The sequence below is a fragment of the Talpa europaea genome (assembly GCF_964194135.1).
Source record: "Talpa europaea genome assembly, chromosome: 4".
In the NCBI taxonomy this organism is placed as follows: Eukaryota; Metazoa; Chordata; class Mammalia; order Eulipotyphla; family Talpidae; genus Talpa; species Talpa europaea.
In genome coordinates, this window is record NC_140070.1 from 114,946,052 (window position 1) to 115,090,230 (window position 144,179).

The 144,179-nt window shown below is 41.0% G+C and overlaps 3 protein-coding genes across 3 annotated transcripts in view; 2 read left to right on the forward strand and 1 right to left on the reverse strand.

Moving 5' to 3' along the window:
* Positions 1-1,299: 1,299 nt before the first annotated feature.
* On the forward strand, positions 1,300-57,290 carry ETV5 (ETS variant transcription factor 5; the record flags this gene model as incomplete). The annotated part of the gene is made up of 12 exons (XM_084231218.1): positions 1,300-1,407; positions 1,540-1,627; positions 1,754-1,801; positions 1,903-1,953; positions 27,911-28,040; positions 28,959-29,246; positions 41,258-41,517; positions 43,505-43,564; positions 48,406-48,474; positions 48,600-48,769; positions 53,392-53,493; positions 57,069-57,290. The coding sequence occupies exons 1-12, from the start codon at positions 1,363-1,365 to the stop codon at positions 57,288-57,290; spliced, it is 1,533 nt and encodes a 510-aa protein (XP_084087344.1). The 5' UTR covers positions 1,300-1,362.
* Positions 57,291-102,049: 44,759 nt separating this feature from the next.
* LOC311169743 (nmrA-like family domain-containing protein 1) lies at positions 102,050-118,746 on the reverse strand (the record flags this gene model as incomplete). Its single annotated transcript, XM_084231925.1, has 5 exons — positions 102,050-102,229; positions 107,258-107,448; positions 110,507-110,756; positions 113,741-113,979; positions 118,707-118,746. The coding sequence occupies 5 exons, from the start codon at positions 118,744-118,746 to the stop codon at positions 102,050-102,052; spliced, it is 900 nt and encodes a 299-aa protein (XP_084088051.1).
* A 19,567-nt stretch (positions 118,747-138,313) lies between these two features.
* The window catches only part of TRA2B (transformer 2 beta homolog), a gene marked incomplete at both ends in the record, with an annotated part of 17,852 nt that continues 11,986 nt past the window's right edge, over positions 138,314-144,179 (forward strand). The window contains one exon of the mRNA XM_084231735.1: positions 138,314-138,349. Within this exon, the coding sequence (XP_084087861.1) occupies positions 138,314-138,349 (36 nt within the window). The remainder of the gene's footprint in view (positions 138,350-144,179) is intronic.

The following is a 144,179-nucleotide window of genomic DNA, read 5'->3' on the forward strand; positions in this document are numbered from 1 at the left end:
CTCTGTTTGGAAGACTAGTCTGTTTTTCTAGGAAGTTAGGAGTTATGTGTAGTTTTGCTCTTTTTGACTTTGAAAATATCTGATTACATGTGTCAGAACGCTGAGAGGACGCTGACGGTGAAGGATTTCCTTGTATCCTGCTCACTTAGAAAACTTGATATGCCCCCCCCCACAGTGTGAAAAACAATTTGAATGGAATTGCTCGCTAAAAAGGTGCTTGTTGAAAATGTCTGTGCACTTTAAAACAGAATTATCCTTAAACATTTTGCATTGTTTTGAATTGGGTTGAAATTGTTTTTCCCATTTTGTTGACAAAACTGTGGCTTTGTGTGAAGAAAAAAAAATGTTCAGTAAGATGTTACCTTTCTAAAATTGTTACTTTATTCTTCCTAAATTAGAAAAAGTTCTCTCCATTTTGACCCCCACCCTCTCCTCCCAACCCCAACACCTGGACAGTATTGAAACAAGCTTATTTTTTTAGTGTGTTTGAGAAAAACTGACTTCACTCTGAGAATCAAACTGAATTTTCTTTCCATGGATCTTTTGCTTTTAATTAAGATCTGTGATAGACATGCATTTAAAATATGTGCAGTAGAATTCAGTTTCCACTAAATGGGATTTATCCATTACTTTACAGAGCTATTTTATTCTTTACAAGTTGGAGATAGCATAGATATCTGTGAATGTTACCATGGAGCTATTTGTGACATTATATATGCCATACCTCTTTGCATAGAAGGTTAGGTTTTAAAGAGTTGTGTGATGAGTAGTACACCTCTGATCAATATATTCCTGGATCTATATATAGTGTCTTAACCATTGACCTACAAAATACTATCAGGAACATTATGTATGTCAGATTCTTAATTGGCACTAATTTGGAATGCTTAAACCTAGTTTTTCTATTTCCTGTCACTGTACTGTAAAAAATTACCTTTCTAAAAAAAAAAAAAGCCATAACACCACAAATCTTGAAATCACCCTTTTATAAGTGAAAATAATGCATTTTAGTAGGAGACAGAAAGTAGCAAACCTCTAATCTTAATGGTTAAAAGAAGAAGAAGAAAAGAGAAAGGAAAGGATGACTAGGTCAGCGGATTTGGCATTAAGTACATTATGAACCTTGCTGCCCTTCATCAAGCCCAGAGTTAGTCTGTAAAGTTTACACCTTGAGTGGGCTTTAAGTACCTCAGAGAAAGGTAGTGATTTTGCCCCAAAAGAGAGCAGTATACACTTACTTCATTTTTTCTAACTACCTCAATTAAAATCTCCCAATTCCTATTGCAGGAGGACCCCTTTTTCCCCCAGAAATTACTCAATGCTGAAACCTTTCAAAGTGATATTAGAGAAGTTGGAAGCACCATGGATGGGTTTTATGATCAGCAAGTCCCTTTTATGGTTCCAGGGGTAAGTTTATGTGACTTCTGGTTTTTTAATCCTCCTTTGAGTGTGTGCCTTTTCCTTACTGGGTTAGTGGTAAGGCCCCTTTTTGATCCCTTCACTACATTTGAGTCTTTTCTATCTATTGGTGTCTTTCAGAAATCTCGATCCGAGGAATGTAGAGGGCGGCCTGTGATTGATAGAAAAAGGAAGTTTTTAGACACAGACCTGGCTCATGATTCTGAAGGTAGTGACGCTTTCCCCTCTGTGTCCTGGCTTCCTCAAATGGCTTCCAGTGAAAGCAGCATGCATGCAGATTCTTCTCCATTAACAGAGTCATTCTCATTCTGGTGTCTTCTGTTTTCAATTCCAGAGTTGTTTCAGGATCTCAGTCAACTTCAAGAGGCTTGGTTAGCTGAAGGCAAGTTTCTTGGCTGTCCTATTTTTCATAAAAAAAATTTTATGGTGCTTTTTAATAAAATTTAAAGGCCTAAAATTAAAAAAAAAAAATCTCTTTTCCAGCACAAGTTCCTGATGATGAACAGTTTGTCCCAGATTTTCAGTCTGATAACTGTAAGTACCTTTCTGGTAGTGGCTCATTTGTTCTGAAATTATTTGGTCTTGTATCATCTATGTCTAAATACTATTTTCAGCTGTAGCCAGCATCTTTAGTCATTGGAATGCATTTTGGGCTTTTTTTAATAATTCAGGAATTTTTGAATTTTATTATAATGACTTTTTTTCATTCCTTATTAAAATCATCTCTAAAAGTGCTCTAGTTCTAAAAAATAAAGTGCTCTAGTTCTATTGCATGTAAAATTTACTGAACATAATTTCTTCCTGAATTTCTTTTTGCCTAGGAATATTACAGGGCTTCAAGCTCAAAATTAGAAATTAATATGACGTACAAAAGATGATGGGCCAAACATCCATGAATCAGATATCATCTTACAATGTTTTTTGTTTTATAAATTAAGTCCTTGATGCAAATTGTGAGCCTGACATTTTTTTTCTTTTAAAGGTGCAGGAAATAGTTAATGGAAGATTCCAGTTAATTTTGGTTTCACCTGACATGTCCATTTTGTTTTTACTTGTAAGCTGACAAGGGGTGTCACAGAGTGACCTGATTTACTCTCATTTTTCATGTGATTAAGTGCTCATATCGCTGAGATAACAAATGCAAGTAGGAGCTCAGAAGCTGGCTCTCAGTGCTGGCAGGCGCTTGGGGAGCTTTGCTCTGATCTTTCGGGCTGTCCTCAACAGGTTTGGGAGCTTTTATGGTCCAGGCAGAGCTATCAAGGACAAAGCTGGCTGATGAAATTTGAGTAGTCCAGGGCAGCTCTAGAGAGCATTAGTCACTGGCGAATGAGCAGGTTTAAGAGAGGCTGGAGAAAATGCTGCCTCTCTTGAGGGTTGCATCATAGAGAAATTCATGTCTCTTAGTCATAGTTTATAATAGCAAGCACCTGAGCCAGGCAAAGATTCAATTTCTCATTTTGCACCAACAAATTCTTCCCAGTTTTGTTGTGTGTGGGGTGTGTGTGTGTGTGTGTGTGTGTGGAAAAATGCCACTGGATAAGAGGATCTCTTTGGGACTAAGTAAAAGCTGGGTGATCTAAATCATTAAATGAAAGAACAGAGGTACCATCTAAATATTCTTTAATGATAGGCCTCATCCCCAAGGCGCAATGCCATGAAACTTTAAAAGGCACTAAACTGTAATCCACAGATGCATGGCTACCTTAGCTTTGTCACAGCTTGCTGTGGATGTTTTCTATAGGAAAGTAAATGTGTGTTAATTATTCCCCTTTGATTGCTTTCAAGTGATTGGGAAACTTGCCACCTAAAGGCTAAATAAAGATAACCCAAGTTGTGTGTGTGTGTGTGTGTGCGCGCGTGTGTACACGCGCGCTAGCCTGCCTGTGTGCCTGTGTCTGTGTGTCTGTGTTTGCAAGATAAAAGACAGGATTTGTAATCCCACTTTGTTCTGTGTTGACAATTTGGCCCAGCCTTTCCATTTCTTGCTCAAAGCAGCATAAACTGCAGTCTGTTTGGGAGGTGGCTTTCTTGGCAGAGGTTCTTTGAAATGCTTTTATGACACTTTGTTTCTCTGTAACCCAAAAGAGTTAAAAGGGAGGTGAGATGACTGCATTCAAATTGATTTCATGTGCTAAAGCAAAGGTATGTTCTTTAGAGAAAGATGTCAGCAAATAGGATTTATACTTGGAGAGAAATGTATCTGCAGGAATAGGCTAAAGTGAAAGAATCAATAAATGTGTTTTGGCTCCTTAGAAATAATTCCTGCTTAGCAAATAGAATATGCTAAGTTCTTTAATTAAAATGCTGTACCTAAAATGGAGGTGCTCTGGGAGATGTTTCTGCTTACCAAGTGTAATGTGTTTTTTACTTTATTTGCCTTTTGCTTTAGGTTCTTATAGTTGAGCTTTCTGTCTTTTAAGGATAAAATATATGGTAGCATAGCCTGGTGAAGTCTTTTAATAATTCTCTTTCCCTCTCTGACTCTTTTCCTGGAAATGGAACTTCAAGAAGGATAGATTCAAAGATCACCTTGTCTTAGAGGTTAGGTAAGAACACAAACATGAGGTGGTATCTCCTTGATATATTCAATCTTGTTATTTGTGACTGATTTAACTAGAGTTGAGAATGACAGGGTAGCTACCCTGGAGCTGGCGGAGCTGAGCCCAGAAAGGGGCAGATAACTTCTGTTGTGAATGTCTCTCATAGACTTGCATTGAGGGTCAGCTTCTTCTCCAGTCACCTTCTGGAAGAGCCCATGACTATTCCAAAGGAGAATAGTCATTCACGTTGAATGGAGAGAAACTCATTCACGTTTAATGGAACCTTAAATGTTGGTTTGAATCACCCAATCAATGAACTATAAAACAAACTTATACTTGCCCAATAAAGTAAACCATTTCCCTATAATAGCAGAAATGTGCTTAACAACATTCTTCTGTGGTCTGCTACTGGTAATCTACTTTTCCTAGTAACTATGTGATTAATTTTCCATCTTGTACATATGTGTGTGTGCATGCTCATGAGAGAAAGAAGTAAGTAATGTGGATTGTTTTTATTTTAGAATTTTAGCTTTCAAGATTATAGCTTACTTTCTGTGGTAAGTGCTATAAACTCAACTTCTAAAAGCGATTATATTTTGTAAGTTTTGCAGATTCATGTTCCTCCTCTACCTGGGAATTCTTACAGGTGAGATTCAAGGTAGTGGAAAGTGCAACCCATAGACCATAGGTGGTTGTGCCAGTGCCATCAATTAGCATTTAGTCCTAAGGTGTAACCCTGCAGATCTCAGATTGTTTGAGCTGGCAGTTTCTTATAAAGAGAGTCTTATCCAACCCTTCATTTTACAGAGAAGGAGATAGAATGTCCAGATTGCTAGTGAGGTTGACTAGTGATTTGGGGCAAATGAGAAGGGTTGGGTGAAATGAGAAACAAAATTATCCCAAAATACTATCCTTAAAGAAATTCTCACCAACCTGTACAGCCAAGGGAACATGTGTACCTGCTGAGGTGTGCCCCAAGCTGCCCCCCATCATTTCATCTACCTAGATGTAGTCTTCAGAAATGCCTTAGGGAGACTGTGGGCCACCCAGGCTAACACCTCATTAGTCTTTATTATGTGATCCTGAAAAAGTTATCAAATATCTTGGTGCAATGAGTTTTTCTAGCTAGGATTTGGAAGAGAGAAATTGTAAAATGGGGACATGGTTTCTACCAGACATCTTAAATGTGTGTACACATAGGAGTGTGTGTGTGTGTGTGTGTGTGTGTGTGTGTACATATATATATATATATATATATATAAATTCTGTCTATTGTAAATAAGTTTGGATCTGTGGATATAGCCATGTAAATGTGCATGTAGCTAAACACATATATTAACTCACAGAACAACCAAACGAGAGAATCTGGATAATAGGTAGATGTGTACCATCTTGATTACGCATTTTCACAAAATTAACTACCAATCAAAACCATGGATCAGATGGGAACTGAAAATGTTTAGATTTGGAGAGGCGGGGAATTTACATTCAAAAAAAAGGTTTTAAGTGACTGCTTGAGTTCCTAAGGGTATTACTAGATTTTAGAGTATATAACTATTGTAAATTGACTCACTTTTTTTTTTAAAGATTTATTTATTTATGCATACAAGAGCTGAGGTACAGGCCAGAGATGCAGAGGGTGAGAGGATCTGCCAAAGACAGTGTAGGGAACAGAACAGGCAGATTGATTGAAATATACTGCTGAGGGGAGCAGCGGGCAAGACAGGAGAGGTCTGCCTCGCTGTGGGTTTCTCCCTGGCCGGCCAGGGATCGAACTCGTGCTGCAGAGGCTGTGGATTGCTTCATAGTGCGGTGCGAAATCCCTTGCGCCACGAGGGAGGCCCTGACTCACTTTTTTAAGTGTAGATTTCGATTCTGATTTTTTTTTTTAAATCATTCATTTAAATGGCAATATTATGAGTGCTGGCTTGTCAGCATCTTGAATAACTAGAATACTTTATGCGGGAGAGAATTCATGATAAAATCTTATTTTAAAGCCATGACCTCCACACCAAATATAATTTAAGAGAACTGTTCTAAAATCCAAATGACCTTATACTTCCCTCAAGTGTTCCTTTTATATTCATGTTTCAAAAAAGGAATGGACCAAGTAGAGGAAGTAATAGTAATTTCCTAAGGACTGGCTAATTAACTGATAAAATCGACTTTTTATAAATACATTGCAATAGATGGCTGGGGAAATAGGATTAACTGTTATGACAGCCCTTGAGCCTAAAACACATTGATCTTAATCCTGTTTCAACATGAGATTATTCAGCTGGATTTTTTTTTTTTCTTTACCTGTTTGGGTGACACTGGAGTGCAGCAGTGCATTTCTTTGGGAGAGGGCACATTATTTAAGACCCAGGTGTGATATAGCAAAACCCTATGTTTGCTTACCCTGCTGGTCTTGGACCATTTCTATTTGAAAAAACTCATCCTAAAGTCTTTTTATTATGGAAAGTAAGAAAAAAAAATAGGGCATGCTTTAATAATAAGAGACTTGAAGAAATCAAGGCTATCAGTTTATCCTCTTTAAGTGCCAGTAGTTAGGGAGTAGAAAGAAGCGTGCTGAAGGAGGGGAGAGGTTATTTGACTCCAGGTTTTACAGTGCGACTTTCAAAGTCTTTGTTAGCTAGTCCACTACCTAACCACTGACAGGGTGCTAAAGGATTTGAAATCCTTCCTGTTTTGATAGCTTCCAAGAGCCTTAAACACCTTACACTTAAGGACCCAAGACCTAAAGTTCCCATTTATGTAAAAGAAGTATATGTTTACACAAAATCTGTTTTCATCTAACTTTCATTCAGTTAGGCTTGTTAAAAACAATAGCTTTTTCTCTTACCCTCTCTTTGCTCTTAGTCCCCTAATAAAGCCCAGTAACCTATCCAGTCCTTTGTGTTTGGTGATGAAGAGCTGGGCTAGGGACTTATATTGCCAGGCAAAATGCTTATGTAAGCTGCCAGAAGTAACAAAATCTTGGCATCCACGAAGAAATTGCCGCTTATCTCCTATTTTTTAGCATTCTTCAGTTTTACAGGAGTAAGGCATGGGTAGCATGACAATGCTGAGAATTTGTACTATCTGCCATTTCTGCCATCTAGTAGTATCATTGTTTTAATTTCAGTCCCTCCCCAACCCAAAATGTTACGAGTGGTAGGTTGGGTAGGGTGTGTAGTTTTTACCAAGCGACTGTTCCCTCCACATGTTTCTCAGGTTTTAGTGGTGGCAAAGTACACTCAGGCACAGAGGCCGGCAGCGCCCTCTCCGGTGGGCGTATGGCTGCCCTTGAGGCAGCTTGGGTCCCATCTGTGCCCTGGCACGCAGAGCTTCTCCACTTGGAATCCAAGGAGCTCAGAGTCTTGTCATGTTGCAGCTCCCAGCTCTTGGACAAGTGCCAGACCTGCTGATGCCAGTACCGGATTAGGTTGCTTTTTTAAAAATTCATTTTGTGAACTCATCAAGCTCGGTTAACAGAGGTTTAGGTCGTCAGCTTCCATCATTGTCCAGTCCCTCAAAGAAGCTCAGCTTTAAGGGGGAAGGGGAACAGATAATGGCCTCCTCATGTGTGTGCAGGTGGGCACCAGTGTATGTCTGTTTGAGACAGACCATAATGTATGTTACATTCAGGGACTGTGGACTGACAGCTCAGATGTTAAAAGGAAAAGAACCCCCATATAAAAGGAACTTGCATAGCAAATAAAGGAGGAAGCATTCAGGGGCAAAGTTGCAGCCATGAGGATGCAAGATACCAGGGAGCAGGATCACATCAAACTTATTAAAAAGCCAGGAGTTCGAGACAGATGTCATGCATCCAAGGTATTGAATGGGGATTCTGTGGTCAGAAGAACTTCAGAGAAATGCTTTCCTTGTCGCCATCTGAGTTCACTGGGGATGGGGTTGGGGGCAGGCAGCCAGGAGAGGTAAACAAAAGACATTTAAAAATAGCCAAGTATGTTATGAAAAATCCATGAGCTAAAATTTATCTCCTGGATTTGATTTTCATAAAGGAGTTTGCTTTTCTTTGAAATAAAGTCTGGTTTTCAGACTGACTTCATCTGCTCTCCTTCAGGGTGATTATTGGTTTGAAAAATATCTCTAAGAAACCAAACCAGTTTTTAGCCTTGTACTTTGCATTGTCCTTGAAGTAGATTTCACCCGCCAACCCCAGATCTCCACACTCTTTCCTTTTGAAGTCTCATGGGCATTCAGGGGGGGTGGTATTATAAACCTTTAAGGCCGGATACAGAGCCAGGAAAAGGAACTGTGAAACTGTTCATAAGAGGTAGCTTGCCCCTCCCCCCCACACACACTGCCTAGAGAAAACCTACTGGAGACCCCTCTCCCTTGGGGAGGAAACCAGGTGGCTCCCAATAGAGCTATTGGCAATGGATGGAAAAGTGAGGCGTCTAGAACTGCAGACTTGCAGAGAGCTGCCCTCTAATGCAAGCCAGCTCACCCAGGCAGGAGAAACACCACTGAGGTCTTCTTCACCCTTAGTAGCTATGGTCAGATTCTGAAATAGGGCAGCAAAAGATAGTTTTCTTTGGCCTTTCCCCTTTTGCCAGAGGGCATTTGCCGACCTCACTTCAAGCTGACTTGCACACCCTTGCAGATTTCAGCCAGGGTCTTGACCATCTGAATCTTAAGGAGGGTGCAGAGCAGGCAGGCGCCTGCTGTGTCTAAATTTCTTACATAAACACAGCGCACTGGGCGTGCAAGCATCCCTGTGGCGACAGCTGGGCTCTGCTAAGTCTGCCCCAGCGAGCTGAGCTGCTGAGTCCCCCTCTTGCCTGAATGGAGCATTCCAAATTGGTTGTGAATGGAGGGCGGGGCTCCCTTGCAGACTTTTTCAATGAATAACCAGACCCCATTGTGCAGCCTGTGGAAAAACAACCGACTCAAACAACACTGGGACTGTTAGAAATATGCTTGTGATTGGCAGCTTGGAGAACCTCCAAAATTAGTTTCCTTTGGCTTCCCTGCTGCTCCCTGTTCGCCAAGCCTGGGCTTAATGGGGTTCGAGTTTTCTTTTAAGCACTGACTTTAACTCTCCAACTGCCAGGCAGATGACCAGGACTTATAGAAGGGTTGCTGCTCACCAGTGAGTCCGACCCCCTCCCTTTGTCTCCCATTTTAAACCCTAACTGTCTAGAGGAAGGGATAATAGGAGAGGGTGGTTTAGCTTCCCCTGGAGAGAGAGATGTTGAGACTTGATCTAAGGATAGTTCTCTTTTATCTCCTGCTTCCCATGGGGTTGTGGCTTTAGCTCCCCATTGAAGATTCCTGCCTACTCTTCTATACCAAGCTCCGGTCTTTTACTCCAGGCCTAAAGAAAGGGTGTTTGCCTGCCACACACAGATACGCCTTGCTTAGGCTTACGGTTTAACCTGGGAGTGACAAAGCTATAATTTTTGTACTCCTTGGCATTCTATCTCCCGCTTACTTTCCTGCAGCAGTTGGATACTTGTCATTTTAAAACACTACTTCCCAGACTGGTACTCTGCTATGGGGAAGAGTTACTATGCCTGCAGCCCTTCCACTGGGCACCCAGCAAATGCTTTGCCTCCCCAAATGAACATCCCTGAAAGAACCAGAAAGAAACCAACCTGAGCAATCCCCCAACCAGAGTGGCCTCCTCACCCCAGAAGTAGACTGGGCTTTGGGGCTTCACTTGCCTCAATAGTACCTACCCTGAACATCTTCCGGCCACCCTCCCCCTCTGTATGTTTGTATGGAGTAGACAAGGGCTGCAGTCTAAGCATAGAAAAGACACACTATTAGAAAGTAAAACAAAACTCCATAGTAATGATCCAATGCAATTTCTTCAGGGTTTTAAAGAGCTCTTCTTAGTTCCTGCTCCTCATCTTCATAGTCATTTGAGGTTGGATGCATTTGTGTTTTGCCCTGAGGATTTTTTTCAAATATTTCCCTTGCTGTAAATTGGTCTTGCAGGAATGTCGTCCCTTCCCTATTAAAAAAATAAATAAATAAATAAATAAATAAATAAATAAATAAATAAATAAACAAAGGCCAGGTCTGAATAGATTGTCCTGTGAGAGAGCTGAAAACTCTCAGACGATAACCCTAGTTATCAGCTGCAGAAGAGGATGCCAGCATTTGTGCTTCTTCAGAGGAGCTGAGGAAACCTTCAGCTTACACAAACACTTTTCAGCTGAGTGCCTGGAAATGCTTTGTAATGGTCTGAAAGGGCACTTAATGAGGGTCTTTTCTACTTTTACCGCAGAAAAGGTAGAAGAGGGGTGGGGGTGTCTCTTCTACATGGTTGCCTGCAGTGAAGACCAGATCCTGGAATGCTTACCCTGAGTTTGCTAATCTGAATTTTAATAGAGAATAATTCAGCGGTGATAACTTCACTGTGCTAAGGGATACCTCCAGAAAGGACACGTCTGCTCCTCCTCCACTCCCCTTTCATTTCTTCCCCATGGAATAGTATTTCTAGAAGAGTAAGAAGAGAGTAGCATAGGCTTTTAATGTATCCTGCATTTTGATGAGCATTAAATGTATTCCCTGCTCCCCTATTTCCATTCCTGTTGGAACAAGAAACAATTGCTCTTAGCCTCCCAGTGTTTCCAGAAGCAGAAAACCTCTCTTGTGTCTGTATCTGCCTCAGATCCAGCACCCTGCTCTGCACTGTCACTGCCATATTCTCTGGTACATTCCCTTCTCACCCTACCTTTGAACAGCGCCAATACCCCAATACCGGCCTCAAGTCAGTAGGGAATCCTGTGTGAAGGGTCTAAAAACCAGAGTTCTGAGAGTCCTTGGGGTGACCTTCAAGAAAAACAGAAAAAACTAGCTAGGGTTATTTCACTTTTTCTGAGTCATTGTTTAAATACAGATAAAGTCAAATTTTCCTAGGTTCATTTAGACTCGATGCAGCTAATGCTGTGTTTTTCAGTAAGACTGCTTGTGCCAGAGGAGAAGCTATCGTTTAGATACCATGACACACTTAACCGAGTTTCTGCTTTTAGGAGAAGCAGAGCTATAGATAGAAGGAAATAGTTCTCTCAAGGGAGAAGCCAGTTTCCCAAGGGTTGGGATTTCTTTCTTGTCAGATTTTAAGGGTGAATGTTAAATTTGAAGTCAAAGGCATTTTTCAGTGTCTTAATCATACTACAGCATGGTTAATACTTTTGTGCCAGTTTTAAGGAGAATAATATTAATTGGAAATCAATTATAAAAGGGGTGTTAAAGAACAATAAGTCTGGCTTTGTCTTTTCTTTAAGGAAAATAGCCCAGTTTCCCCATTCCTGATGGTGTGTTCCACTGTGAGTATCGCTTCTTCTTAGGGTAGAATCTGTGGTGGACCCAAGGCCCACAGTGGAGGAAGCCATCCTATTACCTTGAGCAAAACTTGAGTTGGGAGGATAGGGCTCTTTTAGATCTCTTTCTTAAACATGAAAGTTAACAGGTAGTTGTGTATGATGTTGGTAATGGTTGGATGTTAAGATTCCTTGAACAGCTACCCCAGGAAAATTGTTAGTCTCGACAATAGCCAGATCTTGATGCAAACAGTCAGATTTGGTATAATCGGTCACCTATTGTTCTACCAGTCTCTTCAGCATGAAGGTTGTCAAACTCCAGGTATACCCAGCTCTGGACGGTGGTGCATTCAAAGCCAGAAGAACCAATTTTTACCTTGACTCTTCTCAAAGTGAGCTCTGTGCACTGGGACAGTCCTTTTACTTGATGATTAAATGTTTTGCTTTCTGTGTAGCCCACAGGTTTTGGGTGACACTCTTCCTTACTTAGAAATAGTCATTTTGTACAAAATACTTTCATGGCAGAGCCTGAAACTATTCAGGCACAAGCCCTACCTCAATCAAAGCTGGTCCAGTTCTTTTCTAAGCGCCTTTCCTTCCCTTGAATTTCTAACTCTTACATACAAGGCCTCTGAGTTTCCACTTCAGAATTCTAAACTATCTATCCTAACTAATTGGGATAAATGAGTCCTTTGAAGAAAAGGAACTGCACACACCAAAGCTGTTTCAAGAATAACACCGAAGTGTGGAGAGTGTGAAATTAAAGGAAGTCAGTTTGAAACTAGTTCATCTGGGTCCAAAAATCCTCTTCTGCCAATGGTGCTATTACCTTCCTTACTTAATAACAAAAGATTTTTGTTTGGAAATGACTATTTGAAAGATGCAATTTTGTACCAAAAACGCGATGCAGCAGTTCAGTGACAGACACTTGTTCTTACCCACAACTCCCCAACGGTGACTCAGGCCATCTCTGATTCAGTACGTGTGTTCAAGGTGGGCTCTTCTTAACTAGCCTGACCTCTTTTTGGGGGAGGAGGAAAAAAAAAAGCATTAATACAAAGAATCTTTTTCCTTCTAGTTTAGCCAGACTTAGAATAGAAACCGTTAAAAATCACTTCTGTCGTCATTGTTAGTACTGACAGAGGTGACAAAAGGACAGTGGCTGTATCCCAAATTCCATTTAGCAATTGGTCCTCCTATTCCATGGCCAAAATAGTGACCAACCCACTTCTTTACCCTGACAAACTTACACTGGACTGTAGGCTCGCCCTGGGGACTCTTGCTCCTAAGGCCTGCTCCAGGCCTGTGTGCGCCTCCCCAGCACACTGAGCTCTTCTAGGCCCCTTGGCCTGTGAAGGATGAGAGCAGCTTCCAGCTTCTGTTCCCTTGCAACAGAAGAGGCAAATACTCTGCCTTAAGGCTACCTGTGGTCTTCCCAGCCAAAGCTTTCCCTCTACCTGCCCCACTGTCTGTCCTCTAGGACTGGTGTCTTACTTGACTTGGATCGTATTTTCTTTTCCCCGCAAAAGGAGTGAAGGGGATGGAAGGGGGGGGAGCTTTGAGATCCCCTGGAGGCTAGAATATGGTCCACACTGTGACTGGTCTGCCTGGGAGGTACTATCCCATCTCTTTAGGATGCAATTATATTGTATACTCACCTCCCAAACTGACTGCCATGGTCAAATTTTAGTTTTTCATCTTCTGACCAATAATATTTCAGTTGGTGCTTTGATTTTGAGATACTATATGCCAGCTGTCAGCCTGTCACTGCTGATGCTGGAGAAGCCATAGAAGAGGGTAGAGTGGAGGGGAGAGTTTTTATGGGATGTTGTCTTTGAACTGGGCCTACCAGGGCAAACCTCCAAATCTTTCCCTTGCACTCGCCACTGCATGAGGTCACTAAGTAATAGAAACACAGTTGAAATAATATCCCAGTTCTTCTATGCAATAAAATAGGATTGCAAGAGTATAAGTTTGTCCCTAACAAAGCCCTTACCTCTAAAGTTAATCTCTTAGCAAGTCAAACCCCTTTTCCCACAGAGAAATGAAAATCCTTTATGAATGTATACCACTGTTTTCTTTCTCTGCTTTTAGTCTAGCCAGAAGGGCTTTGTTTGGGGGTCTAACAGAGGCCGCACCCTGGGAACCCCTGGTGTGCTTTGGCATTTTTTGAAGTGGATTTCTCCACTATTGAATCTGTCTCATGCCCTATATTCCACATTCCAAGGAGCATAAGGACATAAAATACCATAACACTCAACCTATACAAACAAAATTTGGAAATACTTTGAGAGCCATCGTGAGCACTACGCCTCTTACCATCAAGCATCAGTCCAGTTACAGCTGGCCTGTTCCCAGGAAAGCGACCTCAAGCCCAGGACACAATCCATGATGCAGCTCAGCACATGTGGCTGTTGTCAGCTGGAGTCCACAGCAGAGATTTAGGTTTATCCAGGGCAAACAGAAAATGAAAGAGGCTTATAGAGCATGGCCTCGTGGTTTTAACTTCTTCACGGTATCAGTTCTCTTGTCCAATTTAAAGCCCAGATGGGAGAAATTCTATCAATAACTCTAATTCCTGTATCCTAGGAGAAATTCTACTGCCTTTGCAGGTGGCCTCTGAGAGTTGTTTCAGATACGCTTTCTCCTAACTCTATTTATACATACTCAAAGTTAGGCCTGTTCTTTTTTCAGCTCTTTTTGTTCCTTTAATTTTCAGCTTTTGCATTCAAGGTCTTTGGGTTTCCATTTTCAGAACTCTGAAGTTATCTTCTGATGTTCCCCTGCTAACCTCATTTTTCCACCACGCCATTTGCGAATATTGAGAATAGGCTCTCAGGAGATAGTCTCCACACTATCTTTCAAGTGCGTGCCTATCATTTTTAATTGGAGCTCAACAACAGAGTATTCTAGGCTTGCAGCCCAGCAAAGGTCCATCTCTTGAATTTCTACACTTGGTATATCTCTTCTATGCATCTGGGCAAGGAAGGTATCCCCTTCCCTCCCCTCTTTTCCCACTATTGCAAGAGCTGGCTGTTTTCATTGGTTATTATTTCATCCAGCCATTTTCATTCAAGGGCATGAAGATTTCAGTCTTGCTTTTGGGTTGTTCTGTTCCTATACCCTATTTGATGGAGCTCTTTTCCCATAGTCATGTCATGGTAAAAAGTCCAAAGCCTATTTTTTTCCTTGAGCAGATTATATTATCCCAAGGAGAGAGAGAGGGGGCAGGGAAAGAGAGAGAGAGTGTGTGTGTGTGTGTGTGTGTGTGTGTGTGTGTGTGTGTTTGGTCCACATACCAGTTCCCGAAGCCTCTCTTCTGCTGACTGTAGGCTTTTCCCACTGCATAGGAGAAATCTGATTCCTGGGACCAGATGTTCCAGGAACTAGCTTTATCAGTTCCTAATTTGGCTCTTGTGTTATTTATTGTACAGAATATGGCATTGGCTACATAGGAAGAGCTTCTGTAATTGTTAATTGATGGATTCTGCTACCTCATGGTTGATCCTATACCCGGGGGCCCTGAAGTATGCCACCAACATGATAGTCATTCCTTTGTTCCTCACTGAGAAACAGGATAAATAGGAAAAAATAATCTGGATTAATCAGTACCACAACCCCCCTAACCACCACCATGATAGTCATTCCTTTGTTCCTCACTGAGAAACAGGATAAATAGGAAAAAATAATCTGGATTAATCAGTACCACAACCCCCCTAACCACCACCGCTGTGACTAATTACAAATCTAAAATCTTGAGTGCTGCAGCTATACTAATCTCAGGAGAACTTCACCTATACCTATTAATACCAAATTTTACCCCTGAGTAGAAGCCTGACTTTCTTCATATAAGGACTTTGCAGCTATTCTTGTAGTTTCAGGTTGCAGAATGAGCCTGTCCTAAAATTTTGGTCCTGTTTTTGGAATGCTAATCTAGATTTTGGTTGCACCAGATGTTTGTCCTCTTTGCCATGAGCTGCGTGGAGAGCCTGATAAACTATGTTCTACACCAGAGTCATCCTTGAGTCCCAAGGCATAAATGTGCAGGCAATTCTCCAAGCCAACATAGTTCTTTTAACTCAATTTAGTTTTTCAGCTCCATCCACATTCCTTTCTGATCTCCTAGTCTGATAAGCTAGGCTGGACCAGTTGGATGTGCCAGAAACTCTTGTGCTTTTCCCCTTAAGGCTCAGAGCACCAGAAGTCCAGGCTACCCATCCCAGTTTCTTCTCCTAGCTCTGGTCCTGCTCAGTCTGCATGGGCAGGAGGAGCCAAGTCAATTACTTGGAAGAAAGAGAATAAAGGGGAACCTCAAGGAAGATAACTTTAATTCTTTTTAATTCTGCCGGCCTTCACAGGTTAGTGATGGATACATTATGCCCTCTAAAAGACCAGGGATGAAATCTAATGAATGGTCCAGCTGTTCTAGTAATGTTCTAAACCTCTTGTGAATACGTATTTCCAAGGAATGGAGATTCTCCATTTTTTTCCCCCAAGAATGCTTTGTGGTCTTCAGTTGGGCATATGTTTTACTTTCTGTTTTATGTGTAATTACTGATAAATTTCACTTTTGTTAATGTGTTATACTTGTGTAATTGCTGTCTTTTTCCCTGGGCAGCAATAGAGGTGGCAATAGGCAATAGTCAGTAGTGATAGCAGTGACAGTTTTCATATTACCTTCTCTTGGATGTTTCCTCCTCCTTTTTCGTGTGCCAGGACCAAAGGAAAATATTTTACTTTTTTTAAAGATTTATTTATTTATGCAAGCACTGGGTACAGTCAGAAGTATGGGAGGGTGAGAGGATTCACCTGAGACAGAGTGGAGAACAGAACAGGCAGACCAACGAAATACACTGCTGAGGGAAGCAGCGGGTGGCAGAAGAGGTCTGCTGCACCACGTGGGACCCTCACCGGCGGCCAGGGATCGAACCAGTGCTGCAGAGGCTGTGGGCAGTTTACAGGCCAGCGCTCAACTGCTGTGCCACCAGGGGAGGCCCAGGAAAATATTTTAAAACCACTGGCTTCAATGCTAGAGTATGACCAGAAATTCTCCTTACGTAATTTTAGATTCCCAGGGCTACATTATCTAAACACAGTAAAGGTACAGAATAAACAGGACAGTGTCTTTTCAATTTAATAATAGGGCTGTGGTGGCTTCATGTTTGAGTGCTTGGTTTTGAAGTTCTTAGCACATCTACTTTTGATCTGTTAGTTGCCATAAGATAAAGGGATTTTATTTTTTCTCCATGCATCTTGGAAGAAATGGGATGTAATACCTGTTTTATTGATTTATTTATAAAACATTGCTACATTTGCTTCATTTCTTTATGTATAGATTCTTTTCTTACTGAACCATTTAAAAGCAAGTTGCACACATTATAGCATGTTACCTTCAAATACTGTGTACCTCTGAATACCTGTGTGCGCATCTCCAAAGATTAAGGATGTTCTTTAACATAGCCTGAGAAACGAAACTTCTTTTTTTTTTTTTTTTTTTGGAATATATTTTATTTTTTTTTTTCATTCCCCTGAGCTTACATCACATAATAATTTAATTTTTTTTAATTTTTTTTATAAATTTTATTGTTATATTCCCCATACAATTGCAGCCCCCCCATTCTGACCCCAATCCCTCCCCTCCCGCCCCCGCCCCGCTAAAAGTGTCTCTGGTTCATAGTTTTTTGTTGATTTTGATTTTCACTTTCTTACAGTTATTCATTTTCCTGGTCCCTTATTTAAGTTTTCTAGATTCCTGCTATGAGTGAGACCATCCGGTATTTTTCTTTTTCTTTTTGGCTTATTTCGCTGAGCATGATCCCTTCCAGCGCCATCCATGTTGCTGCAAATTGCATGTGTTTATCTTTTTTGAATGCTGAGTAATATTCCATGGTATATATGTACCACATCTTCTTGATCCAGTCATCTATTTTTGGGCATTTGGGTTGTTTCCAAAGCTTAGCTATTGTAAACAGTGCTGCTATAAACATAGGGGTGCAGGTGCTCTTTGGAATTGATGTTTCTGTGTCCTTTGGGTAAATACCTAGGAGTGGAATTGCTGGATCATATGGAAGCTCTATGTTTAGTAGGTCCAGAAATCTCCACACAGCTTTCCACAGTGGTTGGACCAGTTTGCACTCCCACCAACAGTGCAGAAGAGTTCCTTTTTCTCCACACCCTTGCCAACATTTGTTGTTGCTAGTTTTTTTAATATGTGCCATTCTCACTGGTGTATGAGAAACGAAACTTCTATGAAGTAATACTCATAATCCTCCACTAGTCCTCCAAATGTCTTTTCATAGTTGATGCTGTTATTTTGTGTTGTTTTGTTTAAAGATTTATTTATTTATTTATTTATTTATACAAGAACCGGGGTATAGGCCAGATGCGCAGGAGGGTGAGGGGATTCACCAGAGACAGAGCAGGGAACAGAACAGGCAGACTGAAGAAATACACTGCTGAAGGGAGCAGCGGGCGAGACAGGAGAGGCCTGCCGGTGGGGGTCGAACCCGCCCTGCAGAGGCTGTGGACAGCTTCACAGTGCTGCGCCCAACTGCCTGCACCACCAGGGGAGGCCCTGATGCTGTTTTTTTGATCTAGGATTCAATGGGAAATCATATGGCACATTTATTGTTATGCCTATTTTCTTTTTAAAGATTTATTTATTTATTTATTTGTTTGTTTGTTTGTTTGTTTATATGAGCACTAGGGGTACAGTCAGAAGTGCGGGAGGGTGAGATAATTCACCAGAGCCAGAGCGGGCAGCAGAGCAGACAGACTGATGAAGTACACTGCTGAGGGGAGCAGCGGGTGGCAGGAGAGGTCTGCGCACCATGTGGGACCCTAGCCCTGTGGCTGGGGATTGCACCGGTGCTGCAGAGGCTGTGGGCAGCTTTGCAACCCAAAGCTCAACCGCTGCGCCACCAGGGAAGCCCCTTATTTTGCCTATTTTCTTCAGATAATAATATTGATCTTCCTTTGTTTTATAACATTGAATTTTTTTGTAAGAGTCCTGGTCAAGTTGTAGTTGTTGACCTTTCATAGGTACATTACTAAAGGATAGATATACAGCATATAGAAATACTGACCTTAGACCTGAAATCTGGCTATGTAGAAGAATTGTTGATCCTCTTAACCTCTCATATCTCTATTACTGTGTTGACCTTAAAACACTGGTAAAAGAACAGAGTGAGTCAGATGGAGGTATTTGGGTCAAAGATAGCTTGTGTGTGCTTTGAAGAAAGGTTCTTTGGGAGGACTCATTCCAGTGTTTTAAAAAGCACAGCTTACTAAATAGTTGATTTTATTCTTCACAGATGATTTTTCACAATATTAAACTTGAGAATTTATGTTTAAAAGACTAGCTGTGTCAGATGTTAAAGAAGTCAGCACATCCTCCCATACCTCTTCCAATTCTGCTTTTAGAACTTGTACCCCCTAACTAATCTGATAGCATTTCAAATTTTTATTTTTGGAAACTGTTGCCAGGCAGAGTCAATGCTCACCATTCAAACGGGTTTGAGCATGTCTCTTACTTTGTTTGGAAATCCAAAAGGCATCTCCTTTTCTAAATACTCACTTTTAAGTGCTGAAACCTATCCACTTATTTTATCTCCCTGGAGCCTCCTTGGTTCCCAGAGCAAGGTATTTATCTGCTGTCTTTGTCATTCACTAGTGCTGCTACAGAATTATGAAGGATTTTAAGATATTAGGAGTATATTTTATGCTTGAAATGAATTTCTAATCTACTCTGCCCTAAAATGGAGAAATACTTCTGACCTCTTCTGGTAATATGATAGCACTTAAAAAAAGAAGTCTCATCCTGTCCACCTCCCTTATTTCTTCTACCAGCTAGCTGGTTGAACTTTGTCTCAAAATTGTCAGAAAAGGCCAGGGCTATGAAAGTCGACAGTATGTTCAAAAGTAGAACTTTTGGTTTTGTTTTGCTTCTTAAGCCACATGTAGAACAAGGGAACACAGCTTCTGGTGACTGAAAGCCTTCTGCTCTTAGTCGCTGAGGTCGCCCCTCTGATAAGTTACAGGAAAATCAGGGGAGAAGAGGCCACACTTGCTCTTTCCTGGTGGCTTCTTCAATTCTGTTTGCCAGCATCATTTTGTACTCAAATGTCTCTCTGTTAGCTAGTCTTCTCTTCTCCTGTCCCACTCACTGCCACAACCAGATAGCAACCTGGGCAGTAGTCTTGGACTGTACCCTGCATTCCTAAGTTAGTGCCTTAAAAAAAGTGCCTTATCCTTCCTATGGAGGGAAATGAGGTGGGATGATAATGGCCTAAGAGAGGGAGAGGTGACCTATGAAATTGGAGGGAAAGAAATTATTAAGATTAGGAATAGACCTTCACTTTAGGATTACGACACATGAATCCTGAGATCCTGACCAAGGCTGCATACATTCTGCATCACATTTGTTCAGAGATACTCTGGAGACATAAGCTGGCCACCCAAGGCCTAACCTCATAGACGTGCCATCTGGAGGCAGGTGTTGGTGTTTTAGGTCACTTCCGTTGTGCAGCACATCTTTCTATGTAAACTTAAGATCGTGACAGTGAATGTGACCAAAAAGGTCCTCAACCCCCAAGGTCAGGCCTGTACATCCAGCTGATTTCAGAAAGATGAGCCAGCCCCAGGTGAAGGCAATGGACCTGAAGAAGGATGAAGGACAATCCTGAAACAGCCTGAACCATGACCACCAGGGAAGCAGATGCAGAACCTGAGAGTGAAGTGAGGGAAATAGGGATGAGTTTTTAGTCTTTTACTCCCTCAGACCACAGTGTAGCTGATGGACAATTTCTTTAATGCTCAACAACTACATAAATGTCATATATATTCACCACAAAGTCTGTGATAATTTGAAGCTTTGATGATTATGAAACACCAAAGGAAGGGCTTATTAGACAAGGTGTTCTTGTCTTTCTACAAAGAAATACTCCTTCTGATTCAAACTGTCATTCATCATAACATTTAACAAAAGTGTTTTCCTTTATTTTGATTCTTGGTGCTGTAATAGTGAAGTTCACAGCCAGCACTGGCAGGGGGTAGCTGCCTTGGACAGAGTCCACAGGCCTGTACTTGTGGGCAGGAAACAGATTTTGTCAGCAGAGGGAATTATTATTATTCTTGAATGGACCATTTTGTCTTTTTTTTTTCTATTTTAAAACATTTGGGTTATTTCTTTGGAAGATTGCTTCTATACCATCATAGAAGAATTTCTAAAATTTAGAAATCTTGGTATAAGTATTAAGCAGTGATGCTGCTTGACCAGCCCAAGGCTGCTTATTTGAAAAATAGAAATTTAATTGAGATAACATATAGAAATCAAAAATGCAGTTTGATAAATTCCCACATTGTATAGGCATGTAGATTAGGACCCAGAACTTACCAGAAAACAAGAAGATTCTTTTGTGTCCCTGAACAGGCTCTACCTCCAGATTCCAGAGTAACCTCAGTCCTAACTGTAAAAACTATAAATCATAAATGGACTCATAGCACATACACCTTTTTTTTCTGATTTGTTTTGCTGAACATATTTGTGGGATTCAAGTTTTTTGTTGAGTGCAGTCATAATTTCTTCATTGCTGTTGCTCTGTAGTGCTGATATTTTGTTTGGAGTAACAGATAATCCATATCAATCAATTTGAAATGTTTGGAATATCAAGCTTTCTAGCCATGAATATGATAGATCCTTCCATTAGAGTTCTTTAATTTTCCTTAGGTCTTTGTAGTTTGCAGTGGAGCCATCTTACATGTCTTTTCTTAGATGTATTCTTAGGTATTTCATGGTTCCTCGCTATTGTAAATATATATTTTAAATATCATACTTGGCCTCCCCTGGTGGCGCAGGCAGTTGAGCACCGCTCTGTGACGCTGTCCACAGCCTCTACAGTGCCGGTTCGATCCCGGCTGGCTGGCGAGGGTCCCACATGGCGCAGCAGACCTCTCCTGTCTTTCCCGCTGCTCCCCTCAGCAGTATATTTTGTCAGTCTGCCTGTTCTGTTCCCCACTCTGTCTCAGGTGAATCCTCTCACCCTCCCATGCATCTGGCCTGTACCCCGGTTCTTGTATAAATAAATAAATAAATCTTTAAAAAATAAATAAATACCATACTGTGAAAACATATGTCACTGCACAGAGAAATAGTTACTGTTAGGTTGACTTGTATCCAATGACCTTATAGATTCTTACTCTTTATGGATACTTTCGTATTTTTTTATGTACCCAGCCAAACCACATGTCAATAATTAGTTATATATCTTCCTTTCTATTCCTTTTTGTCTTTTATTTGACTTACTGCATTGACTTTTTTGACTTACTGCATTGACTAGTTTGAGACCTCGCTTTGGATGACTCCATCAGTCAGATAGGAAAGTTTTCTAAGAAGTTCCCTATTAAGAAAAACAACTATGATGTTAAACTGGTTGACTGATAACATCATATCTCATTTTAAAAGGGTATTATGATGCTCTGCAGAGCAAGACATTGTACTCCATAGTGCATACCCACAAATAAATATGAATTTAATTAAATCTTGTCAGCCAGCCACCCTTGTCTTTCTCACCCTTGACAAGCAAGAGATTCATATATGCATGTGGGAATGTGTGTGTCTATGTCTGTATGTATATGTGTGTATATCTGTGTATTCTAAACATATTTTCTATAGTCAAGTATTATAGATATATAGTTAAGTACTATAGGATAGTAGCACTAACTCAAAGTGTTTTGCCTCAGAACTGGCTCTAAGAGAATTGTCCAGAAGCAATTTCAGGAGGGCAGGGTATTTGGGGAGAGAGATGGTATTCATGGCAACAGTGTGATGTCTGGTTAGTCCATGACTGGCTGTAAAAGACAGTGGGTCTTCCAAAGTGCTTGCAGCTGTCCAAATGAGCAGATGTTGCTTGCTTGGAGTATAGGAGGAAGCGTGAGATGGAACACTAGAATAAGAGGCAAGGGTGGCTATAAGTAAAGGCTACTGGAATTGGAGATGTTGTTGCCAGGAGGAGTGAGGGAGGAACTTGGGCCTGGGGCTAGGAAGAGGTGTGAGACCTGGATATAACAAGTGTGCTTCAGCTGTAGAGTACAGAGTAAACATGAGGATACAGACCCTAAGGGTTGACCAAATGCTGTCTCCTATTCTTCTCTCTGGTGCTGTGTTCTTTCTCTTTTAATTCCCTTTTCTCGGTGATTCCCTCAGCCAGGCATGACTAAGAATTGCTTAGGTTGGAATCCTGGCACGTATAACTATGAGACTGTGCAGATGACTACCTTTTGGCGCCGTGCTTTTCTCATTATAAAATAGAGTCAGTGGAAGTAACTTTGTCATTGGGTTGGGACGCTCTAATGAAATAATATAAGAGCAACATGCACAAAGTCATTACTAAGGGGTCTGTCTTTTTCTTTTCCAGAGATACTGGCTCTTACCCATTTTTCCGTTTGTTCTAGTGTACTTTCTCTCAACCAGACTTCTCTTAATTAGGTATAACGTGGTACTTTCATTGTTTCAGTTGAAAAAAATAGTTTCTATTTTTAATGTGCAGAGTGAGTCCACTATCTCCCATTTCTGTCAATATGGTAGATCACTGACTTGAGTCGCAGCTCCAGGATTTTGAGCATTTCCTTTACTTCTTTGGGGCTTCAGGATCCTTGTCTATAAATGTAAGCACCTGAATTAAATGAACTGTGAGCCCTAGTTTAACTCCAATTGCATCTATGAGAAAATGCTGATGCCAGACCCTTTGCTAAACTGTGCTTACCATGAAGAAAGAACCCTGATTTGCTTACCATCATCTCCCTAACACGTCCAGGAAGTCTGGTCCATAGAAGATGCTCAGTGAATGAATGAATGAATGAATGAGCAAATGAATGAAACTTTTAAAACAAAGTAGATGGTCCCAAGTCACAGAATTATCAGGATGCCATTGACTTCATGGGCCCATCTTCTATAACTCCAAGCTGAAACTCAGAATTTTTTTTGGTTTATTTATATATATATATATATATATATATATATATATTTTACATCATTGTTCGTTTTTGTACAGTTTGCTTTCTCCTCTCAGGTGTAGTCCCCATAAAATTACCACCAAGTCACCTGTGAACTATCACCATAGTCTCTTGTGCTCTTCCTGTCCCTGTTTTAATCCCTCTCCCTCCCCCGCTGTATGTCTCCTATTTATTGTTGCCTACTAGTTTTGTCTTTTTTTTCCCCCGAGCCCTTATTTGGTTCCCCTATATTATATAAGTGAAACCATCTGATGTTTTTCTTTTTCCTTCTGATTTAGTTCACTGAGCATAGTCCCCTCCAGCTCTATCCATGTTGCTGCAAATGGCATGAGTTTATCTTTTTAGATTGCTAAATAGCATTCCATTGTGTATATGTACCACATCTTCTTGATCTAGTCATCTGTTTCGGGACATTTAGGTTGTTTTCATATCTGAGCTATTGGAAATATTGCTGGAATAAACATAGGAGTGCAGTTATCCTTTTGAATTAATGTTTTTGTGTTCTTTGGGTAGATTCCTAGGAGTGGAATTGCGGGGTCATTACTAAAAGCTCCATTTTTAGTAATTTGAGAAACCTCCATACAGCTTTCCATAGTGGTTGGACCAGTTGGCATTCTCATCAGCAGTGTAAGATTGTTCCTTTTTCTCCACATTGTCACCAGCATTTGTTGCCAGTTTTTTTTTTTTAATATGTGCCATTCTCACTGATGTGAGGTGATATCTCATTGTGGTTTTGATTTGCATTTCCCTGATTATAAGTGATGTTGTGAATTTTTTCATATTTCTGTTGACCATCTCCATTTCCTCTTTGGAGAAGTGCCTTTTTAGCTCTTCTGCCCATCTTTTGACTGAATTGTTAGCTTTGTCTTTGTTGAGTAGTGTGAGCTCTTTGTAGATCTTTGAAATCAGTCCTTTATCAGTTGTGTGGAGTGCAAGTATTTTCTTCCAGTCAGCAGGGTGTTTCTTTGTTTTGGTTATTGTCTCTTGCTGTACAGAAACCTTTTAGTTTGATTTAATCCCAGCTGTTTATCTTTTCCTTCACTTTCTTTCCTTGGGGTGGGGGCGGGGAGTGATGAACTTAGAATTTCTAACTATAGATGTTTATCAGTTCAGAGAGTCAACTTTTGTAGCATTTCTTTTCAGACTTCCTCCCGAGTGCATGATACCTTTTTAATTCCAATTTGTTGCCAAACTTTATAGTCCTAGGTCTCAGACATCATTCAGTAATGTCGCCTGTGTGAAGGTAAATACTCTATTTTTGAAAGCACAATGTATAATTACACAACATCATAGCACCATCTGCAAGGTGCTGTGCCATTTTCTTTATTTCTCAAGGCAGCATCACATATCTCATTTTACAAGTGAGGGTATAGACTGAAAGCAAGGAGGCTGCCTTGGGCCTCTGCGTTCCTGCTCTAAATACACCACTACATCTGACTAAGTGTGCCACGGTCAGGTCCTTTACACACCCTCTGGCCCAGCAGTCCCTTTGGGGACCTAAGCTTTCTTCCCTACCACTTGCAGGGCCCCTTTTGACTTTCCTGTCAGTGATCTATGCATTTTTCAATTCTCCTTCCTGCTGTGTTCCACTCTCTTCTCTTCGAATAGGTTCATTCCTAGGGGAAATGTATCTATGACTAACATAGTGCCCCTAGCCTTGTGGGGTAGATGTTGTTTCTGCCTTCAAGGTTAAGGACCAATTAGAAATATAATCCATTCAAACACTCATTGTCATAACCTACTTTGGGTTGCTTTAGTGAAGCCCAATAGACTGGCAGTTTATAAACAACAAAAGCTTATTCCTCACAATAGATCAAGGTGCTGGCACCGTCAGGTGAGGGCTCTCCTCTGTCAGACTTCTGGTTGTGTCCTCACACACTGAAGGGGAAGGGGGAGAAGTAATCTTACTTATAAGAGCACTCACCTCTTGACCTAATCACTTCCCAAAGGCCGCACCTCCTAATATAGTCCCTGTGCCTCAGGATTTCAACATATGAATTAGGGAAACATTTAGAGCATAGCACTCACCAGCCATTTCTTAAACCCCTCCTTTATGCAGAGAACATAATTCCAGGTACAAGACAGTTCATGGGTAGTAAAAGACTTCCTTTCATTTAGAGCCAAAATGGTGTGGTGCACACTGAAAATACTATGCAGATTTGAAGAAACGAATACATCAGAATTAGCTGATAGTTTAGATACTCTTAAAATAGGTATATGCTATTCCTGAAGCCATCATAAAATGAGGTTTTTTTCCTAAGCAGCTTTGGTTTACCCTTTGGTGTAAGTGTTATCAGCAGAACTGTAACTTATAATAATATTTTTTTAAGCTTTACTTATTTTTTGCATAGAATAGATGGAATGTAGGCCAGAGGTGGGGGTGGGGGGTGAGAGGATTCACCAGAGACAGAGTAGGGAGCACAGCAGGCGGATTTACTGAAATGCTCTACTAAGGAGACCATCAGGTGAGACAGGAGAGGTCTGCTGTGCCAATAGGATTAGCTCCCTGGCCTAGGATTGAACTCAGGCCTTAACAGTGATAGCGCTGAGACTTATTAACCCTTGGCCACCAGGGAAGCCCTAATAATAATATTTTGAACATGTGAAGATATTTCTAAAACCTGAAGAAAGCTGAATTTCTAATAATTTCCATAATTGCTTAGTTTTTAAACTTGGGTAAAACAGTGATTGTAGGTGATTTTCTATAGTACAGTAGAAAAAGTAGAGTTTTCAAGGACATGTAATATTCTGTTAAATTGGGCATCTTTGCCTTTCCTCATTATTTTGCCAAGATTTTTGTGGCAGGAGCAGAGGGACAATGACTGCAGTGCTGAGAATCCCAGAACATCCACTGCACTGGAAAAATGGTTGTGTGTGTGTGTCAAACTATCTCATTCTCTCCTCTCATGGTGGACAGCATTCCAACAAGAGCAACAAGCCTCGCTGTTTTCTGGTCTGAATGTCTAAAAACATTTGATAACAATTGAGGGGTGGCTTCCATGATGGCACCATTGAAAAATCACGAGAGATGTTGATGATTTCTAAACATAATCTGCCTGTTCTGAATTTCATGTACTCAGAAAAGCAGTTGGCAGTATGTAGGAAAGGAATTCTGAAAACCTGTCCTTTCTCTCAGTCACTGGTAGGATTTTGCTTTATAAACTTGTAGGCTATGATAGGGTCATCATCTCACTTGTTCATTTCTGAGTCCAACTTTGATCTTGGAGGAGGCCTCTGAGAAACCACTGAGGTAGACTATTTCAGTCTTATCAGGCAGAAAAGGGATGATCATTTAACTACTTCTACCTAGTCTAAGCCCTAAGAATTAACCAAACTCCTGAAAGTGTTTTAGGAGTAAACGTGGAGTTAAACAGATTTTAGTCGGTCCTCAGGGCACTTGTCTGTGTTTAGCTGTTCAGTGAGGCCTTTGATACAGTGGCAAGTGACTGGCACGAAAACTTAACTCATTCTCCACCTCTTCCAAGGTCGAGGGGTGTAGTTCTAATCTACAGCTAGCGAAGACAGCCCTCCCAATGCAGCATCTTTAAAGTTTACCCTACTTTTGACAAAATTCCCTCTCTAAAATGACGTCCTAGGTAATACAGAAAAACAGATTTGACTTGGTTTGGTTTGTTTGGATCACTCTTGTGTAAACCAACACTTTGAAAACTCTTACTACTGTGCTTTCTCAAAATCACATGTGAAACAGGCAGCTTTCAAATTTCTTAGCTTTACATTCTTAATAAGGAAATTGAGGCATCAGAAGTAATTTTTCCAGAGTTGTTCATTCACCAAACAAAGGTAGAAGAGAAAGCTGCAAACACCAAACAGGAAGCAACAGCTGTGTGCACTAATTCATTCATTTGGGAAAAGGAATTGGAGGCATCTATGAAAGGACTGGTTATGCAAAACTGCCCTTTCTGGTTGGTCCGCAAACGGCACAGAACTTAGTCAGAAGCACAAAGCTTTCAGGATTGCCACTGTCTGCAGTGAGCATTCCCTAGCTGGTGGTTTGGTTGCTTGTTATATTCCTTCGCTTTTAAAATTTTTGAAAATGCACCTAAAGTTGACTATTACTCAGACCTATTATAGAGTTCCTTAAGGAAGGATTTTTTAAAAGCCATAGATTTAATTTGCAGATATGCCACTGAATAAGAAATATATTTACCAGAAAGTTTTAGGCCTTTGATAAGGCAATGTGGAATGTATAACAATATGTTTTTGGCTGTTTTGTCATTTTTGGAAACAAAATTCTCCTGTCTCCAACCACTGGTGTTTGTTACCATGTGTATTTTTCTGGAAGAAGCATCACCTGCAGGATTTTAAAATGTTCTATCACCTGCAGGATTTTAAAATGTTTTATCACCTGCACGATTTCAAAATGTTTTAGAGCCTTTAGGAAGCAAACCCAACAATAAAGAAATTTGGAAAAACGACTTAGCTAATTAAAAATGTCAGATGATCTGACTTTCAAGAACTTTTCGTTGGTTTTAGATGGAAGCTCTGTGTTTAAGTGCTTTGCTTTCTCTGGCATGTGACTTGAGATAAGTTCCAAGAACTATCCACTAGTTACTGGGTTTGCAGAAAGAAATATGCTCCCTGTTAATGGGCTGTCTTCTCTCTATTCCTCCCCCATCCCTCTTCTTATTTCAGTGGTGCTTCATGCCCCACCTCCAACCAAGATCAAACGGGAGCTGCACAGCCCCTCATCTGAGCTGTCCTCCTGCAGCCATGAGCAGGCTCTTGGTGCTAACTATGGAGAAAAGTGCCTCTACAACTACTGGTAAGTGTAGATGGAGAAAGATTGGCCAGAAAGTAGCTGTTGAGCTGTTTCAAGTGTTTATTATTCAGCAGACACCCAGGGGAGCACACACACCCCCGTCCTCCATGGCAATGGAATTTGCTAGGTGTGGGCCAGTCCAATGGGGCCTTTATGTTGCCTGAGAAACGCCAAACTGTTAAAGCAGCTCTGTAGGGAACTGAGTCCAGAGGGAACCAAGCCCTCCTGAGGAAAAGAGCCTTGAAGACTGGGGTATTTGATCTGTGGCTTCAAGGGAGGGAATATATACTTCTTCATGTCTATCATATGTTAATGTGAACTTTAAGCACCAAAGAAATAATCTTCAAATCAGAATATATGAAAAAGTCCAATGCCGGTGCCCTTTACTTAAGAATATCCAGGACCAGGAATGAAGCTTTAATTTTAAATCATTCTTTGCTCTAGAAGATAAACATAGATTTTCCTGAAAGGGGGAGGAGGAGAAGAGTTGTTAATTCAAGTGATGTTACAGCAGAAATTTATCCTCAACAAAGGTTCTGACTAATTCCTGGGAACCCTGGAATACTTGGGAGAGGAGGCTAGAGGACTCCTCTGACATAAATTCCCCCCTCATCCATCCACCCTCCACACACGTATATGGAGAATTCTTTTAGAAGGGGGAAAAAAGGAAACCGGAAGCTGTGGCTAAAATTATCTTTGAGAAGAATCACTAGAAGTGTTAAACAAGTCCCTGTGACGCAGTGTGTTTGTCACTTTTCAGAGGTACAAATATTCCCTCGGGGCTGCCAGCACTTTTTAACTATGTTAATGCTGTCATTTCCTGGCAACCCTGGGCTGTCAACCTAGTGTTCTGCTGGACCTGGTGACCAAGGTAATGGCTTCCTCGAAGCTTAATGGTTCCTTTTCTCTTTCTGTTTACAGTGCCTATGATAGGAAGCCTCCCTCTGGGTTCAAGCCATTAACCCCTCCTACCACTCCCCTGTCACCCACCCATCAGAATTCCCTATTTCCCCCACCTCAGGCAACCCTGCCCACCTCGGCACATGCCCCTGCAACAGGCCCTGTCCAGGCGGTGGGCCCTGCCGCCGCCCCTCATTCGCTTCCAGAACCTGGACCACAGCAGCAAACCTTTGCGGTCCCCCGGCCACCACATCAGCCCCTGCAGATGCCAAAGATGATGTCTGAAAACCAGTATCCATCAGAACAGAGGTGGGTGCTGACCTGGACTTCTTTCACTACCGCTTCTCCTCACTGGGAGAGGGGAAGCACTTAGTCATATTTACCAGGTACCTATAAAGTTTTCATTCCATTGAGGCATCTTGTGAGGTAAGACTAATAATAAAATGAATATGACCTTTTTATATAGCGCCCTGTTCCCGAGGTACTACAAGCCATTCATAGACATTACAACATCCTAATGAAGTAGGTAAGGGAAGATCATTAGCACCCTCATTAGAGGGCTGGAGGAAGGGAGTCTTGCCCAGGCTACATCGGCTGTCGGCCCTCACTGAGGGCAGGTTTCCTGGCTCCTCATTGGTTACTGCCTGTGAGAATCAAAACTTGGTTTATAGTACCCATAATTACTTTATTAACATTGTACTTACATATTAGGGAAGATTGCTGAGTTATGGAGGTATTTACTCATCTGATTTTAACACAGGTTTTTTTTTGTTTTGTTTTGTTTTTTATTTTAACACAGTTTAACAGTAGATTAGCTGAGGATCTTATTTATAATTATCTCCTTTTAAGCTAGAAATATCATAGTTCTACATTCCTAATAAGGAAATTGTGGCATCAGGAATTACTTATCCAGAGTCCTTCATTCATTAACAAACTAAGGTAGAAAGGGAACTGACTATGCAAATACCAAACTTAACCTTTAAGGTCCCAGCCTAAGAGTCCATTATCTGTGGATGCTTGTGGCTCTGGGGGCCTGTCTTTTTTTTCTCAAACCTCTTTAGGCTGAGGCGATTATGTAGGTGGCTAGTTGTCAGTGATGTGGCCAAAGGCTGCAAGATGGTGGATAATGTGTTTCTCTTTCTTCCTTTGCATCAGGTGGGTGTGGGGATGAAAGGGTAGAAGAAGGGAACATGTACCATCCCCAGCTTGGTCCAATTCAGATGCCTGCCAGTATTAACTCAGAGGCCACTTTCTTTATTTCTGGAAGAAATGCAGAACAAAACTAAGCATTCTTTTTTTTTTTTAATAATAAATTTTATTTTTATATTCCCCATACAATTGCAACCCCCCCATTCTGATCCCAATCCCTCCCCTCCCGCCCCCCACCCCCCCAAAAGTGTCTCTGTTTCATAGTTTTTTGTTGATTCTGATTTTCACTTTCTTATAGTTATTCATTTTCCTGGTCCCTTATTTAAGTTTTCTAGATTCCTGCTATGAGTGAGACCATCCGGTATTTTTCTTTTTCTTTTTGGCTTATTTCGCTGAGCATGATCCCTTCCAGCGCCATCCATGTTGCTGCAAATTGCATGTGTTTATCTTTTTTGAATGCTGAGTAATATTCCATGGTGTATATGTACCACATCTTCTTGATCCAGTCATCTATTTTTGGGCATTTGGGCTGTTTCCAAAGCTTAGCTATTGTAAATAGTGCTGCTATAAACATAGGGGTGCAGGTGCCCTTTGGAATTGATGTTTCTGTGTCCTTTGGGTAAATACCTAGGAGTGGAATTGCTGGATCATATGGAAGATCTATGTTTAGTAGGTCCAGAAATCTCCACACAGCTCTCCATAGTGGTTGGACCAGTTTGCACTCCCACCAACAGTGCAGGAGAGTTCCTTTTTCTCCACACCCTGGCCAACATTTGTTGTTGCTAGTTTTTTTAATATGCGCCATTCTCACTGGTGTAAGATGGTATCTCATGGTAGTTTTGATTTGCATTTCCCTGATTACAAGTGATGTTGAACATTTTTTCATATGCCTGTTGGCCATTTGCATTTCTTCTTCAGAGAAGTTTCTTTTTAGCTCTTCTGCCCATTTTTTGACTGGATTATTTTCTTTGTTGTTGTTGAGTCTCATCAGCTCTTTGCAGATTTTTGTAATCAGTCCTTTATCATTAGTGTTTTGTGCAAAAATGTTCTCCCAGTTGGTGGGGTTTCTCTTTGTTTTTGTTATTGTCTCTTTTGCTGTGCAGAAGCTAAGCATTCTTAACCTAGTTTCTATCCCATTCCGCCTTGCTGTGAATATCACCATCAAGACCTACATGACTTGGCTGGTTAGCATTCTGGTGAGGCCAAGGGCCGCAGACATGGATAGTATATCAGACCCAAGGAGTAGTGCTGAATAGCAGCTGCCCATTGTAGGCCTCTGTTAAGACAAGGAGCTCAGGTGTAGGAGACAGCTTCCACTAAACTTTTGCCAGTTATCACCATGTATTAACTGCCTTGCACTTTTTCAAGAAAATTGAGAAATTTGAGTATGTAAAAAAAAATCCAGGTTTAGGTTTTTTTTTTTTTTTTTTAAGTTGGCAACTAATTAAAATGAAAAACAAAAGCAACACTTTACAGACTAAACAAAACCTCTCTGTGGGCAGAATCACCCTGCAGGCCTGCCAGTTTATGAACTTGGGCCTGGATACCATTTTTACTTCAATAGCTTTTTGGTCTTGTACTTTTAAACAGTATTTTCTAGTCTCCTGTAGGGGTTATTAATTGAGGAGGAGGGTTGAGGTGGGGCATCTATTTGGCATTTGAAATACTTAGCAAACTTTGTCTTTGTTCAGTCATGTGTAAAAGAAAATTACTTCATGTTAAATCTCTTTTATTCATGTTTCCCTGTCAATCCCTGTTTCTTATCCAGGGGGCTTGTGTAAACAGATTGTGTCAACGGTTAACTGAATTGGCGGGGGAAATACCCTAATTCTCTTGGCTGCTATTTGTCTTCCTGCAACCCTAGTCAACTGGGAGTCGTAGTCTCAGTGGTGAAGGAAGCTTGGCTCCCAGCTGTCCAGCCCCCTCCTTGGGATTTATGAGTGTTTCCCTCATGTATCCAAAGGGGAAAGAGGCAGGAGACAGAAAGTAGGTGTTTCTTTTGTGGAGTGATTCATCCACTTTTAAGAATGATGTGTCTAAGATAAAAAGATCGCACACACACTGGGGTGTAATACAGGGATCCTTGAGCAAGTGGGGGTGAAGGGTGAAGTATACTGTTGGTTCCCAGATCTGTAAAATAAAAACAACACTGGGGTACCTAGGCGTCTGTACTAGAGCACCGTAGTCTCTAAGTTAAGAGTATACACTAGTCCTCTGGAGTTGGAAATCAATAGGTATTAAAAATGCAGATTCCTTGCTCTGACTTAGGGATTGTGTTGGTGGTTCTGGGCCGGGGTCTGGATGTAGCATTGTCACACTTGGAGAAATCATAATCCAGCTCTCTTCCAACCCATTTTTTTTTTAAAAGCATCAAGTAGCCAGTACTATAGAGTTTTGTTCTTATTCCCCTTGTCTGTTATAAACGAGGGTAGCCATGTAATAGATGTGTGATGCAAATACATTAAATATATGACAAGTGATTTTACTTGTACTGAATAGCATCCAGAAAATGAGACAAACTAAATTCTGTGGTCTGATTTTATGAAAGTCGTAGCAATCAGTCATGTATGATAACAAGCTTAATCATCACATATTTAATAACTTGTATGCTTGTCTTAAAGTGTAGATAACTTCTGTCAGTAAGTTGTCAAAAGTTGTTCTTTATCTCTATCAAAGTTGATCTTTGTACACTGCTTTTTATTAAAATTGGAGGGAATATTCCTTCAAAACTAACCTTATAAAATATATAGTATTTTGCAAGATGCAAAGAAATACAGACTTTTTTGAGCCTTTTAACAGTTCTGTGACCAAGACAGAACAAAAAGCCCTATTGTACAGGTTAAAAAAATATCAGGCCCAAGAGCAGCTAAAGAGTTTCTCCCCTAAGGGTTACATAGCCAAATATAAGATTCTACATTTAGCAATTTTAATAACTTAATAACTGTTTGTATTGGTGATGATTTGGTGGGGCAGGGAGATTAACATTCACTGCTATCTACTAAAAGCTGAATAAGTGACCTTAAGATTTTGAACTTGAACTTTACCCATCTTTTTAGTTTTCAAAGTACCAGAACTTATCCACCTCTGAAACTACTAAATTCCCATATGACTTATCTAAACCCAAGTTGTAACATACCTTTTTTGTTTTGCTCACATTGTGCCTTTTCTCTTCAGCTGAATAAAACACCTTTGAGGTTTAAAAATCACGATTTAGATCCTTTCTTTAACCACATTTAGCCCAGTATCTTACTTATCTTCAATGTCAGTTTATAGATAGCGATAATACTTGTCTAGGATTATTCCTTAGACAACTAAAAATATAGTCAAAAGTATATTCAAAGTATTTCATATGATCTTAATATATAATTCTTCACAACTCAGAAATTATTTTTAAAAGATAAACACTGTGTTTGAAAGTTAGTTTATATTTGTGATTTCTGACCCCCAAGGAGGGGGGAAAAAAGCATGTAATTTGGCATGTTCAGACGCATTCCATTTATCCTTAAAAACCAGCTGCTCTTGAAGGCGAACTGTTTTTTGTTTGGCTCCCCCAATCTCTCAGTTTTTTTCTGTGCTGTTTATGATGTTTGTATGTGTTACGTGAAGGAACGTAGAAAAGATTCCTTTGTTATACCCATAGTACCCACCACATGTGTTTTTATCATACCATTATACCATTTCTCATTGCATTTCAAAGTTGAGGGAGTCCCCACAATTCAACTAAAGTGGCTCCACAAAGAAATTTTTCATCGAATAATTTTGGAATGCACTGCCCTCTCACTCACCTGGCATCAAGAAGCAAAAAATTCAAGAAAAGAAAAATTTAAGAAAATACTCCTGGTGGTGGAAAAATCATCTGGCCCCTGATGCTCCCTGCGGGCACCAGTTCTATACTAGGGTATTATGCTGTCGGCAGTGCCCGGAGTCATCAGGAAGGGTCAGCTATGTGGCTGTCTTCTACAAAAACAAATCACCTAACCTGTTTGAGAAAATTCTCTCCCTCACTGGCTATGAGCAAAGCTTCAAACCTTAATGGGATGAGCTTACGTTTCTGGAACTGTGATTTAATAGAAAACTACTCATTCCTTAAAGATGCTGATGATTAAGAGATAACATATTCAAGTTTTTCTCTTATTTCTACTTTCTTACAGTCCCTCACCAGTAAATTACTATTAATTTTTTTCTTCAGATTTTGTTGTTTTTTTAGAGCAGGACAAACTTGACTTGAGTCACTTTTGTAGCCTGGCCTGGAATGAAGTGATGTGTCTGACACATCTCTTCTCCACGCACTCTTGCTAATAGCATATTGTGTATGGAGCATAAATTCACTTTGGGATCTGAAACTGAGTTTCATAGATGCTTAATGGAACCTTCCTTGACAGACTGAATAATGTACTTTAATGGTTGAGTGTGTTTGGTGTTTTTAGTTTTGAATCTTAAAAGAGAGGTCATTTTCAGCATTTTGCCATGTTTGCTTTAGGTGATTGTTACTTTTCATCAAACTAACAAATTTTTACTTCTCCCTAATTTACTGAGAGTTTTTAAAAATGTATGCAGAATTTATCAAATATTCTTGCTTCCCTCTGTTGAGATGATCAAACAAATTTTCTCCTTTAATTTTTTATTGGGGTAAGTTACACTGATATCTGTGAAAACAACCTTGTCACTGTGAAACCCAGTTCATTTGTTGTGTATTTTGTGCTTTGCTAAACTTGTTTGTCAATATAGATTTAGAATTTCTGCATCGGTAATGATTAAGAATAATGTATAATTTTCTTTCTTAATATTGTCCTTGTTGGGTTTTAACATTAAGTCATCAAATGAGGAGAAGGTATTTTTTTTTATATCTTCTAAAATTTTGATGTGAAATTGGAATTCTTCATTCCTTAAATCTGGGAAATTGGTGTTACCGGAAAAACCATTTATCTCGACCTTTTGTCTTTCTTAGTCTTGTCACACATCATTTGTCTTTTAAAGAAATCAGTGCAGATTTGTTCATCCTCTCTATTCGATGTTTTCTATTTCATTGGTGTTTATTGTACTAAAATATTTTATTTCTATTTTCTCTTTTTTTGGTTTATTTCTCTTTTCTTTATACCTTCTTTTGGTTTATTCTGGTTTTCCTTTTCTAATTTCTCTGGTTTTATTTCTGACTTTAAAAAAATAGTATAAGCATATAATCAAAAAGCATTTGTCCTAAACACATTCATTTTGCTTCAGATTACTCACTGTTTATGACTTATCTGAAGTCACTGCCGATAGCATCCTCTTGTATGCCCAACCCCAAATATCCTGGTGTGGATAATTATTTGATCTCCCTACCCATGTCCTGCTTTAGCTTGTATCCCCTGAGTTCTGATTTGTGATACTTAAAAAGTTCAGTTCCAAATGTTTTCTATTATTTCTTTCACTCAAGAAGTTCTTTATATATTTCTACATTCTCAAACATACGGGAGTTTTCTAGTTGCCTGGACTATATATCTTTTATTTAAATGTCAGTGAGAGTGTTTAAAAAACAAGTACAGAAACAGTTGAGGCCAGTGACTCTGGAGTTGCACAAACTAACAAGCTTGGAATTGAGTCCCAGCTCTGCTACTTCCTTTCTGTGTGACCTCAAGCAGGCACTTAACTTCTCTAAGCTGTGTTTTCTTCATCTGAAAATGCAAGGATAGTAGATTTGTACCACAAAGAAACATTGAGTGGATCAAATGCAATCATATTGGCCCAGAGAAGGTACTCAGTAAATGTTAGCTTCTATGACAGCTTTACTGTTTAAAAATCACTTTTCCATTCCATGAAGAAAACCGTACTAAAACGATACATGTATCACAAGTTAAAATTTTAAGTTGTTTCATTGTTTACTATTAAGTGTTAAAACATAAAGTTCCGGGCCTCCCTGGTGGCGCAGCAGTTGAGCGCTGGGTTGCGAAGCTGCCCGCGGCCTCTGCGGCGCCGGTTCGATCCCCGGCTGCTCCCCGGCCACCAGAGGAGGGTCCCACATGGCGCGCAGACCTCTCCTGCCGCCCGCTGCTCCCCTCAGCAGTGTCCTTCGGTCCTTCTGCCTGCTCTGCTCCCCGCTCTGGCTCTGGTGAATTCTCTTGCCCTCCCGTGCTTCTGACTGTACCCAGTGCATGTATAAACAAAAAAAAAACAAACAAACAAATAAATGAATAAATAAATAAAACATGCCTCTATTAAAAAAAAAAGAAAATTAAAAAAAAAAAAACATAAAGTTCCTTTTTATCTCTAATCTTTTCTCTTCATCATCAGACTTATTAGTGTTGTACATACAAAACTAATACTTTCACCATCTAGTATCCTAGTCATCTCTCCTAATTACATCACTATCCTTCCATATTTGGTGTTTCCAAATCAGTCATCTAGGCTTTTAAAGGACATATTTTGTTTCTCATCTTTCAGTGTTTCATAACAGTTTAGATGGGCCAGGTTTGAGCCCAGCTAGCCTGACTGGCCTCACAAGGGCCTGAGAGCTGTGTTGGAGTTCTTTGGCATGCTTTTAGGGATGGTGATAGATTTTGTTTTGGAACAATGTCTGAATCTTGGTATATGACAGGAAAATAAACATTAATGTGAAATTGACTGGCACATTGCCACCCAAAATGAAAATCAGCATTTTTCTCTCTGAGAAGAGAATGGATATTGCATAGGCAGTAGTAAACTCTATTTTGTTATGTCAGTTACTTGTGTGCCATTTTCTCCCAGTTCCTTAAGCCTCTTCCCTTACATTTGCATAGTGTCTGAATTTAGCTTGTGAAAGGTGGGGGAAGAACTGAGGTAGTTGACGGTGGTGGTTGAGGTTAATATATATCGAGAACTTAGCAGTGTGCTGGGCCCTGTTTCAGGCATTATCATATGTAATCTCTACCACAGGCCCTTGGGACACGTATCCTGGTTGTCTTTATTTTACTGACAAGAAAACTGAGGCTCAGAGCAATTACATAACTCACCCAAGGTCACACAGCTAGTAAGTGGTAAAAATTGGCTTTCAGCCCAGAATGTTCTGACTTCACAATCAGAATTTCTTGTCCAGCTATGCTGCTTCTCTACTTTCTGTCATCTTTAACCTTAACAGAAATATTGATATCGGTTTCTTGGTCAATTTTATATATCCCCTCTCAGCTGACCTCCAAACTGTCACTTCACCTGGCACCCATTGCCACAGGGTAGCCATCATCAAATCTATGCTTTTCTCCTTTTTTCCTCCAAGCATTGTGTTTACTCTGTGTGTTGGCAGCAGAAACCGAAAAGGAAATGCAGAAAAAGCATCTAACGGTTTTCATAACGTAAACCAAATGTTGGTAGCGTGGGTGAGCTCTTGGGAGGAGAGGCGCTATATAAATCTGACAAATAAATAAATAACTGGTTCTTTAAATAAACTGGCACTGAAAAAGCCTTAATCTGTAATCTATTGAATTTAGACTCACTCAGTAGTCTGAAGTCTCCTTTTGCTCACCAACTGTGAGTTCACTAGGCCTCAGCTCTGTTGGGATAACAAGTGGGGGACAGGCAGAGGGGAGTTAGCAGGCGAAGAGATTTGTTGGAAGCCCAGCTGCCTCTCCATTGCTAACGATTGTCTGCCTCAGTAAACAAGAGGCATCTTTGTCATAACTGAATTATATATACAGAACATCCTTAGATACTTCAAAAGGATTGTGGAAAGGGGAACACGGGGTTCAAATGAAGGTCAGTGAGTAAAGTTCACAGAATGTCTTTTGAGGACAAGAACTGAATTACTTTTCTAATCTCTGCAAATAAAAGCCATTATTGGCAAGAATCTCTGAGAGACTCTTTCTTCCAAATGTGTTGGTTTTGTGACCTACCCTTAGGATATCCTTTGTCACACCCACTCCCTCAAAACAAACCATGACTGAACCATACCAATTATAGAATCTGTTCTACAGATCCCAGGCCCCTAAGCTTTGCGTACCCTTCAGGTTCCACTGTGGGAAGGGGGTGGGGCTGCTGGCTAGTGCCCACATAGAAGGACTCTTTCCTGAAGAGGCCATACCAGGCCAACTCTAGAGTTTCATTCTGGAAGGTGAGAAGGTGAGCACGGAACGGAAGTGGAGTGAATGGGCCTGCCAGCTGCAAAGGCTCTGGTTACAGAGCTGAGTAGTTTCATCTCAGAGCCATCAAAGGAAGTGGCTGGTGGAGGTCACCTTTGAAGGTGCTGAGATGGTGGTGGAGGGGAAAGGAGAGGGAACATGGAGGATGGGTTCCCTTGTTTACTGTCCATTCCTGCTAGTGTCAGTTTGCGTGCTTGATTACAGTAAGGCCTTAAAATCTTCATATTTTCTGCCCACTTCAGAATTTGCTTTAAAAATTCAGGCTTGCTGTGTGCTGCTGGTGCCTGTTTTCTAAATGTCAAGCCTAAACCCAAGTTTCAAATTTACACTTCTCCAAAGACCATTAAAGGTTTCCTTAAATAACTGCAACCTTGAAAATCTCATTCCCGATGAAGTTCCACTGTAATGTATTCAACACCCCCATGAAACCTTACATAGTTTGTAAAATTTGTATTGGCCCGACAGAGTCTGATGCTGTCGATGTTTGGGATAAAAGGATCAGTATGTCTGAGATAAAAGAATAAAGATATATAAGGTTGTTCAGTGATTTTCATGTTATAAAATGATCTTTATCGCTGCTTTTGGCAAGGTAATAGAGGCACACGGAGACTAAGTGCCATGCTGGCCCCTGATCAGCAGTGTTATCTGCCCCCAAATCTCTTCAGTTTATGATTTTAAATCTTGATGTTCTAGAAATCTGTTGGCCACCTGTTGCCACAGATTGATTCAAATCAAATTCAAATCTTTGACTAAAGCTATTCCTAGGATTGAAGCTAAAATTAAAGAAGTCCTTAATGATAAGATTATGGTGTTGATTTATAAAAATTCATTGAAATTAGGTATAAATCCTTTCCTTTTCTCTGAACTTTGGCTCCTGCTTTCTACTTGAGGACATACATTCACAAAAGCATTGCTTTATACACACAGGTTAGTGCTTGATACATGTTTCATATTGAGACCTGGAAATGGGGGTTACCAGCCTTCTGAAGCCTACCCCAGTAGTCAGTGATTACTGCAATGGCAGAAACCAGGCTTTGTAGACATGTTATTATTTCATCATCCTAGTAGGGTTTTGATAGATAATGCATCCCCTTGTTACATGTGAGGAAATTGAAGCCAAGAAAATGGGCCCTCTCTCACTTCCCTGAAGCGACATCCTGTTAAGACTTCAGACATTCCCTTTTACTAACTGACTTCCCTACAGGCTCAGGACAGTTGGCATACATCTGGATTTCTCCAACAGCTAAAGGGTACTCGTTGATTAAAAACAGTAACAAATGACTTCTTTGTTCTTATAAAATGTTGTATATTTGTTACTAAATTGTGATGAAAAGAGAAAACCAGCTAAAATCATAACCACCCAAAAATGATCAATGTTAATTTTTAGGTGTAAATCCCAAGATTTTATCTGATACCATACTTTTTTTATTCAACCTGCCTATTTATAATACATTCAAATAGTCTTTCTAGGTTCTGACACATTTGCATATTTCATGTTTGATTGTTGCTTTTAACTAAGTGACTGTATCACTTAGGTCCCTTGTTAGACATTTGCACTGATGGCCATCTTTGTAGATAGATCTAATTTTACCTATGATTTCAGTATTTTTTAATGTGCCAGGCATAGAAATTAGCCTCTTCCTGGCCGTTTGGCTAAGATCAAGTACAGAAATTAGCCTACTCATCTTCCAAGTAATCAAGAAAAGCTGTTTCTCTGTGTATACCTATCTAAAATGATTAATAATGGAGTTAATTTTTTTGTTTGTGACCATTAGTATTTCTTCTTTAGTGATTTTTCTACTTATACCCTTTATCCAATTTTTCTATTAGGATGTTTATCTTTGTTGGTTTTTAAAGGCAAAATCTTTTTTTTTTTTTCCAAAAATTTATTCACTCATGCATACAAGAACTGGGGTATAGGTCAGAGGTATAGGGGGTGGTGTGAGAGGATTCACCAGACAGAGCAGGGAACAGAACAGGCAGATCAACCGAAATACACTGCTGAGGGGAACAGCAGGCACCAACAATAATACCATTGCTGTGCTCATTAGAGAATTTTCCCCAGTTTTATTTTTGGTTTTGTTTCTATTTTTTTGATTATAGAAATTTATACAGTAAGGTATAGCCACAGTTACTTCATGGCTTGGCTGTTGGTATGATGCACAGAAACATTTCCCTTCACTCCAAGATTATATCAGTTTTTACACATACTATTATGGTTTTACATTGAAATCTTTAATTCATAATGAAAATTATTTTAGCACATGGTATAAAACTGCGGTTTAACTTTTTCCTGCATTAGATTAAAATTCTAACCTTAACAAATAGTAAAATTTGGAATATACTTGACAGTTTACTACTTCCCACTCAGTTCCTTTGATACTACTATTGTGACTATAATATTTGCCAATATCTCATCAGTCATTACTTCTTTTAAAAAATCATTTTATCTTTAAAATAAAGTTAGGATCATTTTGCTAAATTGCCTTTTATAGAATAAGTTGCTTTTATAGACTAACTTTCAGTAAGTAAATCATTCAAAGTCTTAAATATTTTCTATTTATATTTTTTTTTCTTCAAAAACCAATTTTAAGTATTTTTTTCCTTATGGACTGTACATTCCCTAATTATTATTAATGATTGTATGTTTTTATATTGCTATTACAAACCTGTCAGATTATTTTATTGCTATTACAAACCTACTGTCAGATTATTTTTTGTTATATTTTCTAACTGGCTGATTTGTTCTCTTTGGTCTTTAAAAATTAGTTCTATATACACATGAGAGAATGGATGAATTAGTGATCAAACATATATGTCTGTATGACTGTAACTGTGTATTAATGCTATTTGCAAATAATTGGTTTTATATATAAAATAGGCTATCGCTTTGTCTTTTGTCACTCCCTGACTTAAGAGATGTGAAATATAATTTTGGGAAAAGGATAAAAAGTCCAGAAATAAACATTAATGAATACCTGTGCAAATAATTCCCTTAATCTGGACTTCTAATCTTTAGTGCTTAATCCTAGTAGCCATTCATCATGTTCTTAGTTAAACAATATAACTACTTTCTTCTTACAGATTTCAGAGACAACTGTCTGAACCCTGCCACCCCTTTCCTCCTCAGTCAGGAGTTCCTGGAGATAATCGCCCCAATTACCACCGGCAAATGTCAGAACCTATTGTCCCTGCAGCTCCCCCACCCCCTCAGGGATTCAAACAAGAGTACCATGACCCACTCTATGAACATGGGTTGCCAGGCATGCCAGGCCCCCCAGCACATGGATTCCAGTCACCAATGGAAATCAAGCAGGAACCCCGGGACTACTGCGTTGATTCAGGTTAGCATACATACCACACCATTCCTTTCTTTGTTCTCATTCATCTGTCTGATTATTAATTGTCTTCAATGTGTAGGACTTTGGAAAGAATTTTATAAAAATTGTCCTCAAAATGTTTAGGAGCTAATAAAAAGCAGACATGTTATATACATAGCTGAATACAAGCAGAACAGAAGCCATGCAAACAGTAGGCAGATACCTCGGTGGCCAAGCCTGAAGATTGCTGGGGTCCAATCTCAGTGATGCCCTTTTGAAGACCTGTTATCTTAGGGTCACTGGACACAAGGAGCATTATTTAGTCATTTTAATCCTGCCTCTAGTTTTGTGACTTTCTTTTTTCTTAATACAACAGCCCTTACTAAACTCTCAATATAAGTATAGGGAAGAGGTCACATATAGGATGGGATTTTTTTCTGTTCTTGAATGATGTTGCAAGAACACACCTGGAATGTCAACTGTGTGGGGTGGTGGAAAGGTTCTCTCACAGTTGCCTCATGGGATTTAATGCTCTATTGCAGTGTTTTCATCTGTTCTTGTGTCCTTCAGTGGCTGCTGGTTTACACGGTGGGGAGGAATATACATGTTTGGGCATCTCTTACTTGGCTATGGGTTACCTCTTATCTAGAAACTTAAGTCTATCAGTAAGTTTAAACAATACTTGTGAGCCCTCCCCTCCTTACCCCCCTCTCTTTCTCCAAATTTTATAGGCCTGGCATATTAAACATGGTCATTAAGGAAATTGTACAGCTTACGTATTTAGAAATTGTTTCCTCCTCTTTGTTTCCCCTTCTATCAGATATGACTTAAACTTTTTCATTCTTTCTTTGCAGTTGGTGCTAAAGGGATTTGAGGGTGGTGGTTAGGTTATCAGCCCTTTCCCTTACATATTCTTGAAGATCCTGGGGATGGGTGAGCGGGGCAATATGTACTTAAATGACTTTTGCAAATGGAAGGGGATATTAAATTTGCTCTTGACTTTCTTTGAGGTAATATGTAAATTGCTCAATTCAGGCCGAAATGGTTATGAGAAAGGCTAAGGGGGTAGGCAGAAAGGAGATACCTATTGGCTTTATGATACAAAAATTACCGAGTGTCAGGTATTGATAGCTTACAAAATTTCCACTGGCATTCCTCCTGAAAACTTTGATGTATTTTTCTCGGGAACAGACATGACCAGCAACATTTTTCCTTTGGGACTGACATTTCAATCTGTCCTGACTGGTTTCTCATTCCACCCCTCCCTCAAATATAACAGTCAGCAAATGATACCATATCCATCTTTCTCTGAATGCTGTTCCCCCAGGTAAAGCCTCATCCCACGTGGGTACGACTCAACTGTCTTGTCTTTCCTTTTGACAAACAGCGTCGTAACACAAAGCCTGGAGTCATGATCACTTGAGTGTGGGCCTTCAGTTTAACAGTCCCATCGTGGTGAAAATGTACTTCCAAACCCCTGCCCCAGCTCAGGCCATGTCTTGTACTAGCTGCCTAACTTCAAATCCCCTAATCTCTTCGGCCTAAAAATACTCCCACTTCTTTGAGCAGAATTGGGTGTGACCAGTAGCAGAAGAGAACAAATTGGGAAAGATCTGAAGTGATCCTTCTCCCCTCCAAACACCCTGAGACAGTATAGACAGAAGGCAAAGACTGCTTTTGGAAAGCCAATTTCTTTTTCTATCATTAACTATCTCACCAGATTTGGTGTTAAATAATTTCTAAAATGAGCGAATTATGAGAGTGAGGCATCATTTTACTCTCTCATGATTCTAGATTAAGAGCCACAAGTTCTAGTCTGAGAGGGTAGTTTCCCATGTTGCTTATTGAGTTGGTGCCCTTTTCCCAGGACAAGGTCAAAAAGACATGACCTTGGAGCAGGAGAAGGCTTAGGAGCTTTGATGCAGAGCTTCAGTTCAACTGATGTTCTGATTCAACTGCAGAAGCTATTGACACAGGGTGTGTGTGTGTCTGTGTGTTATGTTTCTTCCAGAAGTGCCTAACTGCCAGTCATCCTACATGAGAGGAGGGTATTTCTCCAGCAGCCATGAAGGTAAATAGCTGTTTTGTTGTTGTTGTTGTTGTTAGTAATATTTCAGCAAGCTTTATATTGCTCAATGTCCAGGCTAAGATTTGAGATCATAGTTAAACCTTCCTGAGCTCATGAACTTGTGAGCTGATTGACCATAGTCTTCCACTTGTGGGCCAAAGGGGCTGAGGCATTTTCCTGAGCACTGTGAGGGCTGCCATCATTTTCAGTCACAGTGACCCTAACTTCTAAGCTAGGGTCAATGAATAATATGAAGCAAAAGTGAATCAACCTGGTTTGCACATTCCCATACAAGAAGTTATCTAGCTGTATACAATTTGAGATGGTAGGTTAAAGGCTTTCCTGCTGAACATTGAAATTGGGAAGATTTTTCCTTAGAGCAGGTTCCCCAGAAGAATGTCTTATTTTCTATCATAAAGATCTCCATAAATATCTAGATGTAAAGGGGCAGGACTGGACACAGTGCAGGTTTTCTGATCCCATGCAGACCGGGTAAAGGAGGAGTCAGAGTCCTCAGTAGTTTTGCAGGTTTTTTATTTGGGGTTCACCAGGCATATGGCAGGCAGGGGTGCTGGGGGGCCGGGAGGCTGGCAGTCCTCCCAGCCCCCAGCAAATCCTCACTCTATCCGGGCGCTCTAGTGTTCGTTCTGCTGCTTCTACTGCTGCTCCTTCAGCTTCTGCTTCGGCTTCTACTGTTACTCCCGCTGCTGCTGCTCCTGCTGCTGCTGGCGTCCCCGTGACGCCGCCCTTAAAAGCACAGTCTTAGCTCAGCTGAATCCCATCTACCTATGCCCACACCCTATTCCAGGTGCCCGCCATCAGGCATGCATTCAGGACAAGGATCCATCATCTATCCTGATGGCGGAAGGGCAGAAAAGCCTGATATTTTCTTTACCCTACACTAGATTAGTGTGATTTTCCCAAACCCAGGGCATCAACTTCACCTGGGACTTGTTGGAAATGCAAAATTCTCAGGACCAACCCAGACTTACTGAATCAGAAACCCCAGGGGCAGAGCATAGCAATCTGTTTTATCCAGGCCTCCAGGAGATTCTGAGTACTGAGGTCTGAGAACTACCATAGTGCAGTGATTCTCAGTTTAGGCTGCACATTAGAATCACCTGGGGAGCTTTTGAAAGTTTTGATGTCCTGGCTTTGCCCAGTGCAGTTAAATCAGAAATTCTGGGGTGGGACCCAGACTTTAATTTTTAAAGCTCCCCAGGTGATCACAGTGTTCATCCAGGTTGCCAATCACTGTTCTCTAGAGATTTAGGGCAAGGATGAAAGAGGGTGGGTAAAACAGCACTGTGAAGCATAGGCTGGTTTTTATAAGTGATTGGTTCTCAGAAGTGGTTTCTACAGGCGACTGCTTCATACTGACTTGGTTAGGGTGCACTGGCACCCCATGATGTGCTTAAGTAGTGTCCAGCCTGGAAAGAGGACTGTCTACCAGACCTCGGACTCTGAACAGCACAGCTGTGTGGGGCTCTCTTCCAGGTTCGAGAATGTTTCTACAGCAGTAATTGATGTCTGCAGCAGGCAAACTAGGAGGGAGTGGGGGAAGAGAAGGAGGAAAACATTTTGCATAATTACAACATTTAGAAAGGAGCATGCTCTTAAAAGAAATATTTTTAGTAAGGCATCGGGCTGCTTACTACACACAGAATTTACGTGGTTTCCCCCCACTCTTTCCCATTCCTTTTCCTAACCCCACACACATTGAAGAAGTTAGTTACAAAGAGACCAGCTTTCGTAATTGCTCTAAATTACCCTGACATGGTTTTTCTATCCTCATACAAGCTTGACCACAGATGCCCGTGAAACAGTTAGTGAGACAAGTGTTTCTGATTGGCATCTGTGATTACTAAGATAGCCATCCTCCCTTAAGCGTTCACCTGGAATCTTCGCATTCTGCTCTGAATCTTTCATTTCCACTTTGCACCTCAAACAGGTTCTTCCTTCCTGTCACCTTTTTTTAAGTGATTGCATGGTTGTGGCCACAACTGATATAACTGCTGGTGCAAATTCAACTGACTTAAATTTCACTTAAACCAACAGCATTTTCCAGATGTTTTAGAGAATCACATGTGGCAATAACAAGAAACCACACAATACACCAAAATGATACTCACGGTAGGCCCTCATCTGATTACTTTGTAAACCAAACCTAGAATTTAATCTAGATATACATTTTCCCCCCAATATACTGTGAATGCAGTTTCCTTACCTTAGGGGCACAGTAGCTTTAAAAATAACAAGGTATGTAAAGCTGGAAAAAGTTCACTAATAACGACTTCATAATAAGGCTATTAAAACATCACTGAGTATCAAAATCCATATGAAAGTCAGGAAGTATTTAGCTCCCCGGGAGCCAAGGCCAAAAGCATGAAGCACAGTAAATTAAGCTGTATCATTATAGTTCATTGATAATATGAACTATAACATTTTGTCATAAAAGTCAATTTCCTGGTACCAAATTTCAGAATAAATTCATTATAGGATTCACTGAATGCCTGATTTAAAAGTTAGCATTGTATTCTTAAATATTTTTATTTTTTGATGGCAACTAGATTCTCATTTATTTATTGAACATTTGTTATATACCTGATGTTATAAAAATGCTAAAATATTCAAAGCATGGTCCTTATTTTCAAAGAATTTAAGAGTACATGACAGGATATAAAATGAAGTACTTACATGATCTAGTTAATGTCTTAATAATATTTATCACATGCTCAATTACTATATATTTTTTTTTATTACAACTCGTACACTTACGTACCAGGAGCTATTCCTGGCACTCTGGTGTAACAATAATTAGATTAATGGAACAGACTATATATGTATATATATGTGTTATGCCACCATCCCAGGGTAAGCGTGTTCACTGTTGATTTGGGCAAATGGAAAAAGAATCTTGGAGCCTTACATATATCTGAAATGCCCTTAATGCAGAAGCAGGGGACTGGATATACAGGCAAACCAGCAGGCAGGGAAGCAGGCGGACAGCAACCAAGCCCTTGTGATAGCTGGCTTCCCAGCCCAGGTCACCATATTTACAGGTGTGGGTACCCCATGCTTGTACCCGTAAGTGCTTTTTACAATAACATACTATCACATGTGGGTAATGAAACCTGGGAGGAAAACAAAGCCACAGGAGGTTGGCAATGGGAGGCGAGTTATCCCATCTTCCTTACACATGAATTCTCACTGTAACCCCATGTGGTGAGAATTATCATCTTGTGCAGTCTTCACAAGAAGGAAACTGAAACTCAGAGAGTTTAACTTGTTCAAATTCACAGAGCTATTTGGGCCTGCGTTCTAATATTTCATACTACATCATGTCTCATTTATTATTTTTTTTATTTTACTGTCTTTGTAGTTGGGATGCAAGCTCCATGAGAGCAAGGGCCAAGTCTGTATACTTCTTGCTCCCCTACCCTCTTCTAGCACAGTGCCTGACATAAACATTTCTTGAATTAAATATAAATATAAGTAAATGCCAATAATATATACTTCTTTGTTATAGTTGAGTAACAGAGAAATATTACTGTGGGTTGAGGAATCAAAAAAGAATACTATCAACCTGAAAATAATCTCAGTTTCTTCTAAACTGGACAGTATTTTCCCAGTCCTAGGCCTCTTAAAAATGGTGCTGGTCCTACCAAGAAGCACTTCATCTGGGCTGATAGGACAAAAAGAACAGCAGATTATTTCTTGGCACCTTGATGCATAGATTTTCAAGTCATAATGAATCCTTTTCAAACTTGATTGATAGCCCTTCACTTCAGAGTGGCTTCCCCTGCCTGTCTCCAGAGCATCCCTGAATACGCACATGCTACCCGGCCAGCTGAATCAACCCGAGAACAGGGAGCGCCCTAGACAGGAGCTTCGGTGCTTTCCCCTGAGAAATGCATTGGTAAAGGATCCTGCACTGACACATTCGCAGGCTAGATCACAGGGAAGGATGTGGTCTCCATCAAGGCTACCTGTTAACTGGCTTTGTTTTGAACCACTGATGTTGTCAGGGTACCTGATGGCACAGTGGGAAGCACTGAATGCATAGTAAGGGTTGACTGATGCTGTCAAGCCATCCTCCCTTCTCCTTGACCCCTTCTATTTCTTGCCTGACTTACCTTTCACTTCCACTTACTTGTGTTGTTGGATTTGTCTGTTCCCCTTTCTTCACCTGTTTTGTTACCTATACAATGGATAAGTTTTATTGCTAGAAAACCTCTTCATATTCCTTCTGCTATGTCTGACGATCTTACCTGCAGTTTGCTTTTAAACTTATTGCTCTTTGCATTCCTTCATGAGCCAAGTCTTTGCTCATTTTGGCAACATTCTCTTTCCTCCAAGCTATTTCATAATTGAACAAGGTGTGTGGGCAGCTAGGACAAGTTGTAGGAAAGGTTGAAATTAATACTCACTAAAAGGAAAATAGCAAGATTATGTGCAGATCAACCAGATCCACCCAGTGAGGCCAACTGAAATAGATGAGATGTCTTTTCAGATAAAAAGGCTTAGTTGCAGCTAGGCTGCTCCATGCAGAGCTCCTAAGCAAGATGTGAAGGACCTTACTGGTGATTCACTGCCTCCCCATAGTCTTAGCTCTAATAGCAGGTACTGATGCTGCTGACCAAGGCTCAGGTGATTACATCAGAACACAACTCCCTAAGTCCTTTTGAAGTGCCCCAAAATTTCAGTCTGGCATAGACACAGCACTAAATAGGGCTTAAGACCTGAAGTGGTAGAATCCCATTTTAGTCTTAAAACCCAGAGTTTTTGTGTAGAACACAGATTTGTGTTAAGCCACACATTCTTTCTTTGTAATTCCCCATCAGGTTTTTCATATGAAAAGGACCCCCGGTTGTACTTTGATGACACCTGTGTTGTTCCTGAGAGACTGGAAGGTAAGTAGCCCCACCCAAGGCTTGTTGCTAAGCTGTAGTGTTGGAGAAGTTACAGCACCTTTTTGTCCAGCTCACCTGAGAAACTTAAGACTGAACTGTTGCATACTTGTCTTGCTTCCAAACAGGCAAAGTCAAACAAGAACCCACGATGTATCGGGAGGGGCCCCCATACCAGAGACGTGGCTCCCTTCAGCTGTGGCAGTTCCTGGTTACTCTTCTTGATGACCCAGCCAATGCCCACTTCATTGCCTGGACAGGCCGAGGCATGGAGTTCAAGCTGATAGAACCTGAAGAGGTAAGCACTGAACTCCAATGACTGTTTATTTGCTGATGATAGTGATGATGCTTGCTCGTGTTTAGATTTCCTTTGAGGCTTTTATTGAGGCATTAAATATGCTTTCTTCTCATTCCAATTCTGACCTGGTCAGTGGGTGTGGCAGTGCCTTTCCTACTGATAGGACAATTTATAATTCAAGGACAGGTAGAGTTCTCTGCTGTAGAATATATAAAAATATTAGTAACACTTCTGTGAAATCTGGGGCGTGAGTCCATGGAGATTTACCTACAAGTGGAGACTTTTTCCCTCTGGGAAAGTTTTTCAAGTGTTGTCACCACGATAGCAACTTGTTTTGGTGTCAGCCTTCATATCCTAGCCTGTATCTGAAGCTACATGAACATATTATGTGACATTTTGTTAATATATTACAGCTATCTCACTGCATATTTCAAATTGTTTTAACCTGTAGAAATAAAATAATCAGAGATGGGTCAGTTTTATGAGCTTAGATTTTTCTTGGGTATATTATGTGGCAACACATTGGTTCAGAAATGACACAAATACTCATTATTTTGTTAATAGGAAAAACAAATTTTTCTGCCCGTTTGCCCAGAACTATTGCCTACTGATGGACAGCACCACACCATCTCTTCAGTGGGGCAGACACACCAAGAACCCTTTTCCCAAATATGATACAACAAAGTAAATTAAATCAGGCTCACAGTTCAGCATATTCTCTAGGGGCTGATTTTTAATTTCTGTTTGATTTAGAATTTAGAGAGATTATAAATGGAAAATCTGAAAATATGCTTCTTCTCGTAGCATATACTTAGGCATTCTATATAAAATCAGTGAGAGCTAATGGTGTCTTTGGGTGTAATTGAAATGGAGATGGTTCTCTTGGAAGGCATTTGAGCAAGAACTGCAGTTTTACATGTTGTGGAGCTACTCTAGGATTCGCTCTCACACAGCAAGGGCTTAATAGCAGGTGTGGGGTTAAGAGTGGGGGTAACAACATGGCCCTTGGTTTGAAAGAAGAAAATGGTCTGAAGGTTAACTTTAGGAAAAGAAGAACATGTGGATTAAAAACTAATAAAGAATCTTATAATTTGGTAGGAAACAAAGAAAGGGTTCATTTAAAGGCAGTAATATGTAAAAAAAAAAAAAAAAAAAGGATATGTGAATGGCATTCCCTATCTTGTATCATTCACAAAAATGGAGATGTGTGACTATCTCCTGCCGTAAATTGCTTCTGTTAAGACGTAGCGTTTCTTCAGAGCCAGGGTTTGGTACTGCTATGTTTTCCTAAGGGTTTCTTTTTGACTAAGCCACGTTTTGGGCTTCCAGGCACCCAACCCACATTCTTTTTCTTGCTGCTTCTCCTCGTAACATGGCCTGGTTTATGTGAGGATTGAGGAAAGTAAGTCACCTAGACTTACTGAGGCCTTTGAAAGTAAATCTGTCATGTGGGCAGCCTTTATTGATTTATCTCATTTCACAAACAGGAGCTTTTATTACTTTATTGCCACTGCCTCAGGCCTAAGCACAGGCTGTCCAGCTGCAGGTAGACCTGGTTATGACCCTTTGTAAAGCTATTATTGAATCTTCTGCTCTCCTACCAGTGGTAAGAAAATGACGAACAGATGGCAAAGGGCCCCTGCTCTCCTACTTAATAAAGAAACTAATATTAATCCAGAATGCTCATAAATGCCAAGCAGCCAACTCGCGTGAGAGGCCTGTGGTGGCCTTGAGCTTCCTCGGCTGATTGGACAGCTTTGTTTTTTCAGGAAGTGCTTCTTACCACCCCACCTTGAAATCCTCGAGCATTCCAGAAGCTCGGAATGTTCCGTTCTCCTAACCCAGGACCCATTCTGCTCCACATGTGCACTTTGGCCTCAGGACATGCAACATTTGTTAAGTTTGTCTACTCCTTGTGTAATTTTGCTGGCCCAACCCTGGTTACTGTCGGGAAGATACCAACTCCCTGAAAAAGCTTTAAGAAGTTGTTATGGGGGGAGCTTGAAGGGTGAAGCGTAGGAGGAAGCTGTTTGGGACGTAATTGTAGGCAGCTGTGTGGCTGAGTAGTGCACTCTGGGTAATTATCCATAATATCCATTACACTGTGCATGGAAATTGTGGTTTTAGAGCTGCGTTTTGGCAGGCCCCCTAATCAAATGTCTTTTGATAGTCATCCAGCTTAGCACCCTCTCAATTATGACTGACTCGGCTTTAATCTGGAGCCATTTTAACTGTGAATCTGCATTAATGAATATTTTGGGGGGTAGGGTTGTTTGTTGAACATGTGGCAGATAACTGATGCCATGGGGACGTTTGAAAGGATGGCCTGCTAGAAAGAGCCGCTCCCTGTGCTGCTACGGCTGCTCTCTCTGTAAAAGAGAGGTAGAGATATGTGAATTCTTTAACTCTCTCAGCCTCAGTTCTCAAGATGTGCGCTATCAAAGTAATTGAATGGGAAAGATGAAAGAAAGAGTTGGTAACAAGCTCTTGCCTGCTGCCCTCACCCCAGAAATGGGGCAGCCCTAATTTCCAGCTGCTCTGAAGTTGTGCTGCATCATGTCTTACTGTAGCAAGAGCAGCCCTGATGAAGGCTACTGAATCACAGGGCCCGGGCCCAAGAGGATGAGTCAGTCACTATGGCTACCAGAGCTGCTTTGAAATCTGTGCATCCACAAAACCTCTCTCCAGTAAGCTATTGCATATGCAAGTGACAGCCAGAGAGAAGGTCATCCCTGAAGCTTAAGAATATTCAGGAATCGTTGTCCACCCCGAAACATAGTAAAATGATGAGATTGGACTTCTTTCAGTGTTCCCTACATCCCTGTGGTTGGTTGATGGTAGTTCTAGTTTCATAGTGTCATTTATTTTTCTTTCTCTTTTTTTTTTTTTTCAAATTATGTTTATTGAGGTAAACGAGGTTTATGTCATTGTGTCTGCTTTGGGGGTTATGGGTTTAAACCTCTACCACTGTGTATTTTTACATCCTGCCCAACACCTGTGCCCAACAATGCTCTACCATGCTCCATTGGGCCCCTTCCCTCCCCCACCATCCTCCCCCTCTGGTTGCCTCAGTTTTGCAGTTAGGTATTAAGAGTTTTGCATGTTGGTTTTAACTGACCCTTGTTAGGTTTCTCTATATTCCACAGTGTCATTTCTTTTGAGCATCATTTTTATTGAACAGGGTGGAAGAACATACATTGGTTCCCTTTTTACCACAATTTCCATTGCTTTAAATTGTTTATTTTATCTAACCAGGGGGTGTGATTTTTTATTTATTTTGTCTTTTGGGGTATTTCAAAGATAGAATTGAATGGGTGCAGTGTGAAAAGGAGACCCAGGGGTTTTGAGTTTGCCATAGGGGCATGAAGCTGATGAATGGAAATGTAACTTTCACACGGTTTCTTGCAAGGCAGAGTGGAATCAGGGCTATTGAATTATTCTAATGTAATTAGGACAGATGCATTCGTCCTTACTTATCAGATCTTTTCTGGAATTTATTAAAGGTCATTTTAGAGTCCTGAATTAGAAGCTGTTGCCTTTCATTCTGCCCAAATACTTGAAGGAAATACTTGAAGTGAAATGCTTCCTTGTGATCCACTTTGCTATTTGCAGTCTCTCTACTTCCCACTCCATGGTTTACATCTGGCTTTTAAAAAAAAATCAAAGGAATATGTTTGTTTTAGGATTTTTTCCCCTCAAATTTTCAAGACTGAGCTAAAATGTTCAAAACATGACCCCTGGTTTGCACACAAGTAAAGACCCTCTGACGAGACTCACATTTCCAGGGTTATTCTTGTATCTTCACAGTCATCCTTATAAGCAGAATTTGGGGTGTTGAAGTACTTGTGAGCAGAAACTGCTTGGTTGTCCTGATAACTGGGTGAACTCCACTAGGAAGTTTTCTTGCTGTAAGGCTTCTTTGTCCAAAGCTGCAATTACATTGCCCCATCACTGCACCTCAGGTGGACTGGGTTGGATATAATGCACTTCAGAACTGTTTGGGAAGCCCTGTTAATTTTTCATTAAGTGGATAATGGTGCTACATGTTTTAATGTCCATTCTGCAAATCTGCTGGGAGCAAAGGATTGGATGGCAGCAGGCTGCAATGATCTGATTCCCCCTTACTCCATGAGCTGCAATAAGTAAACATCTCCCAACCCCTCTCCAATCTTATTAGAATTGAACTTTTGCTCTGCTGGCCCATTAGCAACTCACTAGTGTGTTTCTAATGTTTCAGGAATGACCATTCTAATTATTCCTTATTGACTGCTACAGAAACCATAGCACTTAATGGCAACATGTTAATGGTCTATGGGTATTGGTCAATAATTCATATGTGGAGAAACAGTAGAGAGCCTGCTTCCTCTGGGACATTAGCCAAGCCCACTGCAATCTTAAAGTGCTAGGATCCTTCCACCTCTAGGTCTCACCTCTCTGCAGTTGTGACTGAATCATCACCTTTGCCGAATGTTTGGTCTTGAGGGAGTTAAGCGTTTTTCCTTCCAGGTCAGGGAAATAGATCACTGACCAAACCAGTCAGGCTATAGAACTGGCTTTCCTGGGATGGGGAGAGAGCTATCAGGCCCAGGGAATAAGTTTCCATTGCTTTCCTGTCTCTTCAGGTTGCTCGGCGTTGGGGCATCCAGAAGAACCGACCTGCCATGAACTATGACAAGCTCAGCCGCTCTCTACGCTATTACTATGAAAAGGGCATCATGCAGAAGGTGAGCAATTACTAGAGACACTTAGGTCTCTGACCACTTTCAAGGAGAATGTCAAGGGCTTGTGTAATAAGACTGTTTATAATGGATGGTGGAAAATATGAGCCTCATAAGTGGTAAGAAAAGATTCTGTGGTAAGAAAAGATCTTGGAAAAATGAACTTAAGAGTTAAATGAGATATAAAAAGCACCTTTAAAACTGTGGTTACAGTTTTATATGGAATGCACAATAGGAAAATTAGGTTCTTCTCCTTCACATATATCTCTGGAAAATGTCCAGAAACTTAGGCCAACTGCTCTCTCTATAAATGTGCACGTGAGGGAATCAACTTGAGGACTTCTACTCCCACTGGAGCTTAGTTGAAGTCTTTAGTTGTTAAAACACCTACCTAGACCTCCAGTTCCATTGATTTAATACTCTCAAAAGTATTATATCAATAGTAAGGAAATCTTATTATTCTTTTGGAACCTGCAGAAACTAGACTTGTAGTTAAAAACCCAGTGTTTGTAAAATGTTAGCAGATTCACCTGGTAGCATTTGTTCTTTGCAGAATAAAGGATGATGTGTCTTTTGAGGACACCAGTATAAAATCCTCAGTAGGACAGGCGACAAAGAGCCACAACCCTAAAATGGCAGATTTTTGATTGCTCTTTCTCAGCCATCGGGTTTCTCCTACTTTGTTACCTTATCCTCACACCTTCACATGGACAGTGTACATAGGGATGCCGCCAGTGTGTACTGGAAGTCAGATGTCATTCCCACCAAGACCTTGTCTACGCTAACATCAGTTTTATCTTCCTCATAGGCCGGTTGTAATGTGACCCCACATGCCTCTTAGCACCTTAAAAATTATTAAACAGGGGCCTCCTTGGTGGCCTAAGGGTCAAGCTTCAGCACTATCACCTCTATGGCCTGAGTTCTATCCCCAGCCAGGGAGCTAACCCACACGCTGCAGTAGACCTCTCCTGACTCGCCCGTTGCTCCTCTCAGCAGTGTATTTCAGGCAGTCGGCCTGTTCTGCTCCCCACTCTGTCTCTGGTGAATTCTTCCATCCCCCCACACCTCTGGCCTACACCCCAGTTCTTCTATACCAAAAAAAATCATTAAACATCTTTTCATGGTTTTCTGCATAAAATATAGACATTTGAGTGCTTCCTACAGCTGGAAGATGGTTGTCAGTCTGGAAACTAACTACCATTTCCTCAGTCATACTTGCTGCCTTTCACTTGCACGGCCATCTCTCTTTTAATTAACGTAGTGTTTCCTAGAGAATATATGTCACATGTACATAAGTTATCAAGTGGACTATAAAATGAAAAAAAATAGCTATTAAACTACCATCCTACTTTAGAACATTCCTAACGCCTTCATTACCTGGCCAGCCCCTTCTTGTTTGCTGTCCAAGAATCTGAAGTTTTCGGGCTGGGTTACGGAGGGCCCTTTTCTGCTTCTGTTAGTGCCTGCACTCTACCTCTACTGCTGCCTGTCTCTCATTGTTATAAACTACAGCGTTCTTGTCAGTGCCTCCCACAGGAGTAAAAGCTCCTTTGGGGCAGAATTAAGGGTTTGACTTAAGTGCTTGGCACGGTTAATAGGGACTCTAGGGTGGGTGATCGCCCCCCTCTCCCCTCCTTCCCTTTTTTTTTTTTACAAGTAAAACTTCACAGTTTTTAATAGAGTCACAGAGTTGTGCAATCACATTCTGTGTGGTTTAGAACTTTTTATCACCCCAAAGACCCCATACCCATTAGCAGTCACTTCCCATTTTCCCCCAATCCTAATACCTACCCTTTACTCTCTCTCTCTTTCTCCCTGTCACTAGCTATTCCCAACTCCAAACCCAATATGAGGAAATGTAACCAAGACACAGTAACTTGAACTGTGGCAATGAGTTGTCCCTAAGACTAATTTCTAGATTTTCTAAGGAAGTGGAAGAGAATTTTACTTTTAAGAATAAATGGGCAAAGACACCAGGATGAGGCTTGTGAGAGTTCAGATCCTCACATCTCACTTACTACCTGTATGCTTGAGGAAAATCACTTAACCTTCCAACCTCTGCTTCCAACAAAAAATGTAGAAAATATCCCTGCTCTACTTTCATAGGGTGATACATGTGAGACTGTCCTAGAGATTGTAATGCACTATCCAATATAAGGGATTATCATTTATTTAGTCTATGACCCAGGAGTAAATGAGAATCAAATAAAAGATAAATAACATGCTGGTATTGATGACAGACTTAGAAAAACTGTAGTCCCACAACCCCAATTTTTGAAAGGGAAAATTAGGTTTAGAGATTCATTAATGACCAAACCGGGACAGCCATCTGCCCCCATCTTCTGATCTGGTATTATTTCCACTCTTGCCTCATTCCTACACCCATGACCTGGCTCCTGGGGTGGTAAACCAGAGAATTGTGTAGAACTGTGTCTTAGAGATGGTGAATTTTACATACCTGCCATTTTTCAGATGGTGAAAGATGCTAATCATCCAGTTTCATGCATACGGCCCTCCAGTTCTAGTGTTTGTGTTCCAAGGAATGTTGGTACAGACACCCAGGTTCTGGTCACTGGACATAGAAGTGTCACCATAAAATAAGCTTTCAAGGCCTTGTGGGGTAATACCAACCATCGTAGCAACAGACATCTTAAACCCAAGATTTGGAAGCAAGACCATGGTTCTGCAATTAAAAAGAGATTTTAGAACCACAACAGAGTGAATGAAGGACGGGATTAACTCAGTATTTCAAGTTTTTGAGTCTAAAATGTTTATCAGTAATTTTAGCTGCTTTCCTTGCCCTCATCCACATTACCTGAATGAAGCGTATTAGATTTGCTTTACAGTGGTTTGCATTTCCTTGCGCTATTACTAAATAAACAGTCAGCAGAGTGGGGATCCCATTGACTTGATAACTTGTCAACTATATCCTGATACCTTAGACTAATCCAGACCTTTTGATTCTAATAATATTATAATGCATAAAATTCATATAATCATTGTTATTAATTCTATCCATGTAGCTTCTACTACTTGTGGAATAAGTAACTTGAAACTGTAGGTCAACCAAAAAGCAATAATTCTATTTGGCTTTGGAACAAATTTAAAATTTCCACACCGGCTCTCTGATCAAATTCCTAGCCCTTCAAAATAACAAAGCCACGCTATGAAGACTGCAGACTTTGTAGGTAACTGAAAGCGTGGTCTGACGTCTGCATTGTACCTTTCTATCCTGAGACCTTCTTAAAACACCAAGCACCAGCCTCAACATAACTGAGCTGTATGTATAAGACGGCTATGATTTTCTTTTCAAAGAGTTCATCTAGTATGAATTTGAAATTCACCTATCTTCTTTTTCAACTTTTTTTGACTTACCAAGCTGTGATGTCAACAAAATATCTAGCAGATAACAGGTCCCCAGGATTTATCAAAGCAAATCTGAATCATTCCAATAATCAGCTGATGAGTGTCCTTTGGTCAATGACTCCCTGAGAGCTTGGTGACCAACAAATAGCTCATGCTTCTCTTGGACCCCATGGCCTGCTCCAGCTGGGCCTCACAAGCTGTGTTTTCTCCCTCAGGTGGCTGGGGAGCGATATGTCTACAAATTTGTCTGTGACCCAGATGCCCTCTTCTCCATGGCCTTCCCTGACAACCAGCGTCCGTTCCTGAAAGCGGAATCTGAGTGCCACCTCAATGAGGAGGACACCCTGCCACTGACCCACTTTGAAGACAATCCTGCTTACCTCCTGGACATGGATCGCTGCAGCAGCCTCCCCTATGCTGAGGGCTTTGCTTACTAAGTTTCTGAGTGGCTGAGAGGCCAAACCCTAGAGCTAGCAGTTCCCATTCAGGCAAACGAGGGCAGTGGTTTTGTTTGTGTTTTTGGCTGTTCCTAAGCTTGCCCTTTGAGTATTATCTGGAGAACCCGAGCTGTCTCTGGATTGGCACCCTTAAAGACAGATACTTTGGCTGGGGAGTGGGAACAGGGGGTGGCAGAAAACCACCAAAGGCTGGTGCCTCAGTGCTGATCCTGACAAGGTTTCTGGGAAGAGATTGAAATGGAGCCTCCTTCCCATGGACGATATATGCAAAGCAATACCTTGTTCAGGTTAGTACCCACAAATGGGGACAGCGTGTGTGACCATCTGCATTGATCATGGACTACTAAATGCCTTTACATAGAAGGGCTGTGATTTGCACAACTTACTAAGAACAGTAGGTAGGCTAAGTTGGGAAGGCTCAAACCATGAAGGGTTACAAATAGATCTTGAAATTCAGAGAGCTCTTCTAGCTCAATCTGAAATATTCCCCCTGGGTCTAAAAAGGAAGGGGGAAAGTCAGAACAGCTGTTACCCACTCCACGGTTCTCAAATAATAAACCATTGCTACTCTCTGTTGGGAACCTTCTGGCCATGTGGTCACCAAGAACAAATCCCCTTTCTCTTCCCAGTCACATGGCTATGTGTGGATGGCTTTAATTTTAGGAGAAGGGTGATTAACACTTTTGACAGTATTTTGTTTTGCTTTGATTCGGGGGATTGTTTTGTTTTGGTGGTTGTTTTGGAAAAACAGTTTATAAACTGATTTTTGTAGTTTTGGTATTTAAAGCAAAAAAAAAAAACCTTTTGGTAACTGTGCACTGCGTCCTTTGGACAGGGCGGTGCCAACTTATGAAGACGCTGCAGCTTGAAAGGGGCTTTGCTGAGGGCTTCCCCTTAGCAGTGGATAAGCCCACTTTATTGCCTGCTTTGTGCTTTCTGCACCAGACAGCCTGATGGCACATTTGCACCTGAGTTGTACATTTTTGAGGTGTGCAGGGCAGCCTGGACACACCGCTTAGATTCTATGTGTATAGTTCCCCCTGTTCTCTAACACGCCTCTCTGGAAAGCATATGTACATAATCCACGTCATGTGCATTTGAAACCTGGTCACCCGGTGGGAACCCTGGGGATTCTTCCCTGGGCATGACTGATGACAATTTCCATTTCATCAGTTTGTTTTGTTTTCATTTTTCTTTAATTCTTGGACTTTAAACCCTGCATATGATTCAATAGGGTTTGAGACTTAACGTGTGACGCTGACAGGTGAAAAACCTTTCCTGCCACCTTTAAAAAAAGTTTTTTTTTTTTCTGATGACTGTATTATATTGGAAAAGTTTAAACAACCAAGCTAAAGCTATGTGAAAGTTGAGCTCTAAGTAGAGGACAGATTTTTAGAAAGCGGTAGTACCTTGCTGCCTGCTCTGTTGGTAGACTCCTGTGCTCCCCAGGAAACTTAGCTCATTAAGAATGGCTGTGCCGGTCTTCATACGCGAATGACAGTGCTGATTCCATGGTAATGCGTGCTTTGAATTGTTTTTCTATTAATGGAGCACTCCATAATCTCAGTCCCCCTTATGACCAGCAGCACATTTGTGAAGAGGTTCACGGGGACAAGGGGTGCATTTTATAGCAATGGAACATAAGGTTTTTCTCTTTTGGAAGCTAATTAGCCCACAAAGGTATTGAACCTACAGCTTGGGCCTTAATTAGCATTGTACTCTAATCAAAGGACTCTTTCCAGACCATATTTATAGCTTTCTAACCTACACATAGTCTATACATAGATGCATAATTTACCCCCAGCTGGCTAGAGATTTATTTGTTGTACATGCTGTATAGGATTTGGTTTTCCTTTCTCTACTTATCCTGGTTTGGGTTTTATTTTGATGGATTTATGCTGTCTTAGCAAGTATGAAAAGGACCCTCTGTAGCCTGAGCTACCCCTCCCTGCTGTAACTACGTGGCCTGTGCTGTCACGGGACGGCGGCTTCACCGTTGCATTCCCATTGGACTCATGTACCTCCCGGATGGTTTTGGGGTTTTTATTTGTTTTGTTTTGTTTTTGTTTTGCTTCTTTTCCAGAGTGTGGAAGGTCTACAGTGCAGAAAGGCTTTAACCTGCCAATTGATTTGAAATCCTTTCCCCTGCGCAGGGCCGTATGCATCCTGCCAAGCTGCGTTATATTCTGTACTGTGTACAATAAAGAAGTTTGCTTTCAGTTTACCAAGTGCCTGGAACCCGCCTCTTTCTTGCCCTCGGTGGTCTACTTTGAGAGCTAGCAGACGCCACCTGGCTTGCTCTCCCATCCCTCGCTGCCTCCTTCCCTTTCTCCTCTCCTCTGTCAACTATTTAGCCTTTACCAGTTGACTCTGGAGTTGAGAGTAGTTTCGAGAATGCTTACCTGGAGAAATTCACAGATGCTCGTTGGCTTCACCTCTTAAACACTGGCTAAAAATTTGACCCAAAGGAATAGGTGGCCAAATGATGCTCTTCCTGGATAGTGGGGAGCTCACACCACCTCATTCCCTTGAACCCACCTGCTTGTATAGGAACCATACTTGAAAAGAGCTAACGAATGGACCCAGAGTTGATGAAGATGACTAACTAGACTGGACTTGGAGTTTCAGAATGAATGTAGCTCAGCCCCTTAGGAGGATAGTTGGAAAGCCATTACTTTTTTTTAGCATTCTCAAGTTTTGATCAAAGTAGAAATTTTACTAATAGTTGGCCCCTCAAAAACAACAAAGGGCCTCCCCTGGTGGCACAGGCGGTTGAGCGCAGCGCTGTGAAGCTGTCCACAGCCTCTACAGTGCTGGTTCAATCCCGGCCAGCTGGCAGGGGTCCCACATGGCGCAGCAGACTTCTCCTGTCTCGCCCGCTGCTCCCCTCAGCAGTGTACTTCGTCAGTCTGCCTGCTCTGTTCCCTGCTCTGTTTCTGGTGAATCCTCTCACCCTCCGCATCTGGCCTATACCCCGGTTCTTGTATAAAATAAATAAATCTTTAAAAAAAAAAAAAACACAAAAGTAAGATCTTTCCTGTTTTTTTTCCTAGCTGTGCAACAGTAAGAATCCTCCAAGTTTGCCTATTTCTCATGGGTATACACCACTTGGGAAAAGTGTGGAAGAAAATTGTTCGCAGGCTGTGTGCAGTATTATGTCTCCTACTATTCTTATTTCACCCTTTTGCCACACCTTTCATTGGGCCTTTTCAAGACTCCTATTACAGTAAAGAAATAGTCTTTTTCAAGCCTATAACAGAAGGCTTTCTGTAAGTTTATCTACTATCTCTCTTTCACTGTTTTACAAGCCCTTAAGTGTAGAAACATCTGAGACCCAGTCGGTGCACAGCCGCTTGAATCGGAGCTTGTGAAGGATGAATGTCTGCCACATAAACCCATTAGCTTTGGCAGATTAAGAAAAGATGCTTGGGGAGAAGGCGGGGAGCTCAGGACAAAGCGAGCTCTGCTCTCAGCTTTACCACGATAAGGCTTTGACAATCAGCTCCCCATTATTCACGGGCTCGTTATCCAGCCTGGGCCCAGATCCAGATCCTTAACCTAATGCAGGAGGTCACCAAACACTAGGCTGCCCTTCTAGTGTTGGGTGCCAGGATAAGGAAGCCCAGAAAATGGAAGTTTACTCTTCCTCAAGGTCCCCTTTCAAGAGCCAAGCTGGAGAAACAATGCTTATTCAGTCATCAGATGACAAAGAGGTAGTGTGAGGGCAAAAGAATGTGTTTTTCAGAGCCAGAACTGTGCAGAATCTAAATTCTAATGCAGCTGGGACAAATGTAAACGAATGTGGAAGAAAAACGCTCTTGTACCCAGACAGTTGGGAACCTTAGAGAGACAGCCCATTGCCCAGTGATGCAGGTGGCTGGAGTTCAGTGCATGGCCTCTGAAGAGCACACGAAAGGGGAAAAAAGCCAGATCAACACTTCTAACACAAAGAGATAACGTAAGCATTGATTTCGTTCAACGTCAGAGGATTGTACTTTAAATAGGGGTTGGAGGTAAGAGTGCATGTGGACAAGATGCTATGTCCTTTTGATCCCAGTAGATACTCTGGTATCCCATGCAGGAGCCCCTGCAGTGTCCAGCCTTTCCTGAGCTGAGTGTCCAGCCTTTCCAGTTTAGGCGCTGACTACACCCAGACCTGGGTTGTTGACCTTGGCAGTGAACCTTAGGTAGCTAACCTCTGGATAGCATTTTACAGCTTACAGAGCACTTTTCATGCCCATTATCTCTCTGGCAGGCCTTCTTCAGTGGTAACACTTTGTTGAAATTGAATCTGAAAATGCAGCTGTTAGTCTCCAAAATTACTTTCTTGGAATGTTCACAGTGGCTGCTGTGGAAAGTGGACTGGTCGCTGGGAGGTGGGACATTGCGGTTCTGGCCCTGGCTCTGATTGGATTTAACTTGAAAATCTGTCTCCACCTGGCCTAGCCTCCTGCATGACTGAGGGCACTGGTGAACTGTTACTGATGAGGCAAAAAGGAGTTTCCTTGGGAACTGGAGCTGGGGGTATGCACATGTGTACTTGAACTTAACAGTTAAAAACATTTTCAAGTCACCACTTTTAAGCAAGTTCTGAAGATTGCTCACTTCCACCACTAAGGCCTGTTTGTTTACTTCACAAACTTCTACTGAGCACAGGTTAGATACCAAGTACTGCTGGAAACTCACAATAAACGGCATTTTCAAATCAAACCCATTTCATGGTATGTTAATACAGGTGAAGACCGCTTAAATTTTTAACTGCTCTACTCAGCAGCTCATAACAACGCATACGTAAATACTGACACTATCTTTTTCTGGCCACATTGACCAGAGGCTGAGCTTTGATCCACCAACTCCTGCCTCTACTGGTAGAGGATTATTCCCAATGGTGTTAACTCTTTGATCTACTTCCACTCAAGAAGAGAAGAGGGTAGGTGCAGCTATCAGTGATCTGGCATCCGTTAGGAGAGGGAGCTATAACGTAGGTGGGCTAGGAGAGTCATCGTGGTGTTGGCTATACCTACATGCAACATTGGGAGGCTCTCCTGGATGACCTTGTTTCCTTTTCTCCTAATGGATGGGTGAGTCTTTGCTTCCAACTTTCCATTAATAAACGTGTCAAACATCTATTGCGTGCAATACACTGTGGTCACACTTTGGAGGGAGGTTGGAATCACACAAAACTGCTTCTCCCTTAAACAACTCACAGGCTAATGAGAGAGACATATGTCTACATGAAACTAGAGTAGAGATTACAACATACTGAGTATTATCCATCATATAAATGGTGTCTATTCTATGGATACTGGCCCCATAGTGCTCCAGGACTAGTGAAAGGGAAAAATATATAAATTTCTGCTTTTAAGGATCTTACATTCTGGGGACGGGGACAAAAAATAAGTGCAGCAAATAATCATAGTGTTGGTTAGTTAGCGTTAAGTGCTATGGAGAAGAAAAAAGGCAAGGAAGGGAAAGAATGAGTGGTAGGGTTTGGGAGTTACAATTTTAAATAGGAAGACCAGAGAGGACCTAGTACTTGAACAAAGAATTGAAGATAAAAAAAGAAGTAATCAAATGGATATCTGAAGAAAAGTCATTCTAGGCAGAGGGAAAAGCCAGTGCAAGATCCTGAAACTTTGAACATGCTTGGAATATTTATTGAATGTAAGCTTGTGAGATTGGATGAGAGGGAGTGAAGTGGCATGTACTCAGGGGTAAAAGTAAAAAAAAAGTAATGAGTTATATTATCTAGGACTGTGGAGGCTTTTTAAGGACTGGCAATTAACTCAGGCAATGTTTAGCTGTTAGAGATTTTGAGCCAAGAATTGACATCAGCTGATTTATATTGTAAAGGTCTCTCTAGATGCTGAGTTGAAAATAGATTGCAGGGGAGGAAGAAAGGAAGTCAGACCAGGTAGTAAGCTATTTCAGTAATTCAGGTGAGATGAGCTTGGACAAGGGCATACGGAGGTCATAATCTGGATTGGTTTTTAAAACACAGCCAATAGGTTTTGGAGAGAAAGAACCAGATATGGTCCTAAGGTCTTTTGGTTTGAGTACAAGAAAGTGTGAAGTTGTCATTTACTGAGACAAAAAATAGAAGGGAGATTGGGGGTGGGGCCAGAGGAAGAACAGACATTCTGTTTTGTGCATATTTACTTTGGATGTCTACTAGGAATCCAAATAGGAATGTCGATTTGGATATTCAAGTCAGGAGTTCAGGGCAGAGATCCAGATAGAAATTAAGAGTTTGGGGTATGTAAGAGAGTATTTAAAGCTGAGACTAAATGAAATCACTAAGGAATAAATCCAGATGGAAAAAGAAAAAATTCCCAGACTGAACCTTCCAAGATAAGACATTAGGGAGATGAAGAAGAGCCAGCAGAGGAGACTGAAGAAGAGTGGTTAGTGACGTAAGAATAACCAGGGAAAGGAGAAATCAACGATAGCAGATGCTTCTGTGGGTCAAGTCAGATGAGGACTGGGGCTGGATTAGCAACAGGGAGGTCATGGGTTGCTTGCATGAGTCATTTCTATAGAAAGGAAGAGATAATATAATAGTAGAACTGATCCATATCACTAGAATCTAAAGGAGGTTTGAATTTACTCCCATTTTGGGGCAGGGATCGGAGAGGACTTCATGGATCCCAAAATCCTGGGTTTGAGTCCAGCTTAGTCTCTCTTCACTAGCTCTTGTATTCTCACTCTCAAAATCTGAAAAAGCCCTAGTAAGCCCTGCCAGGTATCCTGCTCAGAAAGCGTAGGGTGGGAAAGAGTCATTTGAGGATAATAGGAGAGAGATTAAGACACTGTTAACATCGTCTTTCTCATCCCTATAGAACTTCTTCTTGTTCTGTGCTCTAAAAAATTATACATTGAAATATTAAGTGTTTTAACTAATTTTTCATATTATACACTTACCATATGTTCTTTGTAAAAAAAAACAGCCCAAATTTAAAACTTCCTGATAACTCAACCTAGAGATCACAAGCTTTACTATATATCTTCCCAGATGACTTTTTTCTGTACTATTATTTAAACATAAAAAAAAACATGGCCTTATTATATGCCTTCCTTAAATTCCATGAAGACATTCCCGTATCTACTTTGCTCACTGCTTTATCTCCAATACAGAGCAGGTGATTAAGGAAGAGTTGGAATGAGTAAACAGTAATGAGTATCTTTGTTTATTCACAACTTTCAGAATAAATTCCTAGCGATGGATTATTTGGTAAAGGATAGACACATTTGAGGCTACTTGTATGAATTGGAAAAGGTACACCAAAAAAAAATATGATTTGTATCTGTCCCAGTAGAAGTCTACTTGGTTCTTACACTTTTGTCTACTCTAGGCATTATTTATATACATTTCTCTATTTGTTATTTCTTCCTTCTTTCCTTTAATTTGTTTATTGAGCATCTATTGTGCACCATGCACCATCAGATATTCAGGATTCAGTGATAAATTAGATGAGTAGTTTTCATTTTCTCTTACATATCTTCAAAGGAATTTTGAAAAGCTAGTTCCTTTAGCACTACTTTAACTGACATTTATTATTTTCCATCATATTATAACAAGTAGAAAAGGATATAATTTCCAACTTATAAATCCTGACATGTTAAAATGTAATTATTTCAATTTAATGATGGATTTTATATATACACTATAATCCATCATTAAATTATCACCATTGATTATCACCAAAATACACAATCTCTTCTTTAACAGGCTTTTATGTCACTCCTTTTTAACCTTGAATTCATATTTCCACATATGTCTCCTAAAGAATTTTATCCCAGTACAATATATTTTTATGCTTGGAAATTTTTATCTCATTTTTAAATCTTACCCTGTCATACTTGCATACAATAAATCATTTTAAATAATTTTCTTAACAGGTTTTACCTGTTAAAAATTGTGTTGAGTAATTATCACAATTATTAGTTCATAATTGATGAAAATAAAATAAATATATAAGCAAGCTGATAAACAGCCATTAACAATAAAAAAGTAAAACATTGTCAGAAATTAATCTCTCAACTACCCCATTGGGATGAAAACATTTTTCCATTAGTTCACTGCAAAAATGAGATAGGGCTTACCATCAGTTCAATTCCTAATTTTCAATATTAAGAAAGTGCTAAGAAATAGCATATGACAAAGAAGATAGCTATCTACAAAATCATCTTTCCCCTTCTCCTTTGGTGATGAGATTATAGACAGATATATGACTGAACTACATTTCCTAGCAGTGTGGCTGTGCAAGCTAGCAATACATTGCCTTTCCTATCAAAAGCATTCTTTTTGTATATGCTATGAAATAGATCTTGGCCCTTTAAATATATTTCCTTTGTTAGTTTGCACTGAAGCTTTGTCAATAAAAGATTCTTGAGCAACAGTGAAGGAGAAAAGGGTTTTACATCCTAGTTCCTATGTGCAGGCCCCTGAATGGGTCACAGCTTCTCCAGTATGCAGTTACTGTTCACAGCAATCAACTCCCAGCAGTTTCCTCTGGCACCCTGCCCTTGGGTGGTTTTGTGGTCAAGTACCTCCGATTCCTGCTGAGCTCACAGCTTCCCAGTGCCTGTGCAGGCTCCTGCAACACATAGCCCTCCCAGCACCCAATATTTTCCCCCAATTTCCTCCCGATTTCTATGATTCAGGAATCCAAGCATAACTTAAGTGGGTCTCATAAAGCTGTAGTCAAGGTGTCAGCTGGGGCAGCAGTCCCATCTGAGGTACAGTTGGGACAGAATCCACTTCTAAAGTCATGTGGTTGTTGGCAGTGTTCAACTCTTTGCTGTCTGCCAGCAAGAGGGTGTCCTCAGCCTCTTGATACTTGGATCGTCCCAACACGGCCACTTACTTCTTCACAGCCAACAAAAGGGAAAGAGTCCCTCCTAACAAAACTGGTGCTACAGTCTTATGTAACACAATCACATAAGCATAATCACATACACCCCACCATCTTTGCCCTATCCCCTTGATTAAAAGTAAGCTCCCATCCAACTCAAAGGGAGCGGTTACAGAAAGAGGATTGCCTAGGAAGCGGGGATCAGGAGGCTAAGCAGCTACATCACTCAATATTTTTGGTTAAAATACCTTTGCTGCATTACATGCTTTAACTCTGTATAATCAAATCTTCTTATATCATTCAATAATAAAAATGCTGAAGAATCTTTTACTAGAGTTTTTTTGGCAAAGCTGAACTTCATGGTCAAACCATTCACCAAACCAGACTGTGACTTACTTTCTCTCAGAAAGAATCAGATGTCATTTTTTAATACAAAATAAATGTGCTAATTTAAATTTTAAGGAATAATATAGGAACTTGGAATAATATGCTTTATAGCACATACTGTAGGAATGATTACTAAAGGCAATCAGGCCAAGATAAAACCGATGCAGATTTAATGTAATTAATCAAGTCCACATTATCAAAACAAAATGATTACGGTGTTCTTCATCAGTAATTGTGAGCCCATGTGGTTACTGAACTCTGGTGGATAGATTCTGGGAATAATGCAATAAAATAACACATTAAAGTCTATGTTGGTGGCACAAGTGGTTAAGTCTCAGGACTATGAAGCTATCAGCAGCCACTGTAGCATAAATTCTATCTCGAGCTAACGTACATGGTGAAGCAGACCTCTCCTGTTTCTCCCACTGCTCCCCTCAGAAGCGTATTTCTATTAATCTGCCTGTTCTGCTCCCCACTCTGTCTCTGGTGAATCCTCTCACCCACCCCCCTACCTCTGGCCTATACCTCAGCTCTTGTATGCATAAATAAATAAAATAAATCTTAAAAAAACACATTATAAAGGCCAAAATAGCTCCATTAATTACATTAGGCATTATGATTAAATTTCCCATGTATTTAATGAAAAAGAAAAGTATATACTGCTAATAGTAATTAGTTCAGCAGCTAGCATATAATTTTATATTTTGTTAATAGCAACTGGAAAATCTTATTATAAGCTGAAATAAGATGAGTACTGACTATAATTGTAATGCACATTTCATAATATAATTTGACAAAATAGGTTGGAACTATTTAATTGAACAATACACACCAATTTGAAAGCACATGAGATTTTTATATAGTATGTATTTTGTGTGCTTGTATTAAGGATATTTGACTTTACTTGCAAATTTGCCTCTTTTATTTAAATCTATGAAAATTTAAAAGAATAATGAGCACATGTAAACATTTTGCTTAAAGTCATCAATCTCATTTACTTATATGCTCTGTAATTAAAAGTGTTCAAGATGCAAGCTTCTAAGTACAAGAATAATCTCCAAGCCTATTGTCTAGTAGAATGTCTCACAAGCTGAATTTGTGCAATATTTTCTCATGAGTGGATTCCGATAAAACATTTTTGAAAGGAATAAGCATTACATTAATGTGTACTTCTATCACATCTTTTCAAGAGGTGTAAAAATATTAGTTCTCCCTGATATCACTGATGATTAGCTTAATCATTTGGCTATGGTGGTAATGTCAGTTCTGTCTGTTGCAAAAGTACCTTTTCCCCATATGTAATTAACAAGTAGCCCATTATCTAATGAGATTTTATTCAATGGTCTTATCACTCACTCTATGGTGATCTTACCTGTATAAATAAATATATATGTTAATAGTTGCCGAATGTTGACTTTTTTTGTGGTTGATCTTGAAAGGTGAGTAGATCCAGAAAACTTTGAAGATACGCTTTTAAAAATCACCCTTGTGCACTGTCGTTAGGAATGTAAACTGGTACAGTCACTATGGAAAAAGAGTTTGGATGTTCTTCAAAAAATTAAAAATAGAGCTAAAATATGATCTAGCAATTCTTCTCTGGTATTTGTCAAAATATAATAAACCACTAATTTGTAAAGATATCTGCACACCTATGTTTATTGCAGCATTAATTACAATAGTCAAGCTACAGAAACAAAGTAAATGTCCATTGATAGATGAATGAATAAAGAAAATGTGGTACATACACGTACAATGGAGGCAATCTTGCCATTTGCAACAACACAGGTAGATTTTGAGGACATTATACTAAGTAAAATAATTCATACAGAGAAAGACAAATAACTTATGTTCTCACTTACACGTGGAATCTAAAAAAAAAGAATATCCAAGCATATAGATAAGAAAACAGATTAGTTTTACCAGGGGTCAGAGAGTATAGGGGGTGAGGCTAGGTGAAATGGTGAAGGGATTCAAAAAGTACAAAATTGGAGTTATAAGATAAATATGTCAAGGGGATGTAAGTACAGCATGGTGAATTTATAGTTGGCAATACTGCATTGAATATTTGAAAGTTACTAAGAAAGTAGATCTTAAAAATTCTCATCCCAAGGAAAAAAAGATTTGCAACTATGTGTGGTAATCTTGGGATGATCATTTATAACTACCTGTGATGTCTATTACAATATAGACAATCATTATGTTGCATACCTGAAACTACCACAATGTATATAATGTTAGGTATACGTGAATTATACATCAATTTTTTAAAAAAGGAGATTTGTTTGATAGCAAGTCTTAGTCAGATATGAGCGTTGCTAGGTCGATGAATGTACAAATCTTCCATAAAGAAAAAAAAAGACAAAAAATGAATCATCCTGAATCTTCACTGCTTTACCTATTAGAGAGGCTACTCCTTCCAGTTAGTGGAAACTCCCAGGATGAGCAGTAAGAATAGCTGTAAAGAATTCTTTTTCTCCTAAACCAGCTCCCCATAAAGTGGAGCTTGCGATTGGAATTTAGCTAAGTGATTTATTGGGAAGTGTTCTTGGGAGCAGGCAAGTGAACACAGTGGGGAAGGGCTAAGAGGAAAAACCAAGCAAGAATACTCTAGAACACAAAAGGACTGGGTGTTTTTTCAATCCCATGCTAACCAGTCATTGGTAATTTGGGGCATCCAGGAAGTATGGGCTCCCTGAGAGGAGGATCTTATTTGGCCAAGAGCAATTCTCTGAAGAAGGCCCCAGCTCTGCGATTTAACAGCCAATATGCACAGCAACATTCAAATTCAAAGTGAAAGCACTGAGCAAACTAAAAAAAAAAAAAAAAAAAAAAAAAAAAGACATCTGAGAACAAAGTTCTTCTAGTTTATGATCCTTGGAATAGATAAATAGGTCAATGGAACATGTTAGAAGGATAAATTTGTATCAGGATTTTATGTGTGGTTGAAGCTTTATTTCAAAGCAGTATGTTTTGTTTCCATTGGGGATCTTTTGATAGCAAATGAAAACCCCCCAAATACATATTTTCTCTCTCTCTCTCTCTCTAAAGTCCACCAGAAAAAGACTCTCTCTTCTTAATACCAAGAAGTTTGAAAACGGAGTCATCTTGATTCTGATTGGTTTGCCTTGGGTCACGCTCCATTCCTGAGCAAATGACCCTGTCTGGGGAGCTGATGCTAAGGCCGATTTACATAACTAACCCAGAAACAGGATTAGTGTCAGTTCCAAACAAATCATCTGAACTGAGAGGTGGTACTCCAAGGAAAATAAAGGGGCTGTTATTAAAAGAGGAGGCAAAAAACAACAGATGCCTCCAATAATGGGTTATTCAACAAAGATGTTTAGACATTTGATAAGCCATCTGAAAAGACCAAGGTTGGGGAGTGGAGAGTGAAGCTAGGCACCTTTTCACTCTTTACATCAAAATAGATTCCAGATGATTTTTTTTATTTATGTGAAAAACAAAACAAAACTACAAAAGAACTGAAAGAAAGTATGACTAAATAATTTTAAAAGCCAGTAAAAGAGAGAACCTTTTTAGGCAAGACATGAGACACAAAACACAGAAACTGCAACAGATAATACTGATAAATTTTAACCACATAAAAACGTAAAAGCACTTGTACATCAAAAATACCACACTGAATGAGATAAGAAAGACCTACAATGAAGATGTAATAGCTATAAAAATCTACTCACCATGTAATGTATCAATTACCATCAAATAGCATAAATTATAAAAGACACAAGAAGAAATAGACACGAACAATAGACTTTAACTCACCTCTTTTAGTCCATGACAGGTCAAATGGATAAACAATGATGGATAAGAGCCTATATATAAAATTATGAATAAGGAGTTATGATAGATTAAATTTAAAACTCTGTACCTTAAAAAGAAAGAATACATTTCCTTCCCACCAAGGACCCAAGAAACATTCACAAAACTCCCCCCAAATATCAGGCTACAAGAAAACATTTTCAGACCAAGTTATACTGAAACAGTATAATTTAAAAATCTAATGACCCTATCACAATCAGAAACTAAAAAGAAGTTAAAAAATTTGTTTTTAAACATTTTTGGGGTTTAAGGAAAAATAACAAAGTTACAGTCTATCAAGATAATTATAATGACAAAAACAACATATCTACTGGAGTCTACTGGATGGGAAAAGACATTCCAAGTAAAAGGAGGAGGAAAACAGGATGACAGTGATGATGATGACAACTGTCTTAGAGCCATTTTGTGACCTCTTTGGGCTGGGATGGTTCATGCACGAAGCTAGTCATCAAGCATCTTTGATAACAACTAAGCTCTTACTTGGAAAACTCCTTACATTTACAAAGCATTTCACCTGCATTATTTAAATCAGTGCTCCTGTTTACCTTATGAAGTTATTGTTACAACTCTAATTTTCTAAATGAGAGAAACTAGAGAATCACCTATGGACTAGAATTAAAACAATGTTCAAAGGAAATTCCTCCTCTTTATTTTTACTGGTAAAGAAGATAAAAGAAAAACAAAGTAAGCGTATGACTTCAAAATTAGAAAAAGAACAACAAAATAAACTATAGGATAGTAGAAAGGAAGAATAAACCAATGTTCTAGAAAACAGAAATATAGTAGAAATAAGAATCAATCAGTGCACAATAAGTAATTTAAAGGAAAATATGAAATTAAATCTATAGAGAGAGAACAAGTGTGATAAAATATAGACATTTGGGAAATCTGGGTGAAAAGTATGTGAGAATTATTTGTACTATTCTTGTAATTTCTAAACAGCTTTGACTACTGTGCTAAGGAAAGAAAGATAATCTGGTCAAAGCCTTGGGGGTAGGGATGGGTTTTTTTTTTAATGAGAGAACATTGAAGGTACTTAAATACCATTGGAAAGATGTCATTAGAGGGGAGGGGTGGAGAATAGGAAGAGGAGTGTTCACAAGAGTAAGAAAGAACAGGAATGAAAAAGAGAGTTAAAAGAATGAGGAAATGCTTGTGACCATAAAAAGCAATGTATGTTCAATACAGAAAAATTGGTAAATATAAAAAAGTATAAATAAAAACTACAAATCCCCATCATATCAAGACCTAACACCTAGGCTCACTGATAGAGGCATTTCAGGTTCAGAGCAGAGAGGGATGCCTAGTATGGCATGTAAGGACCTCAGAGGGCCTCTGGACCTCTTCCTTCCCTTCTCAGAAGGTGACTAAGACTTAGAAACACAAAATTATTTATGTTCGATTACAGTGCTGGCTAAGGGCACACATCATTTTTTAACTGCCACGGCAAGCTCTTTCCACATTATAAGACCTATCACTAAAGTTTCCATCGGTGTCAACCAAGAGAGGGACTGCCCTCCAGAAGCAATAGCAAATGTGTGAGAACCCCTTTGATACAGGACAAGGGGATGTTATTGCCGTCTAAAGGATGGGGAGCAGAGCCATTAAACTTGCCCTAGTGGTCCAGGAAGTCCTGCAGCATGAAGATCATACTGTTCCAAGTATCAACCCTACCTTTTAGGAAGCCTGAGAGGAGCTGCACCTAGAAACCAGAATTCAGGGTCAAGGTCCAGCCCACCATTTTCAAGTCATGTGACTAGACAAGTCATCAATCCTTCCCATTCTTCTTGAAAATGCACACTTTATCCCGGATGGGAACTCACATCCTTCAGCCTTGACTTGCACAAATTCTGTCATCACATTTGGTGGGGTCCTCAGAGGAAACCAACAGTGGTGACAAGCTGATTGTACCCATGACATATAGGCACGGGCAGAGTGAATTCCAAAACCACCTACTTTGTAACCTTGAGCTGGGCTGTTTCACAGACTGACTAGGTAGGCATCTAGTGTCTTACATAACTAAACTCCCATTTGGAAAACTCTTTAGAATCACAAAACATTTCACCTGCATGATTTCATTCAATCCTCCCATTAGCCCTGTGAAGTTGTTATTACAACTCTAATTTTATAAATGAGAGAAACTAGATTCAGAGTACAAATGACTTGCTCCAGATAACTGGGTCAGTAAGCGAAAGATGGAGCTGGGATGAAGCCCTGTCTTTTGAGGTCAAATCTAGAACTCTTCTCAGCCCCCTGCCCCAGAGCCCTAAAGGGATACCCCAGGCTGAGACCTGCTTCCTTTCATTCAGGCTGGGTAATGAGTGCCTCTCTTCCGCATTTTCCTTCTTTCGGGTCACTCTTTCCACTGGCATAGAAACTAACCAAAGAGCAAGCAGGAGGCCATCAGCTTCCATAGGAAATAACTTTCTAACACCAACTTATTTGAAGATAGTGAGTCCTCAGTAACCAAGAATGATTAAGAAGACATGGGCTGACTAACTGGAAAAGATACAGTTGATGAGATCTCTGAGGCCCCTGTCAAATCTGATAGCAGAGGACTCTGCTTATGGAGGCAGCATGGTTCAGACGCTGGCCCAGAAGAGGCCCATATTGTGGAATAGAGACAAGTCTGGAGAAGAAAAGAAAGAAAGGGGAGAGAGGAAAGTGATTGTCAAGACTAAAGCAGATGCTTCTCTTCCAAGAAAGAAACTTGAGCCCCAGTAGCGATGGGGAGACAAACTGGGTTGATGCCTAAAGAGAAAGTTAGGGGAAATGTCACTGTTTCTCAAATAGGCTTGCCCAGAAAATGTGTCAACAAACACCCAGCCAAGCTTCCCTGAGTACACCTCAGGCACCACAGACGGGAAACAGAGGAGCAGTCTCTTGAGAGAGAAGCACTTGAGTTGAGTTAAAAATATATTAAATTCACAATCAATCAGAATGCTAAAGGCTCAGAGAATATCTTTGGACTAGATTTCTTCCATTTCCCTGAAAGTAGGTGGTGTGGGATTCTTTTTAAAGCCTTCTCTGAATCAACATTTTTGGGGTGGAGAGTGGGAAGGATTGGTCATGTAGTGGGAAATCTGCATTTCAACTTTTAGCTACAATGTTATCTTGAATGCAATTCCAGAGGGAATTCTGGGGACTATTGTTTTTCTTAAAATAAAAACCTTGTCCAGCATGCATCTCTGCAGCCTGACAGAATAGAGTAATAAACAGTTTCAGGTGAAAAAAAAAAAAGGGTTCACATTTACTGTATCCTACCAAATGCCTTTTTCCCAAAGTCTTTTAATAATCTTGGTCAGGTCTTCTTTTCAACCAAGGGCCCAAAGACTGTATGAAGTTCAGAAAAAAAGACTTTACGGGAACTCCTAGCCTTACCCATGTAAAGCACTGAGAAAATCCAGATGCACCAAAGGAAGGAAACAAATATTACATGTTTTCTCTACCACCTCTAAATAACCATTTTGGTATGTCTCCTAGATTTTTAAAATTTCATTTTAGTTTTTTGACTGTTTCAAAATCAGTGATATTTTCATAATATTCTTTGAGAAGTGTTGTCCCCACCTCACCTCCTGTGATGTTTCGTCTTATTTCCTGCCTACTCTGAGTGTTAATGCAAATACAAGTACAAACATAAAGTCTTATTTTATCCCTTTCTTACTGCAAAAGATAACATACCACACTTACTGTATCTAGATTTTTACACTTGACAATATATCCTAGTTACATATTGTTAAGATTTTCTTCATGTGTTTATGCCAGCACTTTAGTTTGTAATAAATGAACCATGTTTTCATAATTTACTTTTATTCACTTAAGAATTTTTTATGGGCATGTTTGCATATCACCCAGTAGTCTTCTGTGGGATAGTTTTTAAAGCCTACAATGTCAGGGGTAAGCCCTGCAATATACCAGGCATGGTATATTGCAGGACTATACCAGAATAATCTTTGGAATATGAAAGAATGTTCTAGGGCTCCCTGGTGGTGCAGGGGTTAAGACACAACCTATGAAGCTATCTGCAGCCACTGCAACACAAGTTCAATCCTCAACCAGGGAGCAACCCACATGGTGCAGCAGACTTCTCCTGTCTCACCCGCTGCTTCCCTCAGCAGTGTATTTCAGTCAGTCTGCCTGTTCTGTTCCCCACTGTGTCTCTAGAGAATTCTCTCACCCCCCCACATCTCTGGCCTGTACCCCAGTTCTTGTATGCATAAATAAATAAATATTTAAAAAAAAAGAATGTTCTAGACCTGGAGGCAACAGGCCTGTGGATGAGTTCCAGCTCATCCAGCCAATTACCAGCTCTGTACATATAGTCCCAATATTTACACATCCCACCCTCAGCAACACTAACCTGGGTCTAGTCCAGAATTGTAGTGAGGATCAAATAAGACAATGGTTAGGAAATGATCATTCAATATGAGGCAACTAGGTGTTAAAACATCTCTATGGCTATATTATACACACTTACACATACCCATGCACAAAAGCACTGATATATGCATTTTAATATGGAACTCTTTTTAATTCTGTTTTATGAATTTTCAATAAACATTTTTTCTCAAAACTTGAGTCTCCTAAAAGCATTTTTCTTGCTATATATCTAGTGTATACACATTAGAGAAAAGTTAGGAGAAGTGAATAAACAAAAAGGAGAAAACTGAAATAATCTTACTTTATTTACAAAAATCTCCCCAGAATTTCATATATATGAACATGTATGTGTGTGAGCATGTATGTACGCATACATAAGAATTTCTAAATTGTGTTCATATTACATATTGCTTTTGTAACCTCCTATTTCCACTCAATAGCATATCAGAAATATTTTTCTTATCCCATAAATATAATCTCCATTATTATTAATAGCAACTGAAGTTACATTACCGGCAAAGAAGTGTTGTTAGCAAAGGCTCATGATCAGTATCTAGTTTAAGGGAAGTCTCAGGTGTCCTGACTCCTGGACTGGGCCAGATTTTTCCATGTCGTCTCTCTTCTCTCTTTTCTCTCTCTGCCTTTCTCTCTCTCTCTCTCTCTCTCTCTCTCTCTCTCTCTCGCTCTCGCTCTCGCTCTCGCTCTCGCTCTCGCTCTCGCTCTCGCTCTCGCTCTCGCTCTCGCTCTCGCTCTCTCACTCGCTCTCTCGCTCTCTCTCCCCTGACTATTGAACACCTAGACTTCATTCTCAAGTGCCTTGGCTCATTTAGGTAGTCAAGGAGCACCAGGGCCTAAAACTTTTACAATTGAAAGGCCATTTTAAAAGGAAAATATACAAAATCATAAATCCTGAATTAGGCATAAAATAGTATTATTTCAATCAGGAAAAGAAATCACAACAAATTATAAAGTTTAAAAGCTGGCCAACATCACAAATTTTTCAATGATTCTGAGAAAATATATATATTAATCTGATTCTAAGATAATAACAACAATTCAAATCTACCTTTAAATGGGAGCTTCAAGGCAGAAAATGTGCTCGATGAGCCCATAGCATGTCATAGTACCACACAGTGAGAAAGTGCTAAAAAACTGACAGTCACATGTCAGAGGGACACAGGAGCTACTAGAAGAACTCCCAGTGGCTGAAGCTGAAATCATTTGAGTAATAAATAGAGATGTGTTGGATTATAGCCCAAAGTATAAAAGAAATATTCAGAGTCTATACTAATATAAATAAATTACTGAATAAAATGAGAAGAAGGAAGGCAGAAAGGCAGGAAGGAAGGCATGAAAGCGCGCGGGATAAAGGGAGGGAGAGAGGGAAGAAGGAAGGAAATTTCCCAAGAATTCCAAATAATGTATGTAAATACTGCCCCCTCAAGAAAGGTTACATAACTCCTACCCCTCAAGTGTGGGCTGCACATAGTGATTCCTTCCAAAGAGTACAGTAGGGGAAAGCAAGGGTGAGAGAGCAACTGTACAGTGGAGAAACCTGACAAATACTACTTCAGGGAGTGGATCAAGGTCAAGATCAGCAGTGATAGGTCATGCAGATCCTATGTACCCTTCCATGATGTGATGAGAGCGGCTCTTTACCTCTGTCATCTTCCTCCCCAAAATCCATAATCCTAGTCTTACATTGAGAAAAAACAGAGAACCTCCAATCAGAGGCATTCTACAGACTTTGACCAATACTCCACAAAATTAATCAAAATTGTGCCTCCCTGCTGGCTCAGGGGTTAAAGTCGCAGCACTATAAAGCTATCTGCAGCCACTGCAGCACTGCAGGAGTTGGATCCCCGGGGCCAACTGGCCAGGAAGCTACCCACATGGTGCAGCAGAACTGTCCTGTCTCACCCGCTGCTCCCCTCAGCAGTGTATTTCAGTCAATCCACCTGTTCTGTTCCCCACTCTGTCTCTGGTGAATACTCTCACCCCCTGCATCTCCAGACTATACCCCAGCTCTTGTATGTATAAATAAATAAATCTTTAAAAAAAATTAATCAAAATCCTCCAAAAAGGAAAAATTTGAGGAATTGCCACAGCCAGGTGTGTAAAAATACATGACAACTAATGCAATGTTGTGTCCTGGATGGGATCCTGAAAGAGAAAAAGAATATTAGCTTTAACTAAGGAAATCTAACTAAAGAATAAACTCTAATGACGATTCAATATTGGTTTACTAATTATAATAAGTGTACCTTAATAATGTAAGACATTAATAGTAGGAGAAAACTGGATACAGGTATATGGGAATTTTGTACTATTTTTACAACTTTTCTGTAAATCTAAAACAGTTCCCAAAAAAGCCTATTAGGAAAATGGCTATAAAGTGGTATTGAACTCCATAATTATGTAATTAAATTAGTCTTAAACTACAAAATTTAACTTGTTAATGAACTTGTGTTGGAGCTTTATTATGAGAAACTTGTTCTTCTGGTCATTTTGCTGCATCAGCAGAAATTTTCCCTGTTCTTTTGTCTAGAATCTCTAAACTTTTTCAGTAATTGAAGGATTTCCATAACTTAACTGGAAGTATATTTAAATACAAATTAACAGATTAAAGTGAGGCTCCCCTTGAAATAAGGCTGGGGGCCTGGAGCCAGCAAATTGGCTTTTCTCTCCCCAAACCTTAGTGATATCCAAGGGACTGCTCAGGTTTTAGGAGTAAGTTGGTTCTCCCCAGACCAATTAAACCAGAATCTCTGAGAGTTGGGCCCAGGAATCTGTATGCTTTAATAGCTCCATCAAGAGATTCTAAAGTATAGCCAGGGTAGAGAAACATTGACTAAATAACCTAAGAACAATCTGCTCTAAAATGGGTGTTCTGTAATCTTTGTCTTCATGAAAAATAGGGGAAAGGTGCTGAAACCCAAACCCTGGGAAGCTGTCCCCTACCACTAAGAGAGCCTGAAGAAGAAGGAGCCGGAGGTAGCAAAGGTTCCTCCGCTGAAGGCAGGCTGGCGTTGGCAGAGGTGGGGGCGAGGGGCGGGTGCTGAGAAGCAATGGTGCGTAGCAACCCACGCACATGCTCGTTTTAGAACAAATCCACTCTTCTCAGACATATGTACTGAAGAAGCCTCCTCCTGGAATTTTCCAGACAGAGCTGAAGACAACTCCCAGCTTCATGAAGCCTAGATTCTGCTGCTCTTGATACAAAGAATCTCAAGACCAGAAAGTCCTAAAGGGATAGCCAACTTCTCTCTCTGTCTCTCTCTCTCTGTCTCTCTATCTCTGACACACACACACGATATTGTTAGTGACACAGTGTAGGATAAATGAACTTATCAGGCTTATTTACACCCTTCAGGCATTAGCACCTATGACCATGACCAGCACCTGTGGTCTTGCACGTTCACCTGTAATTATGGACACCTGGGCCCAGAGAGAACAGGGCATAAGGATATATGTATGTGGGGACCTCTGTGGCGAAGGGACATAAGGGCTGTGTCACTCTAAGGCGGTACTACAAGAGGACAGACAGAGGAGACAGCCAGAGAAGTCTGGCTGAGAAAGAAAGCTGGTCTGTCTTCTGATTCAGCATTAAGGCCTGTCAAAAGTTACTGAAGCCTCCAAAATTATCTTTTCATCTGCAAAAACTAAAGATGAGCCTTCCTGGCCTGGGATGGTTGGAAAACACATAATAATGTTTCAGAGTGAGTTTTAACAGCACATCTGAACGGACCATGTAGACATTTTATCTGTTTTCGGGCATTTTTACAACTGCAAACAAGAACTCATTTTGAGGAAAAGCCTGGAAAACAAGCCGAGGGATAAAGAGAACAGAAGACCCTGGTGCTAAACAATTTCCCGCTCCTTTATAACCTGATAGAGAAGGTAAGACTGTCCTCACTTTACAGAGGAGGAAACTGTTTCTTAAAGAGTCTTTGACTTCTCCAGGGTCATTTAGCTAGCACAGGACATAGTGAGGGTTTACTTTATCACTGAAACGCCATTATAGGTATTATCATCTCTGTTTTCAGGAAACTGAGGCAGGAAGATGGTGGGTAGCACAGTCAGAATTTAGTGTGGGTCTCATACTCCAGGCCGTGCACTCTCCAGGTACCACAGCTGCCTGTCCCGGCAGAGGCCCTGCCCGCTCCCCCTCCCACACCAGAAAGGTTCTGGAGAAACTCTGCACTATCTTTGCAACCCTCCTATAAATGTAAAATTATTCCCCAAAATGTTCATTTTGAAATGGCAAACACTCAATATCATTTCTCTCAAACTCATCACATACTGAAAATAAACAAGAGAAAATTATTTTTAAATATTAGTTTTTTCCCTCTTTACATATCTTCCATTGTATATTTGTTTATGTTTTACAATATACATAATATATCTACACAGTAACACACATAGAAGTTGTATTAGTTTCTTAGGGCTGCTGTAATAAATGACTTTGAAACAACAGAAATTTATCATCTGGCAATTCTGAGATTAGAACTGTGAAGTCAGGGTGTTGGCAGGGCCCTGCTCTCTTTGAAGTCTCCAGGGTAGACTCTGTTCCATGCCTTTATCCTTGCTTCTGGTGTGACTGGCAATCCTTGGTGTTCCTTGGCTTCCAGACACATCACTGCAATTATTGGGGGAACAGTATGTCCTGAACTAACTCCACCCGCTGGTGTTTTATGAACTCCACCCCCACCTCCAGGCCAAAGAGATCAGGAATCTGCCATGACTCTTGACTTTTTGAAGGGGGGATTTCTGGGAACTAAGGGTGGAGTTCAACAGCCATGTTTGGTTTAAAACTGAACACCTGTCGGTCTTGGAGGGGCACTTGGTTGTGCCTGCCTTCAGCGTACACCTGGGGTTCCAGCTCAGGCAGCATTACCAGTAGGACATACTGACCAATTTATCTCTGTGTCTCTCCTTCCCTCCTTTTCATTTCCCTTGTAAAGAAACCTCTTATTAACCTTTGTATGTGTGCCTGCCCTTGGGTCTTGTTCTGAGATTTTTTTAAAGCATGTGGGTGAGGACTCACACCCAGGTCATCCCATTTCCCTGGACATTGCCCTGTAACACAGTCTCTGCCTCCTTTATCACATGGCTTCTCCTTGTGTCTCTGTGTGTGTCTGCTCTTGTGACCATACCAGTCACACAGATTAAGGGCCACCCTACTCTCATAGGACCTTATCCTAACTTACATCTTAACAACATCTGCAATGTTCTTATTTCCAAGTAAGTTTGCATTGGTTCCAAGAAGAGTGTGAATTTCAGGAGGGTGGGGGGACACTAGTGAATCTATACAGTTTGCTCTCTGGAGCCCTAAATTCAGGTCTATACCACATGTAAAATATTTCCCTGATCCCAACATCCTTGAAAGTTTTAAGTCATTTCAGCATCAACTTCAAATCCAAAATTCTCATCTAAATGTCACCAAGTGAAAAAGGCCCAAACCTTATTACTAAAATCATTTATGGGTGAAACTTGGGGACCTGAGACATCTTAGGACAATATTCCTTTCTATCTGTGGACTTATGGACTTGAAACAAGTTGCCGTCTTCCAAAATGCAATGTTAAGACAGGCTGAGGATAGACATTCCTCGTCCAGAAGGAAGAAATTGGAAAGAAAAACGGGATCCCAGATCACTAGCAAGTGTGAATCTAGTGTACAAGTTTGGGTGAGAGTCTAGGTTTATTAGTCGAGTCTTGCTATTTTTATATTTGTTTAAAATTTTCCAAAATAAAATGAAAAATAGTTCCTTTTCCCTTAATATAGGAAATGTAGGCTTATTGTAGAAAAAAAAAAGAAATATCACCTTTAATTTCATGTCCCAGAAGTAACCCACTGTATGTACATTTGACATATTTCCAACATACATTGAATGTATTTATCTTTTTTTCTATAGTATACATGTACTATATGTGAGGAAAAAAGAAGACAATATATATTTGTGTATATGTAATATTCTAATTACTTTTCTCCAGGAAGTTTGTATACCATGCCACATATTTCCCTGCCACCATTACAAATAGCCTTGTTGGAAAAAGCAGTTGCAATTTCAAGTGATATCCAGTCACAAGCCACCAATCAACACTAATGAGATCTATTGGATGGGGAAGATTTCTGAGAATAGAACAAAATGTTACCTTTTCCAGATGAAAATCCCACATCCCCTATGCTGTTGGTACAATGACTTGCATTCTTCCTTTTCTCCTTTGATTGACTCTAATGGAGACTCTAAAGAAATTAAACTCCAAGCATTAACACAATAGATTGTGAAGGAAGAGGATCACAGAAATAATTCTTTAAGCTAAGGTATCCATGGCTCAGTCAGAAATTAAAGAACTGTTTACTAGCAGTTGTTGACTAAAATTCTCTAATTATACATCAAATTTAAGATGGGTATTATGGGGCTTCCCTTGTGGCGCAAGGGTTTAAGACTCAATCTATGAAGCTCTCCGCAGCCACTGCAGCATGAGTTCGATTCCCCCCACCAACCAGGGAGCAACTCACATGGCTCAGCAGACCTCTCCTGACTCACCCGCTGCTCCCCTCAGCAGTGTATTTCAGTCAATCTGCCTGTTCTGTCTCCTAATCTGCCTCTGGTGAATCCTTTCTCCCTCCCTACACATCTGGACGGTACCCCAGTTCTTGTATGCATAAATAAATAAATCTTAAAAAAAAAAAAGATGGGTATTACTCCAACAACTAAATATAATTTTAAAGAAACATCCCTATTTATGACTCAGGACAAACCAGGATTGAATTAAATTTGTTCATAACACAATGCTGAAAATTACCCAAGAGGCTGCATAAAATTTCATCTACATATTTATGTCTGTGGAAATATGTTCAATAAATCCACTTTTTTGAGTTCGGATTTTGGTAATAATGTTTAAGCTTAACTATTTTTAATAAAATGTTTTATTTTTATTTTAAAAATAAATTGTTAAATACAACAATCCTAGCAGCCTACCGTCCATCAACTCTCCTTCCATTGGACCAAGCATCCTTCACCCACAACTGTTTTTATTAACTGGGATACCGTCCATCTCTGTGTAACTTTATGAAATGTGTTTTGGCTTGGAGCACAGAAAATCCATTTAGACATTAATAGTCTAGTTGCAAGTTAGGTTATTCATTCATAAGAGTAGCAACAGTGTGCTGTGGGTTTTTTCCAGCATTTTTCCCTTAATTTTATTGGCTAATAAAATCCAAACACTGGAACCTTTTACCCAAAAAGTGGCACCAAAGGAAAGCAGCTGCCCACCCAGACCCCCAGGGGTTCTCCCAGCTGGACCTGATCTTGGGTGAGGCCCCAGGGGAAAGAGGAAGACCTGTTCTCCAACAGCTACGCCACCCCTCAGGGTCAGCCAGAGGTTTTCCTTAGGTCTTCCTGCCTGGAGGAAGAAAACTCAGCTCTAGTTGTAGATATTGAAGATGGTGGTAGCACGATGGTTCATGCCTTCATTTCATTCTTTCATTCAAATATTCTTTTTGTTCAAAGCCTCAAGAAGCAATTTTAGGCAAATATCATGCACTAGATTTTATGTAAGATGTTGGGCATATAGAAAGGAGCTTGTGGTTCAACAGGGGAAAGAAATAAATCAACAATGACAGCACAACCTCATAAGGACCACAATAAGACAGGAACAAAGTATAAGGAAGCCTAGGGGAGAATTGGCACAAACTCAATTAAGATCTAAAAACAGGGCCTCCCTGGTTGTGCAAGGGATTAAGTCTCAGCACCATGAAGCTATCGGCAGCTACTGCAGCACAAGTTCGATCCCTGACCAGGTTGCTGACCCACATGGCACAGCAGACCTCTCCTGTCTTGCCTGCTGCTCCCCTCAGCAGTGTATTTCAGTAGATCTGCCTTTTCTGCTCCCTACTCTGTCTCTGGTGAATCCTCACACCCCCTCCCGTTACCCTGGCCTACATCCCAGCTCTTGTATGCATAAAGAAATAAAAAATAAATCTTAAAAAAAAGATTTAAAAACAGTATAGCTATGTGTAAAAATAACTGTCTACAAGCTATTATTTATACTATATAGAAGTATATATACATAGAGTATATATGTATACATATATATAAATATCACTTCAACCGCATTAGTTAATGGTTAAGAGACATAGTCAATTAATGCAAGAAAAAACAATAAAAGTAATAAACAAGCAGTTTTAAAAGCTCTTCTGTTTTATGAGTCTTCAAAGACACAGAAAAAGTATAAAATCCAATTCTCAGAAGCCTAAGGAAAATTGAACTTCACTTAATCTGGTAGTAATGTAAATTTGTACAAGCCTCTAGGAAGACAATTGGTCAATATGACACAAGTCAAAATAATAATTATCTTTGTATGCTCAGACTCCCAATTCCACAGATTTTATCTTAAGGAGATAATTGTCATGAAGAAAAACTATATAAATATGTTTGTCACTATCATTTATGCTATCATTTATTACTATCACTGTTATTTATATTAGTGATGAATTGGGTACAACATACATATCTAACAAAAACAATGCTTCAGTAGATTACAAAAAACAACTATAAAAGCTCTGTAGCAACATGAGAAATGGTTGACTTCTTAATATAAGATTTAATAAAAGGGAAACACAAAGCTATATATAGGAAATAAATATAACTCCAGTCTCCTAATCCATTTAGGACTCCTACATCAGAAATTCTCAGCTAGAACAGGCTTCAAAGTGACTTAGGAAACTTTAGGTAGATAATTCCATTGTCAAGAGTTGATTGACCCTTTCAGGCTTCCTTCTAGTCACCTCCCACTATTGTCATCTTCTGTCTTCACCTCTCTGTCTTCCTCCCTTACAGTAGAAACTTTGTACCACTCATTTTTTAGCCACCTCGCCCCCTTCACGAACCACTAACATAGTCAATAGTGACATGATTATTATTACTTAACAATCTAAAACAAGTATGAGGGTGAACACACAGAAATAAGATTTTTGTTATAATTTTGTAAGGCTGGTGAACATGAAAACATTGCTAAATTTTCTTTTACGTTTTGCTGTACAATCTTTCTTTACTTTGGTCTTTTTTTTTTTTTAGATAGAACCAATTGTGTGGACAGGTTTTCACTGTGGTATCTGAAATCAGGCTCTGCGCATTTATGTCCTATGTGAGTAAACAAAGTTTACCTAGAAAAATAAATACATAAACTTAAAAGACAAGTCAAGACATTTGTAAAATAAAGTAAGGAAGGGGACCTTATTCTATAGATATTATAACTTCTTTTAAAACTGCAATAACCAGGCCTCCCTGGTCACATGGGGGTTAAAGTTTCAGCACTGTCAAGCTATTGCCAGCCACTGCAGCATGAGTTCAATCCCCGGCCAGAGAGCTAACCCACATGGCACAGCAGACCTCTCCTGTCTCACCCACTGCCCCCTCAGCAGTGTATTTCAGTTAATCTGCCTGTCCTGCTTCCTACTCTGTCTCTGGTGAATCCTCCCACCTCCCCACACCTCTGCCCTACACCCCAGTTCTTGTATGCATAAACAAATAAAAATCTTTAAAAAAAAAAAAAAACCTACACTAACCTTGTCAGTGAGGAAGAGGCCAACAACCCAGGCACCTCCCTGAGTACAACTGTGTTGTTTTATTATTGCTGGAAAAAGTCTGACTTGAAAACACAGACAGAGCAAGTACATCCAAGTGTTCAATAGTATAGGACACCCACACATTTTTCATTGTGATGATGAGGAGTCTGAAGGCTGCACTTTCAGACCAGTACAGAATTTACCTAGATGTGACCCAAGTCCAAAGGAAATCTTCATTTATTTCCTTTTTCCACTTGTTAGTAATTCTCAAAAATGCTCCAGTTTATAACATGGCTTTTAAAGGAATTAAATTTGAATGGCACAAAATTGTATAATTATGTTACAATTCAAATGCAATTATTAATAGATCCAAGTCTCTTACATTATTATTAGGTAATAATGGTGATGATGGTGATAATGATAGCATCCATAGTCCATTTACCATGTGCCAAATACAGTGCTAAACAATTGGGAGGATGATGAGGCCTACAACTCTGCTAGTTCATTGTGCCAGTTATTTAGCATTTTTAAAAAATTCCAGGAATTTCAGGTGAGTAGCAGACTGGAGGTCTATGAGTCTCCAGTATCCAATATTTATTGGATGCACAGGCCCTAGGGCAATGCCCACATCCTCACAACAGTGGACAGGAGGTGGATATCTAAGGTCCTCTTTAGAGAAGGCATGCACTTGCTAGCTCACCACAATCCCTACAACTCCTCATTGGGCTCACATACACCTTTCCATGACACAGTTTGCCTGTCTCCTATATAGCTCAGTTTTCAACCCCTCCATCAAGGTATCATTACTACAAGTCAGGACCTGCCACTCAATGATACAATCCCAAGCAGGTAGACATGAAGCTAAAGGGCACACTGGTGATCACATCAACTGATAGCTTCCCCAACCTATTTATTGCAGTGAATTTTTTCTTCTGATAAAATCTTACACAAAAGCTGAATCTCTAAACACAAAAGAGGAACAGTCTGACTGAGGGTGAGGAAAATCCCAAAAAAGATCCAAACTGCTTGGCTCCTTCTACTCCCCTTCTTATCCCTCGCACCCAGTGGAAACCCTAATACTTTAGGGAAGCTGGCAACTCATTTTGTAATGAGTCCTAACTCATTACAAAACAGAGGCACAAACACGTGACCTTATCTTTCCCCTGTCACATAGCTAGTTAGAGGTGGCACTTCCATCTATTGACAAGTTGTTGAATTTGTAGAATGTAAAAAAAAAAAACTGTATAAGAATGATTATCCATCTGCTTTATTCAAGCCCTCTTGTAATTCCATGACATACATATATATATATATATATATATATATCAGCACGTACCTTTGTTAGAAAAGTTATAAACCAAATAATAAAACGTAGAATTATGAAGGCATATAATCTTAGAGCTGAAAGAAACCGTGAAAGTTTTTTTTCATCCCACCCCCAAATGTTACAGACCAGGGAGATGAGAAAGTGCTTGAAACCAGTTCCCCTCTTAAGTGTTCCAAGTTACCATCCTGTTCAATATATCAAGTACTGTTACATCTCGGCTTGATGGTCAGAAGCCAGAACTTTCTATTTTAACCAGTTTCTCTATGAAAATCATGAATGCTTAAGATATAAATTAAAGTTGCAATTTCTTTCTCTTTGTGATTTTCTTCAATCTTTGAAATACACACTCCAGCTAGGCATTCAAATAAAACGTACATTTACAAACTTATGGGGGAGATTATTTGTTTCAGACTAAACCTTTCCAAGAGAATTCACACTGTATTCAAAGAACTTCTATTATAAAATTTCCAATTCATTGCATTATAGACCTACAATTTGTAAATACAATAAAATCAAATCATTAGACAAACGAAATTTTAAAGACTCACAAAATACAAACACATTTTTATTAGATCCTAAACAAAGTTACTCTATCAAATTGCTAAACAGTTTCTAAATGCCTACTTCCTGTCCCTTTACTCACCTCATTATGAACCAAAAACAAACATTTTGTGGGCCAGTCCCAGAGCTATCAAAGCAGCCCCATCTAGGAAGCCGGTCTGCAAGCAGGAAAGAACACAAAGGCTGCTCGTGTGAACCAGGCAACGCTTTCCATCTCTAATTGTAACCCCGGTCACACATTTTGAAAATGTGGCTGTGGTCCTCAAAAACCTAGGACATGGTGTCTATAAGGCTTATGGGAAAAGAGAAGTTATAGAACCTTCTTAATTGGATCACTTGGAAATGAGTAGGGCCCAGCTCCAATCATAGAGAACCTGCAAAATGGAGTAAGGAAAGCAAAATGGATGAAAAAGGAATTTTGGTACTTCATTCTGAGAGCAGTGGAAAGTTGTTACAACTCGAGTCACATTTTGGTTTAAGAAAGACAAGTCTTGGGCCTCCCGGTGGCACGAGGGTTAAGATGCAACCTATGAAGCTATCCGCAGCTACTGCAGCATGAGTTTGATTCCTGGGCAGCCAGGGAGCAACCCACATGGCGCAGCAAACCTCTCCTGACTTGCCCACTGCTCCCCTCGGCAGTGTATTTCAGTCAGTCTGCCTGTTCTGCTCCCCACTCTGTCTCTGGTGAATCCTCTCACCCCCCTGCACCTCTGGCCTATACCCCAGCTCTTGTATACACAAGTAAATAAATCTTTTTTTTATTCTTTGTTTTTTATATTCCCCATACAATTGCAACCCCCTGATTTTGACCCCAACCCCTCCTTTCCCCGCCCCACCCCCCAAAGTGTGTCTCTGGTTCATAGTTGTTTGTTGATTTTGATTTTTTACATAAATAAATAAATCTTTTAAAAAAAAGAAAGAAAGACAGTACAGAGCATGGTTTAGAGGGAAATAAGACCCATGGAAGGCTTCTGCAAAGTTTCAGAAAGAGATGATATGACTTGAATTCAGGTAGTGGCAGTAGAGTTTCAAGAGCAAGTTAGAGGGCTTGATTATTGATTGAATGTTGGTGATGGAGGTGAAGGCAGAGTCAACAATAACACCCAGGTTTTGGCTTCAACAACAGATAGATAGCTGGTGGTAATATTCACTAAGGTAGAGTGCCCGCAAGGAGGAAGCTGCTGACAACAACAAATTCAGTCCTTAACACCCTGAGCTATAGCTCACGGTGGTCTTGAGACAGAAATGGACTGCTCTTATCGTCACTCATGAAATCTCAACCATAACAAAATTTTGCAACCATGAAAGGGCTTATTGAGAACACTGAGGTGACATGGGGAAACATTCATTAAGTAATGTTAGGTAAAGTAATAAAAATGCAAATTAAAACAAGGTAAAGTTCTTCGCCATTAACTTGGCAGAGAAGGTTTTTTAATTAAAATACCTAAATCTGCCAAAGATGTGGGAAAACTGGCACTCTCATACATTGCTGGTGGCAATGTAAATTGGAGTGAACCTTTTGGAAGAAGCTTGGCAAAATGCATCAAGAACTGTAAAAGAGTTTGTATCCTGTGACCCTTTAATTCCATCTCAGGAGATCTATTCTAAGGAAATAACCCAAAAGGTGGGAGAAGCACTTTATTCACAAAGATGTTTATCACAGCAAAAGCTGGACACAACCAAAATGTCCAATAACAGGAGATTGGTTAAATAACTTATGGTAGATTTATTTACTGTCCTCGTGGGCATAAGGAAAGTAATGTCTATGAAAATTATTCTGTGATGAAGAAGAATGTGCTATAATATAAAGTATATATGTATAATCTGTAACCATTATTATGCTAATTATGTAAATAATTTCTGTAGGAAAAAGACTTGCAGGTAATGATCTTGATTGGGTCAGGGTAGTGGATCCATAGATAACTTCTAAAATTTTTGAATGAATTTCTCCATAGTCACTGCAAATGTCAGAATGCTTGTGTAATAGAATCTATAGGGTGTTGTGAAGAAAAGTGTTAGGTGAAAACAAAAAATTTCTTGTATTAGTTATATACATGGATACGTTGCTGATGGATCAAGGATGGAAAACACAGGTCAGAGGAACAGTTGCTTTGTTTGAGTGAAGAATATTTTTTAGTTCTTTAATGTAATTACAATAGTATGCATGACCTTAAACATATTTCAAGCAATCTACTAATCTTCAAAACCCGGCTCAAAGACCTCCTCTTTTCTCAAGGCTTTCCTCATCTTCTGACTAAACATTGTTGCTTCTTCTTTGAGCCACCACGGTATTCAGTTTTAGTTTGTGTATGATTGTAGCCTAATAGTGCTCAAACTTGATTGTGCGTCAGACTACCTGATGTTGATTGCTGGCCCTCACCTTCAGTGCTTCCGATTCAGGCAATCTGGGGTGAGGTCTGAGAATTTCCATTGCTGACAATGTCCTTGGCAATGTAGATACTAGTAGTATGGGGACCAGAAATCAGTATATACAAGAGAAGTAAGATAGCCAAAAGAGTAAAACTAGCCTATAGCTCCCTTAATCATAGCCTTGACTGGTTAATCCAAGGGTAGATATAATTAACCCAGGCTGTGCCATTCAGAATAGATGATGCCCATGGGTGCGTAATTGGGCCAAGGAGCAGGTCAACTGTTCATTCCAGACCAATTAGAGCACTTCCCCATGATTTTCAGACATGGCCATTAAGATAAATGTGCGCCACTTACAAACCTTCCTGCCGTGGAAAACAGCTAGCATTAGAGAGAAATCCAGATGAAATAGAATCTCAGTGATGATTATTTGAACCTGTGCCAGTTTGTATGCTTTTAGGTAAAAGTAGTAGACATTGAACTCAAACCATGAACAAATTGATAGTAAAAAAATTTTTAATTAATTTCTTCATCTAACCTTAGGTAAGATAGACACTAAGGCTGAGTAATACAGCAACTGGACAATGTCACCAAAGACCTGGGTTTTTTCCATCACTCTGCTCTTAATATTTGGGTATCACATTTGGTTTAATGTGATAAACATTGGAGAAGACCAATGTTTATCATATATAACTGGGGTCATATATAACATTGGTTTATCATATATAACATTGGTCTACCCCAATGTTTATCATATAATATAGAATATGAATTAGACATGCAAAGGCAGTGAGTATAACCAACATAGTCTCAAGCTATGCCATGGAGTCATTTACAAAAATCACCACAGAAAGCAGAAACTATCTTTCTAGAAAATTTGGTATTCAACTCTCATTTTATCCTGTCACCTTTGGTTTGCTATTCAGTGCAATCAGAGCCCTAACAGTATCTGAATCTAGCTCAGATATTTCATTTCTTGTCACCAGTTTTCATTCACCCTCCAGGTAATCAAAACCCCTTTCCAACCTGCAGCCTATGATTTCAGCTAGGATCCTATTCTTGGTTCAAATACAGAGTGTGCAGCCTAGACCTAAGTTCATCAGTGTTCATCTCCTTTCCCCTACTAGCAATGAGTTGAGAAATGAATATGTGACCTCTTTACAACCGGTGATAACATTTTGAGACTTTTGCTAATAATCCTGGAAAGGAAATTTTTCTGTATTTACCATTAGCTGTAAGTTATATAGGTAATCCCCAGAAGAAGCTAGGAACTTCCTTGCAACTACAAGGTAAAGCCTGTCTGAGAATGAAGCCAACCCGAAAAGGGCCTGAGTCCCCAGCCCCTGGTCCCTATTGTGTTTATTCTCATTCTTTGTTGAACTCAGATGGAAGAGGCATTTTCATCACCTATAAACAACAGGGTCCTTATTGATAAGTCCCATTCCCCACTCTTCCCACTGTAATTAGTGTGCTTTTTGAAAGCAGAAGCTGGATCTTATCTGCAGTTGTGTCCCTAGCAGGCCAAAACTGTGCCTGCACACAGTAGTTGTGTGCAGGCTGCCTCCCCAAGACAGTTCTAATAGTGTCATAGGGTTCTCAGTAGCCAGTACAGCTTTTGTTCCCTCCCTGTGAAATTACTAATGCAAAGCCAGGACCATCAGCAAAGAGGCATAGGATGAGCAGCAGGAGGGCTAAGTGGTCAATTGGAGGTTCCAGTGGGCACTACAGAGACCAGGTTCACCCATTGCACTGCCCACTCCTACCCAGAATAAAGGTTGAAATGCAGAGCTATTTATTTTGCAACTAAGTAGGGTGCCCTTCCTAGATTAGTTTGCATAGGGGCCCAATATTAAACTCAAGTTCAAGGTCCCCAGGACTACTTTGTCCCTAAAGACATACCCAGGCTCCATATAGCCTGGCTCCCATTATTCCTTGAACTTATCAAGATCCCCACTTTCCAACAGATCCACATTACTGGCAGAGCCTGGGACTAAGAGCAGAGAGAGAATTATTGGAATAAGCTTGATCTCTCTTGGACACTCATAGCCCCCGCCAATTCTCTGACCTAAGAATTCTTCAGCCTGTTTATAGGAGACCAGAGACCTCTCATTTCTCACCACTTCCTTGACCCACCCAAGGTGCCCAACACCTGGAGAATTTATCTGTCTAAGAACACACTAGCCTAGAAGGGAGTGATAAGACTCTTCCTTCAAAGAAAAATGTTTATATCATTTCCAGAGAGAGGGGCATGCTTGTTCTTAGCATTTTAGTCTGGGCAACCCTGCATTGCTTTAATCCCTACCTCTTCTGCTAGACAGATTGACTTGATTGCACCAATACGGGAGCTGAGCAGATAAAACCTGCTGTAGTTTTGCTAGTTGATGTCAGAGCTGCCTGGGCCCCTGGCCTATGGCTCCCAATGCTGCAGATGCTATTGTTCATAGGAGACCATGGATATATATGTGTTTCACATTTAGACCCTCATGACTTGGACCCTTGCTTCTCTCAAGCTCCATCTCTCACCTTGACCTACCTCTTAACAAATACCCCACAGATAACCTTAGAGTTGATCACTTAAAGCAAACTCAGTTCCTGACCCATCTCATCTCTTTCCCTACGTTCCCAATGATCTTTCAGCCCTCAGTACCCATAGTAGCTTGAGACTATGTTGGTTATACTCACTGCCTTTGCCTAACTCATATACATCCTTTAATGGTCAGTTTAGATACCATCTCCTTCAGGAAGCCTAACTGGATGTCCTATTGAATTTCATGCCTTATCTTGAAAGTATACAAGTTTGACCCCCATGGGCAGAGACCATGTGCATAGCTCCAGAGACCAATACAGGGCCTGCCACATACTGGAGTTAATTATAGGGAGTTCACTTTGGCTGAGATATCTGCCATTTGGAACACCTCAGAGACAGATACATTTTTAGGAAGAAGTTACCCATGGTGGAGATTAGGGAAGACAGAATGGGTGAACCTGGCATAATAAACAGTAGTCAGCTACTCTGACTCATGGGAATTTGTCCCATCAGTTTTCAAAAATTCAAATAAAGTAACATATGCTGAATAAGGCAAGAGGTGAGGGCCATGAATCATAATTGTATATAAGGTTTAGCCCTGTTCCCAAGGTCACCAAGTGGCACACACAACGAGTGAAGTAGACAAATCCTTGGAGTACATATGAGGTAGCATCAGCTGTGCCTGGAGGAGTTGAGAAAGGCTTCACAGAAGGAGCATATTTTAATTAGGTCCTTGAGGAGGTCTGGTGGAGGAATCCACTAAAGATGGGAACTTGAGGAGGGTAATCTGGGACAGAGAGTCCAACCTGGGCAAAGGTGCACAAGCTGAAATGTACAAGGCTCGTCGACAGGATAACACCTGTGTACCTGTCTGGTACACAGGCTCTGTGGAGGATTAGAGATGAGATTAAAACAGGGTAGATTGAGGTCTGCTTGTGGGGGTTTATTCAACTGTGTAAAGGCGAGGATTTTATTTCTTAAGAACTGGGAGTCTTGAACATTTTTTAAGCAGAGGGATAAAAATTGGCAGCAGAGCTTAGGATGAACGAGAGGGACGAGGAGGTGTAACAGAGAGTATCACTATATCTAGCAGTGATGACAGGGACCAGGACAGAGACTGTGCTAGAGAAGTAGAGGGAGGGTGGCTTGAGATGTGGGGGAGAGATGCGGGGGTGGGACCACAAGGAGCCAAGCTTGTACAGCATCCTGAATCCTCCCAAATCTTTTTTACACACCTACCCCCACCACCCCCACCAGCTCCCAGCTTCTTCCCTCCTCGGTTGTTAAATTCTAAGGCTAGGAGATTCCAAATGCTGACTACATCTTCCTTGGCCCATCTCAGCTTTTGGCAAATAAATTGGTGTCATTCCCCAGAAAGCTTTTCTTGAACTTCATAAAGTTAGCAAAGAGGAGAAGTGTTAACAGTATGATCTGTTGAGTCTCAAATTCTAATCCCAGCCCTAACACTAACCCAGCTTTTTCACTCCCTGAAGCTCTGCCAAAATCAAAAGAGAAGGTCTGTGCCAGACACAAGCAGTTTTAGCTGAACAAGCGCTCAGAGGGGTCACAGAGTGCTGCTGTGCTCGCAGAAAGTTCCACGGCTTCAGCACAGGTTTTCGGCTGCTGCTGGTGTTGCATGTAGGTGACACAGCCCAAAGGAGGATGAAAAGTAAATTAATAGTTCATTGTTGATGCTGAGTTAAATCAGTAACTCCAAGAAGACAAGAACTATTCATTTAATAAGAGAATAGAGGAAGAAACAAGGCAAGACTCTGGACTAACTTCTAGTGACATACAAAAATGATGTATTCCTGGCAGCTTGAGCAAAGTCAAGGTTTGGAAGACAGGCTGTGCGCATTCTTGAGTGTCTGTTATTTGTCTGATTCTTTAAGAATACTGTTGCATTTAATCCCCACAATTGCCCTATAAGCAGATGGCATTATTTAAGCTCATTTAACAGATGAAGAAGCTGAGGTTTGGAAAGAGAAAGTCAGGTCCACAAGGGACTAGGTAAGTAAATGTTGCTACAGCTAAATACAGACTATTTAGAAATATTCCTACTTTGGGAAACAAGAGAAGAAAAAGTGGTGTTTATTCCCTGACATTGGTATGGAAGCCTAATGTTCACAAATCACTCTCATGTGTGATTCTCAGGTCATGTTTAAAAAGTTCCTTGTGTAGGACAGTAATATTTCCATAGAGAGGAGGGGGAGGGTGGCTGAGATTCAGGGAGAAGGAATTTGGCAGCTAGAAACCAGAACTTGTACATAGAACTGAGTCCAGACCCAGTTCCTTTTCCATAGCGGGAGGTTCTATAAAAGATGTGGGGTTTGATAACAAAGAAAAGAGCATTTCCAGGAGACAGGGCAAGGAAGCAAGGCTCAGGGCCATTAGGATGCTTGGTATCCTAAGAGACTCAGGTCCACGTGGCTGGGTCATGCAGACGGGCGATGGTGCCACTGTCACATGTGCCAAGCCGGGAGCCATACCACAGGATTTAAGCTCAGATTCTGCCATTTGACCCACCTGTGCCTCTGTTTCCTCATCTGTAGTGATGATAACAGTAACTCCTTCTTAGAGAATGCTGGGAAGAGGGCCTCCCCGGTCCGGCTGCTCCCCGGCTGCTCCCCAGCCACCGGAGGAGGGTCCCACATGCTCCCCGGCCACCGGAGGAGGGTCCCACATGGCGCGCAGACCTCTCCTGCCGCCCGCTGCTCCCCTCAGCAGTGTACTTCGCTCCTTCTGCCTGCTCTGCTCCCCGCTCTGGCTCTGGTGAATTCTCTCACCCTCCCGCGCTTCTGACTGTACCCAGTGTTTGCATAAACAAAAATAAATAAATAAAAACATTCCTCTATTTAAAAAAAAAAAAGAGAGAATGCTGTGAAGAGGGAACATAGGAGAGGCTGTGAAGATGGAACAGAGGCCTCAGAAGGGGGCTTAAATATATAAGGTAGTAACGAAGATTTGCTATCACTAGTATTGTATTATTGCTGCATCTACTTCTACCACTGGAGAATCCAGGGTATGTGGCTGGGAGGGTTTGGAATCTCAGGTTGTAAAGTATAAAGCTTTTCTTAGTAAATTCTGGCAGCCATAACTAAGTACCAAACTGGGCAGCTAATGAACAACAGGAATTTATTTCTTACAGCTCTGAAGACTGGAAGTCTGGGGTCAAGGTCCCCTGCTTGGTTCTGTGAGAACCTCTTCTGGGTTGCAGGTTGCTGTCTTCTCAGTCCCTGTTAAGGCAATAATCCTATTCCTGAGGTTGCCACCCTCTTGAACTAATTATCCCCAAAAGTCTCACCTCCTATATATTCACATCGAGGGTTAGGGTTTTGACATACGAATTTACTAAGGACATAAACATTAAATCCATTGCAAACCTGAGGAACAAAAGTAAAAGGAGGCAAATTTTAGCTGAAATAGGATAAAAGTGTTATTTTATGAAGATTAATCTGGCAGGAATATCAGGCTTCTCCTAACAACTTTAACCACCTGACCTAGGGTACTACCTGAGGGCCCCCTAGCAGCTGGTGCTTCCTCCATCACACACTCACTCCAACACACTGTGATTGTCTGACAATTATCTGCCTCCCCAACTGGATGGATGGATGGATGGATGGATGGATGGATGGATGGATGGATGGACGGATGGAGTTTGGAGAGGGAAATGTCTGCAAGGAGACCACACGAGAGGCAGATACAAGAGGCAGACGCAAGACTCTGGGCTAGATGGGGCAGAGGAAAAAGAAGTGCAAGAGGCATGTGGGGGAAAGGACAGGAAGGACTTTGTGACTAACACACTATGGGAAATCATAAGGGAGAAGTGTCAATGTTGACTCCAACCCTGGGCTCTTGGGCTCTGGTAATGACCCTAATTCAAATGGGAAGAAAGAAAGGGAAAAAGTGGTTTGTGAGAGATTTGATCTTGCCTTTGCCCTGTTGGTCTTCATAGAAGTTGTTGGTAATGAAAGTGGAAACACACAGGGCAGTACAGAGGGGGACGTTCCGGCTGGAGATGAGGATTTGGGTTAGTAGGTATCTATGTCTTCTTCAGGGAAAGGAGCAAGCTCCACGAGGGGGTAGGACCGACCAGTCTGGGGAATTGTAGGTTCCTTTGAGCCCCTGGAGGAGCTTAGGGAAGAAATAGGTAGAGTTTTGCCTCAGACAGTCCCATCCATGTGGTAGAGCTAGCTTATAGGAAGCCCTCGGTCCTGCCCAGACATCCTCTTTCACTCTACCTCACCTTTCCCTTCCCTATACAGCTTTCCTCTCAGTGGCCACCTGATCTCTTCCTTGCTTCAAAAAGAAGTTCATAAAATAAAATACAACCAAGAGGGATGCATGTTCACCAAGTGTCCTAAGGAAAGAAAGGCACCCTCCGTTCTTGGTGCCACTCGCCCCTCCTCCTTAATCCACACACTGCCCAAGTCCTACCCGTGGAATAATTCAACTGGAGAGAAAAGTTAATTTAGCTTAAAATGAAGCGCAAAAAGGAGCCATTTCATTTTTGTTTTGTTTTCAAACATTTCATTACAAATGTAGTTACTATGAGCCTACAACTTCTCGTTCTTGATTTCTGGAGGAAAACTGAAGTTGCCAGGGTCCTTGGGAGAGAAAAAGCTTAGAGCCATTTCTGGACATTTCTGTCTCTCCCTGGTAGGTAGGAAATCAGAGAAAAGAAAACTAACATCCCACTATGGGATAATGGGGGAAAAAATCAAACTTGGAGGCAAAGAATCTTCAGTGTGCACAGCACTCAGGGGCTGACACATTACCTTTGAGGGCTGGCTCCTCACTGATCAAACACAGGTGATAAAGACTTACCTCCAGAGATGGCGTGATGATGAGATGGCAGGTCAAGTACAGTGTCACCTTGCTGTTTCTCACAGAACCCCCAGCCTCAGCTATCTCCTGGCCTCGGGGGGAATTGCAGAAGGTTTTTCCCTAGGGTGGCTACCAAGTGGTTCCAAGAATTTTTACTGTCTTATGTATTTTTAAGGCTTCAGAGTGATCTGACTGAAATGTAAAGAAACCTCATATACTTGGGGTGGCCAAAGCCTATGCTTCCTAAGGTGATCACACTTTATGAAACCAAGTTGAGCTCTATCCCCCCAAAAATGTCTCTATCTGATGAAAAGGAGTCACAGGAAGACTAGACTGTCTACCTATCAAGAGTGCACTTGCTTGGAAGGGATGCAAGCTTGTTGGCATCCTGGCCAGCTTAAAGCACCCAAACCACTTTTGGAGAGAGCAAGCGGAAGTGAGGGTTCTGATTTTCAGTTTAAATCCTCATTTGGCCTTGGAAATGTTAAAAATAAACTTTCACCTGCATCTGATTTTCCTCTTTGTTATTGCAGCCATTGTCTGTTTGAACAAAGAGGTAGCAAGAGCCTCTTTGAGCAGTTCACAGAGTTCAAGCCAGAGCCCAAATTGGAGGGACACAGATGTTAATGAACAAGGGGACCAAGCAAGAGTGCCACTGGGAATTAACAAACTTCCCCAGGATTGTCAGGCCTCACTCTGCTATGCCGACAGCCCCCACCTGGCTCTTAGGAGAAAGACCTGGAAGCTGCCTATGCATTTCCCCCTCTGCAACTTGAGGTTAGAACAAGATCTTGATGACTCAGTCTCCCCACCCCACCTCCAATACTCTCTTTCCTCCCACTTGCTTGCTTTTTAGAGGTGTGCCTCAGATTGGGCGTGGGGAGGTTGGTAGAGCTGATTACAATAGGATGAGAAATCACAAATTAGCCACTACAGAATTTATTGGTTACCTTGGACAAAGTAAATTGTTACAGAAGGAGCCTGGGCTGGGGAACCAAATAAACTTTAGTTCAAATTCGTTATTTTACAGATCATATGACTTTACAATTGTGTGATCTTGGGCAAATTACCTGACCTCTCTGAGCCTGTTTGCTCATCTGTATTACAGGCATAAAAGCACCATATTGGTTAAAGCAATGCTAGTCTCTGTAATAAACACACACACACACACACAAATCCTTAAATGTGCTATTATAGAAGTTTATTTCTGATTCACACAAAGTCCACTACATTTGTTCCCAGCAAATGTGGGCTGCTATCCTCCAAGAGAGAATTTAGGTGCTTGAGTCCCTTTGTACAGCTTCGCCATTTTTCAAACATGGCTATCAAGGTCACCAGGCTTGTAGACCCCAATCCAAAGGCTAGAAAAAGATGATAGAGGTCCATGGCAAATGGAGGAGTCCTATGCTAGGCCTAGAGATGGCATACATCACTTCTGCTCACATGCTAGTATCTAGATCATAGTCATATGGCTGCAATTAATTGCAAAAAAACAATGGGAAATGAGGTCCATCTGTGTGCCCAAGAAGATGAGGAAACAGGTTTAATAAACATGTAGCTAATTTTTGCCACATACACTTTTGGGGAGAATATGAGGCTTAACTGAAATGATGAAACAGTGCTGCTTTCAGCAAGTGTTAGTTCCTTGCTTCCTTTTTTTCCCCCATGGCCAAATTTTAGCTAGACCCGGTGAAGGAATGCTTCATTTGTAAAGCTACACAAATACAGCAGCAGCTGTACCACCAAGTTCTTCAGTCCCCAAGTCCTTGCCCAGCACTGTCCCAACATTGCCACAACAGGGGACACTGGAATCTTGTTCTTCTTCCTCCCCTTCATGATCAAGCCCATTACCAAGAGTCCTTCTAGCTTCCCAAGTCTCCACCTTCCCACGAAATCAGATTTAGCTGTTAAACCCTATGGTCAGAAAACTATCACTTTAGAAACAGTTCAAACAAATTGTTTGCTATTGCTGCATTTCTTCTAAAATTTATTTTTAATGCCTGGAGGTTGGATTACAGTCTTTAGTCGCTGTAGTTCCCACCATTTTCTATGGTGTCACATCTGGTGTGCTTCATTTACACATTTGGTTTTTGGAAAATTTGTATTTAGTACCCCCAAAACTTCCTGGGGTACTCCTAGGTTTCCATGCAGGGATTCCTCACCACCCCTACCTTGGATGCTTTCCCAATTATCCACTCGGACCCAATGGCTTTTGCCTATACCCAAAGGCACACAGTGGCTTAGCTTTCTCTTTCTGTACAAATACATACTTTGGGAGTAAGATATCTATCATGACTCCCCCTTGTCTTTATTCCCTTGTATATGCATCTGGGAGAAAGGTTTAACGAGAAACATCTGAATGAAATTCATAGTTTCACAGCATACTAGTAGATGTGGTTTCTTTATAATCTTTTGGAGGCTTATTCTTTATAGTGTTCCAGGACAGCATTTCAGCAGTGTTCTAAGAGAAAATATGTCCCAAATTCCAAAACAATTGAATTCTGAATGAATTCGATGACACAATTGTTCATAACTTGAAAATTATGTTGATGAAAGTTCTGATATGGTGGAAAGCTTTGGAAACAGAACTAATTTTTTGGATAAATAATTTTTAAAATTTTTATTTAAGTAACATTGCATTAAAACATTATTTAAGTTTCAGGTGTGCATCATTACAAATCAACATCTGTGTATGCTACATTAAGTTCATCACTAAAAGTCCAATTCTATCTTTCACCATATAATTAACCCCTTTCAACTGAGTGACAAATTTAAATCCTGACTCTGTCATTAATTGTGTGACTTTGGGCAAATTACATAAGCTCTCTGAAGGATGTTTCCGTATCTGTAAAAGAGAAATAATCTTACTTAAAGTATTGATACAAAGATTTAGTGAAAGAAGTATATACAGCCCTAGTATAGTGACTGGTACATAGTAACTACTCGTAAATAACAAACATTATATTCACCAAAACATAAAGAAGAGGGCCTCCCTTGTGGTGCAAAGGTTTAAGCACAGCACTGTGAAGCTATTCACAGTCTCTGCAACATGGGTTTGATCCCCAGCCAGGGAGATACCCCACATGGCACAGCAGACCTTTCCTGTCTTGCCTGCTGCTCCCCTCAGCAGTGTATTTCAGTCAGTCTGCCTGTTCTGTTCCCACTCTGTCTCTGGTGAATCCTCCCAGCCCCCTCATCTCTGGCCTGAACCCCAGTACTTGTGTGCATAAATAAATAAATCTTTAAAAAAAAAAAAAGGTTTTATAATCCAGGAAAAAAATTTTTTTTTAATAATAAATTTTATTTTTATATTCCCCATACAATTTCAACCCCTCCAGCCAGGAAAATTTTTAATTATTCAATAATTTAATTATCCATTCCATTAAAGCTGAACATTTAGCATATCCATGAATTTCATGAACACCGCTTTCATAAAATCTTGGAAATTTTATTTTATCATTACTGTGTTTATTAAGAGGGCTTCCTAAGAGTAGTACTGCCAAGTCAAAGGGTGAGCATCTTTACCATTCTTATATGAATAGCCCTTCAGAAATGCTGTAACAACTTGTACCCCAGCAGTGGTGATGTGGGGGGAGGAGGGGGCTAATCTTCATGCTTGGCCTCCCTGTTCACTTCTAGGAGGTGTCTAGGAGTTGAACAGCTGCTTTGGAAAAACGCATGTTGTTTGTTGGGGAGCTGCCCAGCAAGTACTTCCTTTTCCTAATATTCTCCTGTCTTCCTTTTGGGGAATTGCCTTTTCCCCTGCAACTGTTGATGGAACTTCAGAGTTGCAGGGGACCTGGAAGGGTGAAAGAACTAAGAAGCCAACGGCCAGCGCACCTACTGCAGGCCTGGCCCCTGGCGACCAGGGCTTCCAGGCCTGGAGCCTAGTTCCTGGGGCAGGCAGGGATCCTCGCCCTGCCCTGTGCCCCAGGACCCCTCTCCTATGGGAGGAGGGGGTACGCAGGGCCAGTACTGGAGCCTTTGGATAACACCCTGGCTCTCCCTTTATCCCAAATCGGGCAGAGAAGGCACGAAATCCCAAAGTGCCAGGCGCAAGGTAGAGACCCAGCGCATGTTTGTTGAATGCACCTCTAAAGGTGATTGAGAGTATGAGCAAGACTGAAGCACTGTAACTGTTGTCTTGAGCCTTGTTCGCCCTGAGAGAGCCACTTGGGAGGAGGTTGGAGGGGCCCTTTCTCATGTTAGGCTTGTCCTGCCATCTAGTGGCGGGTGAGAGTACAAGGGCAGGAAGGAGGCCCAGAACAGAGTGTGGCCTGCACCCCAAGAACCTGTTGTCCCGGCAGCCAGCAGTGGGTGGGCAGCACGTCGGGCACCTCCCAGCTCCCTCCGAGTGCCACATGCAAGAGGCAAGTGCAGGAAACACTCTTGACAATAATAAATACAGCTACTGTTTATGGAGTGCTTACTATCTGCCAAAAACTGACCAGAGTTTTACATCCTTTCATTCTTGAATTCTTCCCAGCAGCCCCTGAAGGATGGGGAAACAAAGACCAACGAAGTCAAGTAACATGCCCAGCTAGTGGGTGGCAAAGGCAGGAATCAAATGCAGCATCATCTGACTTTATAACTTGGGTTTCTAGGAACACATGCAGAATCACAGAGCAATTGCTCGTTCTGTGTCCCTTACACTCCAGCACCCCAACCTCACCCAAGCCATTCCTGACCAACAGAGGGTGGTTTTGTTCATTGTGCCACACTGCCCCATTTCCACCAGCTGTGCTTTATCAGGTTCCCAATTCTCTACGCTGAGCAACTCCAAAAGGATGTTTTTCTCTCCTTCAGCCCGGAGATTGTTGAGGGAGAAAGGAAAAGTGGTGGAGTCCTTTATCCACTGCCAACAAATAACAATATGTTTTAGAGTAACTTTCTAAGTTCTTTCCCCAGTAAGCTTGTGTGAGATGGAGATGCAGACTGGGTTCCTGAAAGGCATTCTTGTTTAAGATCAGCCATTGTAAAGTTTGCTTCTAAACCCAAAAGGGCTTCTCGTGCACTCCAGGAACAAGGGCCAGGGTTGGCCCAGAGCCACCCAGCCTTGTTCCAAAGGCTGAAAGCACTAACCTGCCATCCCCATGAGCACACGGCAGGGCCAGGGGACCTGCCGGCTACAAACTCTCCCCATTTAAGCGACACTGAGGTTTATTTAGGAAGCAGCAGTCATTCTTCCTGCCGGGCCCACCCAGATGAGTAATAAGCCACCTATTTTTAGTTTAGGGTTTTGCTTTCCTTTTCCCTTTTAAGAAATTTATCCAAACCCACTTTCCAGGCTTGAGAACTTAAGCTGCAGCGAGTTCATTGCTGTGGGGGTGAGAGTGCCCTCTGAAAGGGAGAGTAGTCCTCACACTTTTAGTGTAAGATCCTCTCACTTGTGGAGAGAAGTCCGCAAGTATGCCATCACTGCTGAGGCTGAAAATAAAAGTTTGTTGGATGGGTAAATGAAGGATAGGTGGATAACTACATGAATTACTGTATGGTGATTTAACAGATGATTTAAATGAATCAAAGTATGAAATTCCAACCTGGAAGCAGAATGTTAGAATGTACAACACTTGTGCTTGTTCATTGAGCACCATGTTCTCCAGAGAATCTTCTTCAAAAATTTTTATTTTAAGAAATTAAAATCATGTAAAACTTCACTAAGAATCTGACAATGCACTTGAGAAAACTGCAGCTGCTGAGGGAGATGCAGAGCCAGGGTTCAAGGTCACTTGTACAGAAGAAGGCTGAGTACCCACACATGTAGAGATGAAGCTCCAAGTTCTCCAGACAGAACCTTTTGAGGCAACTTGGCTTCAAAGAGGAGAGAGAACTACAAAAGGTGACAGGTGTGGGACTTCTCATTAACATATCGTCCTCATCACTATCTGCAAAGTTATATGTGAGTCAAACTACTCATCAAATCACTGATGCAGCATTTTCTTCTGAAGAGAGGATGCAGGGAGAGCGGTGGGTTGCAAACAATTGTGTGCTGACATGCCTGTTCTGTCAACATAGGGGCTGTGCAGTGCTGGAAAGAGAACCAGGAGCCAGGAGAAGAGAAGTTATTTGTCAGGGGCCTGGGCGAACAGCTTAAATATCCTTGAAGGCTTCCAGGTTCTCTGAGATAAACTGACTGAAGCTTTTGACTTTGGGGTTCAGTCGGTGGGTGAGCTTCACATCACGGTCTGGCCTCATTTGATAGAAACGACACATGTCAGCCATTTCCTTAGCTGCTGGAAAACCCAGCTTCTCATAGGCATCTGGGGTGATCTTTAAAGAACAAGCCAAAAGACAGGAACTTTACCATCCACATTTAAAATAGTTTGAAAAGAAATAATTCACTTTAATAGTGATACAGGTCCACAGTTCTTTACTACTTCCAAAGCCCAAGAAACTTGCACATTTTTTTCATAAGCAATTTGGCAACAAACTGGACTTTTCTGCACTAAATTTTGAACAACTTTTCTGGACAATTTGGGTGGCAAGATTTGATTTGAACGTCCATGAATTTATTTGTGGTCTTTCATTATCCTATTAGTGGAAAGAGTTTTATTGTTTTCTGCAGAAGGATTGACGTATCTGATTACAGGTTTGCTGCTGCCCTCACCCCAGCTGGTGATGTTATGTACTATACAGAGACCATAACCAATCTAAAAGTGGAAGGGTCTGAAAGTTGAATTGTTTCTTTCCCCAGGCATTTTGGATAAGGCATTATGGATCCATATCCCCCACCCCTGCACCTGACCAAATTTCACATACATTTCCTGATTGGGCTGCCCAGCAGCGTGCAGGGACAATTCACCCCTCAAGTCCTCCATGTGGCCTCAGGGCCCCCTCACTCTGGCAGAGCTCTCTATCCTTCCCTCCTGGCTGATGTTTTTCCTGATGTCACTCTCCTCCTTGATTAGAAATGAGCATTTGTACTTCAACCAACCGAGCCTCTGCCAGGAACACGCCCAAGGAGAAATACTTACTTTGTACACCTACTGAGCCCCCTCTGGCACCTTCCACAAAATCTACCTCTGCATCCCTTCTGACACTAACTAGATTTATCTTGCCCTCCACCTGAATTAGCAAAGACCATTTCAATCAGATCCAGTATAATCTATCTTCAGCCCCCAGAGATAAATCCTAACCTCACTATTACACTTGACCTTAGAAAAGTATGAGAGACACAAACCACATATGTAAACAATGGCTTTCACATGCCATTTAAAATACTGAAAATCACAATGGTATGTGGTAATAGAATATGGGTGAGTTGGTGGTGGGTACACTACGGTGGTAATATCTGATGGGAAAACCCCAATATTATCTCAGTTTAAATAATTAATTAATTTAAAAATAAAATAAGGCCTCTCTGGTGGCGCAAGGAGTCTCGGCGCTATCAAGCCATTGCGGCCTGAGTTTGATCCCTGGCCTGGGAGCTAACACACATGGCGCAGCAGACCTCTCCTGTCAAGCCCACTGCTCCCCTCAGCAGTATATTCCAGTAGATCTACCTTTCTGCTTCCCGCTCTGTCTCTAGTGAATCTTCTCAACCGTGCACCCCAGTTCTTATATGCATAAATAGATAAAAGATAATAAATCTTTAAAAAATAAAATAACAACAAATCAAGAATAACCACATGTGCACAAATTAGAGGAATGGTAAAATAAATTGTGGTAAATACACTCTAAGAATGTTATGCAGTTATGGGCCTCCCTGGTGGCGCAGGGGTTAAAACGCAACCTGTGTAGCAACCTATGTAGCCACTGCAGCATGAGTTCAATTCCCGGCCGGCCAGGGAGAAACCCACATGGTGGGACAGACCTCTCCTGTCTCGCCCGCTGCTCCCCTCAGCAGTGTATTCAGTCTGTCTGTTCTGTTCCCCACTCTGTCTCTGGTGAATCCTCTCACACCCCACATCTCTGGCCTGTACCCCAATTCTTGTATAAAAATAAATAAATCTTTTTATTAAAAAAAAGAATGTTATGCAGTTATTTAAACTTAATGTTTTTGAAGAAATTCTAAAAAATAGGAAATGCTACTAGTAAATGTCGCATGGAAAAAGCCAGATACAAAATGGTAACTATAGTGTTATTTTAATTTTCTTACATAGGTATTATATGTATTAACAGAAGACAATGTGCCAAATCTTAACAGCTGTGCTTTTCTGATAGATTGAACTATGTTTGATTTGTATTTTCCTTTTTATAATTTTCCTTTTTATAATTTTTGCCTTTTTATAATTTTATCATTTTCGGTAAACAAGCATTTGTTTACTTCTGAAATCAGGGTAAAAAACTTAAAATGTCAATGAGTTTGGACATAGAAGACTATATGAGAAGTGTGGAAGATCACTTCTACAGTGTCTGTGTCTGAGTTCCATCCTGTAACTTTGATAATTAATATCTTTCAGAAAAATAAGATTCTTTTCTGCAGACATTTGAAGGAAAGAGATTTGTTCTGTTGTGTCTCACTTCCTGAAAGAACCCTGTTGTTTTGAGAGGTTAGATAGACAAGACAGTTCTGCCAAACCAGAGTTCCTGCCCAGAGCTTATTCTGGGGCAGAACTTTGAAGCAGTGTAGGACCTTCTGACCAAAGAATGAGGGAGCCCAATACAGGGGCTGGAGCGCCACCTTGTGACCAGATGCATCCTTCCCCAGAGAAGCAGAATTCAGTGACTTGAAACAGGTGACTTAAAAACAGATTAACTATTTGGTAGAATTCCCAGCCTATAATGTACTAAAACTTTAAAGCTTCTGCTGTGTTGTGAAACAACTTGATGTACCATGAATAGTCAAGGACCAAGTATATGGACCAGAAATAGTTGAAAGGCGGCCTCCCTGGTGGCACAGGGGTTAAGATGCAACCCATGAAGCTATCCACAGCCACTACAGCACAAGTTCAATCCCCGGCCAGGGAGATACCCACATGGCGCAGCAGACCTCTCCTGTCTCTCCCGCTGCTCCCCTCAGCAGTGTATTTCAGTCAGTCTGCCTGTTCTGTTCCCCACTCTGTCTCTGGTGAATCCTTGTATGCATAAATAAACAAATCTTTAAAAAAAAAAAAAAAAGAAAGAAAGAAATAGTTGAAAGGTCCTCAGCCATCCCAAACATCTATCCAGTTCCTTGAGAATAAGGACACACACACACACACACACATCCACACTCTTCCTCCTTCTTACTTACAGAGTTCAACCCCACAAGACAAAATGAATAGAAGACACAGATGCAAATGCCCTGTGGGGTCAGTCACTGAGAAGTAAATTTGCACCCAAGTACAAGCGACTTACGAGATCCTCTCATGAGTCCATATTTTAAGTGAGTAAATATCCTCTTGGGTTTGGGAGTATCTTATGTTTTCCGTGAAATTTTTTATGATTTTCAGTGAGATTCCCACAGGTGGTTTTGTAGCTGGACTTAGACTTATGGTCGTTTTCCTCAAAAAGATCTGTCTCCTCACAACTGCAGTACCTGAGGCTGAGTTGGGAGTCTAGATATTCCCTAAAAACCACTGGACCAAGAGATGCAGGTAAAAGCAAAAATAACCTCCGTCACTGACTCTGGAAAACAAGAGTCACCAGACTTTGTGTTCAAGGGCTGGATATAAATAGTTTAGATTGAGCTGGTCAGATAGTCTCCTTCACAGCTATCAAATCTATCATTGTATCATGAAAACAGTCCGACACTGTTGCCATAAACAATGGTGTGCTGTGTTCCAATAAATTTTTATTTACAAAAGCAGACTTGAACTCTGTGAGGAAGAAGAGACCCCTCCTCTGGGGAGATGTTAACACTGGATAGGAACTCAGAAATCATCCAAACAACACTCATTTCACAAATGGGAGCTCTATGACCAAGAGAGGCAGAGTCATCTTAGCCTTAAGGGGTGATATGGGTCCTCCTCTCAGCTCCATGGTGTCTCTGGCATTAACACACACTTCCTTCTCAGAGACCCCTTTCTTTTTCCCATTCCTCATATCACATCTGCTTGGAGTAAGGGCTGGTAATGCTCATATCATCAATTATATTCATTTTTCCATAAAAAGTTTTTTTTTTCTAGCCATATTCTAGTCCAGGCCATTCCTGCATGATTTAGACCCCGTTCAGTTACTGAGGACTTTCTAAGCACCAGAATTATTGTGAGGCACCTCCTATAGATATTTCATTTCATCCTCACAACAAACCTAGCATATGAAGAAACTGAGTCTGGGGAAGTTAAGTAACTTGTCAAGACTCCACTGATAGGGCCTCCCTGGTGGCTCAAGGGGTTAAATCTCAACACTATGAAGCGATCCCGGGCCAGGGAGCTAATCCACATGGCACAGCAGACCTCTCCTGTTTCCCCCACTGCTCCCCACAGTGTATTTCGGTCAGCGTGTGTTTCAGAGATCGCCTGTTCTGCTCCCCACTTTGTCTCTGGTGAATTCTCTCACCCCCCACACCTCTGGCCTACACCCCAGTTCTTATATGCATAAATAAATAAAATAAATCTTTAAAATTAAAAAAAAAGACTCCACTGATAGATAAGGGGAGAGCCAGGATTTGCTTGCTTTCTAATACTGCTTCCAGTTCAGTTATGTTCATTCTAGAATTCAGTCAGACCCCCTATCTCTCCCTCCACCGATACATTGCCCTAGCCATCCTCTGAGACTCCCTCAAGGGCATTTCTTCCAGGAAGTCTTCTACTTTTCTGGTCACTATATCACTGATAGTGAGTATGACACAATTAAGCACCTTTAGTGTTCTATCTTGTACTGATCACTGTGAATTAATATTTTCACTCTGCTATGAACTTCTCAAGGATAACAACAGATACAAGATATATATTTCATACATATTACTATGTGCCAAAAACTATGTCAGGCTTTCTAAATATATTCTCTTTTTCACAGGAACACCACAAGATAGATATTATCTTCCTAGTTTGTAAATGAGGAAGCTGAGGCTCAGAGACTGAGTGTTTTGCCCCAGATCGGTTAGCTCTGGCTGACTGGAGTGATCAGCAGTGAGAGCTTATGAGAGGAAAATGGAGAGACCGTATATGAAAAGTCATACCTTGGTCTTCAGATTCTAAGTAATTTTTTTAACAAGATAGCTAATCTTAAACAAATAAATAAATAAATAAATAAAGCCATAATGGGATTCAGATGCACCAACAGATGAAGATATATTTACAGAACTGCAATCCTCTTCAACTTCTTTCAACAGGCGAGGTTCAGCCCTGCCTAAGTGGAACCCACTTTGTAAATTAGTGGAATATGAAGCATGGTAGCCTCTGGTGATCACATTTATGTCTCTTAAGAACTCACCTTTGCATCTCGGACTTCTTTCCCCAGTCTCTTGGATAAAACATCAGCATATTGCTGTACTGTCAGTGCTTCTGCACTGAGACCCACAGCCTTGCCTAAAAACTCCTCTGGAGAATTAAAAATGCTAGAGATGACGGCTCCAACATCTGCAACAGAGATGCCATCCATTGGTATGTCCCCCATAGGCACTGCTATTTAAAAAAAAAAAGAGAGAGAGAATTAGTGAGTTACAGCACATTCTTGGTAGGTCCCAACCTGAACTCATCAGCCAGTTAAACAAAAGGCCCGAAAATGCAATCAAATCTTTGGCCACAACCTGTGCAGTTATAAGGTTTTGTTTAAGAAAATATCACAATAGGGCCTCCCCAGTGGCGCAGCGGTTGAGCGCTGGGTTGCGAAGCTGCCCGCAGCCCCTGCGGCACAGGTTCGATCCCTGGCTGCTCCCCGGCCACTGGAGGAGGGTCCCACATGGCGCGCAGACCTCTCCTGCCGCCCGCTGCTCCCCTCAGCAGTGTACTTCGCTCCTTCTGCCTGCTCTGTTCCCCGCTCTAGCTCTGGTGAATTCTCTCACCCTCCCGCGCTTCTGACTGTACCCAGTGCTTGAATAAATAAATAAATAAATCTTAAAAAAAAAAAAAGAAAATATCACAATAACTGGATATTGATTTTTTAAAAAAGAGTGACCAGGCCTCCCCTGGTGGCGCAGGCAGTTGAGCACCGCACTGCGAAGCTGTCTGCAACCTCTGCAGCGCCAGTTCGATCCCGGTCGGCTGGTGAGGGTCCCACATGGCACGGCAGACCTCTCCTGTCGCCCGCTGCTCCCCTCAGCAGTGTATTTCATCAGTCTGCCTGTTCTGTTCTCCGCTCTGTCTCTGGTGGGTCCTCTCACCCTCCCGCGCATCTGGCCTGTACCCCGCTTCTTGTATAAAATAAATAAAATAAATCTTTAAAAATAAATAAATAAAAATAAATTAAATAAATAAATAAATAAGAGTGACCAATTACTAAGCTACTGTTGTGAACAATGCATGATCAATTCTATCTTCAGCTCAGAGATCTTTGCAGAATTCTAGACTTATACATTCAGCTTCTTACCGAACATCCTTACTTGACTGTTTAATAGACATTTTAAACTCAATGTATTCAAAACTGAATTCCTATACCCTGATAACCTGCTTCCCTTATAGACTTTTCCATCTCAGTTAATGCAACTCTATCATTCCAGTTTCTCAAGCCAAAAATCTTGGAGTCAATCTTGACACTCCTCATGCCCCTTATCTTTTTTAAAAAAGATTTATTTTTATTCATTTATGAATACAAGAATTGGCATGTAGGCCAGAGGTGCAGGGGGTGAGAGGATTCACCAGAGTCAGAGTGGAGAGCAGAACCGGCAGATTGACTGAAATACACTGGTGAGGGGAGCAATGGGTGAGACAGGAGAGGGCTGCTGCGCCATGTGGGTTAGCTCCCTGGCTGGGAATCAAACTCATGCCACAGTGGCTGGTGATAACTTGGTAGCCCCCCGCCCCATTTTTAAAAATTCTATTCATAGTATGGCCAGAATCTTACCACATCTCATCAACCTTCTCTACTACCACCCAGGTCAAAGTCACCACTGTCTTTGATTTGGGTCCCCACTATCATCTTTTCTCAACACAGAAATCAGAGTGACCTTTAAAAATTAAAGTTAACTAAACTATGGGACTCAGAGTCCATTCCATTCTGACTTTGACATTCATTTTTTATTGGAGGGTAGAGGTTCTTGGATTGAGTTTAAAGCAGCTATAGAACAGTGGTAAAGAATATAGCTCTGGAGCCAGACTGCCTGGGTTCAAGTTCTGGTTCTGCTTTCTGAGTGACCTTGGGAAAGTTACTTAATCTAACTGTCCCTCAGTTTCCTCATCTGTAAAATAGAGGTAATAAACACAGTGTTGGTCACCTAGTACGTGCTTAGTGGATTTTGTATAATTCCTATAGTGGGGGATGGAGTACAGGGACACCTGAGGCAGGGTTTTACAGATATTGGGGTCCTAGATGGGACTTGGTACCAGAGATTAAGCCATCACCTTACCCAGGGCCAATATAATCCACAGGTTATAATGTCCTGTATCTGGACTTGGGAAATGTCAAGTGAGCTGACTTCTGAAACCTGGTAGGGACATAGGAAGAAAAGAGCAGAAGTGGAATGGAGTGGGGTAGGGAGCAAAGACATGTATCACATTTATTTAGTCTCATCAAACTATTCCCCAGCTCCTCTATGATAAATGGCAGGTGCCCCTGTCACTAACTTGGGCGTGCCACTAAGTAAGCCCTTGGTGAGTCTCATTTATGTGCCAAGGAAAAAAGACTTAATCACTGCCACTGAAGCTCCTATATTCCCTCCACTCTATAAAGCCACCTCAAACTACAGGCAAAGAAAATGCTCCCAGAGGGCAAGAGAATGCCAGTCAGTGGACTGGCAGCATTAGAATTACCAGGAGTCCTGGGTAAAGCTACAGTCTTCCAAACATTTAGAATTTGTCCCTGTGAAGTCAGGGACCCACTGAAGATTCTGACCATAGAACCCAGATCAAGAGAACATCACCCCTGTTGCCATAGAAGGTCAGATGGATGAGCTAGAAGGGACTTTAGAAGCCATCTTGTCCAACTTTCCCATTAGACATGAGGAAAGTGGGGCTATTTAGCAAACTATTTACATAAGGAGGATCTCTATGTTAAGACTGAAAGTGTAGGGCCTATTTGGTGGCACAAGAGGTTAAGCATTAGCACTATGAAGCTGTCCGCAGCCACTGCAGCACGAGTATGATCCCCAGCCAGGGAGCGACCCACACAGTGCAGCAGACCTCTCCTATCTTGCCCACTGCTCCCCTCAGCAGTGTATTTCAGTCAGTCAGACTGTTCTGCTCCCCACTCTATCTCTGGTGAATCCTCCCACCCCACTCCACCCCCTGCACCTCTGGCATACACCCCAGCTCTTGTATGCTATAAATAAATAAAAATAAATTTTAATAAAAAGACTGGAAGTGTAATCCTTTGGGTTTTAGATACAAGATCCAGTTTTCTGAACCTTACAGTGCAACTGTTCCAGGCAAGTCCCGAACAATTTGCTATCCCTCTCAGCATTTCATACAGAACTAAGCTCATAGTAGGCACTCAAACAATATGTGTTCACCAGAAAAAGGAAATAAGGGGAAGGGGAGTGGCAGAGGGGGTGGAAGTGTCTGCCTAACTTTGTAACCTCCCAGTTACCTAAGGTGTAGTAGTCTGCATCAGGGGCTTTCATGAGCTTCCACGCTGTGAGAAAGTTTTCAAAATATGCTGCCAGGCGGGTGCTGGTCGTGGGAACACCAATAGACCAGAAATACTCCTCCACCTCTCCCTTCCCATCAAAGTGGGGGACCTCCAACTTGCCACCAGTCAGGCGCTTGACATTCTCCAGGCCGCTGTACACCACGTGCTTCAGCCCCAGGCGCTTGGCAGTATCTGCCACCATCTTTCCCTAAGGGACAACAGGACAATCTTTATATACACACACAGACCAGAGGGCAGGTGGCCCTCCACACTTCCTTGTCCTTTTGTCCTTGGAGAGAAAGACTTTCCAGCACCAACATATATTCTTTTCTTTTTTAAAAAAGATTTATTTATACATACAAAAATTGGGGTACAGGCCAGAGGTGCAGGAGGGTGAAAGGATTCACCAGAGAAAGAGTGGGGAGCAGAACAGGTGGATTGACTGAAATACACTGCTGAGGGGAGGAGTGGGAGAAACAGGAGAGGTCTGCTGCACCATGTGGGTAGCTCCCTGGCTGGCCGGGGATTGAACTCATGCTGCAGAAGCAGCAGATAGCTTCAGAGTGCTGTGCTCAACCCCTTGCGCCACCAGGGAGGCCCCAACATATATTCTAATAGCTATCCTATGAGAGTACGCCAGTATTAGTGAGCAGAGCCTCTACTGTGTCCCAATTTGGAACCCCTCGGCCTATTCCCACTAGGCCTGTAAGACCCCAGACTCTGTGGGTGGGGTAGGACAGGGGGTATAGGAAAGAGGGGAAGGAAGAGAGACAAAAGGGACGGTTGAGGGTGCTGAGAAGCAATCTGGTGGAAGGACATTTGGTCACTTCCTGTGGACTCTCAGTGTCTTTGTGATCAATTGCCACATTGATACATAATATTGTTTTCTGGTAATTATATCTACAGAGCATTTGGATTGTGAAGGCATAATGGAGCCGTATGTATACTAAATATAAGCACAAATATTATGTATATTTTCTTTTTAAAGATTTATTTATTTATACAAGCACTGGGGTATACAGGCCAGAGGCACGGGAAGGTGAGAGAATTCACCAGAGACAGAGCAGGGAGCAGAACAGGCAGAAGAACTGAAGTACATTGTGAGGAGAGCAGTCCGCGAGACAGGAGAGGCCTGTCGTGCCATAGGGGAATCTCCCTGGCCTGCCAGGAATCAGACCGGCGCTGCAGAGGCTGCGGACAGCTTCACCGCGCTGCGCTCAACCAGCTGCGCCACAGGGGAGGCCCGTATGTTCTTTTGTGTGTTTTTAGTTTCAAAATCTTTCAGAACACTTTCATCACTTCTCTGTCTTATTTTCAGTGTTTCCATCTTTCTTTTCCTTATACAACCTTGCGTAACAGGCAGAGAAGACATAATCTGGTTCGGTAGGTACAAAAAGTGAAACAAGAAGGAACTTGTACTCTTGGCTCCAAAGTAAGTGAATATGAGATTTAGAACCCAGAGTTCCTAAAATAAATCCTTCCAAAATTTATTACTAAAAAACAAGCTGTAAATGATATAATTAATTTAACAGGCATTCCTGAAACAGTTCATTCCCGCTCTGAATGTTTTGAATTGTGACATTTTCTGCAAAAGGCTGATCCCGGCCCTTACATTTAAAAAAAATCTAATCTTCTTATTTTTTCTAGTAATACATATATGCAATTTTCAAATAGTATTGTCTTAGGGGCAAAGAGGAGTACATCTTATAGTGACAAAGAATTTCTCTGTACCCCCAGAGAAATAACATATTAAAACCATTATTCTTTTTTAAATGTATTTATATATTTATATATTTTTACATTGTTCATTTTTTTACAGGTTTCATTTCTCCTTTCAAGTATAATCCCCATAAAATGATCACCACTAAGGGCCTCCCCTGGTGGCGCAGCAGTTGAGTGCTGGGTTGCGAAGCTGCCCGCAGCCTCTGCAGCGTCAGTTCTATCCCCAGCCACCGGTGAGGGTCCCACATGGCGCGCAGACCTCTTCTGCTGCCCGCTGCTCCCCTCGGCAGTATATTTCGTCAGTCTGCCTGTTCTGTTCCCTGCTCTGGCTCTGGTGAATTCTCTCACCCTCCTGCGCTTCTGACTGTACCCAGTGCTTGTATAAATAAATAAATAAACCTTTAAAAAAAAAAATGATCACCACTAAGACACCATGAAGCGTCACCATAGTCTCTTGTACTCTTCCCTCCCCTGTAAAACTGTACATTCTTGATCTGTTCAGTTTGAGTTATCATGTGTTAAAATGCCTACTATGAGAGGATTATTTAATGCCCACCTTTCCACCACCCACCCCCGACACACACATAATCCACCAGCACCATTGCCACTACACATATACACAGTTCCTTTTATTTAATCCTCCCAATATCATAATCTGGGACTCAATCACTAATCAGTCTTAGTCATGTGATATTCTATGTCTATGTTCACCTTTCCCACAAGTTTTTGTTTTCCCTAGAGTTGGTCCTTGTGGGTTTATTTGCTTGTTACTTATTTTCCTATGGCCCATTACTAATTCAACCCCAAATTCTCTACCAGAAGAGTAAATATATTTATTACATTTTTTAATCTTCCCACTTCATTCTCAGAGTAATTTTATTGCCACCCCAATCTTGCTATCTATGACCAAGTGCTGAGAATTAGAAAATCTGATGGTGGGCTCTCCCACGGCCACCCTCAAATATCCAGGGTCTTGATATTTGAACAAGTGCTGTATATAACATTGATTTCACAATCAAATATACCTTTAATGGGCCTCCCTGGTGGCTCAGGGCATAAAGATGGCGCTATCAAGCTATCGCCAGCCACTGAAGCGCGGAGTTCAATCCAGGCCAGCCAGGGAGCAACCCACATGATGCAGCAGACCTCTCCCGTCTCTCCCGATGCTCCCCTCAGCAGTGTATTTTAGTCAGTCTGCCTGTTCTGCTCCCCACTCTCTCTGGTGAATCCTCTCACCCCACCCCCACACCTCTTGCTTACACCCCAGTTCTTGAATACATAAATAAATAAATCTTAAAAAAAATAAAACCTCTGACAAGTATCTGAAGTACATATAATTCATGAACTCCAGAGATGCTGTGGAGTGAGGTTTATATTTTTGGCCAGACCATTAGGCTACCTCCTTGCAGGAAATGCTGAGTAGCCAAGGAGGGGAAGAGAAATAGACTCAAAGGAGGAGACTGTTCCCACCTGACACATTTCCTTCTCTTTGCTGCCATGGTCCCAGAAGTTGGTCACCACGAAGGCACCATAGGCATCTTTCAAAGCTGCCTCCACTGAGGCTTCATCGTTCAAGTCGCCTCTGACCACCTCAGCGCCAAGGTCCTGGAGCGCCAGTGCACTGGGGCGAGTCACATCCCTGGTCAGTGCTCTCACAGCAAACTTTTTGCCCTCCAAAATGGCCCTGGCCACAGAGCCACCCTGGGCTCCTGCAGGATTGGAAAGAAGAAACATTGACTTATCAGAATGAATGTTCACTGAAAGTTAGTCAAGAAATCCCACATTCAGGGGCCTCCCTGGTGGCGCAAGGGGATAAGCACTGCACTATGAAGCTGTCCTCAGCCTCTGAAGAACGAGTTCAATCCCTGGCCATCGAGGGATCAACCCACATGGCTAAGCAGACCTCTCCTGTCTCGCCCGCTGCTCCCCTCAGCAGTGTATTTCAGTCAGTCTGCCTGTTCTGTTCCCCACTCTGTCTCTGGTGGATCCTCTCACCCCCGTATCTCTGGCCTGTACCCCAGCTCTTGTATGCATGCATAAATAAATCTTTAAAAAAAAAAAAAAGAAGCCCCCCATTCAGAGTAGAGCTCTTTCAGGAGGCATCCCCATGGCTTGCAACAGTGGTTTTCTTTTTTTTTTTTTTTGATAATAAATTTTATTGTTATATTCCCCATACAATTGCAGCCCCCCCATTCTGACCCCAATCCCTCCCCTCCCGCCCCCGCCCCCCAAAAGTGTCTCTGGTTCATAGTTTTTTGTTGATTTTGATTTTCACTTTCTTATAGTTATTCATTTTCCTGGTCCCTTATTTAAGTTTTCTAGATTCCTGCTATGAGTGAGACCATCTGGTATTTTTCTTTTTCTTTTTGGCTTATTTCGCTGAGCATGATCCCTTCCAGCGCCATCCATGTTGCTGCAAATTGCATGTGTTTATCTTTTTTGAATGCTGAGTAATATTCCATGGTATATATGTACCACATCTTCTTGATCCAGTCATCTATTTTTGGGCATTTGGGTTGTTTCCAAAGCTTAGCTATTGTAAACAGTGCTGCTATAAACATAGGGGTACAGGTGTTCTTTGGAATTGATGTTTCTGTGTCCTTTGGGTAAATACCTAGGAGTGGAATTGCTGGATCATATGGAAGCTCTATGTTTAGTAGGTCCAGAAATCTCCACACAGCTTTCCACAGTGGTTGGACCAGTTTGCACTCCCACCAACAGTGCAGAAGAGTTCCTTTTTCTCCACACCCTCTCCAACATTTGTGCAACAGTGGTTTTCAAACTAAGTTTCTCAGTCTCTTCAGAGGTACCTTCAGAGAAGCCACGGGAGAGGAATAACAAAGAGGTAGAGCAAGGTGGCTAAGGAGCAGGAAATCAGACCCAAGATTCAACTGAACAATTCTACTTTGTTCTGGGTGTGGAGTTTATATTGGAGCTCTTTGTATAATTTTCTTTTCTTTTTTTTTTTAAATTTTTTTCCATACAAGAGCTGGGGTGTAAGCCAGAGGTGCGAGGTGGTAAGAGGATTCACCAGAGACAGAGTGGAGAGCAGAACAAGCAGATCTACTGAAATATACTGCTGAGGGGAGCAGTGGGTGAGACAGGAGAGGTCTGCTACACCATGGGGGTTAGCTCCCAGGCCAGAGATCCGAACTTGTGCTTGCAGTGGCTGCCAATAGTACTGCAGTGGTTGCTGATAGCTTCATGGTGCTGAGACTTAACCCCTTGTGCCACCAGGGAGGTCCCTATATTTGTTTTCTAAAGAAATTTCTATTTTACATTTCTAAAAGTTTGAAAGTTTGCAGTTTATTTTTATGACATTCAAGATCATTCATGATATGATCATTTCATGCCTAATTTAGCCACTCTACAAATATTTACTGACTATCCTATGAGATATGCTGGGTGTTGTGCTGGGTGACTGACACTTGGTGTCCTCCATCAAATTGGTTGAATAACTGTACTGAACATTTTTGTGCTGTGCCTCCAGAGCCACATTTGCCTTCTCCACCCTGCTCTAAGGCCTCGGGTGCTGACTTGTATGGAGTCTGTCAGTGGGCTCTATGAGCAGAAGAGGACAGAAGGAGAGATGGCCTTCTCCACATTGCCAGTGTCCCCAGGTTTTAGTCATCCTCCCTGCCATTTGCTTCTTCCTCCTATTGCTTCCTTCCTTATTCTTTGTTGCTTTCTGCCCTGTCCATCTTTATTAAATTTCCTCCACCTCTCTAAGAGTATGGCACTTGTTTCTTGTGGAAAAATCTAAGACAACCCTATGGGGCCTGTCACTCAATGACCTCTGCCTTTGCATATGGAGCTTCAAAGTTTAGTCCTCTATGGGCCTCCCTGGTGGCGCAGGGGCTAAAGACACAGCGCCATCAAGCTATTGCCAGTCACTGCAGCATGAGTTGTGTTCCCAGCCAGCCAGAGAGCTAACCACATGACACAGGAGACCTCTCCTGTCTCACCCACTGCTTCCCTCAGCAGTGTATTTCAGTCAGTCTGCCTGTTCTGCACCCCCGATCTGTCTCTGGTGAATCCTCTCAGACCCCACAACTCTCACCTATACCCCAGTTCTTGTATGCATAAATAAATAAATCTTAAAAAAAAAAGTTTAGTGCTTTAGTTGTAAACATGAACAGATAGTCAAAGGTCACCAGATGTTTGAGGAAAGCCTCTGTTATGAGAGGCAAAACAAAAATAAACAAACGGATAAAAGTAAACAGAAACAATGGAGGAAATGGAGAATAATTTAAAAGAATTAATATTCTTTTATCTTTTCCAGAGACTGGAGAAAATATTGCATTCAGACCACTACATCTGCATGCTGTACCCATAAGAGAGGGGTGGGGGGGCAGGCAGGAATGAAAACATTTAGAAGACAAGGTCTTCAAATTTTTAAATAGTAGAGCACAAATAAATTTTTGATAGAAAAAGTTGGAGGGGGACCTCCCTGGTGGCGCAAGGGGTTAAGTCTCAGCACTATGAAGCAATCAGCAGCCACTGCAGGAGTTCCATCCCCAGCCAAGGAGATGACCCACATGGCGCAGCAGACCTCTCCTGTCTTGCTTGCTGCTCCCCTCAGCAGTGTATTTCAGTAGATCTGCCTGTTCAGCTCCCTGCTCTGTCTCTGGTGGTCCTCTCACCCCCCACACCTCTGGCCTGTATCCCAGTTCTTGTATGCATAAATAAATAAAAACAAATCTCTAAAAAAAAGAAAAATGATGATTGTTTATCTGAAATTTAAATTTAACTAGGTATCTTATATTTGTGTCTACTAAAACTGGCAGTCCTATCACAAACACCCAAACATAGCCAGTGAGACAAGGTTTACTGAACTAGGAGCAAGACTTGGACAACAAGGCAATCAGGCCGCCCTCCCTGCTGACTAAAAGTCAGCTTTCCTTTTTTTTTTTTTTTTTTTTGGTATGTCTGAAATTATTTATTTTTTCAATAATTTTTTTAATTTTATTTATTTTTACATCATTTTTTCATTTTTGCACAATGTTTGGGGATTAACCAAGATGAAAGTCAGCTTTCTTCAACTCTGACACATCTAACCTGATTCCTTTAGGAGCCACTCCCAAGGCTCTTACCCAACTGCCTATGCTGGGTGTCTAGGTAACAATTCAAACTTAACAAAACTAAAACAGAGCCCCTGATTATTTTGACCTGCCCCCCTGCTCCCCTCCCTGACAGTGAAACCCATTTCAGTGAATCACATCTTTATTCCGCCAGTTGTTCAAGTCAGATACTTTGAAGTCATTCTTTACTCCTCTTTCCTCCCCTCTGATATCTGTGAACCCTCTCAACTCTCTTCAAACAAATCTGGAATCTGACTAGCCCCCACCACCTCAATGCTGCCACCCTGATCTAAGTCACTGTCCTCTTAACTGGATTATAGCAACAACTGCAGTACTATTGGCAGCCACTGCAGCACAAGTTCAATTCCTAGCCTGGGAGCTAACACCCATGGTGCAGCAGACCTCTCCTGTCTCACCCGCTGCTCCCCTCAGCAGTGTATTTCAGTAGATCTGCTTGTTTTGCTCTCTACTCTGTCTCTGGTGAATCCTCTTACCACCTCACACCTCTGGCTTACACCCCAGCTCTTGTATGGAAAAAAAATTTAAAAAAAAAGAAAAGAAAATTATACAAAGAGCTCCAATATAAACTCCACAACCAGAACAACAGGTAGAGGAGGGAGAGTTGTAAAAGTGAAGTTAGAGAAGGGCCTTGCAAGCCATTAGCTGGATTTTGCATTATACTTGGAGTGAGATGAGGGAGGAAGGTCTTGGAGGGTTTTGAACAAAAGGATGACATGATCTGACAATTTCAAATGGATCATCAGGAGACTGAAATGAGAATGGATTGAAGGGGAGTGACCTGATTTGACCACAACTTTGCAAAGGTGTTTCTGGCTGCCAGAGAAAGATAGTAAGGGAAGAAATACCAGTTAAAAGTTTCAGGAATACCAGTTAATAAGTTCAGGTGGTTGTCAGGTAAGAGAAAACCTCAGCACATTCTTTTTAACTGCCACCCACTTCATCCTCTTAGAACCGCTAGAATATTGGTCAGCCATGTGGACACTCCCTGCCTATGCCCATGTCTCACATTTGCCCTTTTACTTCTCAGGTATTGGGTGCAGAAAAGTCTCCAGAGTAGAGTTTATGTTAAAATGAAACGTACATCTACAAGTCAGAACATGATCAGGAAAGAGGGAATTTGTCACTTGTCTTTGTCCCCTGAGATAATTTCTGACAAATCAGGTTAAATCATCCTGCCCCTTTACCATCTCAGAAACTCAAGCAAGAGAATAACTGTCTTAATTTCCTCCAAAGTACTCTTTTTCAGTCCACATTTGCAGGTTCTGAAGTTAAAAACAGAAAGACAGAAAAGTAAGCAAACTCAGCATACAGTTATAAAATGAGGACTTGCTTACCTGTTGCTCCAAATACTGCAATTACTTTCTTGTTGGCCATGTTAATAAAGAGTTGGGTAGAAGCAGAATCTTCTCGAGAGCAGAGAACCTTCCTGAAATGCAATGTCTCCTCGCGTGTGAGAGTTATAAAGCACACATGATAACCACACCCTTTAGTTTGCCCCTCCCTTGTCAATTTTTTTATTATCACCAGCTAGCTTAATCACTCTGACACTGCAGTTTTCTAAATGAGGTTTCATTCATTCACTCACTCATTTATTTGGCAAAAATGAATTTGGTATCCTGGAGATCTCAATCTTATGAGAGCAATAAACTAGTACAGTAGAAAGAACTGGTATAAGTTGTGGATCTCATAAGTAAAATGCTAAACAAAAGAATACCTAGATGTGATTCAATTTCTATAAAATTCAAAAACATGAAAAACTAATCAATGATGGAAGACATCAGAATGGCAGTTATTTGGGGGTGTAGTGACTGTAAGGAGCTTCAGGGGGTCTTCTACTAAGCTGGTATGTTCTATTTCTTGATCTGGTTGTTGATCATATGCATAAGTTCACACAGTAGAAAGAACTGGTACAGGTTGTGGAAAGCTGTTTGGAGAACCCTCAAATTACTAAAAATGGATCTATCATATGACCCAGCAATTCCACTCCTAAGAATCTACTCAAAGGACACAAAAACATTAATTCAAAAGGGACCTTGCACTCCTATGTTCATTGCAGCACTATTTGCAATAGGTAAGCTATGGAAACAACATAAATGCCCCAAAACTGTTGACTGGATTAAGATGTGGTACATATCCACAATGGAATCCTGCTCAACAATCAAAAAGATAAACTCATGCCATTCGTAGCAACATGGATGGAGCTGGAAGGAATTATGCTCAGTGAAATAAGTCAGAAAGAAAAAGAAAAATATCAGATGGTTTCACTTATAGGAGGAACATAGAGAAACCAAACAAAGGTTCAGGGGGAAAAAGACAAATCTATCAAGAAAACTATAAATCTGAGACATTCATCAGGGGAGGAGGAGGAAGAGGGAAAAGCACAAGAGTTGATGGTGATGGTTCACGGGTATCTTGGCAGTGGTAAATTTATGGGGACAACACCTGAGAGGAGATATTAAACATTGTACAAAAATGAACAACAATGTAAAATATATTAAAAAATGGAGGGGGGGGAGGAGAATTAAACCTTTTTTTTTCTTTTTTCACAATATCACCACTCTGTAGGGGCCATAGCTAGCATGTTTAGTCTTACATTTTTATGCATTTTTCCTTTATATTATTGAGAAAATCCTTTATGTACAATTTAGTATTTATTGAGAAGTGAAATAAAGATGGACAAAAGTAGGGCCTCCCTGGTGGCGCAAGGGATTAAGATGCAACCTATGAAGCTATTCGCAGCCACTGCAGCACAAGTTCCATCCCCAGCCAGGGAGGACCCACATGGCACAGCAGACCTCTGCTGACTCTCCCGCTGCTCCCCTCAGCAGTGTATTTCAGTCAGTCTGCCTGTTCTGTTCCCCATTCTGTCTCTGGAGAATCGTCTCACCACCACCACCACCACTCACGCCTCTGGCCTGTATCTCAGTTCTTGTATGCATAAATAAATAAAAATAAATCTTTTTTTAAAATGCTACCATGGAATTGGGCTGGAAAAGATACCATGGCTGCTGCCACTGTGCTTATGACCATCAACACTGCTGACCTGGACACTGGACCCAACTGCTACAAGTGCTATCCTGCTGCCTCTGGTAACAACACAGAGCTGTTGTTGCGGTTGTTATGCATTTCTGGAATGTATTTTACACAATCTCAGTCCCTTTGTATCATTAACTTCTGAATATAAGACTGAGGTGGTTCTTCATTGCAGGGAAAGCTAGGAAAACAAAATCTCTGGGATCCATGGCATCTGTAATGGTAGGTTACCTTGCTGTATGTGGCAACTCCCCAAACACAGGGCAGGGCAGGAATTCAAATACTAAATGACCATCAAGGGGACAAATTTCTACAACAATCTACCACTTTAACTCCCCTAACTCAGCTTATGCTTTTCTTCCCAAACTTGTATTTCTTTTAAAACACTAACATCTAACATAATGCAGCTACTTTGTATATCTTTAACCTCGCTCACAAGTAGTTAAAGCAAAAATCCGTTTTTCCATTTAGAATCATCTTGAGATAATCTCTTCTCTTTTTTAATTCTCAGATAGTTCATTTTGAAAATTTATCCACTATTCTTTAAATTCTAAAATTAGTAAGCATCTTCTTCTATATAAAATATTTGGAGGAAAGGAGAACAAAGATGAAAATTAGTCTAAAATATACAAATATATACATAAAAATGCCAGTAGATATTTAAGTTCTCATTTGTGCAGCAGAATCCAAGGCCATAGATAGTAATTATAACTTCCCTTCTTAACTATGCATTGCTATCTATGTCTATATCCAAAAGCAACTAAGTTGCTCAAATCTTTGTTCTTCAAAGACTTGAAGTCTTAATGGAATTAAATTACATTTTAGAATTACATCTGCTTATATAAGTTTACTGCAGTTTTTTGTGAATTTTTACGACTACACAAGGTAGTACTGATCAACCACCACCAAAATTTATGCCTTTTTCTTAATGGTATAAAAATGTACTCTTCCATTCAGAAAGAAACCAGTCAGTCCCCCAGAAACTTCACTAGGATCACACCATTGCCTGGGATTCTTCTCCTAATCCCTGGCATACTTGTTTTTATGAAGAAATCTTCATAAAAGGTGCTTTTAGTTACGTAGGTCATTTCAGCCTCATATTATCAATATAGTGGACTGCATTGTGACAATCTGCAAATTCATGAAATAATCAAGATTTCTGTAGAACAGAGCAAGACTTGACCTAGCCTTTATGGGAGACAATAAAAATGTAATGCTATCCCTTCCAATTGTTGATTGGAGTCAACAATTAATATAATTTGCTAGGTAAATAACTACATACCAGTTACCAGAACTTGTGTTGATTTCTCCTATAAAAGAAGATCCCATTTGGAATAGCAAGTGCTATTAGAGTCCTGATTCTTAATCCACTGTTTCTAAGTGAATTCTCTAAGACATACCTGCCTTTTACACTGTCAAACTGGTGAGTTAAATGGACCTTAGATAGGATCTTTCATCTTTGTTTCATAGAATACTTTGATATTGGCACTAATGTTTGTGATTCTACAAATTTTCACTATTTTGATAGTAAGGGAACATTTCAGAAGCTCTTCTTACCACAATAACTCTTACCCTCTAGGTTAAAATACCAATACAGGGATTATGCACTTCCTAAATATGGTAAAATAATGATGGTAAAACTCCAACAAAATACAACCAGTTGAGTCCAAAACATCAATTGCCAAAATTACAGGAACATGTAATTGAGAAGTTAATAGCATGTTTGGGGTGAGCCAATCTAGTGTAGATTCAGAGCCAGTGTTTTCCAGGCCTATCTGTTCTGGTTAAGGTTTGGCACCACCTAGTGGAAATGATCTATTCCAGCTTAACAGTTGAAAGGGTGATTCTCAGTCCTCCTGTGGATAGCTAGCACTTCCAGAACAAACATAATAATGCCAGGAACATCTTGATCAGTTGGCATTTATTTTATTGGTTCAAGTTAGAATATTGGATTCTCCTCTACCTCATGTTATCCACAGAAACTTCCTACTGATGAATAACAATCATTATCACTCATTTTTTTTTTTTTAAGTTAGTACTCTTCATGAAAGAATTTCCCTGTTTCCTGTTCTTTGGGACATAGAGCGTAGATGAACCGCTGACAAAAAAAAAAAGAAATCCACTACAAATTTCTCATTTCTTTATTTCCTCTCCCAAATATCAAGTAATGTTCAAAAATAAGAAAAAATAGGAAAGAAAGAGATAAAATCTTCATTTGCAAATGAGTGTATAAAATGCTGAGAAAAAGCAATAGAATCTAAATATTACACTAAAGAAAGTTCTGTAAGTTTTCTGCCTCTAAAATCAACCTACAAAAACTAATAGCATTTCTCACACCATCAATCACCAAGTAGAAAATATTGCTAAAATTAAATTTAATATGAGTAAATACTATTCATAAAAATCAGAATATGTAATATATTTGGGCATTAGTAAGATTTCTTGTGAAAAAAACTTTTAAATTGTTATGAAGGACATAGAAGAAAATCTAGATAAAAGCAGAAACAGTCATACTCTTGGGTAGATGGCAATATTAAAAAGATGCTAATTCTCCCCAAGTTAACCAAAAAATCTAATGCAATCAAAAATCAAAATTTCACGTGGAGTTTTTGAGAAACTCAATATGCATCACTACAATGAATCTGAGAACATATATTAAAGAAAACAGATATTTACTAGAGACAGGGAGGAGAACAGTCAGTACAAATGGGGTTTCACTGGGGATGAAAGGCGAATGAGTAGGAATTAGCCAAAAGAAAGGCTTAGTGGAGTTAGAGAGAGCATTGCAGGTGGGAGAACCACAGCAATCAATCAGTGATAAAAGCACTAGTAGAGATAACCGAAGGCAGTGACTGTTAAAGAATGCAGATTAAGCAACTACAAGACATTGTATTTCACCTATTAGATTAACAAAGTTTTTAATTGACAATGATGTGAATATTCGTGATTGCAACAAGGAGTAAAAAATAAAGCTTTTCTGAAAAGTTGATAATATGTTTCCAAAATCATAACTAAGACCATACTTGTTGACAATTTTTCCTCCTTGAAATCTATCCTAAGCAAAAAAATTAAAACTCAGATGTATTTTATGGACAAAAATAGTCATTAAACATTACCTGACACATTGAAAAATTAGGAAAAACAAAACAAATTGATCACATAAATTATGTACAACCATATGGCAGAATATTATACAGTCAATAGTATACATAAATGCTAGATATAATATCACTTTTAAAAGCAGAGGGGAAAAAAATCAATTGGAGTGTTCCATTGCCAACCAAACTTTTTAGTGCTCAGTGCATAATTTGTTGCTTAATTATAACTTGAGTAAAAACTGATGATTGAAAACAAGTATGATTTTAAAATTCTAAACGTATTCTAAGATTTTAACATATATCCAATTTTGCATTTGTACATCCAACAACCTATTAACTTCCACTTTGATGTCTCATGGCATCTCAAATTTACTGAGTTCAGAAACAAACCCTTATCCTTCCCACCAACCTCCACACCACTCTACAAAATCCTTTTATTTCAGATTTCCCCATCTCATTCTGGAGCAAGACATCTCTCCTTGCGTAACCTTGACATCTCCATTCTATCACGCCTCTTCAAGTCCGCTCAGTTCAGTCTCCAAAATAAACCTAAAATCTGTCCATATCTCTCCATCTCCTTGGCCACCACACTAGTCCCATTGGTCTCTCTCCTGGGTCATTAATTACAATAGCTTCCTAACTGGCTTAGCTTTTACCTCCTTTCAACCCATTCTCCATTTGCATTACAAATGGAAATATTTTGTAATACAGTTACAGGGCAGGGAGAGGGGCACCCCAGACCTGGCAAAACTGCCTGCTCTAAATAGGTTCTGCCATCCACCGCATCAACATGAAACATATGAGACTTTTTTTTTTTAAAGATTTATTTTTATTTATTTATACAAGCACTGGGTACAGTCAGAAGCATGGAAGGACTAGAGAATTCACCAGAGCCAGAGCGGGGAGCAGAGCAGGCAAAAAGACCGAAGGACACTGCTGAGGGGAGCAGTGGGCAGCAGGAGAGGTCTGCGCGCCATGTGGGACCTTCCTCTGGTGTCCAGGGAGCAGCCAGGGATCGAACCAGCGTTGCAAAGGCTGTGGGCAGCTTCGCAACCCATTGCTCAACCGCTGCGCCACTGGGGAGGCCCGAAACATATGAGACTTTAATACAATTAGGAACCAATACAGGAAAGGCAGAAAATATAGTTTCTAAGTCAAGCACCCAAGTTACCCGTCCCCTCGTGGGCAAAAGTCCATCCAAATGGGATTGGCCCAGAGCAAGGCCTCAAAGCCTGCCCCAAGTCTAAAGTATCTTCCTGTGGGGACCCACAGAAAAGGATCAGTAACAAGCAGACAAGTCTGGAAGGAAAAGAGCAAAATCAAAACCAAGACAAAAACCACCATTGTCACTTCCCCACGGGTCTCTCACCCACATGTGTCACCCAGTCCACCACCAAAAGGCAAGCGCAGTTTCTTCATGTGTCTCTCTGCTCCATGTGCCTCCTCCAGGTCTCCTTCTAGCTCCATCCTGCTTCCTTCCTTCCTCAGTCTCCTCTGCATCTTCTTCTCTCCCTGCTCAGCTCCACCCTCCCTTGGGTGGGGCAGGAAACCTGGAACCTCCCCCTTTCCTGGGGACCACCCTGTTACAATACAACCTGTTTATATTATAAAATACAAATTAAGTCAAACCCTTCCCTGCTTAAAACATTTCAATAGTTTCCCATTGCTTTTAAATAATATACAATATCTGTTCTATGGCCTATGTATTAATGGCTAAGCTATTATGGGTTAGACACAATTGTCCTAAAATCTAAATGCTTTATATTTACTAACTCATGGAATCCTGACAAGGGTAAGAGGTAGATATTTTATAGATCCTATTTTATAGCTGAGGCAACAGAGGTACAGAAGTTAAACTGTCTACGGTCACCAGAGAGGCAGGGCTCAGTCTCAGGCCTTCCAGATCCTGCTCTCTTCATCATAAGCCCCCTACTGTGCTTGTGGAAACCTCAAGGTCTATTCTCACAGGAATTCCCTGGTCTGGTTTCTGGGTTCCTGGAGCCAGCAAGTTTTTACTTCATCATCTTTGTGCCGTGGTTGATCCCTCCCAGGCACATTATTCCCTGATCTTTAAACAACTCACTTTTCACCCTCATAAAAAGGGAATGGTAAAGTAGATCATGACACATGTTTACAAAGGAATACCATAAAACTGTTTTAAAATGTGAACTAAATCTATGTGTACTAATATTTTTAAAATTCAGCATATTTTAGGATTACTAAGTAAAAAATAAAGGCCCAGAATAGTATGTTAAAATGAAAAATTATGTATAGGGACTCCCTGGTGGCACAGGGGTTAAAGTCTCAGTGCTACCAAGCTATCACCAGCCACCTAGGCATGAGTTCCAATCCCCAGCCAGGGAGCTAACCCACATGGTGCAGCAGAACTCTCCTGTCACCCACTGCCCCCCCCTCAGCAGTGTATTTCAGTAGATACACCTGTTCTGATCCCCACTCTGTCTGGTGAATCCTCTCATTCCCGGCATCTCTGGCTTACACCCCAGTTCTTATATTTATAAATAAATACAAAATAAATATAGAAAAAAAATTTAAATTATGTATAGCATGATACCATGTGTTCAGTAAAAAAAAAAAAAAATATTTGTCCATCAAAGATCTAAACAGTTATATACTAAATTTTTAACTGGGGTGACCTTGGATAAAAACTGAGGAGTGTGGGCCTACCCGGTGGCGCAGCGGTTGAGCGCTGGGTTGGGAAGCTGCCACAGCCTCTGCAGTGCCGGTTCGATACCCAGCCTCCTCAAGGGTCCCACATGGAGCGCAGACCTCTCCTGACGCCCACTGCTCCCCTCAGCAGTGTACCTTGTCAATCTGCCTGCTCTGTTCTCCCCTCTGGCTCTGGTGAATTCTCTTACCCTCCTGTACTTCTGACTGCACCCAGTGCTTGTATAAATAAATAAATCAATCTTAAAAAACAAAAAAGAAAAACTGAGGAGTGATATGCTGTCCCAGTTGCCACCTAGACTCAGAGCTCAACCAACTCCCACCGAAGACATCACAGCCATGGCCATGCAGAAAATCTTTGCCAGAGAAATCCTGGACTCCAGGGGCAGGTGGAGGGGGCCTGTACACTGCCAAGTGCTGATTCCAAGCAGCTGTGCCCAAGGTAGCTTCCACAGGTATCTGTAAAGCTCTGGGACTAAGAGATAGAGATAAATCTAGCTACCTGTGGAAACAAGTCCTGAAAAATGTGGCCCTGCTCTGCTATTTTAAAAAATAAATAAATAAACAAGCATTGTAGAAGAAAATGAAGAAATGAAGAAAATGTTGACAGATTTATGACTGAGTTGGATGGGACAGAGAATAAATCCCTGGTTGCATGCAAAGTTAGAGCATCCTAAAAGGGGGTCCACCTCTATAGACACATTGCAAATCTTGCAGAAAATCCAGACCTGGCCCTCCTAGACCCTGCCTTCAATGTGATCAGTGGAGGTCGTGCAGGAGTTCATGATTCTGTCTTCAAAGAAGCCATGTGCATTGGTACCAAAGTGTACCATCACTTCAAGGGGGTCATCAAGGCCAGGTATGGAAAAGATACCACCAACAAGGGTGATGGGGAAAGTTTTGCACCCAATAACCCAGAGAACAATGAGGCGTGGAGTGCTGAGGATGGCCAGATGCAGCTGCTTACCCATACAAGGTGGTGATTGGTATGGACATGGCAGCATCTGAGTTCTTTTGAAATAGGAGTACAATCTTGACTTTCAGTCATCCAATGATCCTACATGGTACATTACTGGGGAGAAGCTGGGAGAGCTGCACAAGAGCTTCATCAAGAACTATCCTGGGTCCTTGGCAATTATTAATCAACTTTCTGTCACTATGGCTACACCTATTCTGGACATTACATATACACAGAATCATACAATATGTGGCATTTGTGACTGGCTCTAATCATTTGGCATGTTTTAAGGTTCATCCATAATGTGGCATATATCAAAACTCATTCCTCTTTATGGCTGTTTAGTACTTGATGTATGGCATTATCACAGTTCGTTTATATGTTCAATGCTGGACAGCTGGGTTATTTTCTCTTTTTGGCTATTAAATAAAGCCACTATGAAAATTGTTACATAAGCTTTTGTGTGATTATATGTTTTAAATTTTCTTAGCTATGAATGAAATTGTTGGGTCATATGGTAACTCTACAATTTGACTTTTTTTATTTTATACATTTTTTACATAATTTTTTTTTTATTATCTGTTAACTTTATTTTTTTTTATAAATTTTATTGTTATATTCCCCATACAATTGCAGCCCCCCATTCTGACCCCAATCCCTCCCCTCCCGCCCCCGCCCCCCTAAAAGTGTCTCTGGTTCATAGTTTTTTGTTGATTTTGGTTTTCACTTTCTTATAGTTATTCATTTTCCTGGTCCCTTATTTAAGTTTTCTAGATTCCTGCTATGAGTGAGACCATCCGGTATTTTTCTTTTTCTTTTTGGCTTATTTCGCTGAGCATGATCCCTTCCAGCGCCATCCATGTTGCAGCAAATTGCATGTGTTTATCTTTTTTGAATGCTGAGTAATATTCCATGGTATATATGTACCACATCTTCTTGATCCAGTCATCTATTTTTGGGCATTTGGGTTGTTTCCAAAGCTTAGCTATTGTAAACAGTGCTGCTATAAACATAGGGGTGCAGGTGTTCTTTGGAATTGATGTTTCTGTGTCCTTTGGGTAAATACCTAGGAGTGGAATTGCTGGGTCATATGGAAGCTCTATGTTTAGTAGGTCCAGAAATCTCCACACAGCTTTCCACAGTGGTTGGACCAGTTTGCACTCCCACCAACAGTGCAGAAGAGTTCCTTTTTCTCCACACCCTCGCCAACATTTGTTGTTGCTAGTTTTTTTAATATGTGCCATTCTCACTGGTGTAAGATGGTATCTCATGGTAGTTTTGATTTGCATTTCCCTGATGACCATTTTTTACATAATTTTTACATGCATTTTCATCTTGGTTATAGTCCCCATACAATTCCAACCCCCCTTGTTTTGATCCTACTCCCTCCTCCCCCACCCCACCTCCCACAGTATATCTCTGGTTTGTAGTTGCTCGTTGATCTTGATGTTTACTTTATTATAATTTGGTTTTTTCCTGGTCCCTTATTTAAGTTTTCTAACTTTTATCTATTTATCCATACAAGAAATGGGTCACAGGCCAGAGATTTTTTGACCTACTAAACATAGAGCTTCCATATGATCCAGCAAGTCCACTCCTAGGTATTTACCCAAAGGACACAGAAACATCAATTCCAAAGAGCACCTGCACCCCTATGTTTATAGCAGCACTGTTTACAATAGCTAAGCTTTGGAAACAACCCAAATGCCCAAAAATAGATGACTGGATCAAGAAGATGTGGTACATATACACCATGGAATATTACTCAGCATTCAAAAAAGATAAACACATGCAATTTGCAGCAACATGGATGGCGCTGGAAGGGATCATGCTCAGCGAAATAAGCCAGAAAGAAAAAGAAAATACTGGATGGTCTCACTCATAGCAGAAAACTTAAATAAGGGACCAGGAAAATGAATAACTATAAGAAAGTGAAAATCAAAATGAACAAACAACTATGAACCAGAGACACTCTATGAGGATTGGGGGGCGGGGAGGGGAGGGATTGGGGTCAAAATAAGGGGGTTGCAATTGTATGGGGAATATAAAAATAAAATTTATTAAAAAAAAAAAAGAACTATCCTGGGGCCTCCCTGGTGGTGCAAAATGTTAAGCACAGCACTATGAAGCTATCTGCAGCCTCCACAACACGAGTCTGATCCTGGCAGCCAGGGAGCTACCCACATGGCGCAGCAGACCTCTCCTTTCTCACCTGCTGCTCCCCTCAGCAGTGTATTTCAGTAGATCTGCCTGTTCTGCTCACTCTGTCTCTGGTGAATCCTCTCACCTCCTCCCGCCAACCCCCCCCACCCCGCACCTCTGACCTATATTAACCCCAGTTCTTATATGCATAAATAAATAAATCTAAAAAAAAAACTATCCTGTGGTCTCCACTGAGGACCCCTTGACAAGGATGACTGGGCCATCTGAACCTCATTCTATTCAGGGGTCAACATCTGGATTGAATGTGAGACCTCATAGTCACCAACCCCAAAAGAACTGCCCAGACCATTGAGAATTGCCCAGGCCAATTCAGATTGGCTCAGTGACCAAAGCAATTCAGGACTGCAAACTGGATTAGTCTAAGGGCTAGCGGGTGATGGTGAGCCACCGACTCCAGGAAACCAAGGACATCTGGCATGGTGCCGGGGCTTCTGCACAGGACAGATCAAGACTGGTATCTCCTGCTACTCAGAACCAAATATAACCCACTTGAGGGAATAAGGAGGCTTTCAGGGACTAGGATGTCTATGCTGGTCAGAAATTCGGTAATTCCAAGGCTAAGGGAGAAACTGGAGCCCTCAGGACCCTACAGGAAGATCCAGAACTTTAAGCCCTTCTCCTGAACTAAACACTGGTGCCAACCTATATCTATCTATCTATCTATCTATCTATCTATCTATCTATATATATATATATATATATATAGAGAGAGAGAGAGAGAGAGAAGACTAGGAAAGAATGGAAAACAAGACAAAGTGTCTTCTTTTTTTTATTGCACATATTGCCTGAATTATTTTAGCTGCAGTCTATATTAGTAATAAAATAATAATAATTCTAAGACAAAAATTTTCTTTATAGGTTAAATATCTGAGCTCTGAAATTTTTTATTTCAGCATTTTAATTTTCATCCCTTCCCCAGATTTCTTTAGGTGACTGAAGATCTCTAATTTTTAAAAGTGGTTTTCCTTTAGTGCTCAAGACACCCCAAAATTGTTTCACCATAGTTATTTATATGTTATAGTCATAATCATCATACTAACTAAATTTTTTCTAAATTTCCTCTAGGTTCTAAGCTAGTTCATGAAAATCCTCCTTAACAAAGTTTCCAAGTTTGGACTTCCACATTTATGTTTCTAAGGAATGAGTGCTCTTTAGTCATTTTATTGGGTATTAGTTTTTTGAGGCTACCCCTACATCACTCCTATAAGGATCTTGCTTATTCAATGTAAGCTTTCCATGACCATCTCTACACTGGTAATTCTAGTTTTGTATGTTCTACCTGGCTCTCCCCTGAACCCCAGATTCTTATAACTACTACTCACAAACATTTCGCTGTCCCACAGCATCTGCAAATCTACATGTCACAAATTGAAGTCTTCATTTTGCTCCTCTTTTTCCTTTTTTAGTTAATTTACCATTGTCCTTCCGCCTGGTCGCCCAAGCCAGAAGATAAGTACTGGTTTACTTTCTCCCTCTCCTTCACCTCCACATCCCAGAAGTATCTTGAGGGACCTCTTCGGGGGGCAATTTTGACTCAGTCAGGGTCCAATCAGGAAAGATAAATCACGTAGTTTATCTCCTTCTCCTCGTGATCCGAGGTCTATACTGTACTGGAGAAGGCATAGCTGTGGCTCACTGGATAACATAGAAGTTGCCAAAGTGCCATGCTGGCAGAACTGAACAGAAATCTGCCCTCTGGACTTTTTAAGAAATCTTCCCTCTAGAATGCCAGGTAAAGCTGTTCATAGGACAGTATCTCACCTACAAAATCATCTGGCATGGTGCCTGGGGGAGCTGCCAGCTGCTGGATGCTGCTTGATTCCATGCACTTCTAGGTACTACAGAAGCTGCAATGCTGCAGGAGCCAGAGGTCTCTTCTACAAAGTGGTTAGGGTTGCAAGTGGGGAGCTCTGGAGGAAGCTGCTGGTTGCTTGAAGCCGCTTGTACCCATGCACTGCAAAGTACATATATGAAGATATTCTCTGCACACTGCAGGTCAGTGCAGGAGAGAACTGTGCTCTCCAGCTGGTCTCTGGGAAAGCTTCATGTGCCACAAAAGCCTGTGAAACACTGGCACTAGAACAAAGAGGTAATCCCTTTCCTCATATAGTACCTGTCCAATATCTTACCTAAGTGACAAAGCTTCAGTGTCAAGTGGCAAAGAAAAATATTTAAAGGGCCATATCTATGCTCACTGAGCAAGGAAAAAAGAAAGGGTGAATTTGGAGCAACAAGCGCAGCAACTCATTTCTATTCGATACTCTCTAACACCATTGCTACTGTCCTTTTTTTTTAAGATTTACTTTATTTATGCATGCATGCAAGACCTGAGGTCTAGGCCAGAGGTGCTGGGGGGTGAGAAAATTCACCAGAGACAGAATGGGAAGCAGAACAGGCAGATCTACTGAAATACACTGCCGAGGGGAGCAGCAGATGAGACAGGAGAGGTCTGTTGCACCGTGTGGGTCAGCTCCCTGGCCAGGAATCAAACTCCTGCTGCAGTGGCTGGCAATAGCTTGTTAGTGCTGACATCTTAACCCCTGTGCCACTAGGGAGGCCCCACTGCTACTGTCTTAGTTCAACCTTACTTACTTTCTCCTTTTCTTTTTATTCCTCTTTTTATTCCAGGACTAGTGGTCTAGATCACGGACTAAAATGATGTGTGAATTTGTCAAAGGAGGCCCTTCCTCTGGGTATATAAAGCACATTGCCTGGCCCTCAGCTCTCATGGACTCTTGCTTGGTACACAATGCACAGCTCACAGCAGAGTTTTGCTTCTCATCTGCCCCCAGTCTCCAATCCAACTTGCTCATATCACTCCTCAGATCCTTGCTCCATGATGCCACTATTTCTCTCAAACCTAAAATTGACAATATAACCACCTTTATAACCCATTGATACCTCCCTATTTGCTATTAAATAAATTCTAAACTTCTTAGAAAGGTATACAACATCCTCGCTGAGCTGCTCCTTGCCTTCTCCAGTTTGTTGAGTAAATGAGTAAAAACAGAACAAGAAACTGAAGAATGACTAGTGAATTCCAGAACAAAGTTGAATACCAAAAAAGAGATGTTGGGGAAGAGTGCCGGAGTCCAGCTCCGACTAGGGCAGGGTCCCCACAGGACAAGTCTCATAGGGGAAGTGGAGAGATGAGGGAAGGGGGGAGATGAGGTAGATGAGGTAGTGAGGAGACACTGACACTTGACCAGTGTGCAGATATGTCCTACTGATAACCTCAGCGGAGCTTTATTTATACATCAGAAATTGTTATTTGATCATTACATTATGCAATCATGTGATTTTTACTTTTACATTGTTTCAGAAATTATTTTTGATCATCAATCATGCACAGCCCTTTCTTAATTTTCCCAGTCTATGATTTACTCGGTCACTTGGTTACATTAACTTGGTTACATTATTTCCCTAGGTGATGTATATTATTCAGAAAATAGGAACAGGATGGGCCTCCCCCGTGGCGCAGCGGTTGAGCTCTGGGTTGCGAAGCTGTCCGCAGCTTCTGCAATGCCAGTTCGATCCCCGGCCACTGGGCAAGGGTCCCACATGGCACGCAGACCTCTCCTGCCGCCCGCTGCTCCCCTCAGCAGTGTACTTCGTCAGTTCTGGCTGCTCTGCTTTGCTGTCCTCTCTGCCTCTGGTGAATTCTCTCACCCTCCCGCACTTCTGACTATACCCTGTGCTTGTATAAATAAATAAAATAAAAATCTAAAAAAAAATAGAAACAGGTGCTACACACAACAGTGATTTATGCAGTCAAACTAGGTAACTAAAACAAGGCTAAGCAGGCATTGCAAAATCGAGGGCGACTTCCCATTTTCTATATAGAACCAAAGGGTCCCGGTGCCATGGGAACAGTATGTGGTGTGTTTTTCTCGGCTACTTCATCTCTGGGGCGCCTCAAGGTCTTCTCTAGTGGGGACTTTTACTGGGCTCAGTTCCATCAGTTCTATCAAGTGTGGTTTATTAAAGAACTCAGTGTTACTATGGTAACTGAATTACAAATTGGAGGACATGGAGAATTATCAGGAATCATTTCATCATTAATCATGTTAGAAAGTATTTTTCTCAAACTACTGAAGTGTGCATACCAAAACTGGCATTCGTGCCAACACTCATTGTGTTATTCTAAAGCTTATAGAAAATTTCCATGGTTTCAATAACTGCCACAAACAAATGAAAGGAAGTAGCAGGAGCCAGCTATGGAGTTTTCTGACTTTTCAGAAATTTTCCCCATGCCCGGACCTTGTCAGACAGCATGAGTAGCATGGCCCGTGCCAGAAAAGGGTATAGACTCTCTAAGGGACTCAATAATTTAAGCTATGGTGGGCCTCCCTGGTGGCGCAAGGGGTGAAGCACCGCACTATGAAGCAATCCACGGCCTCTGCAGCATGAGTTTGAAACCCAGCCGGCCAGGGAGAAACCCACATGGCGAGGCAGACCTCTCCTGTCTTGCCCACTGCTCCCCTTAGCAGTGTGTTTCAGTCAGTCTGCCTGTTCTGTTCCCCACTCTGTCTCTGGTGGATCCTCTCACCTCCTGCATCTCTGGCCTGTGCCCCAGCTCTTATATGCATACATAAATAAATCTTAAAATAATAATAATAATAATAATAATATAAGCTATGGGAGTGAGCCTAAGACAGAGTATTCCAAGTGGGAACATCATTTCCTACTGCATATACACCCTCCACCAAGACACAAAGTTCTTATCTTTTTACCGTTTTCCTTTTATCCACATAGTCCCACCATCAAGACCAGTCAAGGCCACCCTTTTAAAATCTATCCTCTCATATTGTTTACTCTCGATTTTTGCTGCCATAGAAGATCAGCCCTATTAGCTCCTATTAATTTGATAGGTGTAAACCTGTATTCCACATGTGTTGCATCAGCAGTGATAAAAGAAACAGGAGTCAAGGAGCAAGGTGTAGGATGCAGGATACTGCTGAAGAGCAGGATCTTGGCCTTTTTATTGACAGAGAAGGGTGGGTCAAACTGAAGACTGGATTTTGGGCTTTCGAGAGGGTAAGTACAATCACATACACCAGACGCCCACCCATGGCTCCAATCTTATGAACAAGGTGTTCCATTGATCAATCCCTGGGCAAAAAGCACATCTGTCAACAGCCCACCGCCCCCTTCCCAGTGATACCTCTGGATGTATACCTATTATCCCAGAGTGATCAAGCGTCCTGCTCTTGGCTAACTTGAAAAGAGCCTTGTGGGCCTCCCTGGTGGCGCAGCGGTTGAGCTCTGGGTTGCAAAGCTGCCTGCAGCCTCTGCAGCGCCAGTTCAATACCAGCCTGCTCCCCCGCATCCGGAGGAGGTTCCCACATGGTGCAGACCTCTCCTCCAGCCTGCTGCTCCCCTCAACAGTGTACTTCGGCCCTTCTGCCTGCTCTGCTCCCCGCTCTGGCTCTGGTGAATTCTCTCACCCTCCCTCGCTTCTGACTGTACCCAGTGCTTGTATAAATAAATAAATAAATAAATCTTTAAAAAAAAAAAAGAGCCTTGTACTCTACACCCAAAACATGGCCATTCATTCAACAATCTGGCCCTGTTCTAGACTGGAGATACAGGTAAAGTATGATACATCTCCACTATGGAATACTACTCAGCAATAAAAAGAAATTAAATACTGGTAAACACACACAATGTGTGAATTTTGAAAATGGTTCATTAAGTTAAAGAAGCCAATCACAAAGGACTTCATTGTTATGATTCTGTAACAGGGTGGTCCCCAGGAAAGGGGGAGGTTCCCTGCCCCACCCAAAGGAGGGTGGAGCTGAGCAGGAAGAGGAGAAGCTGCAGAGAAGAGACTGAGGAAGGAAGGAAGGAGGATGGAGCCAGAAGGAGACCTGGAGGAGGCGCATGGAGCCTAGAGACATGTGAAGAAACTGCGCTTGTCTTTTGGTCGTGGACTGGGTGACACAGATGTGGGTGAGACCCATGGGGAGGTGACCATGGCAGCTTTTATCTTGATTTTGATTTTGATTTTGCTCTTTTCCTTCCGGGCTTGTTTGGTTGTTTCTGACCCTTTTCTGAGGGTCCCCACTGGAAGATGCTTTAGACTTGTGACAGGCTTTGGGGCCTTGCTCTGGGCCAGTCCCATTTGGATGGAGTTTTACCCACGAGGGGACGGGTAACTTTGGGTGCTTCATTTAGAAACTAGACTCTTTGCCTTACCTGTATTGTTTCCTAGTTTTATTAAAGTTCCTTCCCATTAAAGTCTCATAGGTTTTGTGTTGATGCGGCGGATGGCAGAACCCATTTAGAATAGGCAGGTTTGCGAGGTTTTGGGCTGCCCCTCTCCCTGTCCTATAACAATTCCATTTATAGTAAATTTATATAGACGAAACTAGAGGACAGTAGATTTGAAATTGCTAGGACTGCTATGGTTGTGGGGCAGGCTGAGGGGGGATGGGAAATGACTTAAAAGATCGCAGGTTTCTGAGGTTGAGGAAACTGTTTTAGAATTGTTTGTGGTGGGGCCTCTCTGGTGGCGTAGATGATTAAGCGTCAGCACTATGAAGCTGTCTGCAAATGATGTCGTTTTTTGGAGTCAGTGGGTTTGTAACAGGGTCGTCCCCAGGAAAGGGGAAGGTTCCAGGTTCCCTGCCCCACCCAAGTAAGGGTGGAGCTGAGCAGGAAGAGGAGAAGCTGCAGAGAAGAGACTGAGGAAGGAAGGAAGCAGGATGGAGCCAGAAGGAGACCTGGAGGAGGCGCATGGAGCCTAGAGACACGTGAAGAAACAGCTTGTCTTTTTGGTCATGGACGGGGTGACACAGATGTGGGTGAGACCCGTGGGGAGGTGACAATGGCAGCTTTTATCTTGATGTTGATTTTGCTCTTTTCCTTCCGGGCTTGTCTGGTTGTTTCTGACCCTTTTCTGTGGGTCCCCACTGGAAGATGCTTTAGACTTGTGGCAGGCTTTGGGGCCTTGCTCTGGGCCAATCCCATATGGATGGACTTTTACCCACGAGGGGACGGGTAACTTTGGGTGCTTCATTTAGAAACTAGACTCTTTGCCTTATCTGTATTGTTTCCTAGTTTTATTAAAGATCCTTCCCATTAAAGTCTCATGTGTTTGTGTTGATGCGGCGGATGGCAGAACCCATTTAGAATAGGCAGGTTTGAGGGGCTTGGGCTGCCCCTCTCCCTGTCCTATAACAGGTTCACTGAGGGAAAGGTTTCACCACAGCTCCCCTTTCAGCGGCGCACAGCAGTTTCCCAAGACAGAGACATTAGTTCGATTTGAAAGAGCAGGTTTATTAGAAAAGGGACAGAAGAGTAAAAGATACTTGCATAAACACAAGTGGGCAGGACAAGCTGCCCCCAAAGGGGCAGGTTTGCTGAGAGAGGCCTGCATGGTTGCAGGTGGACAGCCTTGAGGAGAGCTGCCTCCACTGAGGAAGGTCAGTGAAGAGAAGTCGAGGCATGATGCAGGTCACCGGCGGGCAGGAAGACTACTGCTTTGCAGAGGGAGTTGGCGAAAAGAAGAACCTGCATAGTCACAGGTGGGCAGAAAGACTAATGCCCCTTTGTGGGGGACAGTGTTAGGTTTTAGCATCTTCTTTTGGCAGGGAGGGCCTCATCTTTTTGGGTGGATGGTGCATTCCCCTGACACTCCCTATAGCAGTCTGATAGTTTCTGGATGTTGCGCCTCCCAATCTGGGCGTTGATGCCTAAGGCTCTTGGTTTCTATAACTGGGTTAATGGCTTATGCTAATCCCTTCTGCCCTGACCTCCTTGTGTGCGTTTGTTCTTGACCTTGTATCTCCTTTCCAGTTTTTCTATTTTTATCCTCCATCATAGCCACTGCCCAGGTGTTTGATCCCCAGCCAGGAAGGTGACACACATGGAGCAGCAGACCTCTCCTGTCTCACCCACTGCTCCCCTCAGCAATGTATTTGTCAATCCGCCTGTTCTGCTCTCCACTCAGTCTCTAGTGATACCTCTCACACACACCCCCAACCTCTGGCCTATACCCCTGCTCTTATATGCATAATCTCAAAAAAAAAAAAATGTGGTGATAGCTGCACAATTTCACAAATATACTAACAACCATTTGAACTGTACACTTCACATGAGAGTACGGCATAGTATGTGTGTATATTCATACATACAACGGCAGAAACCTGTGATCTTTTAAGGCATTTACTTGTGGCACCACTTAATAGTCAGACGTGCCTTTAGCACTCAAAATCACTGTGTAAAGCTGTTTAACGGTTCTCACTTTTTAGACCACTAACTTCCTCAGGGCAGACTATGCCGGAACCCGGCGCATTAACGTCTGGCAAAGTGCTTTGGTATATATAATAGGTGCTCACATGAAGACGTCTTCAAATAGGCAGGAAACAATCTACAACCTAGACTAAATAATTCAAGGTAAAGCTGGGCAACCAGTACACGGCCCTTACACCACGAAAGGCACAACAAAAAACAGCCATAAAGCGGAAAGGAATGAAGGAGGGGAAACTGAGTGCAACATTTCTCTCCCTTTCGCTCAAGCACGACGGCTTCCCTGGAATATAACACAAGCGACGCAGGCGTGGCCCCGCCGCGGCCACTACAGAAGCCTTCCAGCGCGCTCACTTTCCCGCCTCACAGAGCCCCAGGGATGGGGGCAGGGCCGGGGGAGGCGCGGGGCTGACGTCACATCCGGGTCTGACCTCGCTGCCGCTAGAAAGGGCAAGTGCGGGGCGGGGCTAAGAAAGCGCGCGTTCTGGGAGGGGGAGGGGCCGAGTTTAGGAGCGCCGCGTCACGTCCGGAAGACTTAGAGTCCGTGCGGAGGCGGTGCGGAGTGCTTCGGCTCTGGGCGGCTCGGAAACCAGTGCGCTCGGCGAGGCTGCGGCGGAGCCTCCGTAAAGAAGGTGCGGGAGGTTGGCAGCTTCGCTGGAAGCACGTCGAGCGGCGGTAGCAGCTAGGAGTCATGAGCGACAGCGGCGAGCAGAACTACGGCGAGCGGGTACGTAGAGGTGTTGCAGGGGGCGGCTGTGTGGTCCCAGCTTCTTGTATCTTTCTAGGCCCGTCGGCCTCGAGGCGGGTGATTTACACGCCGAAGTCTGAGGCCGGGAGCGATGGAAGTCAGGGGTTAGTTAGAAAGCCCCTGTGAAAAATATCTTTAGTCGTGAAGGAGGCCACCGGCGGGTGTAGGTAGCCTTGTCCCCGAGACGGCGGTTTTTTTTTTCCGTTATAAGGGGGCGAAGATTAAAAATGGCCGCTGCGTCCCCTCGGTGTTGGGGGAGGGGAGCAGTATCTTATTTCGCCGTTGCTCTCCTGCGAAGCCTCGCCGCAGCCATCTTGGATTGGCGGGCTGGGCGCGCTGCCAGAGGCACAAAATGGCGGAGAAGCCGCGCGTCAACGCGGGCCCGCGCCTCACGGTGCCGCGTGGGCTTGAAAGAAAAAAAGGCGACCTCCTTTGGCGACTTCCGTACTCAAGATAAGGAAGGCTCATCTTGTGGGCTCCGAAAGTATGGAGACTAGGAAGTTGGCGATTTTAGGAGGAGGAAAATGAATGCGGTAGACGAACGTTCTGGGCCCGTTAGCTTGAGGGGACTGTGCGCGGGCTTTGTGTTTGGGTTAAAAGGAGTGCTTTTATTTGATCCCAAGAGGGTTTTCAAAGCAAAGGTCATTATAGATCTGAAAAGAATAGACCACGAAGACGCTGAGATTTTGCTTTCAGGAGTGTTGTCCCGTTTACCCTCTCCTCCCCCACCGCGATTCCAGGAGAAATTGTCAGGGAAGAGTGTAGGGAGTCGTTCAATTGCATTGTAGTAGTTTTGTGTGTGTGTTTCGTTGGGGGTTTTTTTGTTGTTTAAGTCTCCGCCTTCCAAAAGTGGAGTTGGGTGAAGGTTGAGTAAATTGCAGGGATAAGACATTGTCGGGCTTAAACGGCATGTTGTGATGATTGGTTTCAGGGCCTTGGTATTGACGATGCAAAAAAAAAGGCTTGCCAGACTATTGCATAGCCAAAGATTAGGAGAATTTGTTAGTGTAAAACTGCCTAGAACTTGACACACACTTTATAAGAGTGAGTTGTTAGTATTTTTTTGTCTGGTAGAGTCACCTTAATATCTTAGTAATAATTGACAGGTAAATCTATTGAAGTATCTTAGCACAGTCGTATAAAACAGATTTGGGGTGAATTGATAGAAGGGTATTTTAATACAATACCTATGTGAATTCCTGGAACCTTAACTCAATGTGTAACTTTGGAGCCAAATCGGATCAATTTGATTTGCTAAGACCTCGCCTTTATATATAAGGGTGAATATTGGGTTTTTCTATTTTTTTTCCTAACATGATACAGCTTGCTGTGTCCACGGTGTATGCCTGCGGTTAGGTTTTCTTAGGTAAACAAAGTTTTGATTGAGCTCATTCTACCAGAAGTTGAATGTACTGTTGAAACTAATCCTAGGTGTTGTTACTAACTCAGTCGTTGAGAAAACACAACGACTGACTTTGGCTAAAGGGGCGCTCAGTTGAATGTAGCTGAGTAAATTACTTAAAATGGTGTGCTTGGGAAGATGAGAAATTTGGCTGAAGAAGAGTAAATTACCATATTTTGCAAAAGAAGGGAAGCAGTTGTAAATAGGTCCTGATTTGAGATCCAGCTCTAGAGGCATTGGCATCTCAGTTAATTAGAAATTTTTGATTTCGTTTTCCCCCTTTCTGGTACAAACTACGACCTAGTGTTTTTCACAGTTCTATTACATAGACTGGGTATTTACTGAATTCTAAGGAGAGAGTTAAAAGTTACGTGTCAGAAGTTGATACTTTTATGAGTCTTCTGGAAGAGATTTCTTTAAACTTTGAAATTTTGGGAAACTTATACAGTATTTTGCGTGGTGGTTCGTGGTGGCTTTCAGTTGGGGTAGTTAGAATAGACATGAAACGTGTTTCTGCTCATAAACAGTGTTTGGCAAAAGCGAAAAGAAAGGTAGATGAAACTGCTTAAATTTGCAATTAAAAAGCATAGGTAGAACAGGTCTCGACTAAATACTTACTTTTGTAAATGTCTGAAAGCAGTGGGAAAGTTGCCTTCTGGGTAATCTTCGTTCCTGGTTTGGATAACTTCTCTGGATCCTGAAAAATTACTTACTTTCATTCCACTCTGGGCCCTCCTAAACTAAATTAACTCAAGTCAATTCAGGAAATGCAGTCATGGTCTCCTTGTCCCCGGTAACTTTATAGAAGGTTACCAAACACACTTCCTAAGACCATAAATTCCTTTTCTAAATAGAATGAGGTTGTGTGTGATTATTAATTTGGTCACTCTGCAAGTGGCTTATTAGGCGAGTATGTTGAACTTGATCAAGTTCTACATACTTACAACTGTGGTTGGGTGTGTTCCCTTGTGTCCTAGGATGAGTTCTTGGGATTTTTGTAGTTCATGTCACACTTTTATTAGTGCACTCTTGGCTTGCACTTTTCTCAGTTTATCTGGCCAACCAACATAAAAAAGAAAATCCTTTTCCATCTCCAAAGTCAAGTCTTGCTCTTAACCAAACCATTTTTTTTGCAAAGCGGTTGACAAGTTCCTTTGTTAAAAAGAGGCAATCTTAAGTTATTTTGATTCACAATTTGGAAGTATGAGAGCATGGTAAGAGTTAGCAAGTTTAGAGGTGCATGATAATTGGGGAATTGTTGAATCTTTAAGGCTCAACGATAGTCAGTGTTTACGTACATAGGTTTGTATGTTTAATCTTGGTTTGGCACTGTTTTGCTGTTCCAACAGTTTTAATCGCAAATGAGTCTTAAGATCCAAAAAACTCAGTGGACCAAATGAGTTTATATTCTGTGAGATAAAGATTACAATGGCACACAGTTTAGGAAAATACTGATAGGACATTGGCTGTTTTGTAGAAGTAACATGTTTACAGTAGAGATATTATCTTTAGTCTTAATTTCTTAGAAATGAATAACACCTGGAATGCCATCCCATCAAACTGCCTTTCAAATTCTGCAGTTTTTCTCTTCTGCTTAATCTTAGATTGTCCCTTTTTTTTTTGTTCTTTTGTTTTCAGCCTCTAATTCTGATTTTCAAAACTAAAACATCTCAATCTGTTTCTTTCTAAAGAATTTTAGCCATTGCACCAAATTCCTTAAATAAAGAATTGTGTTAATGTTGAGTGAGAGGAAAATAGTTGCCATTGTTTTGTTTCACTGAGTCTGGTTAGGTACAAGTCTCTTGAAGAAACCAGGTTGAATATTTTTCTCGATTTTAATTAAGAATGCTTTAATGTTGTGAATATTGTCTGGCACTAGATATTGGCATTTTGAGACAGAAATTGCAAGTGATTACCAGGTAAGTACTACTGGTTTTGTCAAAAGGTTGAATAAGAATGCAAGTGATAGCACATGATGTTAAATGGAATTCACCTCATACAGCCCTTTCCCCTTATGTTGCCTCCAATAAAACCCAAAATCTGAATGGTGAATATTAAATCTCATAGTTGAGTTCACACTTTGCCCAAGAGAAAGATAATATATCCGTATGTCTTGAACCTTAGCATTGTGTGTAACCTTTTCTTAAAATAGTGATAGAAAGGTGAGTGATGTTTAGGCATTGTTAGTTTTACCCAGTGTAGATTTTGTGGATGTGGGTTATATAGAATATCGTCACTTAGTCTTGATTTTTAAGCGTCAAGTCCAAAAAAGTTCTTCACTATAGCAGGTTAGTCTTCAAATTCCCCCAACATCTTTGCTTTGAGTTGAGTTTTGGAGATTCTGTTAGATCATTATTTTATCAATGTTGATTGTTAATACAGGATGAATGAGGCCTGTTTTTGCATTGATTTGTATTTTTAGAAAGTCTTCTGAAAAGGTCAAAAAGCATACTTTAACTTTTGCTAGAAAATATTGTATGTTATATGAATGTATACTTAAAAGAACTTGTGCGTTTTTTTTGCAAAATGATCTTTTAAAAGCATGAGCTTACAACTAATGTAGACATGTCAGTTGGTTGATAAGAGCCAAGCTTACTGTAGCAGGATCAAGTATTTCTTTACCCCCTCCCAATATTTTAAAAAATTAGCTTTTCATCAACAACTTGCATGTTTTTAATACATGAATTCCGGTTGTAACCCCTAGTATCTTTTTAACAAAAACGTTGATGGCGAACATTTCTGCTTAGTTCTAAGGAGGATCTCTTAACCAAATGTGTGTAACAACAGCCCAATAGTTGATCTGGTTTTATTAAGTGGCCACATGAGCTGGATTGAAATAAAGTTAATATTTACAATACTTGGTTGTAGTCTTCGATTATAAAATAAAGTAAGGAATGGGGTAACAATGACAGCAGGAAGGTGCATCCATTTTTGAATAGTTGTGATATGTAAAGGTTTGGCCTCTATTCCACTACTTTCTGCATCTTAGCCCCATGTCTGTACATAATCTCTAGGAGGCCCTGAGGAAACCTGCTTGGGCATTCTGATTCCACGATTACATTTGTGCTGCCAGCAAACATTTCCCATTACATTTTAGTGATGGATATTAAAAAGGAAAATCAATTAACTGTGAGTCCCTTAAGTTTTAAAAAAAAACTTATATTTTCCTGGATTAAATAGATAGTAGTTGGTGTTGAAGAGCTATGCTGAAAATAATGCTTTCTTAGAAAAGACATCACACTACTTACCATAATAGCCATGGTGGTTTTTATGGCTGATAGGTATAATAAAAACTTTCGTTTCTCACCCCCACCCAGAGAAAATAAAGCTAGGCCAGGATATTACTGACAGTGCAATTAGAACAATCATAAGATGCAAATGCAGGATAAGGGAAAGCTAGGATGTTTTATAAAGGCAGTATTGTGTCCAGGGTGTTCAGCAAAGACATGTTTCATTGAGCTATTAAATGATACTGTCTTTTTAAATATTTCAGGAGGTGAGCTATAAATTTCTTTCAATCTCACCACCTTTAAAAGTAGGGTTTTCTCTTTTGGACAGCAGATGATTTTAATAGTTCATTGAGGGGGGAAATTGTAAAAAACTGAGAACACCATTGTTGGAGTTGTTTGTTCTGCTTTCTTTGCATGTAGTGCTGGGTCGACTAGATTTTGTTTGATACTAGTCTAAGATGGAAATTCATATTATAAAATCACATTAAGCACTTCTAGGGGTGGATTGAATACTATTGTCCAAATTTTTAGATTCCCTGGCATTGTATTTCTTTGAAATTTTTTTTGATATGCTATACAAAAATGCGTGGCATTAAATACAGTTCTCAGTTTATCTAGCCAGATCACAATTTGTAAAGCCTCTTCAACCCTGAGCCTTGTCATTATTGTACAAATGAATTGTCCGTGCTTTCCTTTCTTGCACTTTTGTATTGACATGTCACTTTTTGACTAGAAATGTGCTTTTGACACTTACATTCTATTGATGAATATAATAAGTAAGAAGTGTGAAATGTAATTATAGATTTTAACATGTTAGATGAACAGTAAATGTTCAGTTGCGCACTTCACATTGAACTTAAGCATGATAAATCTATTTTGGAGTAGACAAATGAGATTGATTACCATATATCAACAAGAAATTATGTAGTTTCAGTTTTTTGAGCTGCATATTCTAGTTTTTTTTTTTTTTAATCCAAAACATCAAAAGGGATTTTTTTTTTTCTAGTTTCAGTTTGGCACTGGATTTTATCCTGGAGTTTTAAAATATTCTTCATCCTGTTCTTTTTCTATTAAGGTTAATGTTGAAGAAGGAAAATGCGGAAGTCGTCATTTGACAAGTTTTATAAATGAGTATTTGAAGCTCAGGAATAAGTGAAGCTGAAATTTGAAAAAATAA